The sequence below is a fragment of the Mya arenaria genome, chromosome 7, assembly GCF_026914265.1.
Source record: "Mya arenaria isolate MELC-2E11 chromosome 7, ASM2691426v1".
NCBI classification, from domain to species: Eukaryota; Metazoa; Mollusca; class Bivalvia; order Myida; family Myidae; genus Mya; species Mya arenaria.
In genome coordinates this window covers 46,053,428-46,168,036 of record NC_069128.1, presented here as the reverse complement: position 1 = coordinate 46,168,036, position 114,609 = coordinate 46,053,428, and the positions used below count along the sequence as shown (strand labels likewise).

General features: G+C 31.7%; 1 protein-coding gene across 2 annotated transcripts; it reads right to left on the bottom strand.

Moving 5' to 3' along the window:
- Positions 1–19,122: 19,122 nt before the first annotated feature.
- Positions 19,123–106,654, bottom strand: LOC128239916 (BDNF/NT-3 growth factors receptor-like). Of its 2 annotated transcripts, none has more exons than XM_052956368.1 (9): positions 106,237–106,654; positions 27,961–28,110; positions 26,593–26,744; positions 25,848–26,211; positions 25,359–25,523; positions 23,871–23,989; positions 22,414–22,587; positions 21,807–21,965; positions 19,123–21,499 (listed from the first exon to the last, which is right to left on the bottom strand). In XM_052956368.1, exons 1-9 carry the CDS (start codon positions 106,346–106,348, stop codon positions 21,281–21,283), a joined length of 1,614 nt encoding a protein of 537 aa, XP_052812328.1. In that variant the 5' UTR covers positions 106,349–106,654; the 3' UTR covers positions 19,123–21,280. The 2 variants fall into 2 exon arrangements, with proteins under 2 accessions (XP_052812328.1, XP_052812329.1); XM_052956369.1 differs by lacking the exon at positions 106,237–106,654 and adding an exon at positions 35,691–35,773.
- Positions 106,655–114,609: the final 7,955 nt, after the last annotated feature.

Sequence of the window (114,609 nt, the reverse complement as noted above, 5' to 3'; positions counted from 1 at the left end):
CATCAGTGACTCAATGATCTCCACAATGGTTACTAAAAACGTATTATCATTCGGAACTCTTTGGTCATTTTCCATCGACAACAACCTCGGATGCATACGGTTTACATTGTCAGAAATACTTACATTTAACTAGGCTGCAAGAAGATCGCGAGGTAATTTCAATTTTGCACTTTAATTCACTAGAATCTTAATTCTTTATGCAATAATACCCTCCACTAACAACCAATTACATTTAGATAAACAAAATACACATTAAACACTACACTTCGATAAAACTATCATCTATTTTTTTGCAAACTACTTCTACATATGTACCGGCATACATTTGAGATTGTTTTCGATGAAAAATAGCCGTTGAGTTTCGACTAACGTAGTATTAAAGCAAAACAATGTATAGTTTATAATTGAGTATGTGTGTTATAAGTGTACGGACGCCATACTATATGCAGAGATAGGATTGGCGATAAAACAAACCTAACGCCGCGGTGGTATATTATGTTATGGTTGCAATCGCCGCTTATTGATATTCTGTGATAATTATAATCACCGGCTTGCACTTGTACAATATGTGTAATAATCAGGCAATCCCAAGAACTCCTGCTGGTTTATCTCTAGCTACATTGGCCTTTTATCAATGTGACATCCAACTTGCAACACCTGTTACTATTATTGGAAATAATTTGCACTGTAAGAAATGGTGATCTGACATATGCCAAATAATTAAGATCACGCACTATGAATGACTGTTTTGTACATCCTTAGCTTACATAAAAACATATTTATACATTTTTTACTCCAACTTGGAATGTTAAAAAAGGATAGTATCATTATATTGATTTATTGCTTAATGCAACCTTATATAGTAATTGGCATAATATAATTCGTCGATCTTAGGCACGTTAAAATCATGCTTGTGCACGTTTAAACTGGTTTAAACCCCTAGTAAATTTGCATTTTACTGACCGTTCCAAAGCGGTACCTAACAAACCTTGATAAACATACCTAATTTATATATATAGTATGTATGCACAGTGCTGTTTGTGGAGTGCTGTTCATCCATGGTTTTTGTTAATGGTTTCTTGTTTTTGTGTTCTATGTATTTGGTGTTTACGCAGTGCCATTAAACCGGATTTATGTTTAAGCTTTTTACTAATGGGCTTGTTTCTGTAGTTTTTCACATAAGTATTGTGTATTTGCGTTAGGTTTTACTTGCAATGTGAGTTCATTTAGGTTTCCTGTATATATATGCTAAATAACGTATATATCCAATGTACTACAGTATATGCTTTGAAACACTTTTATAGTATCAGGTTAATGTTTAGGCTTAAAAATATTCTCTATACCTTGCTTTTTATCAGTGCATTTTTTTCTGTCTAGCCAAAATATCAAATGTATGCATTTCATTGATTGTATTTTATTTTTTTTACTTTAGTTGTTTAATTATTTTATCATCTTTACATCTTTGGAAATACTTCAGAATAAAAAAAAAAACATTCTGAAACACACAACGTGCGCATTAGTGAACCAAACAAATTTATAAACTTGGCACCATTCATACTTCTCTTATTTCGAAACTAATTAGGTATATCTTAATTGAAAAGATAAAAACATAAATAATAGTTGCTGTTGTTTTCTTTCTGTTTAAAGCAATGATCCGCACATTGTTTTTTTCCTCGTACACAATTCTGACTTGTTTTTTTTTTTTCTTATGAGAGCAAATTAATCGCATATTGTGGTTTATACATACTTCTGACATAGAAATTCAGTATCTAGAGTGTTTGTTTTAAAGAAGTTAACACAATATAAGACTTGTAAAAGAACACAATTCGCTTCTCTTATTTTAAGATAAACGTTAGAAATATTTTCTCAGTTTTGCTAATTCGCTTTACCAGAGTACAGAGCTTTTAACATCATACACACGCATCGTTGTTGATGCTATAACAAATATTCATTGACGTTGAATGAATGAGATTTTTGTTTTTCCCTCTTTCATTGCACTCCTGCAATTTATTTATTAAGTTAACCGATACGGGTTCCACAGCCAACTCTTAAAAAACTAAAAAAAGATCACTCCATTTTACTAAAGAAGTGAATGTGGAATAAATGTGACCGAATTATTTCGTATATTTACATCAAGCAAGTTATGGAGCATACCATTTGAAATTTTAGGACATGAATAATTTTCTTCGTTCTTGTTTCATTTATTTTTGTATCCGTTTGGTTTTATTGAGGGACTTATAATTAAAGGGTCATTCTCGCTTTGGCGGGTTCATTTTTTATAATACAAATTTTATTTAAAGATAGAAAGATGAGTAACAGTTTAAACTTGTCTTCTTTATTTCTTCTTTTCAACCAAAAAGCTGACAACGAAACATGATTTATTTTGCCTGCTACGAGGTTATCGTTTTTAAAAAATATATTTCATTTCTAATATTCTTTTTTATAAATGTTTTTTTTCTTCAAAATGTTGCGTTAGTTTTTATTATGAAGTTCTTACATATAAATGTTCTTTAAAATGTTGTGACTATTTAATATTTGGATATTAAAAAGGCAGTTTAAAGGGCTTTTACCGTACATACATTTCTGTTTAATTTTAACTCGCTCCCTGTTAAGGACGAAAACATACAAGAAATTAAGATATATTTTAAACTTATTTTTACGATGTCCTTAATTTGTGTTTATATTTAGGACAAAGAAGATAGATGAACAAGAAATATTGGTCTCCATAAAATATCTATTATTCTAAAGAATGTATTCATGTTCATTGACCTTCCAATGTTGACAACTTATCGTCAATATTTACAGCTAACGTTTTTATGTTCTTATACGTAACACATACATGAACTTTAAACCGTTATGAAAGGTTCCAAGAGTATTCATATAACATAGAATTGTAATGATTATGTTACAAGTTTTAATCAATTTCAGGCACTTACGATTTGTTTTTAAAAACTGTATCTGTTTTATTTTGTCTTAAATGTTTATCTTTCTTTAAATTTGCAAAGTCCTCCTTGTTCACGAATGTACCTTACAATCTAAACTTAAATACATGCGAATACTAAATTAAAAAAATATTTAAGTTTTGAGTGAATGAAGTTAAAAGAACAGTTTTTTTATCGAACTATTCCTCAGAAAAAGATTGTGTACATCCGAAATATAACCTTTGACATGTTTCTTCATTGTTGTTTGCTATATTGTTATAATTATCAAAGGCATTATCACCTCATTAAAACTCATATATTTAACAGTTATGCCTCGATAAAAACGCAATTAAAGCTTAAAATATCCATTAAAACAATTACAAATTCATCAACCTATTAATCATATTCAACAACGTACAGTAATGAGGTTCGATACACCAAGGTCACGCGACCAAGATGTATTCTCGCGCCATATGAAAATAACATATTTAGCTAAACTGAATAATTCTTTATAATTTTCTGTATAATACTGCCTTAAACAGTGGCGTTATGGAACTAGAAGTTATCAAGAATGAAATCAGGAAGGATGCATCTTTTGAATGACAGATAGTATTAAACCACAATGTACCGCAATGATAAAAATCAAGTAAACAATAAACAATAACCCTTATGTTTATAACACAGTTCAAAGTTTTTGTGAAATAATATGTTAAGATTTAAGAAGTTTAGCAGGAATTTTGCATTTAACATAACATTAAGACCATTTGTTCAATATTCCCAACAACTCTTTTATGAGAACAACAATTAAACATTATTAAGAATATAAATTGCTATACGCTACCGACCGCATTTTTTCTTCTTTTTGTGTATTGGTTAAGACAAATATAATAACTCTAATTGTTGATCTTTAATGCATTTGGTTTAGCCTTTACGCATATTTCATTCGCCTTATATTTGGATGTCCCCTTTTAAATTTCTTCGTGTTGACAATTGCATCATAAACATAATTATACAAGCTAATGCAATAATGTCTGAAAGCCTCAATTTATTTCCTGGATGTCGTGTTGACTTGAGATAAATTGAATATTTCCGCATTCAATTCTCAAAGCAAAGCGACAACATGCGTGCCACATCAGGTAGGAAATTACCCAGTCGATTGGTAATCTTCCGATTGTGGCATGAAATAATAGATGTCACGATATCGGCCACACGACAGAGCCATACTTATGTTATTACGTCAGTGCAATAGAAATATGCTTGGAATTGTTTCATACTGCCTAATAATAGGATGTGTATTGTTCATGAGCTTATGCATTATACTATAATTGTTTACAAAGATTAACAAGTTATTTCTCGGAGTTATATTTTCTATAATCTTTGTTTTCTTCAAATTTATCTTGATATCCAATAGAATTTCAACAACAAACGTATACATCTATCTATATATTTGCGAAATTCAATCATTTCGCTAATTCAATAATTAGGCGTATCTAAATTTAAAAGAGAATTAAATCCATAGGTAGTTTGCTATATTAAATTGTTGTCAGTTAATCAGGACTTAAATAAGATATGTTTTGTTTTAGGCATCGATAATGATGGAAAACTGCATATTGACTTTGTTACTGATATTATTATGAATTAATAATAATAAAAATGATCAATTCAATATTTGGGAAACTGAAGAGTGTTCATATCCGCTTTTTAATTGTCTGCCTTATAATGTATTTTTTTGTATTGCTCTGTCTTGAACTCCCAAACGCGAATTCGAAGGTGTACTTTTACACCGAGTATTTGGAAAGCACTTTCTGTATACATGATACAAACATGCTTTTGTTTTTGTGTTAACATTTTGAGTTGAACTTAATAAAAGAGAGTATATTTGAAATAAAATCAATCCAGTTCTGATTCATTTTATTTCACTAGCTTACTGGATTATATCAATTACCCGTGTTCCACTCTAATCAGAATATTTGATATTTTATGATGATGTTTAGCGGATGTTCGCTGTTGCTTATAATAATAATGAATCTATCAATGTTTACTCATTCATTAAACTAACATTTTACAGTTCATGGCTAATTTTCTTAAGCAGCTCAGGCAAGGAAAGCTATTTTTCAGATGTCATTTGGTACCTTTTACCATAATGCATTTCTTTAACTTTTTGATACAATGGTCTCCCCGATATTGACATTTGGCTCTGAAATTCGGGGTTTCAATGAATGTTATGAGATTAAAAAAGTACACCTTTTTTATAAATATTTTCTCGGAGTAAATAATTGTGTGGCTTTAGGTGAATGTAGTAGATTACCAATGTTCACAATTTATGTCTCGAACGTGTAAAATATTGGTTCAAAGTATTACAAATACCTAAAAAAGATTCCCTAGAAATTCATATATTACGATAAAAAAAAATCTGGATAGTTTAGGTAGGCGTACTTGGGCAACTTATATCAAAGATATACTGTTTACATATGGCTTTGGGTTTGCTTGGATTGCCCAGGATGTTGGGGATATAAATATATTTTTGTATCATTTGAAAACAAGAATTGCTGATTGTTGTTGACAAACATGGTTTAATAATGTAAATATTTCCTCACTTTGTGATACTTATTAATGCTTTAAGTCTTTATTGAATGTTGAAAGGTACCTTCATATCAGTTTACCGTTTCCTGTACGAAAATCATTTGCTAAATTTAGAACCTCTAGTCATAAGCTCCATATTGAGATTGGTCGATTTTTCAGTATTGACATAAATGATCGCTTCTGTATTTATAGTTTATTGAACAAACAGATACTTGTTTTTGAAGATGAAAATCATTCATTTTTTAAGTGTTTAAGTTGACATTGTTCATTTCTATAATTTGATGGCATCGGAAAATGTTACACATAGTAAATTCATTGCTCTATAGATAACACTCAAATTTGTTTACCAAGAGACACAACTCTTATTGAGTTACATATATGTATTTTGTTATATTTGATTTGCACTGTGACATATATTATGGGCTAGAGGCCTTTTATTGAATAAACTTTCGTTCATTCGTTCGGTCAATGAGCGTACCAAATTATAGACTCTCTATCAATTTCTGTAAAGGGTTTGATAACGAAACTGTAACACCGATAATGACGCCTTTATCATTACAAAAGCTTAAATAATATGATTAAATCATAATTATCTCCATTCAAACATTTTACAAATTCATAATATTGAGCAGACTCAACGCAACAATCATCCTGAGTGTTCCTGTTCACAATAAAATTGCACAAGCACATTAACTAAAGCCATGAAAGGGCCTTCATTAAAATAGATAATTCATAAATCAAGAGAAAAATAAATTTCAATCAATAAAATGGGTTTGTGCAATTACCGGTAAAATATAAACAATGGCATTAAGCTACTCTTATTTTACCTGCAAATAACAACGAGTGTTAGTTTCAATTATCCCCGATGGTGATACGATTGTTTATGGATCTTAACAGAATGAAGGTTTCAGGAAGTGTTTTTCTTCGGTGTTTTAACAAATTTAACATTTTGAAGATATGAAAACAACACTTGATGTCTTTTTTTATTTTGGAATTAAACACTTAAGGTAATCAATGCTATTTAATTTACGTAGTCAGACTATTGCATTAATGTTCAGAATGCCATAAATTATTGATACGAGCGCAGCGAGGCTTTCAATCTGTCAAGTAATGGTAAATTATACATGTATCATTTTTTATAACTTAATAACTGGTACTTAATACGACGTCATCCATATTTCTGGATTATTTTATTCTCTGAAAAGATGCTCTTTCTATTTACTCTCTTACAATTCCATTTCAATGTTGTTTATCGAAGTCACCAATGAGTTGACTGATGAGATAGATGAATTCATCAAAGCATGGCCAGTGACTGTCTGTTCATCATTTATTTAATTATTATTTTTTTCCGTTTAAAAGTTAATTGTCTTCTTCGATATTTCAAAGAAATATATTAACGTGATATTTGTTTCCATAATTCATATGTTCATGTTTTCTGATATGTTTTTCTCAACAGCAATTAGAAATACTACTCACTGTACATTTTTTACAACAATTGATTAAGTTCACATAGTATATACAGGTGATATAGTCTTACTTTTGAATGGGACCGTTCACAGGTACAACTCCAGTTCCTTTATTAATGAGCCATAAGCCATATGAAATCACTCTGAACGTTTAACGTTTAAGTGTCATCATTGTTTTTTATCAATATGAGTAATAAAACAGATCACCAAATGTGGTGTGGACTTACGCTTAGAGCAGCGAAGCCACTAGAAATAGAGAATATACATTAATTTTACCATTTACCACGGAAAATGTTAATACAAAAAGGTTAGATACTGTCTCTTTATATCCGATGCACAAAAGAGATTGTTGACAAATCTTCATTTCTTTCGAATGATACGGCATGAATTGGCCGCTGATGCCTTAGTAAAGCTATAATAATTGGAATAGTTTATAATGTCCATAAATGTTACGAAAATCGTATAAGTCTTCATGATTTTTTTGAAAAACAATATGAAGCCTGTCATCGTCGAAAACATTTACGTTTGAAGGAGGTAAACAAGGCCGAAACAATTAAACTGTTTATGGATATATGCCTCTGGAATTGAAGCCAAGCTCGAGTGTTTCTGTTGTAAGTCCTCCGTTTGGTAAGTGTTCTGTCTTTAAAACTGGAAAACTCAAAAAAGAATATGTTCTGCTTGAAATGTCCATTTTACGTTTGGACCTGATCTGACGATAAATGCAACTTGTTATCGATCAGTTCATCTAATGAAATGACAGAGTAAATGAAAGAACAAATATGCATTTCCTACATTGGGGCAACATTGAGAAAATTAAGCCTATATAGCTAAAATGTGGGCATGTTTGGAGTGATTGTGTAAAATTCAAGCTTTATCTATAGGGATGGTTCAGCAATGCCAACACTTTAGAAGTGTTGTTTTTAGAAGCGACACGTTGTTATCCACGAGGGTTAACTGTAAGCGTGCTTTTAGACTAAAATTAGTTTAACTAAATGTTAAGCAAATGACATAAGTGTTCGCAGATATACGTTAATATGCAGGGATATGTAGGCAACAAAATTATCGATGCGTTGTTATAACCCGTCATGATTGCAAGTGACGCTTTAATATATAAATTATGTTTGAAAACTAATGTGTTATAACTAAAAGCGTTACTAACTCCTTTAAGAGAAATGACATTTTCGGCAGTTTCCAACAATTGAGGTCTGTGTTATTGGGAATTATCTCAAATTTCTACATTGAAGGCATTGAAACCATGATCCCAGAGCTTGTTTTCAATATTTGCAACGTACGTTGTTATGTTCTGTTTTATAAGGTAAATGGTGTTTGCCTTTCTTTGAAAGAGTCTAGGGCTACTACTTTTCTGAACGTTATTATTTGTATAAACTGTAATTCAATATAGTTTCCGTTTTGAATGTATGAACTTAGTAAAACTGTTTTTGCCATCTAACCATTTATCGGAAAGGAATTATATATATCTGTGACACAACATTCACGCATATTCTTTATATATTTTATAATTAACAGAGGCATAATTATCTCATTTAAAATTCCTTAATATTATAAATTTAGCATTAATTTCGACATCAACAACTCAACTTAAGCCGGAACAACCCTACTTTTTAATCAATTAATATGTACTCAGCACTCGATAAATCATAATAAACAACATTGCCTTAGGAGGTTCTGAAATCAAATGTCACACGACAGATTTTTCTCAAGTCAATTGAAAATAACTTTTGCTTAAGTTTGAATTTTACACCTTACAATGTATCGATGCAATCAGAAAGGGTGTTTCTTCAGGAATACAGACATTGAAAACCCACATGTTAGGTTATGATGATAATCAATTGCCGTTATTACTAAAAACAACAACAAAACACAATTTAAGCTAAATGTTCGAAAAAAAAAGTTAAGCACAAAGTTGCCCGTTAAACATAATGCATATCTATTTTTGGTTAATAACGTCGATTACACTATTTCCGCCTCTTCTCCTCAAATCAAAGCGACAGCTGGCGTGCCTTATCAGACCGGAAATTACTAAGTGGATTGGTAATCTTTCGATTATGGCATGTCAGGACACGTGTCAAGATTTGTGGTACCCTTAAGGGAAAACTTCAATTCAAGATGACAGTGCGATAGAACGATGCTTTGAATTGTTTAATAATAGAATACTAATTGGTAGTGTGCTCATGCCTTTGAGCGTGCATTACATGTGTAGTCTTTGTGAAATGTTCCTAGGGAATTATAAACTTTTCATCTATATTGATAAAGCTTTTGTGATCCCGATATTCTGTCTGTTTGTGGTGTCTGTACGTTTGAATCTCTCATTCAATAACAAAATGAATTTATTAGAACATTTCACTACTGAGCTCCATGTACTTCTCACTATATAATTGTGACGCTGTGCATATTCCAAGGAAGGTATTTCAGATGTAGTATCTTATACCTGTTTACAATATTAGTTATAGTGATGTGCCGATTCATAAAAAACTCAAATACTTTTTTTCAATTTAAATATCAGACTTTTATTTTAATATGATAACTGAATACTATCTAAACTGAATAATATCTAAACTGAATAATATTTAAACTGAATAATATATAAACTGCTTTGTTTTAAGAAATTGACTTAAGCAATAAAATAAATTAAAATGTTGGCTGATCTTTTAGGTATGAATGAATACGAATAAATCGATTATTCTTAATTGCAAGGAAATTATATGGCTGCATACCTGGAAACGGCTCAAATAAAGTCCATGCAGACACAAGACAAGTCGGAATAATTATTATCATTGGCATCGGGAAATATATTCAAAATAACGTATACTGTTTCCATCAAGGGCCATCAAGTTTTACGAGAAATCTTCGAAAGATCCTGTTGGAGATTATCATGAACTTGCCAAAACTTTTCGAGAAGTATCTCAATAATTTCAGTATTTATTCTATCATTTTTACATAAACCGAGCATTGTTTGACGTCCAGACGCCTTCGGCTTTTTCACAAAGAGTTATATCATGAGCTTACCAAAAATGGTCAAATATAATCTCAACCTTTTCTGTATTGATTTTGATTGACAGACAAAACAAATGAAAATAAGCCGACTGTGTGTGTGTGTCTTTTGGAGGATTTTTGCTATTGTTTTGTCTGTAAACGTGTTTTGCTTGTTTTATGCGGTTTTAAATATTCTTTGCACTTTAAGCGGCATATTTCGCATTTATATCGATAGTATTTATGCTTGAGCTGGACGTGGAAATAATTCGTAAAATGTAAAGATTCCTATCTTTCATTATTTATATTTCCAGAGGAAATCTGGCTTTGCTAATATTTGAACATGTAGTCGTGGAATCATGAATAATTGTTGTATTAGGTCACATGATGTGATAAACAGACAAAACATGTAACTCTGCATAAAACATGTTGACGTCTTTGCTGTAGGGCGTACGCCATCTAGACTGTTTCCTTTTATTTGGAAGAACATAAACACCTGCCAGTAGTACTTTGTAAGTAATGAACTGGCAGTTGGATTCTGAGGAAAGTTGTTGTCATTTTGTTTCCAATTATTGCAGTGGTAATTTATTGTCAGAATAGCACTTAGGCACGTAAAAAATTTAATTCGCAATGTGAAGATAAAATAATTATACATTAGATATGCCGTCTTCATTCCTACACAAATCATATACTCCAAAATGTACAATTTCGTATAAAGCTCGAAAATGCAAAATTATAAGGACGTTTTCTGCGCTGACAAGGCAAATCGATCACTTTACAAGCTTGCCGGCGTTTTAATTTGCAAGCCTCAATGGAACATTATATTTAGGATTCAATTTCCCTTGAGTCAAATGGACGGAATGGATAGTTTATCGCAGATGAATGGCTTTTAGCCAATATCGGAGAATCTACAAATATATACATTTTTATATCTAACATACAAGGCACATTTTGTTTTCCCAATGATTAGTCTCATTCGAACTGATACGATGCTTAGCACATTTTTGTTAACGTGTTCCATCTAATAGCTTTGTATCGTTGTATTTTATGCATTAAAACGGCCTTTGTTTTAACATTTTAAATTTACTATTTTTATAATGATACAAACTCCATTTTGTTTGTAATTAAAATAAGCCGAACAATAAATGAATATAATCTTAAACAACTGTTATGTCAAAAGCGACCAAGTTTTGGCGGTCATCTGCAATATGAGTATTTAAAGGTTTATTGTTTTAGTAAACATTCGGAAAAAGAACTATGTTTACCACTCGAAAGGCTTAATATGTTTTGACGGTCTACTTGGTCATGGTTATTTGAACTATAATAGTAGCAATGATTCTTAGCGTGATAACAATCTAAAAAAAACAATGATGAAGTAATTATAAGGATAACTTAAGGAATATAATGTTTCTGTGATAAATGTAGAACATGTTCCTAGAAACAATGCAAACATAACGTCTGATGAAGGTAAAGCCTTCTGGGTAGCCGATGCATATAAATCATTCAAGCTAAGGCCGTTAAAGCTTTTAAACTGCAGATAAAAAAGGCATTCAATGCTGCTGATGCAGGCACATACTTACAGCTGATGTCGTGAAAGCCTGCAATGTTGCTGTGTAACGCCATTGTTTATGTTTGACGATGTTAATAAAACCTTCCAGTTTTCTGACAAATGAAAACCTTCAAGTTTGTAAAAATAATCATAGCTTTGCGAGTTATAATGTAAATAAAATATTTTCCTTAAAGGATGGAGGCAGCCATGCTTCTCGTTTTATCACTAAGCAATGTATTTCGTTAACTTAGAACCATACAATATTCAATCAAATCTATTACCTATACTTACACGCTAATTGCATTAACGTATCGTATCAAATAAATACGAATGTTTGATTGTCGAGAAAATACATATTAAATAGGAAGCGCGTCATAATTATTTGTGGCAGTATCTGTCAGTGGTTTTCAACATATCACATGAATTTTGTTATCAATGATTACCAGCCACGTGATATAAACATGAGCGTTTTACCTATACATATTGCGGGGATTAAGTGGCCATTGACTAAGATGGTGGAAATTATCAACCTTGTACTATCCATGGGCCAAATCGTCAGTAATTTAAAGTCAAAAAAGGGTACTTTAACATTAAACGTAAAACTATATCTGCAGTGTTTATTATAGCTTATTAGCAATGCAGCAAGTTCCATTGTTTAAATCTGAATGATTAAATAATGATGTGTTTCATGAATTTTGTGGATAGTAAAATATTCGAATTTATTTAGGTGTTGCAGTTGATAGCATATGAACCCCTTCATAACTTATCGACTTTATCAATCGAATAGCAGTACGACTATCTATGCAATTTCTGTTTGTCTATACATTGGAATTGTCTTCGTTTATGAAACCGGTATTTTCTTTATTGGAGCAAACTTATATTGGTCGACAATTTAAAATTCCTTCCAGACTAAAACATTCATAATCTAATATCGCACGCATCAAGAGAGCGAATTTGAAATTCAGAAAGCTCTTACGACTTTTATTTGCGACATAACTCAAACGTCGACGACAATATTATTGTTAATACATCGTCCTTTACTGCTGAGTTTTATATGTTTTTGGCGTCAATAGAATCCACTTAACAGTCAGAGAATATGAACGCTATTATTAAAGGAAATGTTTTAAATGTATCATATGTTGGTCGGTTAGCACAGATGTCTCACTGCGGAAAATGGCTGAGTATACGGGAATGTACTGAAACCCGTACATCCAACTTGTACGGTAAGTGTACGGGATGTTGAGTATACGGGTGTGTTCGGACCCGTATATTCATAAAACTCGCACATCTTGAGTATACGGGATTCGATGTACGGGCGTGTACTAACCCGTACATCCGTGTTATAAAAAATTAATTCTGTAATCAATAAGGGTCTTTGGGTGTTTAATTTGATAGCATACATGATATGAGCGACATTTATACCATTGACTTAAAAAATCACTGTTATGTAGAAAAAAGGATGGTGTCATTAAAAATCACCTTTGTAGAAACTTGAATGCTTTAATTGAGTTTCGACAGCTTTTGATGAAATTAAAAAAAGGTCTGAATGCTAACAAAAAATTAATTGGACAACACTGAGTTGATTGACCAACGACTAGTACTTAAACTAATTTGATGGATGTACGGCACCGTACATCTCCGTGTATCTTGAGTGTATGGGCATGTACGGTCTCCGTACATGTTGAAAATACAGGAAATTATGTTCTTCCGTATATTCATCGTATACGGGATTATACCATTCCCGTGCGCGATGAATATACGGGCGTGTACAATTCCCGTATATTATGGATGTACGGAAATATATAAGTTCCCGTTCACGCTGAGTATACGGAAAAGTAACAATCAAACAAAGTAACCCGTACACTATGGATATACGGAAATGTATTTTTTTCACGGACAGCCATGTTATAAAATAGTTTTGAATTTTGTAATCAAGTAAGGTAATCTGGTGTTTTTTGAGAGCATGTATGATATGAACAACATTTAAACCATTGACTTGCATACATGTTTCCGTGTTAAGTAGAGAAACAGCAATGTGATAATAAGGGTCACCTTGTGTTGGAAATGTAAAGCCTTTCGGGTTTTAACAGTCTTTGATGAAATTGAAGCGACAGGTTTATGATAAAAAAAAATTAGATTCCGCAATGCTGGTAAAGTTGATTTACGGCTAGTACTAAACATATTTTGATGGATGTACGGCACCGTACATAACCGTATATCTTGTGCGGACGGACATGTATGGTCTCCGTACATGTTGAGTGTATAAGGAATTTATGCTCTTCCGTACACTTAGAGAGTACGGGATTATACCATTCCCGTACACTATGAATATAAAGGCTTATACATTTCCCGTATATTATGGATGTACGGAAATATACAAGTTCCCGTACACGCTGAGTGTTCGGAAAATTAACAAATCCCGTACACTATGGATATACGGAAGTGTACTCTTTCCCTGTCACCCATGCTTTAAAATAGTTTTGAATTTTGTAATCAAGTAAGGTTAATTGTTCTTTCATTTGACAGCATGTATGATATGAACAAAATTTATACCATTGACTTGCAGAGAAACAGGAATATGTAAGTAATAATCATGTTTTGTAGAAATTGTAAATGCTTTTTGTGGTTTTAACAGCCTTTGATGAAATTAAAGCGACACTTTTATGATACAGAATAATAAGATTTGACAATGCTGAGTGGTGTTACATTTGACAGCATATATGATACGATCAACATTTATTACATATACCATTATATGACATCTATATGATACAAAATACATCACGTAATTGAATTCGACAATGCTGGGTGGATAAATTCACGGCTAGGGCCCGGGAATGTTGTTTTTATATTGAAAGGTGGCATCTAATACATTTAAGAAGTGTCTACACTGTCATTTTCTCGGGTATTTTATGGCCTTTCCAATTAGTGCATGCCGCGTGGAGATCATTTGTTTGCATAACCACATGGCCAGTGGGTCACATGGCCAGTGGGTCATAAATCTACGAAACACAAATTATCAAAATTATTAATTAATTTCATCGACAAACTGCGGAAAATGTTATAATCATAGTATGCATGAATTGAATAATGATAAATAAACAAAGAAAGAAAGAAAGAAAGAAATAAAGAAAGAAATAAAGAAATAAAGAAATAAAGAAAGAAATAAAGAAAGAAAGAAAGAAAGAAAGAAAGAAAGAAAGAAAGAAAGAAAGAAAGAAAGAAAGAAAGAAAGAAAGAAAGAAAGAAAGAAAGAAATATCCAGCATGTTTATTTCACTTATAATTGTATTCAAACAATTTTATATTATCTGTGACATATTCGTTGATAGATGCTGATAAAATAAGATCATGTCTAAGATAAGGCGTCAAATGAGACCGATTACTAATTAGAAACAACAAAACTATTCATTAATTTCAAGTGTTCTAATTGCATTTTATTAAAATACCATTAAGTTCTAATTTTGATGAAACCAGATTTGTTTTTATCTTTATTTTATTGAAAATGGCTCTAATTGTTTGCTAACTTTCTTCATAGTTCGATTCCTATTATGAACTTCCTTTTCATTGAAAGCAGTTTACCCTAATCCTCCCATTTGTATTAGGGAGTTGAAATAAAGATGCTCTTTAAACATGCATTTCAAAGATGTACCATTTTAACATTTTTTAAGTTTTTTCTCATCTGCTGAATTTGGCATCAATGCCTTCATGTCAGTCATATTAGACAACTCACAGTATAACAGATCTCAACTGTGTTGAAAACTGCCGAAATATTTAGTTTTTTTTTAAAGCGTTAGTATTATTGTAACGCTTTTAGCCATAAAACACCAATTTTTAAACCTAAATATGAAAAACTGTGATCTGACCATTTATCAGCAGTCTTATATTACTGAATTCCAGACATTTACGCAAAATTGGTTCATTCCAAGACAAAAAAAGTTGTCAAAACGGTCAATCTGTGAGAGTGCAGTTTTAATACTCAGTTATTATTATGTATGTAAAAGAAATGCAGAGGAAGTCAAAATCAATGTAATTTGGTTTACTTGTATGTCAGTGTTTTGGCTCTCCTTATTTGTTTAATCTTTCTCTCAATCATAAAGAACACATTTGTAATGAATATATAGAAGAAAAAAAACGTATTATACTACTGATGTGCAGATTGTCGGAGGTCATGGCGGATAGCAAATTGCAACTGAAAAGCCGCGCCTTATATGGACGCTGATTGGTCAGTCTTGTATTGGCCGGCTAGTTTGACTGACAGCTCGCGTTATGTCAATTAGTGACATGATCATTTCCTTTGAAAAACCACATGGCCAGAGGGTCATAAAACTTTACGAAATACAACTAAAACACACTAGTTCTAAAACCTATTAATTAATTCGACAGACTGCGGAAATTTTATGACCGATTAAATATAAATTGAAATAATGAAAAATTAATTCAAATATAAATAGCCAGCTTCCTTATCCGACTAATTATTGTATTTAAACAATTGTGACAACTGTTTTGAAGAATGCTGATAAAATCCGCCCTGAGGTCATATCTAAAATAAGAGGCATCTGTTTTTAAAGAAGTTAGACTGAATACTTATTTAAATCAAGAACAATTATTATTCATTTCAAGTTTGCATGATTTTGAAAGTTCTGAATTGAAACTTTTTGTTCATATTCTTGATTAAAAAACAGTTAAACAATTAAATCAAAATTTAAGAAGCAGCAAACCAGATTTTTTCTATTCCTAAATTTATTTTAAACGGCTCTAATTGTTAGTTTACTTTTTCATAGTTTGTTACCCATTATTAACTTTATTTTCATTAATAGCGGTTGACCCTAGCCCATCCATTGGTATGAGGGGGTTGCATTAAAGATGCCATATCTTTAAAGTTGCACTCTCTTAAGTTTGACAATTTTTACGTATTTAAGTTTCGTCTCAGATCAGCTAAATTTGGCATCAATGTCTTCACTTCAGTCATTAAGATAACTCACAATAATGATCTCAACTATTTTGAAATCTGCCGAAAATTCTATTTTATCTTAAAGCGTTAGTAGTAACAGTTTAAGTCATACAACATCAAGTTTGCTTTTTTGCTATGCATATTTATGCGACTATAATAATTTCAATTTACGATAATATAATAATATTAATAATAATAATAATAATAATAATAATAATAATAATAATAATAATAATAATAATAATAATAAAAATCATAATAATAGTAAATAAAACAATTTTAATATTTCAAGAAATGCGTAAGTTTCAGCCATTATTTAACTGCTGGTCATTTAACCAATCAAGAGCGTATAATTAATAGCCAATCTTAACAGCGGGATGCAGAAAGTGCGAGAATCGATATCATCTGTGTCATTACATGAGCCAAATAGCAATAAGGAAGAATACCCAACAATAATGAAGTAAGACTACGAGCCAGCATATTATAAGATATAATTGTTATTTATTTTTTGATAGCACTTCGATTATTAAGTAGTTAGTTTTTCGGTGAACCGTGCATTGGTTTTTATAATTCGAACGTGAACCATTAAACAACCGGATACAATTTAATTCTGATGAAATTTGGGTTTTTCATTTTAATTAAGGTACAGCATTGTGAGCTTAAAATATTTTTAAAGCAGAATAAATGCACATCAGAATAAAGATGGCAATCTGAAAGGTTTGACATTTTGACATTAGACAAGTTTTGGCTCGCTGGTACAGTTTTGAGGGGAAACAAAATAATAAATATGTATGCCTTTATGAATTAATACAAGCTATGAATTGAATTTACTTTGATTAAATATTAGTTGGTATACATTGACAATATTTCATAGAAATGTCATGTACAACACAGATTTATGTTTATGTAATATCATCACATCTGGGAATGGACTGGTTAAATTGTTTAGAGCTGCACTCTCTCAGATTGACCGTTTTCACACAAACTATTTTTGTCTCAGATTTAGCCAACTTTTGTATAAATTCCTTCAATTCAAGCACAAAAATCACAGTCAATTGCTAAAAAACTGCCAAAGATTACAGTTTTTAATGCTTTGAGAGTGCATCTTTAACAAGTCTATACTTAGACATACATAGGTTGTGTCATATTTTCTAATGGATTTTCTATCACGGGGTTTTCTAACTTCATGGTGATGAATTTACCATATTGCTGTATTAATCTGCATTTCAAATGTCTGTAAGACAAAGGCTTGTTGTGTCTGTATAATTTCTTTTTTCAGTGACCTGATGTCCGTGCGCAATTTGACCTAACGCCTGAAGCCAAGAAATCGCGGAATGGAACTTATATTAGTTGTGTAATGTTTTCTTGATGTTTGTTTTAACAGCCTGTATAATTTTTGTTTGACGAGACAGTGGAATTTTAATCATACAACCTTTTGTTTGAGCAAATGCCATAATGAAATGATTATGTTAAGGCGGATCTAGAATGACATTTAACATTGATTACTCAAACATGTTTTTTTTTTAAATCTTATGGATTTATATAAATAGTAGTTTTTCCTATGTCTATAAATAATGTCTTATAAAAAACAGCATGTATTTGTTATTTCTTATCATCTGTGTCTAACACGGTCAAACCCTACCTAGGTCTATCCCGTATAATGTCCGTACATTCATCCGTGTAAGGGGTCCGTATTCCAATACCGTACATGTTGCGTGTACGGGTCCGTATATCTATCCCGTACACGTTGCGTGTATGGAGTCCTATATCCATCCAGTACATGTTGCGTGTACGGGGTCCGTATGTTCATCCCGTACACGTTGCGTGTACGGAGTCCGTATATCCATCCCGTACACGTTGCGTGTACGAGCTCCGTATATTCACATCGTACACGTTGCGTGTACGGGCTCCGTATATCCATCCCGTACACGTTGCGTGTACGAAGTTCTATATCCACCCCGTACACGTTGCGTGTACGGGCTCCGTATATTCATCCCGAATACTTTGCGTGTTCGGGGTCCGTTTATTCATCCCGTACACGTTGCATGTACGGGCTCCGTATATTCATCCCGAACACGTTGCGTGTACGGGGTCCGTATATTCATCCCGTATACGTTGCATGTACGGGGTCCGTATATCCATCCCGAACATGCGAGTGTACGGGCTCCGTACATCCATAAATATATTTTTGCCGAAAATTGCTATGCTAAAAATATGTATTTCTTCAAAAATACGTGAAAGAAAATATTTTGATAAGTCCGTATATCCACGGGTACGGGGGTGGATATACGGAAGTCCGTACACGTGGTGTTCCATATACGTATTCGTGCACGGGTCCCGTACACATTGGGTGTACGGGCCCGAACACGCCCGTATATTCAAGATGTACGGGACCGTTCTTTCCCGTTTATTCAACCATTTTCCACAGTGTCTGTAGGTTTAGACTTCATAACGGTTAACAGTCAATAGAATCCAGAAAATGTTTCGGAATTATTGTCTTATACAATGATAACATAATAAACAACAGTCAGGTCAAACTACAGCTTAACTTTTAATTTCGCCCTAATTACGAAGTTAATGATGAAATCAATGATCGTTTGCATAGTCCTTGTCCTCTGAGGTTGGAGAATATAAAATAAAAATAAAAACAAAACATATGCTGACATAACAATTTATTGTTTTAGTAGTCCAAACAAACAAACAATAACTTAACAACGATAACCTTTCTTAATATAGACACACCTAAGACTCATCAATACTAGTCCAAACTTAACCAATATATTTATAGTTATCAATAATACTCATTCATCATAACAAAGATGGCTAAAGATGATTTTGAAATAACAGAAAAAAGTGTACATTGTCCTCATAGAGCAAAACATATATCACAGATATTCGAGAAAAAAAGAGATGCTAAATACAAGTGAATAATGTTTATGATTGTGGTGTACCTGTTTATGGCTCTACCTGGTATGTTGTACTAGACATGTGTACAATACCTGTTTAGGGCTATGCTTGATGTATGGTACAAGATATATGCATTATAACTGTTGAGAGCAATGTCTGGTGTATGGTATAAGATATGTGCTCTTGAACGTTTAATAGCGATACCTGGTGAGTGGTATAAGAAATGCAAACTATGACTGTTAAAGGGCTTTGACTGGTGTGTGGTTTAAGATATATGCAGTATTACTGTTAAGTGCTTTGACTGTAATTTGTCTATTGATATGGAATTTTTAAAATGTCTCCATGGTAGTACACAAAATCTTACATGATATTGTTCAATTTAATATAAAACCTCCAAACAAATTCAGATTTGCAAACAAAGTCGTGTAAGCATATTTTTGATAAACAAAAGTAATTAAATGTGATAGTTTTAATATTCTCTGGTATTAGTAATGTTCTACATGTTTACGATCGATTTATTAAACTATATTTAATGTGATATAATTTTATTTTTTACTATTTTGCTAATAATATTAACTTTAATCTTATCTAAAGGCCCTTTTTATTTTTAAGGTTATGTGTTGCATTATTTATATGTTTTTTTTGCATTTTATAAAAAATAGCTCTGCGAGCTGGTGTTGTAATTTATGTATTTATGAAATAATTTGTCTTGTATAAAAAATATTGTACTCTGTGAAGAACACACGCAAGTTCTAAACTTGCATGACTTGTCCAATTATCTGCGCGTGCTTAAGTTTTGTGCCCTTGATCATATTTGCTAAATGTATAAAATTACAACTATTGTAAATATTTTATTTTTATTTTGTTTTTCCTTTGTATTATATTAATACATGTTAAACATGAAAACAATACGTGTCATTGTGTCTGTGATAGCTCTAGTGAACACTGTACACATACTATTTACAATACAAGAAAAAAAACTGTGGATGGCTAAAATTAACTGCGTTTAACTTGAATGTACACATGATCTATTTAACTATAATTGCAAAATAGAGAAAAAACATATCAAATGCTTTTCGAGTGCATGTTGTAGCTATTTATATACTTAGTGTCATGTTGAATTTGTAAAATTGCGTATATGAATTACTAAACCCAGAATGATGTTCAGCAAATGGTATATTAAAACGTACCTGCAATATATTTTGTTTCGTATTTTCTCTAAATAATATGCACCTCTGAAATTATATTTCAATATATATTGAGTCGGAGTCTCAAAATCAAAACTCAATATTTGCAAAATATCTTGTGAAAACCAAAATTTAGCAAAGTTTGATGTAATCAAATTAATACGGAACCAACTATACGCGATACTGGACATACTCTTACATTGAATTATATGTTATTACTTTATTTACAAAGTAAATATAAATAATGTTAATATAAATAATGCTTCACCGTGTGCTATTTTGCCTTATTAATCTACAATACTACTTATTAATAATCAAAATATTCAAAACGTAGAGATCATAAACGCGATATGACATATTTAAAATTTTCAGAGAAAAACGATGCATTGTGATTTGTAGATGTGTACAAGGAAACAGACATTAACTTGAGGTGACAATACGTTTTATGTCAGATTTATCAATTTTCATCTACAACATTTAAAACACTTTTGACTTTTAACAGTCAAATTGGAAAAAAGTGTGTACATGCTCAATATGATACCGCTTAAAATACAAACATCCTGTATTACAGAACAAATATGATTTTTAATTGTAACTGGCACAAATTCTGAAAAAGTATTTTAAATCGTGCATAAATCACGGTAACCAGCCGTGTAATGCTCTATCAATCGTTTATTTCAAATAATAACACAAACTCAACCATTTAAAACTTGAACAAATCCCTTACAACGGAATCTCATACTCGTTAACAAGGTCAAAAGAAGAGTTGCACGTGTTGCGTTGCAATTGCTTGTGATACTCTGTCAGGTACTTGTTTATCCGTGAAAAGGCAAGTCGTTCCTTCGGGTCCGCCTTCCAGCACTGTAGCATCACGTGATATACAATGGAGGGGCATTCCTCCGGCCTTTGTAGCAATATGTTCTCTTCCAGAAACCGAATAACCTTAAACGCAGAGAAAAACAACATATAACGTGGTACAATGTTAAGTTCAAGGCACTAGATTCATCGACTAATATCAACAATCACTATATTTCTGTTCATACAATTCACTTACCATTGCTACAAATGAGAAAAATTCCTTCCCTAACAAAATTAAATGTGCAAATTGCCTTGACAAACGTTGATAAATTCAAACCGTACGCCAAATTTGAAGCTGTTTATATGTGCATACATTAAATATAATAAGTAAAAAGTTAAAATTACTGCTTCGTCACTTCACTTTGTTTTCTGAACCACAGCATTACTATACCTCCTCATTCGTATGTCCATAATAGGGTTGTCTCCCAAAGCTGAAAATCTCCCATAATACCACTCCAAATGCCCAAATATCAGACTCGGTGGTAAATTTGCCCCACTTTACCGCTTCTGGCGACATCCACCTGACCGGCAACATGCGAGAGCCTCCAATCTGTAAAAAGACAATAAGATTGCATTAGAATTTGATTGTGGGGCATTCCATTGTAGTATTACTAAAACATTGCATTGTGATATCAGAATACTTAACGATTGAAAGGTTTGTTGAGATATACACCATTTCAGGGACAACTCGGTACGACTTCCTCGAATATTAAAAATAAATGTTTAAAACTGGTAATTTACCTTTTCTGTATGAAAAACTTGTACTTAAACCCAATACTTAAATTGAGTAGCAACTACATAAAAATAATGATCCTGGAATAAATTGTGAAAGACCGTGCAGCCTTTCCCTCGAGAGACTCGATTTAACAACTTTTTTGAAAAGCTGATGTCTATTGCAGTATACCATTCTCTAAATTATAAACGTTTTTGTTCAATATTTTTAATTAGAAACACGTGTTTACGTATTGCTCACATGACATTAGCGCAAATAAACTTACCCTGTAGTAATCACATGTGTAGATATCACGTGACATGCCGAAGTCGGATATCTTTAAAGTTAAGCCCTCTCCAACGAGACAGTTCCTGGTTGCTAAGTCACGATGAACGAAATGCTGTGACGTCAAATATTGCATTCCATTAGATATCTGCACGGTGATGTCGATCAAGTCAATCTGTAAATGCATTTTAATTTTAACACATTCATTGAGTGCATACTGGGCAAACGATTAAAAACAACTGAAAAATAAAGAGTTGATATTGTACAAACATAAAATAACATAAATGGTAAGAACGATTTATCGTATATTTAACCATCAAACCAAAGCCAGTACATCGGTTACAAGACATGGCGAGTTCTCCTTTATAGGTAAGGATTGTTAAACTTTACTAATGGATGATAATAAACTATATATATAGCATCACGATTTGAATATTAAATTTGTCTCAATAGAAACACACAGTTTAATTTCAATTGCTTGCAGGAGTTCAAAAGATATAAAACAGTAAAATATCCATTAAGTAAGTGCTTTTTCCTAATTAATTGAAACAAATGCAACTAAAGCTATTGTGGTTAATATTTGATTGAAAAGCTTCTAAAACCTTATTAAATTGTCGGTCAAACCTTTGTAGGCCCAATATCTAGGAACCGAAGGAAGCCATAATAAAAAAAGTACGGAAATTGTGTCCTCGGAGGGATTTCATTTTGATCTTTTGTTTTTATATACTAAAACGTGATTCCAACAGTTCAAGGTAATCTCGTTCAAATTGAAGGATGGTCATTTTGGAAAGAATGTGACGTTGGAAAATGTTTTAACAGCATAGGTAGTATTTTGATGTAAGATGGATACCATGAATTATGCAACTGAAGACACAATGCAAGCGTACAGTGTTTTGACATTATTTAGCTGTAATTAACTGTATAACGTAAGACTCTGATTAAGAACAGTAGTTACATGTATATTCAAAAAGCTACAGAAACATGCTCAGTAGCAAAAGTTTAAACATAAACCCGGTTTAGTGGCAATGGCCAAACGCCAAAGACATAGAACAAAATTCACAAACAAGAAACATAGAACAGCACACAACTCAAATGAAGCCTCTTTATTGTCATCTATGGAATACATTTGCCATTAAACATTAATTGGCTTCGCTTCCTTTTCAGTTTTCAGCAGGACTATACATGATAAACAGAACTATATTCGTGAATATTAAAGTGTTTGCATATTATGTTTTTACCAATAAATTACCTTTGGATCAGTATACTCTCAATCATGTTTGAATAAATTAGAGTATGAGAAAGTGTATGTTTTATCATTAAATTACATTAGCTAGTTGATGCAAAGCCTTAACCTAAAAGCCTAAATTAATTAATTCACCATTTTTAATTAATAAATTGATTGTCATTTTTCATCAATTCATTGATTTGATGTATCCAAGTATTGATTTATAGACAAACCTTTTGAAGCTGAAGAGTCTCCTCAGTTTGTGGTACACTGTGATCATTTTTTCGTAGAAGCTCCGCCAGGTCTCCATGTTTCATGTATTCAAATACCATGTAAGGGGTGTCACTGTTGCCTGAATCATAACGTGTTCAAACTATATGCAAAATGGGTAGTAAATAAGAAGTGTGAAGTTAATAAAACCCATTAATTCCTAGTTAATTTATGTTCCCTCCAAAGACTGTAACCTTACTTGCGACGTGCTTTAACTCTTTAGAAATGTGCAGGGCATTAAGCTATGAGGTACAAGATCCATTACATATGCATTCCTCTAACCATTCTAGGCCTGTAAACTAATAATTTTCATCTCGATTTGACACAATGTCGGGACCGTTTATTTTGTAGAAACCGACCTTTTCATTTTAGGGTAAAGATGCGGACAAGCGAACCACTGGAGCACCCTTAACCTCCGTTTAAATAGTATTAATCTGAACAAATCACAGCTGTTCATACGTCTTCCAAGTTTTGTTTTCTGCATCCATGTGTGTAATGTCCGCATATAATACTGATTTGAAAAGTATTAATTACGTTGATAATGTCATTACAGCGACACTGACATGTCAAATCGTCGTGTTGTCCCGGCCAAGGTGGTAGTCCTTTTTTAAGACACTAATTCATAAAAAAATGCAAGACAAAAACAAAACCGCACAAGAGTCTAAATAAAAGGCAAGTCATAAAGTTCAAGGTATTTTTATGTGAAAATTGCATGCAAATCATAAATTTTACTACAATATTTATGCAAAGAGTTACAGAAACATGCTCAGTAGCAAAAAGTTTAAACATAAACCCGGTTTAGTGGCAATGGGCAAACGCCAAAGACATAGAACACAAAATCACAAACAAAAAACATAGAACAGCACAAAACTCTACAAACAGCACAGTGCATAAATACTATATATATATAAAAAAAAAATAATTGGTATGTTTATCAAGAATTGTTAGGTACCGCCTTGGAACGGTCAGTAAAATGTAATTTTACGGGGGGGGGGGGGGGGGGGGGGGGGGGGGTTGAATCAGTTTATGTGCACAAACCTCACTCATATCCCAACAATCCTTAATAAAGATAAAACGCAAAAGGTAAATATTATCAAAGTATGCATTAACTTGAGGAAACTTATCATTAAAACAAAAACAAAAAAAACAATAAAAAACGAAAAGGTAGACCTTCTACCTAAGGTAAGTACTTCTATGATTAGAGATCCCAACCCTATCTGCAGACGGAGGGAAACAATTCAGAGCACCTAATGCAAATATTTTTCAAAGATACGATGCAGTCATCGTTAGAAACCAAAAACATCACACACAGTCTGCCTTATAAAATAAAAGGTTTAAAACTGTGTGATCATAGAGTTTCATAATAAAAAGCATCATTGTACTAAAACTGGGAACATTGTACTAAAACACGTTTTGGGTGACAATGATAATTTAAAACCTAATAAACGTACCAGTTTGAACAGTTCCCAAGAGTTTCAGAATGTTATCGTGATCAAAGGCACTCATGATATCTACTTCACGTTCGAAGTCCTCCCTAGCCTCGTTTGATACGCCCTCTTTCAACACTTTTACTGCCACATCTCGCTTTTCCTGACTATCTGGTGACTCCAGTTCACCTGAGTAAAAATAGTATAATCGTCTGAAACTGCACAGACAGTGGATAATAAGTAAAACAATCTAATTTGCTATTAAACATAACATTTCACTAAAATATAATGCCTTAAAAATGGGTCGTTTCAATATTTAGCCAAACTTCAAGATAAAGGTAAATTATATAATGAAAACTACAGGGACAATGATAAACATTATACACTTAAATCAACTTGAAAGTAATATCTACATAAAAGATAAAATCGTGAACTCATTGTTTTGTTTAATACAAATTCAGTTGTGTCACAATGGTGTCTTGATGTCTGTTTGCTTACAAATAATTCCATCACCTTTGTATACTTGTCCAAACGCTCCTTCCCCAACCACCTCCATCAATTTGATATGTTCAACAGGAATATTAACAACACCGGCTGTTTTCTTGTAGGTGTTCGTAATGCTCATTAAATAATTTGGATTTTTGTTCACAACGTTTATTTTGTCCAAAAGATGGACTCCTTCACTTGCTTTAATAACTGCAGTATTTTTGCCTCTAGGACTCTTTCGACACCAACCGAATCGTCGTATGATAACAACAATTAGTAGGGCACTGAGAAGGACTGTTCCAGCGAAAGGAATGAGTATTTTGATACTGATGTCGGATGTGCTTAATGTATTTTGGTTAATTGTGTCGTCTGCTAAAGCATTCTGTGTTGCCTGAAAAAAAAAATATATAGCATATTGAACTTAAAATAGTGTCAATGGATATACTCATTTTCCCACGAAATACACTCGGCGGATTGAAAAGTAAACAAATAAATTTTGCGAAATGACTATCTGTAATCGCTAACACCTCCCTCCTTGATAATCTTTATTCCTTTTAGTTTTTATCATTAAATAAGAATAAAAGAACAAAGTGAACCAACAAACTAAAATATCATAATATAAATGCTATTCTACAGCAGTTCTAAACATGTGTGTGCAGTACATGCTGAGTGTTAATGGACGAGTACCTCTAATTAAAAAATGACTGTATTACATTTAATTGATATAACCTTTAATAAAGTTTGTGCAAGTACATACAATCAAACAACATACCTGTTGGTTAGATATGTAGTCACCCTCCTCATGAACATCACTGTCGTTTAACAGAGCCGTGTATGCCGGGTTCTGGTGAAAGCCGGACCCAAATTGCGTCGGTAACCGGATCACTCCGGACGACGCCTTCTCCTCCGGTCTGTGAACGTTATCTGTAACGAAACTGAACGTTTCAACCATTGTAAGCTTATCAGAATCTGGACAAGAGGATCCAGCATTCAAATCACACTCAGATATTCATCCGTCGTAAGTTCTGGTAATCACCAAGGAATTGAGAATGGTTGTTAATCGTATGTATATAGCAGCTCTATCAGATAATAGGTTACAGGCTCATAATTGCGACGTAGGATATGATTTACCTTTGATAGTGGAATTTCAAATATTGAAAAAAACTCAACTTTCAAAAATGTAACGAGATATATCTTATTGCACAATGGTAACAATATAAAGCCAAAGAAGAGAAATGCGATCGAGCCAAAAAAAACATTTTTGTAACCGCGATAACAACCATTTCTCAAGTAATATGGACTCAACTTGAACATATAACACTAATAAATGAATGAATTGCATGATCGATGTCATTATCGGGATATGAACGAAGCTTGTCCGGTTAAGTGTGTAGAGTCCGAAGAACTCCATGCCTATTATAACAAGTCCAACTGCATTCATATCCACGATAATTAAATAATTGACACATTTCATCACTTATTCTTACACAATTAGTCCACTATTTTTCCAGATTCGTTTAGAGAATACTTCATAGGTTATATGTAAATTACATTTAAACGTGAAATTAAACCACTAATAACAACAATGCATTTAAAATATCCTTTTAAACACTTTCCAACATATTAATTTTAGTTGCTTGTGGCCTTCTGACACAATGCAAACAATCACAAGATAAACATTTTTAATTTATATTAAAACACGATGATTTTCGATCCGAATATATCCAAAGATATTCCCTTAATTGAAAAATATTTGATATTGCCGAAACGAAGTTCATTGAAGGGGTTGAAAGCTTGGATGAAATTAAACGTTAATGGTATAAATTCAACTGCGTTTGATTTTTCCTGGCATTAAATAATATTCTACTTTAAATGCCGATACTTGTAGTACGCATAAAGTGTCTCCAAATTGAATGAATACTCTAGATTGATTGTCCCGAATGAGAGTAATCATGTAATAACTTTTCCTTTTTGAAAACAAAAACTTTTTTACTAAATTTCAAGCTGAAGACAAGCATTTCACATCTTCAATCACATGCAAAACAAAAAAAAAGTTATTTAAAGACAAAGTCTTATTAAATGTTCGAATAAGTCCATTTTACATTGTTTTGTTTTGCAAAAGTTAATCTTAATTCCTTACCTGATGACTCCAGACACGTTTCATTCTGCATGACAGGCACGAGGTTGTCCACGCACACGCATATGTTCTTCATCAGGATATCCCCCGTTGGGCACTTGCCATTGATAGGGCAATCCCCGTCATCCTGGCACTTGATCGCATTCGTCAGATCTATAAATAGAAATGGGATATAATTGACAGCATGTTTTTTTTATTTAATAATAAATAACTGCTGATTTGGGTTCTAATATTCTTCATTATTTAGATACTGATAATAAATCAATATCGATACACACTTCCGGCTTCAACGACTCTTTGCTGAAAAATGTCGAATTCGACGTTATGTTGCATGAACGATGAGATCTCGCATGGGCAACATGACAGCAAAATATTCACAATAGTTACGCATCAAGCGTACCATACCTAAGGTAACGTCCCTCAAAATATTCTTTTTTTGAAGGCTTCCATATAATATAAGAAATGGACGTTTGAGATAAATAGGTTCTTTAATTTGTCACAAAACTTAACATGCGGTTTTTATGTATGTGAACTAGTCATATGTGTTTTTGAACTGGATGTCTCTAGAGATTATGGAAGTATTATTTGTGTCCGTCTTTATTGATATCGACATAGCCCTTAATCGTGTGTCACCAATCGACGACATACTATTGGGAAACTCATACGTTTATCCAAATAACTGATTTTGTTCAAATAAAATTCAGCAACATTCAACATGTATTAGTAATATAGGTGTAAATGTAGTATACATAAATGTATGATTGGGTTGCACGTGTTTCATATACAATGCGTCACCAATGTATATGGCTTTCAACGAGTTTTCCAGACTAGTTGCATTACGTACTGTAAATGCAATATATTATAAACTGCTTTTATTTATTTTAGTTCATTACTAGACCATTGAATTGAGTTCTAGAAAATGACAATCAGCAATTTCATAATAAATGTCTCATTCGCCATCGAGCGTTGGTACATTTATATATAGTCACCTACCAGTAGCAAATGTCAAATTGTCTTCTGTGACGAATGTCTCCAATTGTACCATTTGTAAAGCAACTGTCAACTGTGGTCTATGCACTTCAAAATGAGTCAGAATCAATCACAAGGAGAACTATCCCTTTACAGATTATATATTCCATTAACAGACACTTAAGACACTATTTGTCTCATTGAGAACCTTCTGTTCCCAACAGTGTATTTCGTAATTCATACATTGTCTTAGTACATTAGACGTCAGAATTTTATTTTATCTGAAACGTGCCTGCAGGTTATTAGGGCTGCTTTGATTTCCTTATTTGTGTTGACCTTTACAAATACGGTTTTATAAAATTGACAGATAATTGCACACACCACAGTGCTGGGCTTCTTAATTGCCATCATTTAAGATACAACTACAGATTCAATACAAGTACTAGGAACACGTGTTCTGTGTCTATTTTATTAGGAACACTCTGAAACTGCATGCCAACTTGACTGGTTATCGCATGGGTTGTCCAATGTTTACCATTGATAAACATGTGAAATAGATACATAAACTCATATTCTAGATATACAACACTCTTAAATTGAAGTTGTAATTTAATTCAAATCAAAATTCAAGTGTTATCATTTCAGAAGCATATGAGATAATCATTTTCTTCATCAATAATTTAAAACCTATAACAAGCCGTGATGCTGCCAACATAGAGCCTGGGAAAACTTAATTGATAGTAATGATTGATTTATGACTGAAACATTATTTTCATGAGCCTTTATTATGTGTCAGCCTTTAAAACAATGAATTGGTTACTTGCTGTGATTTGATTTTGCAATCTTGCGCAACAAAGATCTACTTATATAAAATTATTTATTCAACCATTTGTAAAAACAGAAATTATTGGAAAATCAACTGTAGGTCATTAGCACGTATAGCTTTTTTGCGTTAATTAATTCGAAATTAACTACATGTTAGACTTTGCGTTTGAAAAAATGGTATGTTTAGTTAATTTAATTCCATAAAGAGCTTTCCCTTTAAACTTAATGTTATGGTCATTTAACATGAAGAACAAAATTATGTTGTTATAGCATGTTCATCCTTTCCTCAAGCAATCCTATTTGGACTTGCAATTTATCGCTTCACATCACTGTCTCACAACCAAATCGTCCATGACTTCATTTCTAATTGGATTGCCAATTCATTTCATTTGAATCCTGAATCCTCGCATGTAATATGAACAACATTATGAATCAAATGATTTGTGGCTGTCTCACTTCAAGGGGGATTTCTTTAATGCCAAAGAAAGATGAGAATAGTCTACGCTGTATGGACAAGACCAATAGGCATTTGAGTTGAACGAAATGTTTAGCGGCTGGTTTTACATGGTATTTATTTCCTCCCGTCATTGATATTCATATCGCTTTAATATCCGTGATGTCAACAACGTGATGTTGGCGACGATTTTATTGCAAAACCGGCTCATTTTTCAATGCGCTCGATATCATAATTTAATGCATGTGTTGTGAATTATAAAACCTGTTTCGGTTGAGTTTGTTTGAGGCATTGAATTTTGTGACTCTGAAAAAGGTCATCCTTGGATTTCCAAAGTGGTGATCATTGGACTAGTATGGGTAATATTGATTCATATTATAACATGCGTAATTTCATAATTATTCAATGATTAAATATCATCGATAGTTTTTCCAAATTTTTGCAACCTTTGAGTCAATTCGACTTTCTAATTATCATATTATGAAGAGTGGCTCAAAATGAGCCATTCATAAAGCAACTGTCAGTGTTGGTCTTTGCACTGAAAATCAAACAATTTATATAATAGTATTGCTCTACTCGTTAAACATAATTAGTCTCATGGATACAAGTCCTCTTCATACAAAGCTGTTAACGTTTTTGAATTTATCTCAGGGATAAAGTGTCTGCGTTAAAAAACACACCTAAAAAATTCAAGTGTTTGCCTTTTATGATTTTAGAAAAGAAATACTTGACCTCTTGTTTCGAGCTTCTTTTAAATCACAATTGATGTGCATGTACCTTATTAAACATTTCATTTGACCTTGGTGCTTTTACTTGTCATTGGTGCGTGCATTTGTAATGAACTTTTAAAATCCCATTTACACATTTACAATTAAAAAGTCTAATTGAATATTTTAATCAAAGTCATTTTTATGCTATTAAACTTATTTTGCAATCATAAAATGCATCGTTAATTTACTTTCATGTAAAATCAACCCATTTAATAATGATTGACAACCTGTTATTGCAAAATTATTCTTTATGTCGTTGTTGGGACACACGAAGGCAAACAAATAAACTCAATTAAAACAAAAATGTTTTATTTAGTGAATAATTAAACTATTAACATACACGTTTTTGCTCTCACGAATCAATTTCACGGATATAGCTTAATTATTTATCAACTTCGAAATGATCTTCAACTCATTATTACGTCGTCAAAAAAACCCCAACATTTTAACATTGTCACATAAATTATCATTAATTCATGAGTATATATCATCTTTTAATACCAACTTGTTTTTCTAGAGTCTTAATTAACAGGCGTGACGTTTGTTTATTGTATAGATATGAATATCGTGTTTGATCATTAGCTCAACATTAGCTTTTTGGCTACTAAATACGTGTTGATGGTGTGGTAGTTTATACCCTATCCTAGTTCATAACTATTAATCATAAAACGCAAACACGTTAATGTCCTTTTTTATGAGTAAAAAAGAGCATTTTATGACCTTTCCGCCGTAATCTGTTGCATGACAAATACGTATTAATACTTACTTCTCCTAGTTAAACAATCAATTAACTATGTTATACTTTTAGTATTAAATATCATTGTAATTTTCTGACAAACAATATTTGAGTGATTGAAAACTGGATCAGTAAACTTGTTTATATCGGGAGCCAGAATAACGTTATGCACATTATTGTTAATGGACTTCATTCCAAGTGGGTCGCTGATTCTTAAACACATGAAATCTGCGTGTAAGAGAAACGATTATCGTTAGAAACGTATTTATAAAGTTGGCATCTTTCAAATTGCTTCCATTCTGAGACTAATTAGGCGTATCTAAATTGAAAAGATAAGAACGTAAAGATTAATGTTTTGTTGCCCTCTATTCTTAATAATATATCAATTCTTGCCTTAGCTGCGTTTTTTATGCCACTCTGATAATTGAACATAAAGTGCATATTAACTTGTTACTGACATACTTATAAAATGGACCCAGACTCGAGTCTGTTTTTCTTTTTAAATAATTAAACGAATCCGACCGGCAAATTGAATCGTTCTCTAATAGTTCCATGAACTTATCGACAAATGATGATGCTTTGTGACCCTAACTTATATTGGTATCTTATGATAGGTGCGTACTCGCTGACTACTGATCTGTCGACTTAATGAACTTGCATTATTAAAAAAAACTATGATGTTTGACCACAGCTTTTGTGCATTCTAGAATTCATATCCAAACCAATTCAAGTAGTTGAAAGTCTAATCACAAATCCATTCAATGGGTTAATGCCAATGAATATAAAAAAGTCTCAAACCAGGATCACGGTACAACAACATACAACTCTAAAGACAAGACACCACATACATTAAATATGAAACTAAGGGTGTTTCTCAAGAAATGGTAGGTACCGCCTTAAAACGCTCAGTTAAATGAAAATTTATTGGGTGTTGAAGTTTGATGGATCCACGCTGAGTCCAAAAGTTAATATTTTTGAATGAAAGCACATGCATGAATTCAAGTTATCGGCACGATGACTTTGTTCAATTAACCCCATATTTGTTTGGGGTATTAACGAACCATTGCTTATGTGCCTACCAAGTTAATGATTCTGCACCGAATCGTTGGTAACGAATTGAAAGTGATACGCCGACGACGATTCAGGACAAAGTACTCCATTAATGTATTACATGCTACAAGGCGTCATAACAACTTCAGTAACAAACAGTTACCGTTGTAGATGTAGACTGACTTATCAATTACGTCTAAGCGTTATTATTAATGTTTTAACTGTTTTATAGGGTTTTAGTCAGGAACAGGTATTTATAAAAAACAGCCAGTATTTTGTAATGCATCGGTAAAAAATTGAAATTGTTTCACAGGCATAACTCATTTGTACTTTATTATTTTGGCAGCTTTCGAACTGGTTCTTGATACGCATTTTTATATCGATACTCGAGTGTTAGGTTATCTACTTTTATCAGCTAGTTATTCTTATTTTTAGAAAGTGTTCTTGAGATCTTTTGCAGTTTGTTCTGGAAAAGTCTTATTTGAAATATAAGAGCAAGTGATTTTTATCATTTGACTTTGGTATTTGTATTTATGTTCCTTTAATCAATACAAATAAATACATAAAAGTTACATAGTGACAGAACACCTAAATCTTGGATGAATATGATTTTTTCTTTTATAATATTATATAAACCTTTCAGTTGGATTACTTTTGTAGGATCTAATTAGTGCTTATATAGAATGTTCAATTTTAAATATATATTATTGATATTTTAAGGCAGGCAATCGCTAGTTTCTACTCATCTGTTGGGTTTAGTGGTCGTTAAAACGTTTGAAATTGTTATACAGGCATTTTTTAACTTTACTCTTTTTATATTTATCTTCATTTTACTCTTCTTATAGAAGTCAGTTTGTTTTCTAAAAGGTTTTTATACAAATGTATGAAACGTATAAGACATTAAAATTGGTTCAGATTTGAAAGTCGGAAACAATAAATATATAAACGGTAACGCATTACATTTTTTACAGAAGCCAGTAAGGGTTCGTTATTCAGTGATCATCGTTTTTTAAACTGTTCAAGTGTAACTGTTATCAAAAACATTATGCTCTTCAAACGTTTTTGTCCTAAATATTGTTCTCTAGAAGACAATCAACAAATGCATGAACAATCCTCATACAAATCTGTAACCCACTCATGATATTAAGCAGACGCAATTGCATCTCATTGACAATTGTTTTTATTTTGTTTCTGTTATCCATAAAAAATACAAACACATAAAATTAAGCCATAAACAGCTTCCATTAAAATGCATTATCAATGCATAAAGCTGTTAATCATTTCAATCGATGCAATGGGTTTGTCTAATAACTAATAAAATAAACAGGACATGACAATACGTGACTCTTATGTCATCTCAAAATAACTATTAATGTGAGTATAATATATTCTGGATGCTAATAAGAAGGCTTTATGGACTTCAAAAAAGCATGGTATTTAGAAAATCCTTTAAAGGACAAAGTATTTAATCATTATTTAACACAAGGTGAACTTATTACAATATAAATTATCACTTCAAGTATTCTAAATATAAAAGAAACACATCTTAAAATTGTTTAAACAGAGCGTATTTGTAAACGTCGCAATATCATTGGACTTATATTCACAATGCTTGAAGCCAATTGAACCTTAATTTGGTTTGGACAGTGGTAAATAGTCAAAGATTGGTGTAAAAACGTGATGTTTGCATGCTGCAATCGAACTGAATGTGAACTTTTTATTCACAAAAACGAAGAGAAAGCGGTCGTGTTGGATACTAGGTTATTAAAAACAACAAATCATAAAATAAACGTTTCGATTATTTTAATTGCCAAGTTATGTTTTTATACTATTGTTGTACATTATTATTGATAGAATATAAAACCAAGTTTGTATTCACATGAAACTAAGTGAGGACTCAAACGGCAGGAGAGAGAGGCACAAACGTACAAACATTTAAAACAGGCCAAACACAAACATAAAAAAGCTGATTTAAAACTTTATGGCGTTATGATCACTTAAGGGGGGGGGGGGTAATCAATCTATTTTATTTGCGCTTAACATTATAACTGTCCCCAAAATTATCATTATTAGTTACATTATATTTTATTGTAAATAATAAACATACGTGATATACATATTTTCGACAACCAATTTTATTGTACAATTGGGTTGGGCCACAATTTATTACATCATAAGAAAACGGCCCTCCCCAGAAATTATCATTATCATTATTAAAAACATAAGTAAAGTTCCGAATGGGAGCAGGCATCACTAAAAATAGCAAAGAACAAAGCAAAAATAATAAAATATCTAGTGAAGTTATTCTAAATTCTCAACGATCGGATACAGACAACAACTGCAAAACAAATGGATCAAGAGGGAGAAAAGGTGCCAACTCTTAAAAGGCACGATACAGTTATCCTACAGCAATCTGACAACGATCGCCCGAGCAAATTCAAGGTTTAAAACAGTTACCAAAGCCATGGGAAGTTTATAAAGTCATTAATTGTCACAGCCACACAAACCTTTTAGCACACCAGAGAGCAAACACAAAAGGAACATTACCTGAAGTATCGGTTCTGGGATAATGAATTAAGAACTAAAACATTAAATTCTGTCAATTAGATGTAATCCAACATGTTTATAAAACTTTTTTTAAGCGATCTGCCCTATAGACAAATGAACGATTTAATTTATTCATAAGGAATGTTGTATATAGTTTCATCAATGAAAACCATCTCTATCACGATGAATATGCACAAAAGAGCCACCCACTGAGTGAGCCAAGTCTGTAGAGTATCGAGTTAATGTTTCAGCGTCTAATATTCAAACTTTCAATCAACAGGAATAACTAGATTATTTTTTTAAATTCAACTTCCGAGAATTAAAAAGTAATACTAGAAAGTTTCAAGATATCACGGAAATGATTTATGTTTAAACAGCTCACCGGCGTATATTCCGTTGAAACTCATAGTTGTTCTGTAGATAGTTCAATTATTGTACCATATAACGAACATATTTTGCTTTTAGAACGGTACTCGTGTTATCCATTGTATCATTCTAAGCTTCAATATATAAATCATACATATAGACATATACCACAAAGAACTACGTATCAGAACTCTGTCTTCATAACAATTTTTGTTTTGTCCATTTCACCATTCTAAGCTTCAATATATGATTCAGATTCTGAACAAAAAACACATGTACAGTGAATGAAACGTTTAGGTTATATCCCATTATTAGCGTCCATGTTCTATCATTATTCGAAGCTATAATATATACATCAGATTTAACACATGAAGACAAATGTAGAGTGTAATTAATATCGGTTTTAAACCCTGTCTATCAAAGTCACCAATGATTTGACATAATACGACCTTGGCAAATATCAAAGCGAAGATAGACAATGACTGTCTGTTTATCATTAAATTAATTATTATTTTGCTTTTAAGTTTTGTTAATGATTGTCATTAAAAACAAGTACTGTGATGTGTTCTTCATAGTTAAATGTGCATATTGTATGCTGTTCTTTTAGTTTTCTAAAGAGAATTATTCCATTGTGTATATATAAAATATCATGGGATCCAGAGTACAATTAACCGAATAAGTATAATACATGTAAATCGTACAGAGTTCAGGCCCCAATTTCTCGAAACTTCTTAAGCTTAACAGACTTAAGTCGCTTATTTCAATTAGCCAAAATACATACTGAAAATGGATTTTCATAAATGAAAAATGATTTATTTTGATAATTATACAGGTTATTCCTACATAATTTCTAAAATTTCTTTAAAAAGTAAATATAATACATGTTATTTAAAAAGTAAATATAATACATGTTATAGACCAAAAAAAATAGATTAGCTTATTCCTGTTATAAGAGACTAAAGAAGTTTTGAGAAATCAGGGTCGGGAGATTAAAAAAAGAAAAAATAGGAAAACCGATTCAGTTCAATTCATTTCAATCATAATAACAATAATTAGAATCAAAAGACGCTCATACATGTGAGTGACATAAACACCATATTAGCGGTGTCTCATAACATCAATATATTTGTAAATAATGTTATCAAAATTATATGATCATTTAACACAAGTGTCAACATGCCGAACATAAGTTTCAAGTTCTAGAAGCAATCAGACTTAAGTTGTCCAATTCGCTTCATACTGCAACAATCCTTATTGTTAGAGCTGACACTTTCACTGCGGTGATCCAAATACTGAACGGACAACGAGTTTCGTATATCAAAGTATTGTTGATTAAAATTCATGAATGCATTGATTTTAACACCATTTATCAACTATATGACGCATTTAACCAACGCTTAAGTTAAGCATTCTGATTCCAAGAGTCTACATTTATTAATAAGCCACATGAAATGACTCTTATCGTGACACTAGTATTAAAAATCAATAAATACGCAAGTACAACAAACATAAACATTAAGTAATAAACTTTTAACTATTTACTTAATAACGCATTAATGGAAAATATCAAGTACTGATAACAATATAATTGTAAACGTGTTTTAAATAGCTGAAAATGCAAACATATTTGTTGACGGGTTGGTCCAAAAAGGTTTACAGTGATCAATTATCGTCATATCAAAACATCTTAAAAACCGTAGCTGTCTGCCCTTTTTTCAGGTTAATCACAGAATCCTTCATAAGTACCATTGTTTTCGATATGCGGAGCAAGAGTGATCTTTAACGTATTATATATAAGTCTTATTTAAAAGTAATGTATATGAAAACAAAACAAAAACATGTCAATATTATCTACGTAGTATTCGATTAACTCTTTATGTACCAAATTCTCAGAACAGAAATGAGAACACATGTTTATGGTCATGAATTACGGAATGTATGTATATTTTTTTAAGACTGTCTCTTTATACTGAATGTACATGACAGGCTGTTCACGTATTCCAACATTTCTTAAAAATTACACGTAATGAACTGGACGCTGAAGTCAAAGGAAAGCTGTAATCATTGTTTATCCGAGCATCTGGAAATTCTATTATTTCCAGAAATGTAACGGAAATCGTATTAGTTGTCGCGATGAATGTGGTTGAAATCCAATAACAACTTTGTTAGCGTCGGAACATTTTACGTTTCAGGAGGTAAACAAAGCCCAACAAAATGCTCTGCTTATTGGCATTGGATCTTTAACACGTAAATTAAAGCCAGATTCAATTGATTCTCTGTTGTATGTCATCTCCTTGCTAAACGTTTGGTCTTTAAAACACATCAATAAATTATATTCTTTCAGGTAAAATATAGAGGTATTTAGATATTTTACTGCTTCAAGCAGTGAAAATAACAATTTATATGAATCGCTGTTTTTAAATTTTAGCCCACTCTAACGACATGATAAAAAGTCAGCGCACACAGGGCTGAGAAAATTGTCAGCGAAGGAATTTCAACACTGACGTTTATTTCGCATTGAATTTGTCTGAAAATCTACAATAAAATGTCATTTTGTATTTATTTTTTTTTGTAAGATCGCAAAATATCGTAACTACGCCATGGTATTCATTTTTTACCACGTACGCGAAGGAAACTACATTTATGTTCCTAATATAAACACAAAAAACATCTTTTAAAGTATTCTATACGCAATGATTTATTCATCTTGAGAAATGTTCAAACCTCTAAGCGTTTTCTTTCTATATTTACAAGGCCAGATGACTTTTCGAAGCACCTGCTCTTTATATTTATGCACATGTAAACTAATATGACATGAAGGTATCTATTATGCGTAAAAGGTACGTTTTAACATTTGGACCTGACGAAATATGAAATATTTCGTATACGTAAAGAAAAAGTTAAAAAGACAGCTTATCAGGTCAGGTGATATGGTAAACTGAAAAATGAGAATATTTATAACAGAATTCTGATCGTATGTGGAATTATTGTATGGACAATATACGTTATTGAGATGGAACAGTGTTCAGTAATGTCAAAACAATTCATAGTCGACATTCCAGCAGTGACTTATTGATCTCCGCGGTGCTAACTGAAAACGTCTATCATTCGGAGCTCCTCGGACATTTTACATCGAAAACAACCTCAGATATTATATGGACGGTTTACAATGTCAGAAATACTTATATTCAACTACGCGTAGTTATTTCTAAATTGCAGTTAAATTTAATGACTTTACTCATGGGAATCTTTATTATTATGCAAGTATACCCTTCACTGACAATCATTTCAACCTAATACACGCAATACACGATAAAACACTACATTTAATAATACTACTATTTTTAATTGTATTAACTACTTTAACAGATGTACTGGGTTATATTCGAGGTTGTTTTCGATAGAAAATGACCGAGGAATTCCGACGTACTTGTTTTTAAACCAAAAACATGTATAGTTCCTAATTTAATATGTGTGATATATATAAGTGTATGAATACATACTTTATTATTCAGAGACAGGATTGGCGATAAAACAAAACTAACGCCACGATGGTATTTTCTGATATGAATGCAATCGACGCTTTATGATATTGTGTGATAATTATAATTGTAATCACGGTCTTGCACTCTGGTTTTATTTTTAATATCAGGTTGGTTAAATTGAGGGACTGATTTTATGTCTATGTTGCAAGTTTTAATCGATGTCAGGCACTAACATTTTGTTATTTGTAATTTCCATATTCTGTAAATGAAATTTTTCATATTCTCAGTAAAATATGAAAAAGCAGTACCAACATTTCAAGCGTATAAACAATACTTAATACTGAGAGAACAAATTGAATCGCAAATTGCACTATCAAACAACAAATATGAAACCCATTGGCATATAAGGAAATGGCAGTGTTTAAAAATCAAATAATAAAACAAATATCGCACCAATAATAGCACAAACCATAAGAAGCTCTTTTTCTACTATTTAGGATATAATAATACACATACAATCCATAGGGGAGAGCAAGAATGTATGCGTGTGTGTCGATGTGTGTGTGTGTGTGTGTGTGTGTGTGTGTGCGTGCGTGTGTGCGTGTGAGATTGTGTGTGCGTGTGTGTGTGTGTGTGTGTGTGTGTGTGTGTGTGTGTGAGTGTGTGTGTATGTGTGAGCGCGCGTATTTGCACGTGTGTGCACGTGTGCGTATGCGCATGTAGAAAATGCATAGAATTTTGTTTTGTATGAATCTGTTCTTGAACTGTTTGTTGAAATGAATGCTATGCAAAAAATAAATGAGAAAAAAAACAAAACAAAAAACATTTTGTTTTAAAAACTGTATCTGTTTCGTTATGTTTAAAATGTTTATCCTTCTTTCAATTTGCCTAGTCCTCATTTGTACGAATGTTACTCACAATCTAAACTTTTCTATATGTATATAGTTTAGTTCAAAATTATTTCAGTTTTAAGTTTTTGAAGTTAATAAAACAGGTTTCTTTTATCAAACTATTCCTCAGTGCATCCGAAACATAATCTTTGACATGTTTCTTAATTGTTGTTTGTTATATTGTTATAATTATCAAAGGCATTATCATCTCATTTAAATTCATATCTTTAACATTTATGGCTCGATAAAAACGCAATTAAAGCTAAATATATCCATTAAAACAATTATAAATTCATCAATCTATAAACCATACTTAACAACGTATAGTAATGAGGTTCACGCGACCAAGATACCTTTTTACGTTATATGAAAATAACATAGGCTAAACTGAATAATTCTCGTCGATGCTGTATATGTGGCGTTATGGAACTGAACATTTTCAAGAATAATTCAGGAAGGATGCATCTTCACAATAACAGATATAAATAAACAACAATGTACTACAAGAATAAAAATCAAGTGATTAATAAAACAAATACCCTTATCTTCTTAATACAGTGTAAAGATTTTGTGAAATGATATTTTAAGATTTAAGAAGTTTAGCAGAAATTTTGCATTTAGCTTAACATTAAGACCTTTGAATGAATATTCCCAACAACTCTTTTATGAGAACAAAAAAAACAACATTATTTAGAATATAAAATGCTATTCTCAAATGCCATACGTCAGTATGTTTATTCTTCTTTTTGAGAATTGGTTAAAACAAGTACAATTTCTCTAATTGTTTATCTTAAATGTATTTGGTTAAGCCTTTACGCATATTTCACTTGATATTTGGGTGACCCCTTTTTAATTTCTTTATGTAGACAAATGCATCATAAACATAACAACAACATATAATGCAGTAATGTCTGGAAGCCTTCATTTATTTCCTGGATGTCGTGTTGACTTGAGATAAATTAATTGGTGAAAAGCGAGCATTGTCTATCGGCTTCTGTAATGAACGTCGCATAGGCTATTTCCGCATTCACTTTTCAAAGCAAAGCGACAACTTGCGTGCCACCTCAGGTATGAAATTACCCAGTCGATTGGTAATCTTCTTATTGGGACATGGAATGATGGATGTCACGATATCGGCCACACGGCGTAGCCATACTTATGTTGTCACGTCAGTGCAATAGAGCGATGCTTGGAATTGTTTCATACTGCCTAATGATAGGATGTGTATAGTTTATGAGCTTTTGCATTGTATAATAATTTATTACAAAGATTAAAGTTATTTCTCTGAGTTAAATTTCCTATAATCTTTGTTTTCTTCAAATTTATCTAGAATTAAATTTCAACAACAAATGTAAACATCTACTTATACATTTGCGAAATTCAGTCAATCGCTATATAGTTGCGTTTCAATTGAATTACTAGTATCGCTAAGTTCATCGTCAAATGAAGTGGCTACGGGGCTTGTCAATGGAGGTGTTTTTTTTAAATAAATCGATTAATAAGGATCGAAGCATAAAAACAACAAACCGCCCCAAAACAGACAGAAATAACACTTGCTCCTAAAGCAGTGATTGCCTACTCAAATAACAATAATAATTGACTTTACGAAACATATCAAGTGTTTTATTTTCGCAAACTAACAGTAGTTTCATTGACAGGAAACGAAGATATAGCGTGTGTTAATGTCCAAAGACACATTATTTGTACAAGCTGATAAAAAACGAATTAAGAATTGACTGAACATGTCAATATCTTATATTATTTCCAAGATATAGTCAAAATATGAATGAGTATTATCCAGTACTTCTCTAGTCCTAGATTATTATTTTGAACGTCAATGCCAACGGAGACACAGAGAACATGCCCCTGTAAACAATGATCATTTTTGAATATTTACATATTAATATATTTACAATTTGTATAGTTTGATATCTTTAACTCAAATATTGCTTAATATCGTTTTTGACACATTTTTGTAACGTCATTACTCTTTAAACAATGATGTGTATAACGAATCTGCATGCCCCTTATGATTAGAATATCTAATATATGTCGAGAAATCAATCCTATATTAACATAAGTATCGATTTGGTTTTAAACTTTTAATGTAATAATCGGTAATCGCGAAGAATGTGCATGCATAAACAAGTCAGATGACTTAAAAAATTGATTTAGCCTCCCAAGATTGCTCTTATACGACTGTGGTCTAATCGGATACATATTGACACATCAAAGACAATATACTTGTACATTGACGTAATATGGTATGTAACGTGTTAATAAAAGTCGTATACATAGCTTAACGTTGAAAGATGGTGTTTGTGTCTTCCCTTCATTGTCTTTTTTTAGCCCTTATATTATGCCTATCAGAAGGCTTAATATAAGAGATGATTTTTTGTTTAAGTGTGAAATCGTAATATTTTATTCACCGAGAGAGCACTAAAGGCTATATTTCACGAGTGGCGTAGCTACAAGTAAACTATTTAATTTTGATGCTCATGGGATGAAATATTTTGCGATCTTACTCTTAAATCTACACTACTTTTTTTTATTATATTCATGAAAGGGATATTAATTGACATTTGACTGTAGTTTTTCAGAAACGCGCCCCAAATTATACGCGAACGTTACGTCATTTCAATTGTGGTCGAGCCCTGTGCGCGCTGATATCTGATTTGAATGTGAAGGCAGACGAAAAGTTCAGTGAACAGTGACAATTAACAAAATGTTATTTCTCTGTATGAACACCTGTCTGAATAATTAATTATACGCTTCTATTTGATATCATCTTATCTCTGTTGGCTCCAAGCCAAAGTTATTCAATCTAGTTATTCAATCTAGACATAGTTTAATTGGCTATGATTTTGCTTGAATCAAGGAGCCAGATAATAATGCTTAGCTTACAAGATAGAAAGGAAAGGGTTCCATTCGCTATTTTAATTTTGTATAAAACTGTATTAATGATTAAGATGTGTGGATAAATATCTAATTAGTACTTGAATAAAGCTTTCGAAACACATGACCGAATCAACTGGAAACATAATAAAACTAAATATAGAAACATTGGGTTCAGCAAAAGATCGGGAAATTTTTCACTAAAATATGTAGTACAAAGCATTTGTTTCAGCGAAAAGTATTCCACCGAGTGAGCACAGAAATTTGTATTCCATGAGTAAATATCTATTCTCACAGTGAAACAAATATATGTTGTTGTTTTTTTCTTTTTATAATATGCCTTTTTAAGGTTATCAAATGACCTGATAGTGTAGTTGTTCGGCTGTAGGCCTCAGGACTACATACCTCAGTAACGAAAATCGAAGTCAGGTATTGTCAGATCTAAATTTTGACATGACATGTTAAATGAATTATGCGCCGGGGTTACAAAATTGAACGTGGCGTTATGCGGTTTAAAATATATCGACTTAAATGACCTCTTTATTTTAATACAATCATAAGACTGCGACGTTAAAGTGAATTTGAAAGCAAGCAAAATAATATTAAATCAAGTTGGTGAGGATCAGAGGGGAATAGGGTTTGATTTAATTAACTTTACAATAGCAATGAACTTGCGAGATAAAAGCAACGTTATATATCCAAGCATATATAGGTTTATCAGTTACTGCTATGAAACTAGCTAATTGTATTATCGTATCATTAATTGACACTACCTTTTGTTAAGTAATGCCAGGCACCTTTTGAAACCGCAAACACATAAAGACAAATTGAATCATATTATATCATTATTTAAAACAGTGTTAATCATTTGAATCACTGTTAATTTATATTAACCATCGTACAGCATATTCTTATTCGTATATTGGCCGAACGAGTATCATAATTGTATAGAGTGTACCAGATTTAAAAGCCTTTAACGGGTCAGAAATATATTTCGCAATTACAGTACAATTGAAAAACGAATTATATCAAAATGTCGAATGGTTGCATTTCCATCGAGATTCGCGCAATCAAGCTATAACATTTAATAACACTAGTTTATGATAGTTAATTGTCCATGACTTGCAAATAAATACACTTGAAATCAAGTAATCGCTTTTTTAAAGATGTCCTTGTTAGAGCATGCGCCATCGATTAAGTTTTCTAATTCAATGGAAAAAACAACAACATCTGTCCAGTGGTTTTGCTAGTTACTGTAATGAACTGGCGGCCAGATTTAAAGGAAAGCTATAATTATCGTGTTTCCAATCAATGAAATTTCCCATAATTGTCAGAACAGCAACGGAATTCGTATTTTTTCTTTGAATATGAAAAAGGTTAAGATCCAATCTAAACTTGAATTGTGCTACCATCTAAGATTGGCAAATATTGCCGTCAACACATTTGGTCTGTTACAGATGAGACAACGTCAACCCGTTAAGGTGATGACAAATTCTAGTATCGATATTATATGACGTTTGGACAGCTTTTGGATATGGTACAATCGACGGATCTCATTTTCTCCAATACAACTTTAATTTGATGTAAATTTAAATAACTATAACAATAATAATAATAATAATAATAATAATAATAATAATAATAATAATAATAATAAGTAATTAGTAGTGTAATAATAATAATAATAATAATAATAATAATAATAATAATAATAATGATAATAATAATGATAATGATAATTATAGTAACAATTATAGTAACACTTCTAGTAATAATAATAATATAAATGCTTATGTAAATACAATAAGACTGTGTACCAGCAGAGCAGTATTATCCTAGACTGTGTTTACTATGGGTCGTTGATACATAGCCTTGTTGAATATATAGTATATATAGTATTTACTCGACAACTCGCATTAGTCATTTAAACACAGCCTAACAACCCCGTCCCATTTATTATTTTTTGTTACAATTTGACAAAATACAATTAAGAATCATATGTACTTAAGTAATAATCAATATATGTTCAACAACTTTTACTTAATTGTTTCCTGAGTAAAAATGGCGTTCTTCGATATGACTCACGCAATTGCTTCTTCTTTAATAACAATAGAGGGGTAATGTGTCTGTACAGAAGTTGTTTCCTGTCCTTAAAGTTATATACAATATCTAAGTGGTGCACTCAATTGATTGAGTACTTAATTGTTTGCATTACCTTTTAACGTAAGTAGATTTCAGAACACTTTTACCATAAATCATTACCCTCAAAATAATCATATGATAAATAAACTGTTATGTATAAAAACCACAATTATTGTCAAAACATAGCAATATGAAATAAAAAGAAAGATTAGCGCACAGAAACTCTAAGTCATCGCTCAAGACATAAAACAATCTAGGAAACCTTATCACACATCTGTTTCTAAATAAATTTTGAGTTATAAAAACGTCGTATTTGTAGATTGTCAGAGGCCATTCATCAATTTGTATTTATTGCTTTCTAACCTAAGCGTAAAGTACTGGCACTTCATTGCTGATAATCATTCTGGAACAGGTGGAGTCTGCATGTTACATTTTTGATCGTCACTATCAGCATATTCATAATGTTGGCATATTCAAATTGATTTAATTGCTTAAATCCGACGATAAGAACAGACAGCATTTTGTTTTTCTGTTATCTTCGAGAATGTTGGTAATTAATCAGGTCTCGTATTTACGCTGCTTTCTGTAAAGAATGTGCATATTGCGCAAGCTTTCTACTGACATTATGTGGCGTGTAATTTAAAGAAAGGTAAACAACTGTTAGAATTGCAATGTGCACCTTCTATCTCCAATCTTTTAAGTAAACTTATAACCATTATACAGAGCTTTAAAACATAGACAAATGCGTGCTTAAAGTAATGTATTATGGACGCTACAATCAGTATTCCTTTTATGTTCACTGAGCGGCCTTCTAAATTTCCAATTAAGCGATTTGGTTTAAACAGACATTTTATCCAGACAATTATAAATAATCCCAATTATATGTAACTAGGAAATGTGTCACCGATTTGATTTTTACTCTTGGTCGAGCAAAATAATGAACTATATTTTAAATCAACTATTAATATTGAAAAACAGATTGTTTTTAAAAACAAGTCTGCGTTTCTCATTTTGTTTGGTAACAATCATTGTTCCAATAACATAAATAATTTTATGTCTGGATTAATAAGTTCAAACCGACCATTTCTTCTTTTATGAACGGATCTGATTGCAAAATAGTGTCACAATAAAAAGTAATTGTTCTTAAGAAGGGTTTAATGTTTCAAGGTATTCTAATGGTGACAAATCAACTTTGAATTATTACAATATACGTTGTTACAACGAATATGATTCATAAAAGTTTATCATTACCCATCATTTTCGACTGAGAGTTCAAATTATGTTGACTAGTTTAAAAAGCATACGTTGCATGTTTCATTTAATTGTAAGTTAGGTGTTTGCAATTAATTTCAAAACTCCCTATTCCCATTATTTCTATAATGCTTATATTGGAATATCAATCAATTTCAGATGACTTAAATTTCTTGTGTAATAAGTTTTAATTATAGATCTCGAGTTTCATATGTTTTTCTATAAAAGAGAGTTTATGTACATCTGGAACGTAACCTATAAAATTATGTGTCTCGTTAATGTTCGCCATATTTCATTAATTATGAGGCATTATCATCTCATTAACATTCATTATAACACCTATTATGGTAAAATAATTTTATCAAAGCAAGACATAACTCAATTGAAATAAACTATAAATTTAACAACCAATACATCATATTCAAAAATCTATCTGCAAACAATTGTCACGTGACCAACATATCTATTCATTACATATGTACATAACTTAAAATTCATTTATTGTCATTGTTGTTGCGTTGTGGTAAAGTTGCGGTATGGAAAACATTATGCCATGCTGAACACATTTTAAAACTAATGATCTCAAAAGGCATGTTTCTTTCAGTTGAATCATACCACGATATACTGCAATAATCAAACGTGCTGCGAATATAACCATTCTAGTATAGCTTTTTTGTTCTAAATATAGTTTAAATTAATATTACTTTCAGAATTAAAGAGTTCAGCAGGAGTTTTGTGTTTCACGTTTTGCAAGAAACATCAAGACTGTTGTATTAATATGAACAACAGCCATTTCTTAGAAACCAAGAATATATAGTTGTGATAGAATAAAGATAATGCTCAAATTCATAAAGCTAGCACAATTTTCTACTTCTTCGAGAAATGATTAAATCAAGTCAAAGCGCCAAATTACGTGCCATATCTGGAAGGAAATTACGGAGTATAATTGGTAATCATCCGATTGTAGCATTGAATATCACGAGTCACGATATAAACGACCCTGCAGGGCCAACCCTCTATTTAGACGATAATGCAATTGCATAATGTTTGTTGTTGTTCTGCCTTATAATAGGATAGCATCCTTCATGTGCTGATGTCTTTTAATATACTTAAAAGATAAATCAACTAGGCATTGTATTTCGTGTGTGCAAAATGTTTGCTGTTGTTCTACCTATTAATAGAGCTGTATCCTTCAGGTGCTGATTTATTTTAATATTATTGAAAAGATAAATCAACTATATATTGTCTATCTTGAGCTCTATGCTACTATATTTCTTTTTTGTTGCACTTCATTTTTATATTATGTTCCAATGCAAGTATAAGTCATCTTAACATTAAACATATACTTATATTCGCGTGAATGCTACTCTAATTGCCATATAGGACAATTAAAGAAGGACATAGAAATATAGAGCAGTAGTGAGTGAAAACTCCTTCTTATAAAGTGCCTTTCTTCAAAATGTGTGCCTTTCTTCACAATGTGTAAGAAGTTTTGTCATTTGTATACGCAAACTAACAATAGTTTATAAATAATCAACACAAAGACGAATAATGAATTAATTCAAGATGTGAATATTCCATTTTCACAATATAGCCCAGCTTTGAACAATATCCATCCAGTTGTAGCTTAGCAAGACTATAATAGTCACACATACCTATAGAATGGCTTGAACTAACTTGTTAAACCTCAATAAGTATGTCAACATATAAGCATTCATCATTATCGAAAGACAAAAATATTATACTAATTGTGTTTTGAAGCATTTATTAAGGCGAATGTCGCATAACACTATTAAAGTAAAGTGTGCAACATTATTGTTGCAAGAAATACAATGACAATATGCCTAATGAATTGGTTTCCCATAATCACTAGACATATAAAGGGAATTATCAATACATGTCGTCGATGAACCACAGTAAAACGATATAATTATTAGTCTAAAACTTGTCATGAGTTAAAAATAAAAACGATATCACGAATAATATAACGAATAACTGCATTTAAGAACTGGCTAAGAACCGTGACACATATTGACAAGTGGTAAACAAAGTGGCATTAGATTAACAAGCTTCGATTAATGACGTGTTAATAAAAGTCATATAAACAACTTACCTATGTCTTTGAAATTCATCTTGTGTAAATCTATGTGTTAATAAAAGTCATATAAACAACTTACCTATGTCTTTGAAATTCATCTTTTGTAAATCTATATGTTATTTCCCCATGCAAATCCTTAGTGCAATATATAGCCAAATACCTGTTATGACACTCCGCCTTTGCTACATAAATTCATTCTTAGTAATTGTATATGCAACAAACTTTACGAATAATAACTACTATAGGCATATGTACTGAGAACTAGGCGTTTAAGCACTATTGGTTTTTAATGGTGTCTTTATCAAAGCCACCAGTGGTTTGACATGTGAGACATAGGAATTTCTAAGCAATGCTCGAGAGCTGTAGTTTAGTTTTTATGTTTAATTTGAATTGAATGCATTTGTCAGCAACACTGAAACGTGTGTTATCCAATGAAGTATAGCTATAGTCTGCCTGAATTAGGATTCTGTGGATATTATATATCAATTCTTAGCCACTCTTAAAACATTAATCGTTTCAGAATTGTTTAAATTATAAATCTGTTAAGCGGGTATATATTAAATACATCTAAATTATAATTCCAATGGTTGATTTGAATCTGTTTGCCATGATAATGAAAATAAAGGTCATAAAAAAGAGCGACGGGATAGAAAAAACTTCAATATGTTGATACAAATAATTAGGGGATCGCCGATATAAATTTACCGAAACAACACTGCTTATAAACAAAAATGTTAAAGTTGCTTCATTTACAAACGTTAATTAAAAGAATACTAATATAGATTAAATTTGACAGTAAACATTTAAAACAATTTGTTTGAAAGGAGTATTCAATAAGGTTATACATTTACAAAAAGAAAAAAAAATGACTGAATTAATCATACATTTACGATTATCATTTTCAAGTTTATATACTGATTGGCTTAAAAGGAAGATAATCTGTAAATATGTGACTAGTAATCAGCAAGCGGCTGGATTCAAAGGAAATTTGTAATGAGTGTGTTTCCGAACACTCGATGTTTTATGTATTTTCAGAATAGCAACGGAAATCGTATAAGTTGTCTCGATAAATGCTTGAAATCCAATAACATGTTGTTATTATGCTTCTTGCACCGTCTTCAGCTATTTAATTTCAGAGAGGCGAACAAAGCGGACAGCACTTGCTGAAGCAACATTTAAACAGGTGGTTCTTAATTGTACAGAATATAAAGCACGGTCGACACCTTGTTCGTGCACAATATCTAACGACCTACCAAGACCGAAACTCTCAAGACGATGTCTAAAGATAGCTGGTCGACGTCGCTTCAAAAAGTACATTCCATTCGAAAAAAGTTACAAGTACTAACATTAAAGTAGAGAGTTGGCACTGTTTCTCCGGCTGATGCATTGGCGTGAATGAAATGTCTTTGAACTTATTTTCTTTTTCAAAATATAAAACGTAAGAACTACGTGTGTATGCATACTGACGGCGATCCTACACTTAAACCAAAATTATTCTTTAGAGTATTTGCCTAAAAGGGATAATAATTGACAATTAATTGTGTTTTTTTTTAAAAAGTGCGATAAATTATATGCGAACACTTAGTGCCCTCAGCTTATCGTGTAATTATATAAGATTATGAATAAGTTGATTTTTCTTGAGTTAAAGAAGCGATATGATATGGATACAGACACAACAAAGCTTCAACCCTTAAAAATAACTTTTTGGATTTTTTTGCATGCAAACTGAATAAGTAAGTATACGCCTCTTCTTGATCTTCACTAATCTCTGTTGGCTCAAAGCCAAAGTTAATCAATCTAGACATAGTTTAATTGGCTATGGTATTGGTTGAATCAAAGAACCGGATAAGAATGCTTAGCTTAAAAGTACGGATAAGGTTTCATTCATTTATTTCATTTTGCATAAAAGTGTATTAATGATTAGTACGTGTTGGAAAAACTTATAAGTGCTTGAATAACGCTTTCAAAAGGCAGTATATAGAATATATAATTAACTGGAATCATAATAGAATCATTATAGAAACAATTGGTTCAGCAAAAAATCGGGAAAATTTACAACGAAATATGTAGTCCAAGAGTAAATATCTCTTCTCAGAGTATAACAAAAATATTTTTTTCCTATTTATTAAATGCCTTATATGCAAATGAACCTTTAAGGGTAGTTCTTAACTAGGCCATTGGCCTACAAGCCTCAGTAACGCAATATGAATTCAGGTATTGTCAGATCTAAATTCTGATATGACATGATAACATAATTTGACGTATGGTGTTTAGCGATTTAAAATGTATCGAATTAAATTACACCTTTATTTAAATACGATCAGAAGACTGCAATGTTAAAGTTAATTTGAAAGCAAGCAATGTGAGAAACCGAGGGGAAAAGGTAATTATCGATGATTGAGCAGAAAGTGGAAATGTGTTGACTGTAAATCCCTTCCTTACCACTACAATTAATTGAAATCATTAGTCAATATCTAGTTTCATTTAATTTACATTACAATAGCAATTAACTTGCGGAATGAAATAAATGTCCATATATCCAAGTAGATATAGGTTTATCAGTTATTGTTATGAAACTAGCAAAGTGTATCAACATATCCTCAATTAACACTACATAATTTTAGGTGATGAGAGGTACATAAAATTGGAACCTTTAAAACTGCCAACACATAAAGACAAAATAAATTATATTTTACTGTTTTAACAGTCTTATCTCATTTTAATTCACTGATAAATTAATATTTACCAATATCAATCATATTCTTATTCGTATATTGGCCAAAGTAGTAACGTAATTTCACTAGAGTCTAAAGCCTTCAACTGAAACAGGCAATGAAAGGCGAATCATATCAAAATGTCAAAAGGTTACGTTTTTATGCTTCAATCGCGTCGTATAGTGAAAGTATATTAAAAAGATAACGTCCATGGTGAGGAGAAATCGCGATGATTTACGAAATATGCAAAAACCGCGTGGTTGTTAGTGTTACCTTGAAATGGTGAATGAGAGCAGGCCACATATTTCGAAGGTATATATTTATATGTAGTATATCAAGTATTTACTTGAACTCAATAAGTCATTTTACTACATCCCATAACAACCTGACAGTGTCTAAACAGTAATTATTACGTGTCCTTAAAAGTATACACACTATATAAGTGTTTTACTTAGTTAGTTAAGTATTTGTTAATGTATGTATGACCTTTGTCTTAGGCGTTATTTTATGATAATATTACACACAGAAGTTTACCTATATCGTAACCCTCGAAATAATCATATGTTATAATAAACTATAATTTATAGGAACCACATATGTCAAAACATAGCAATATGAAATAAAAAGAAAGATTAACACACAGAAACAGACAGTCAGCCACTAGACATAAAACCATCTGCAAGGCAAAGTTATCGCACATCTGCTTTGAAATTCTTTCGAGTGGTTATAACGTCGTATTTTTAGTGTGTAAGTGTCACTTCATTTATAACAAAAGTAAATGTAAGAGAGGAAATGTGTTGTTGAATTCAAACAGAAATACAGTCTCACCGATTGTCATTGTGCAACAGCTGGCGTTTGCATGTTACAGGGTTAATCGACACTATAAACATACTCACAAAGTTGGCATATTTCAAATTAATTTAATTCCTAGACTTACCGGCGTATGCTAAAACAAACGATAAGAATATACATACTTATATGGTTGGCATATTTCAAATTTATGTAGTTCCTATACTCACTGGCGTATACAAACACAAACGATAAGAACAGACAGCATTGTATGTTATCTTTGATAATGTTGGTAATTCCTCAGGTCTTGTATTTACGCTGCTTTCTTTAAAGTAGTCGCATATTGCGCAAGATTTATACTGACAATATGTGGCGTGTATTTTTAAAAAGGTAAACATAATGTTAAAGTTGCAATGTGAATGTATGACCATAATACAGAGATTCAAGCAAAACAAATGCGTGCTTGAAGAAATACATTGTGGACGCTACAATCATTATTCCCTTAACGTTCATTAAGAGCCTTATAATTATTCTGTTCTAGAAATTGTGCGTTTCAAATTCTCCAATTAAGCGATATGGTTTTAACGGACATTTTATCCAAACAGTTATAAATCATCCCATTTATATGAAACTAGAAAATGTGTCACCGAATAAATTCTAATTCTTTGGTCCAGCAAATAATGAGATATATTCTAATTCCACTATCAATATGGACAATCGAAGGTTTTAATAACACGTATGCGCCCCTAAAAATGTTTAGTAACAATTATTGTTCAAATAAAATAAAAAATTATATGGGTTAAAGTTCAAACCGCTCAATACCCCTTATAACATCGTACATGATTGCAAAATAGTGTCACCATAAAAATAACGTTCCAAGACATTCTAATGTCGCCAAAGTTACTTTGAATTGTTACAATGTCCGTCATTATAAATCATATGTTTAAAGAAGTTCTATCAATAAACAACTTGTTCGACTGATGTGTTCAAATTATGTAGACGAGTTTAAAATGCATAGGTTGCATAGTATATATTATTGTTTACAAGGTGCTTTCAATTAAATCAAACTCTCTATTTTCCATTATTTCTTTAATGCTTATATTTGAATATTAATGAATTCCAGTTGAATTTTCATTCTAATATGTTTAAATTATATATCTGGAGTTTCGTATGATTTTTCTTTAGAAAGAGCAAACGTAGATCTGGAACATAACCTATAAATGATGTATCTCGTAAATGTTTTGCCATATTTAAATAATTATAAGTAGCTCAATTATTATCTCATTAATAATCATTTTATCACCTCTTTTTGTAACATAATGTTCTTAAAGCAAGACATAACTCATTTGAAATCTAGTATAAATTTAGACCGATACATCATATTAAACAACGTATCTGAAATAAATTGTCACGTGACCAAAAAATATTCTCATACCATATGTAAAAACTCTAGCTTCACTTATTTATCGTTGTCGTTGTTGTGTGATAAAGTTGTGGTATGGATAAACATTATGCCATTCTGTACACCTTAAAAACTAATGATCTCAGAAGGCATGTTTCTTTCAGTTCATCATTCCACGATGTACTGAAAATATCAAACGTGCTGAGAACATAAGCATTTACGTAGCTTATTTGTTATAAATATGGTTTAAAGTAATATCAAAAAACTACTTTTATAATTTAAACGTTAAGCAGGAGTTTTGCGTTTAACGTTTTGCAAGATACATCAATAATGTCGTATTAACATGAACTACAGCCATTTCGTAGGAACCTAGAATATAAATGTATGATAGAATAAAGATTATGCTAAAATTCATTACGCCAGCACAATTTTCCTCTTCTTCGAGAAATGATTAAATCATGTCAAAGCGCCAAATTGCGTGCCATATCTGGAAGGAAATTACAGAGTATAATTGGTAATTATCCGATTGTAGCATTGAATATCACGAGTCACGATGTATACAACCCTGATGGGCCAACCCTTTATTTAGACGCTAATGCAATTGTATAATGTTTGTTGTTGTTCTGCCTTATAATAGGATAGTATCTTTCAGTGCTGATGGCTTTTAATAAAATTGAAAAGATAAATCAACTAGCCATTGTATTTCGTGTGTTCAATGCTACTATATTTCTCTTTTTTGCACTTATTTTCATATTATGTTTCAGTCATCTAAACATGAAACATGTACTTATTTTCGTGCAAATGCCACTCGAATTGCCATTCAGGGCAATTAAATGAGGGCATGAAATTAAAGAGCGTTAGTGACAGAAAACTCTTTCTGATAAAGTGCCTTTATTCACAATGTGTAAGAAATTTTGTCAATAGTACACGCAAACTAACAATAGTTTATCAATACTCAGCATAAAGGGAGCAGACATACAAACAATGAATTAATTCAAGATGTGAACATTTCATTCTCAAAATATAGACAAGCTATGAACAATATTCATCCAGTTGTAGCTTAGTAAGGTATAATAGTCACACATACCTATAGAATGGCTTAAACTTGCTTGTGAAACATCAATAAGTATGTTAACATAAGCATTCATCATTATTGAATGACAAAAATATACCACTAATTGTGCTGTGAAGCATTTATTAAGGCGAATGTCGCATACAACTAAAGTAAAGTGTGCAACGTTATTGTTGTAAGAAATACAATGACAATATGCCGAATGACTTGGTTTCCCATAATGAGCGGTTTGACATGTGAAACATAGGAAATTGTCTAAGCAATGCTCGAGAGCTGTAGTTTAGTTATAATATTTAATTTGAATTGTTTGTATTTGTCAGCAACACTTAAACGTGTGTTATCAAATAAAGTATAGCTCTTGTCTGCCTGAATCAGTATTCTGTGGATTTATATATCAGTTGTTAGCAACTCTTAAAACATTAATCGTTAAACATTTAATTTAATTATAAGTTTTGTAAAGCAGGTATGTGTTTAACATTTCAGGTATTAGGCCGTCATCTTAAATATAGCTCCAATGGTTGATTTGAATCTGTTCGCCATAATCCATCAAATTAAAGGACATAAAAAGAGCGACGGGGAAAATTTAACTTCAATCTGATTATATAAATAAATAGGGTATTGCCTATACGGTGTATCGGATAGTTATTCACCGAAACAACACTTCTATAAACAAAACTGTTAAGATGGTTCATATAAAAATGTGAATTGATATAATAGTAATATAGGTCAAATTTGGCAGGAAAACGGTGGAAACTATTTAAATGAAAGGATTATACATTCAGATAATAAATTACCAAACAACAACACCACTGAACTAATCACACTTTAATGAATGTCATTGTCTTTTAATGAATCTTAATAAAGATTTCAAACTTCAGCCACACAATTCCAACAGCTTGTTATATAACATGTACTGAACATTTTCTGATTGGCTTGAAATAAAAAAAACACAACAATGTTTAAGTATGTGACTTGTAATCAGCAAGCCGCTGGATTCAATGGAAATCAGTAATGAGTGTGTTTCCGGGCACTTGATGTTTATGTATTTTCTGAATAGCAACGGAAATCTTATTAGTTGTCTCATTGAATGGGCTTGAAATCCAATAACATGTTTTAAATATGCTTCTTATACCTTCCAAGGCTTTTCAATTTCAGGGAGGCGAATAAAGCTGACAACACTTGATGAAACAACCTTGAAACAAATGGCTCGTGATTGTATTGAGTATAAGGCACGGTCGACATCTTGTCCGTGCACTTTTATTAACGACCACACAATACCGATCTCTCAATCAAGACGATGTCTAAAGATAGCTGGTCAACGTCGCTTCAAAAAGTATATCCCCTTCGGAAAAAAGTTATAAGTACTAACAATATAAATGGATGAATTTCCCTTTTATCCAATTCAATAATAAATACTTCATATGTTTTCTATAAGGAATTGTCAACTAGAATCTGTTATATCTGCCTCAACAACGATCTATATTAATTGTTATTACAAATGAAAATAATCATTTCAAAACCAGATCAAAGTATGTGTTGAATGTAGTTTGCATGCAGGTTGTGCAACAATATCACTTGTAATTAGATATTTTGTCATGAGTGTCATACTGTTTAGAGAAGTCAGGGTTGTATTATGCAATCCCAAAACCACACAGATTTGTCATTTCGTTACAATGTTGGTACGTGCATATATATTAACTTCAAACAATTTTCCGTGTCATGTTTTATGTAATAACATATATCGTGTCAAAAAAATAGGACACTACATGACCGAGCCCAGAAGTCAACAATGTATTAATAGCCTGTTTAAAGATCAAAGCTTAACATACTCTAAACCAGCCAAACACCGCGAATACGGTGAGCATCAAAAACAAACACACATGAATGTCTTCAAAACGTACTTCTTTAATTAGGTGTGTTTGTATTCTAACCCATAATATGCATAAACATTTTTAAAAACAAAACTTTGTCTGGATGAGCACAAATCATGTCAAACATGTGCTGTTTGTAGGGTTTATTGCTGTTCTATGTTTCTTGTTTATGATTTTGTGTTCTATGTCTTTAGTATTTGTCCATTACCACTAAACCGGATATATGTTTAAACTGTTTGCTACTGAGCATGTTTCTGTAGCTTTTTGCATAAATATAGATTGAAATATATTTAAATTGTTTAATTCTTACAAATAAAACATCCTTGTTTTAGTTGCCATATATCCTTTGTTTTATTATCCTTGTATTGAGTAACAATGCATTAACACATATAAGTAAGGTTTATGATACAAACATAAGTTGGTAGAGAGTTGGCACTGTTTCTCCGGCTGATGCGTTGGCGTGAATGAAATGTCTTTGAACTTATTTATTTGTTTTAAAATAGAAAACGTAGGACCTACGTGTCAAGCATACTGACGGTTACTAGAACAGGCTGTACAAGAACCAAGGAAATGGTTGTCAACAGCCACACCATAAAAACGGCCGCAATTTGGCGAATCAATGCATTCATAATAACAGCATTGACCGTTAGACCAAGCAAACACGTGTTGAAAATGGTAAATTCTACAATGCGAATACGTTTCAATGTTCTTTAAACATCGGCATTGCATGGTACTATTTGACTTTGATGCTCACGAGGTGAAATATATTGCTTTCCTACACTTAAACCAAAATAAATATTTAGATTATTTGCCTGAAAGGGATACTTATTGACAATTAATTGTAGTTTTTCAGAAAAGTGCCTAACATAATATGCGAACACTTAGAGCCTTCAGCGTATCGTATAATTTATGATTATGAATAAATTGATTAATGTTTTTTTCAAGAAGCGAGGTAACTGGATATGGATACAGACACAAAACAAAGCTTTAACCATCTTAATTAATTGTTTTAGCATGCAAGAATTAAATATACGCCTCTACCTGATATCTCCTAATCTATGTTGGCTCAAAGCCAAAGTTATTTAATCTAGACATAGTTGAATTGGCTATGATTTTATGTGAAGAGCCAGATAAAAATGCTTAGCTTAAAAGAACTGGAACGGTTTCATATACTATTTTCATTTTGCATTTAAGTGTAGAAATGATTAGGACGTATGGAAAAATACCTAATTCTTAAATAACGCTTTCAGAAAGCATTACCTAATCAACTGGAATCATAATAAATTTACATATAGAAACATTTGGTTCAGCTAAAGATCGGAAATGTTTTCACTGAAATATGTAGTCCAAGAGTAAATATGTGTTCTAAGAGTATAACATGCATATGATTGTTTCCGTTTTAATTAAATGCCTTATTAGGTTATCAAATGAAATTTTGGTGTAGTTTTTAATTAGGTCACAGGCCTACAAACCACAGTAACGCTAATCGAAATCGGGTATTGTCAAATCTTAATGTTGACATGACATGATAAAATAATTATGCGTCGGGGTTACAAAACTGGACGTAAGGTGTTGAGCGATTTAAAATGGATTGTCTTATGTTACACATGTTTTAAATACGATCGGAAGACTGCAACTGAACGTGATTTTGAAAAGAAACTTTTTTTTAAACTTTGTGAGGAAGCAAGGGGAATAGGTACTTATCGATGATAACGCAGAAAATGGAAATGTGTTGACTAAAAAGCCCTTCCTTGCTACTACAATTAATCGAAAGCATCAACCAATATCTTGTTTCATTTAATTAACTTCACACTAGCAGTTAACTTGCGAGATGAAAGCAATGTTTATATAACCAAGTACAAATAGGCTTATCAGTTACTGTTATGAGACTGGCAAATTGTATCAACATATCATCAATTTGAAATTGATTAATCACCGTAAAGTATATTTTAATTCGTATATTGGCCAACAATGTATAATGGTGGTATTAAAATTATTTGATTTTAAAGCCTTTAACGGTTCAGCAAAATATATTCCGCAATTACAGTACTTATTATGTATAAATAATTTGAAACGGTTGCGTTTTCATCAAGTTGTACGCATTCAAGCGGTAATATTGAATTACACTGGTTAATCAAATTTAAAGGCCAATGTTTTGCAAAAAATCCATATAAACTTGAAATCGTTATGATAAATACTGTCCTTTTTAAGGCATACGCCATCCAGAAAGTTTTATCATTCAATCGGAGAAAAAACAACTTCTGACAAGTAATTTTGCTTGTAATGAATTAGCGGCTGGATTAAAAGGAAAGTTGTAATCATTGAGTCTCCGATCATTGGAATTTGCCATTATTGTCAAAATAGCAACGGAGTCCGTATTGTTTTCTATTTGAATAAAAAATATCAGGTATCAGAATTAAGTTACCGTCTAAGATTGGCGAATATCGTCAACACATTTGTTCTGTTTACAATGATTATCTTAGAATGAGCTTCCCCTAGATCTTTTCACATAGCCTTTGAACTGTGACTAAAAGCCGGCCATATAGTTCGAATATAATACATATTTACATGTATTTGTATTTATAATATTATATAGTATTATATAATATAAATATAGTATTGTGGAACAGGTGGCGTTTGCATGTTACAGCATTGATCGATACTATAAACATACAAAGCTGGCATATTTCAAATTAGTTAAATTCCTAAACTTATCGGCGTATGCTAAAAACAATCGATAAGAATATTCATATTTATAAAGTTGGCATATTCCAAATTGATTGAATTTCCATACTCACTGGCGTATACAAACACAAACGATAAGAACAGACAGCATTGTGTATTTATGTTATCTTTTTGATAATTGGTAATAAATCAGGTTTTGTATAGGCGCTGCTTTCTTTCAAGTAGTCGCATTTTGCACAAGCTTTCTATTGACGAGTAGTTTAAGGTAAGGTAAACACCATGGTAAAGTTGCATCGATCTTTCTTTTTTAATATGAGCTTATGACCATAATACAGAGCATTCGAACATAAACAAATGCGTGCTTGAAGTAATTCATTGTTCAGGCTACAATTATTATCTCCGTTATGTTCGATAAGAGGCTTATAATTATTATTTTCTAGAAATTGTGCGTATCAAATTCTCCATTTAAGCAAAATGATTTAACATACATTTTATTCAGACAATAATAATCATCCCATTTATATAAAACTAGCCAGGAAATGTGTCACCGAATTAAATTTTACTCTTGGTCGAGCAAAATATTGAACTATATTTTAAATCAACTATTAATATGGACAATCAGATTGCTTTTAACAACAAGTGTGAGACTCTCAAAATGTTGGGTAACAATCATTGTTCCAATAGCAGAAATAATGATATCGGTTAATAAGTTCAAACAACTCAATGCTTCTTATATCATCGGCCCTGATTGCAAAAAAGTGTCATCATTAAAAGTAATTGTTCTAAAGAATGATTAAAAGTCCAAGGTATTCTTATGTTGACAAATTTACTTTAGATAATTACAATTCACGTTTTTATAAGTAATACGATTAATGAACTGTTATGAATAAACAACTTTTTCGACTGAGTGTTCCAATTATGTAAACTAGTCTTATTTTAATTGTTTTTCCAGGTACTTGCAATTCAATTAAAACTCACTTCTTTCATTACGTCTAATACGCTTATATTCAAATAATTTTAATATCAATTGATCGCAGATGATGTTTTAAATTTTTAGTGAAATATGTTTTAATTATATATCTGTAGCTTCGTGTGATTTTTCTTTAAAAAGAGTTAAGAACTTCTGGAACATAACCAATAAATGATGTATCTCGTTGTTTTTTGCCATATTTTAATTATTATAAGTAGCATTATAATCTCATTAATATTGAATAATAATATCTCATGAACACCTCTTTTTGTAATATAATGTTATTAAAGCAAGACATAACTCTTTTAAAATATACTATAAATTGAACAACCAATACATCATATTCAACAACTTGTCAAAAAAACAATTGTCACATGACCAACAGATCTTCTCATAACATATGTACATTACTTTAGCTGCACTTTTTAATCATTATCGATGTTGTGTGATAACATTGCGGCATGGATACAAACATGTTTAACACCTTTAAAACTAATGATATCAGAAGGCATATTTCTTTCAGTTTCATTATACCACGATGTTCTGAAAGAACCATTCCTGCTGCGAATATAACCATTTATATTTAGCTTATTTGTTAAATTGTTTAAAGTTATATAAAATTACCACTTTCAGAATGAAACAGTTAAGCAGCAGTTTTGCGTTTCAAGCTTTGCAAGATACGTCAAGACTGTTGTATCAATATGAACAACAGCCAGCGTGTAGGAACCAAGAATATACATTTGTGATATAATAAAGATTATGCTCAAATTCATTACGCTAGCACAATTTCTTCTTCTTGATTAAATCAAGTCAAAGCGCCAAATTGCGTGCCATATCTGGTAGGAAATTACGGAGTATAATTGGTAACTATCCGATTGTAGCATTGAATATCACGAGTCACGATGTATACAACCCTGATGGGCCAACCCTTTATTTAGACGCTAATGCAATTGCATAATGTTTTGCTGTTGTTTTGCCTTATAATAGGATAGTATCTTTCAGTGCTGATGTCTTTCAATATAATTGAAAAGATAGATCATCTATCCATTGTCTTTCTTGAGCTCATGGCTTCTATATTTCTCTTTTTGCACTTTTTTATATTATGTTCCAATGCAATTATAAGTCATCTAAACATAAAACATGTACTTATATTCGAGCGAATGTCACTCGAATTGCCGTATAGGGCAATGCAATGAGGACATAAAAATAAAGAGCAGTAGTGACTGAAAACTCCACCTTAAAGTGCCTTTCTTCACAATGTGTAAGAAATTTCGTCATTTGTACACTACCAATAGTTTATACATAAAGAGAAAAAAACAGACGAATAATGAATGTATTTAGAATATGAATATTTTATTCCCAAAATATAGCCCAGCTATGAACAATATTAATCCAGTTGTAGCTTAGCAAGACGATAATAGTCACACATACCTATATAATGGCTTAAAGTTGCTTGTGAAACCTCAATAAGAATTTCAACATATAAGCATTACCCATTACCGAAAGACAAAAATATTCCACTAATTGTGTTGTGACGCATTTATTTAGGCAAATGTCTCAAACAACTATTAACGTAAATTGTGCAACGTTATTGTTGTAAGTAACACAATAACAATATGCCTAATGAATTTGTTTCCCTTTATGACTAGACGTATAAAGGGAATTATCAATACATGTCTTCGATGAACCAGACGTCCTCTAGCGATCGACCTTAGCACATACGTTCATATCATAACGATATAATTATTAGTCTAAACCTTGTCATTAGTCGACATGAAAACATATATCACGAATAATTGCATTTGAGAACTAGCCGTCAAGTTAGATCATTCGTTAAAACAACATAAACTATGTTCCGGTAGTCGAAGTATCGGACAAGCATTAGGCGCTGAATTCATTCCAGGTTTACTTAAGCACTACTTGTCCACAAGCTTCTGATTCACCGTGACACATATTGAGAAGTGGTAAACAAAGTATCAAAGTATTAACAATATTCGATTAATGACGTGTTAATAAAAGTCATATAAACAACTTACCTATGTCTTTGAAATTCATCGAATTTTCTGTAAATTTACGATATTGCCCCATGTAAATCCTTAGTGCAATATATAGACAATGTCCTACTATAACAATCCGCCTTTGATGCATATATTTATTCTAAGCAATTGTATATGAAACAAACTTTACGGATAATAATAACTATAGGCATATGAACTGAGCACTAGGCGTTAAAGCACTATTGGTTTTCAATGGTGTCTTTATCAAAGCCACCAGTGGCTTTACATGTGAGACATAGGAATTTGTCTAAGCAATGCTCGAGAGCTATGGTTTAGTTGTCATGTTTTATTTTTAATTGTATGTATTTGTCAGCAACACTGAAATGTGTGTTATTCAACTATAGCTATAATAGAATCAGGATCAGGTTTTTGTGGATTTTATATAAATTGTTAGCCACTCTTAAAACATTAATCGTTTAAGAATTGTTTAAATTATTAATCTGTAAAGCGGGTATATATAAATTATTTATGGGATTAGCCCCTTATCTTAATTATAATTCCAATGGTTGATTTGAATCTGTTTGCCATGATAATGAAAATAAAGGTCATAAAAAAGAGCGACGGGATACATTTGACTTCAATATGTTGATCCAAATAACTAGGGGATCGCCGCTATAAATTTACCGAAACAACACTACTGTTAAAGGTGCTTCATATACAAATGTAAATTAAAAGAATACTAATATAGCTTAAATTTGACAATAAAAATATAAAATAATTTGTTTGAAAAAGTTTAAAATTAGGTAATAAATTTACAAAAAAACAACAACAACAAAACGACTAAATTAATCATACATTTACGATTGTCATTTTCTTTTAAGGAATCTTAATGAAGATACTTTATACTTCAAACAACTTGTTATATAACATGTACTGAACAGTTTATTTACTGATTGGCTTAAAAGGAAGACGATCTGTGACTAGTAATCAGCAAGCGGCTTGATTCAAAGGAAATCTGTAATAAGTGTTTTCCGAACACTCGATGTTTTATGTATTTTCAGAATAGCAACGGAAATCGTATAAGTTGTCTCGATGAATAGGCTTGAAATCCGATAACATGCTGTTAATATGCTTCTCGTACCGTCTATAGCTATTTAATTTCAGAGAGGCGAACAAAGCTGACAGCACTTGATAAAACAACCTTGAAACAGGTGGTTCCTAATTGTATTGAGTATAGAGCACGGTCGACACCTTGTCCGTGTACAATGTCTAACGACCTCACAAGAACGAAACTCTCAATCAAGACGATGTCTAAAGAGAGCTGGTCGACGTCGCTTCAGAAAGTACATTCCATTCGAAAAAAGTGTATTGATAAGGACGTGTGTAAAAAAAAACTTATAAGTGCTTGAATAACGCTTTAAAAAGCAGTATATGATATATATAATCAACTGGAATCATAATAAAACCATTATAGAAACATTTGGTTCAGCAAAAGATCGGGAAAGTTTGCACCCAAATATGTAGTCCAAGAGAAAATACCTGTTCTCAGAGTATAACACACACATGTTTTTCCTTTTTATTAAATGCTTTATAAGGTTAGCAAATGAACCCTTAAGTGTAGTTTTTAACTAGGTCATATGCCTACAAGCCTCAGTAACGCAATTTGAAATCAGGTATTGTCAGATCTAAATTCTGATATGACATGATAACATAATTTGACGTATGGTGTTTAGCGATTTGAAATGTATCGAATTAAATCACACCTTTATTTAAATACGATCAGAAGACTGCAATGTTAAAGTTAATTTGAAAGCAAGCATTTTTTTTTAAATGTGAGCAAACGAGGGAACAAGGTAGTTATCGATGATTACGTAGAAAATGGAAATGTGTTGACTGTAAAGTCCTTCCTTACCACTACAATTAATCGAAAGCATCAACAGCCAATATCTGGTTTCATTTAATTAACTTTACACTAGCAGTTAACTTGCGAGATGAAAGTAATGTCCATATATCCAAGTAGATATTGGTTTATCAGTTATTGTTATGAAACTAGCAAATTGTATCAAAATATACTCTATTAACACTACATATTTTTAGGTGATGACATGTACATGAAATTGGGTATTGGAACCTTTAAAACTGCCAACACACATAAAGACAAAATAAATTATATTTTGCCGTTTTTACAGTCTTATCTGATTTTAATTCACTGATAAATTAATATTTACCCATATCAATCATATTCTTATTCGTATATTGGCCAAAGTAGTAACGTAATTTCACTAGAGTCTAAAGCCTTCAACTGAAACAGGCAATGAAAGGCGAATCATATCAAAATGTCAAACGGTTACGTTTCCATCAAGTTGAACGCAATCAAGCGATAACATTTAAATACACTGGTTTATCATATTTAATGGCCAATGTTTTGCAACAAAATCGAAATAAACTTGAACTCACGTAATCGCTATGATAAAGACTGTCCTTTTTAGGGCATGCGCCATCCAAAATGTTTTCTTATCCAATGGAAGAAAAACCAATTTGTCAAGTGATTTTGCTAGAAATAAACTAGCGGCTGGATTGAAATGAAAGGTGTAATCATTGTGTCTCCGATAAATACAATTTCCCATAATTGTCAGAATAGCAACGGAATTCGTTTTTTTTTTCTTTTTGAAAAAAAATATTCAAAAACAGTCAAAATCTGAATAATGTCACCGTCTAAGATAGGCGAATATCGTCAACACATTTATTCTGTCAACAATAAAGCAACTTGAAAATAATATAAGACTATGTCCCAGTGCGGAAATCGCGGCAATATATTCCACGTTAGCAAACGCGTAGGTGCGCGTCATCGACGCGTTCATCTGCTGCTATCGCTTGCGACCTCTGAAAACATGCGCGCGAATCGCAGGTATTCAACAGGAAAATGTGTACAAAAAAAAAAAAAAACATGTAAATTAAACCGTGCTCGCAGAATTGATTTCACTCGATTGCGAGGGTAAATAATCTTATCCCCAAACTTGATAATTATGTCGCTTGTAAATTGAGTGTTTGTTTAAGTATTTCTATTCGTAAATTGACTTAATATAGTTTGGAACAAGGTGACAATTGCATCAGAATACTTTCACAGTTGCAAAGCATAATTTTCAGGGATCAAACAACGTTTTGAGATCGAACTAGGATTTGAACATTACGAGTCGAGTTTCTTTAAGTTTAATAAAACTGACTCGAATTATTTGTTTAGGACGGAAACAAAGATATTGACAGCTACCTTAATTATCATACCGTTATTTAACACTTCGCAACGCCGCGTATCGTGGGGACACGACGTGGGAAATATGAGGTATGAGCGCGGTGGGCATAATGCTTTAATCGCGGCGTATAGTGAAAGTAAATTAATTGATAACGTCCGTGGTGAGGAGAAATCGCGATGATTTACGAAATATGAAAACAACTGCGTGGTTGGTAGTATAACCTTGGAATGGTGATTGAGAGCAGGCCACAGATTTCGAAGGTATATATTGATATGTAGTATATAAAGTATTTACTTAAACTCAATAAGTCATTTAACTACATCCCATAACAGCCTGACAGTTTTTAAATCTAAAATCATTTCGTTCTATAACAAGCACATCGTCTTTTATATCATTTTTGGTTAAAATTTGAAAAAAAAAAATAATTAAAGAGAATATATGTACTTGAGTAATAATCATTATTGTTTGAAAACTTGTATTCAATTGTTCCATAAGCAAATTATGACCTTTTTCCGATATGACCCACGGAAATAGTTTTTAAATAAACATAGAAGGGGAAGTGAGTCAAAATAGTAATTATTTCGTGTCCTTAAAACATACACACTATATAAGTGTTCTACTTAGTTAGTTAAGTATTTTTTAATGTATGTATGACCTTTGACGTAGGCGTTATTTTATGATAATAGAACACAAATAAGTTTGCCTATATCGTAACCCTCGAAATAATCATATATTATAATAAACTGTAATTTATAGAAACCACTGATGTCAAATAGCAATATGAAATAAAAAGAAAGATTTACACACAGAAACAGAAAGTCAGCCTCTAGACATAAAACCATCTGCAATGCAAAGTTATCGCACATCTGTTTTAAAATACTTTCGAGTTGTTATAGCGTCGTATTTTTAGTGTGTCACTTCATTTATAACAAAAGTTGATGTAAGAGAGGAAATGTGTTGTTGAACTCAAACAGGAATACAGTCTCACAGATTATCATTCTGGAACAGGTGGCGTTTGCATGTTACAGGATTGATCGACACAATAACATACTCACAAAGCTGGCATATTTCAAATTAATTGAATTCCTAAACTTGCCGGCGTATGCTAAAAACAAACGATAAGAATATTCATATTTATAAAGTTGGTATATTTCAAATTGATTTAATTCCTATACTTTCTGTCGTATACAAACACAAGCGATAAGAACAGACAGCATTATGTGTTTATGTTATCTTTGATAATTGGTTATAGATCAGATCTTGTATAGGCGCTGCTTTCTTTCAAGTAGTCGTATTTTGCGCAAGCTTTCTACTGACGAGTAGTTTAAGGTAAGGCTAACACAATGGTAAAGTTGCAATGTGCACCTTCTGTCTTCCTTCTTTTAAATGAGCTTATGACAATAATACAGAGCATTAAAACATAAACAAATACTGCTTGAAGTAATACATTATGAACACTACAATTGGTATCCCCTTTACGTTCACTAAAAGCCTTCTGATTATTCTTTTCTGTGAATTGTGCGTTTCAAATTCTCCAATTAAGCGAAATGGTTTAACAGACATTTTATCAGACAATTATAATCCCATTTATAAAAATCCAGCCAGAAAATATTTCACCGAATTGATTTTCACTCTTGGTCGAGCAAAATATTGAACTATATTTTAAATCAACTATTATTATGGACAATCCGATTGAACTATATTTTAAATCAACTATTATTATGGACAATCAGATTGTTTTTAACAAGAAGTGTGAGCCTCTCAAAATGTTGGGTAACAATCAGTGTTCCAATAGCAGAAAGAATAATATGGGTTAATTAGTTCAAACAACTCAATACTTCTTATATCATCGGACCTGATTGCAAAAAAGTGTCACCATTAAAATTAATTGTTCTAAAGAATGAGTTAAAGTCCAAGATATTCTTATGTTGACAAATTTGCTTTGAATAATTACAACTAACGTTGTTATAAGTAATATGATTCATGAACTGTTATGAATAAACAACCTTTTCGACTGAGCGTTCCAATTATATGAACTAGTTTAAAATGCATAAGTTGCATATTTTATTTTATTTTTTTTGCCAGGTACTTTTAATTCAATCAAATTATCTTTTTCAATTATGTCTATACTTTTAATATGCAAATATCAATCAATCTCAGATTATTTTTTGAGTGTAATAAGTTTTAATTATATATCTGGAGATTCGTATGAATTTTCTTTTGAAATAATTAATGCACATCTGGAACATGACCTTTAAATGATGCATCTCGTTATTTCATGCCATATTTTAATAATTATAAGTAGCATTTTTTTATCATTAATATTCATTTTAACATCTCGTTTTGTAAAATAATGTTATTAAAGCAAGACATAACTCATTTAAAATCTACTGTAATTTTAACAACCAATACATCAGATTCATAATCCGTCTGAAAACAATTGTCTCGTAACCAACAGATCTTCTCATAACATATGTACATACTTTTAGCTGCACTTATTAGTCAGTGTTGTTGTTATGTGGTATATTTGCGGTATTGATACAAATTATGTGATGTTGTACACCTTTAAAACCTATGATGTCAAATGGCATGTTTCTTTGCTCTTCATCATTCCACGATGTACTGCAATAATCAATCCTGCTGCGAATTTAACCATTTTAATATAGCTTATTTTTTTCTAAATATAGTTTAAAGTAATATCAAAATACTACTTTCAGAATTAAAACGTTAAGCAGGAGTTATATTAATGTAAACAACAGGCATTTCGTTTGAACCACGAAAATAAATTTGTGATAGAATAAAGATAATGCTCAAATTCATTACGCTAGCACAATTTTCTTCTTTTTCGAGAAATGATTAAATCATGTTAAAGCGCCAAATTGCGTGCAATATCTGGAAGGAAATTACGGAGTATAATTGGTAATCATCTGATTGTAGCATTGAATATCACGAGTCACGATATATACAACCCTAAAGGGCCAACCCGCTATTTAGACGCTAATGCAATTGCATAATGTTTGTTGTTGTTCTGCCTTATAATAGGATAGTATCCTTCATGTGCTCATGTCTTTTAATATACTTAAAAGATAAATCAACTAGGCATTGTATTTCGTGTGTTCAATAATACTAGATTTCTCTTTTTTGCACTTATATTTATTGTTCCAATGTAATTACAAGTCATTTAAACATTAAAGTTGTATTTATATTCGCGTGAATGCCACTCTGATTGCCATATCGGGCAGTTAAATGAAGACATAGAAAAAAAGAGCTGTAGTGACTGAACATTTCTTCTTAAAAAGAGCATTTCTTCACAATGTATGCCTTTCGTCACAATGTGTAAGACATTTCGTTATTTGGACAAACAATCGAACAATAATTTATAAATAATAAACATAAAGAGATCGAATACAAACAGACGAAAATTGAATTAATTCAAGATAGGAATATTTCATCTTCAAAATATAGCCAAGCTATGAACAATATTCATCCAATTGTAGCTTAACAAAACTTTAATAGGCACATATACATATAAAATGGCTAAAACTGGATAGTTAAACCTCAATAAGAATGTCAACATATAAGCATTCACCGATATTGAAAGACACATATATTCCAGTTATTGTGTTGTGAAGCATTTATTAAGGCAAATGTCGCATACACCTATTAAAGTAAAGTATGCACGGTTATTGTGGTAAAAATACAATGACAATATGACTCCTGAAATGGTTTCCCTTAATGAATAGACGTATAAAGGGAATTATCAATACATGTCGTCGATGAATCACTCATCCTTTAGCGATCGACCTTAGCACATACGTTTATATCATAACGATATCATTATTAGTCTAAACCTTGTAATGAGTCGACATGAAAAAAACGATATAAAGAATAATTGCATTTGAGAACTAGCCGTCAAGATAGATCACTCAGTAAAACAAGATACACTATGTTCCGGTAGTCGAAGTATCAAACAAGCACTGGTTTACTAAAGCACTACTTGTCCAAAAGCTTGTGATTCACGGTGACACATATTGACAAGTGGTAAACAAAGTGTCATCAGATTAACAAGCTTTGATAAATGACGTGTTAATAAAAGTCATATAAACAACTTACCAATGTCTTTGAAATTCATTGAATATTCTGTAAATCGTTGTTATTGCCCCATGCAAATCCTTAGTGCAATATATAGACACTGTCCTGTTATAACACTCCGCCTTTGCTACATATATTCTTTCTAAGCAATTGTATATGAAACAGACTAAACGGATTATAACTACTATAGGCATATGTACTGAACACTAGGCGTTAAAGCACTATTGGTTTTCAATGGTGTCTTTATAAAAGCCATCAGTGGTTTGACATGTAAGACATAGGAATTTCTAAGCAATGCTCGAGAGCTGTAGTTTAGTTATAATGTTTAATTTGAATTGAATGCATTTGTCAGCAACACTGAAACGTGTGTTATTCAATGAAGTATAGCTATAGTTTGCCTGAATCAGAATTCTCAGGATTTTATACATCAATTGTAAGCCACTCTTAAAACATTATTCGTTAAACATTTGTTTCAATTATAAATTCTGTAAAGCGGGTATGTATTAAACATTTCAGGTATTAGGCCGTCATCTTAAATATAGATCCAATGGTTGATTTGAATCTGTTCGCCACAATCAAAATAAAGGTCATTAAAAGAGCGAGGGGTAAATTTAACTTCAATCTGTCAATATGAATAACTAGGGGATCGCCTATAAGGTTTACCAGAGATAAATTTACCGAAACAAGACTACTTATAAACAAAACTGTTAAAGTTGGTTCATATAAAAATGTAAATCAAACTTTTACTTATAAAGGTTATGTTTGACAGTAAAACAGTGGAAACAATTTGTATAAAAGGAGTGTACAATCAGGCAATAAATATACAAAAAAAAAACAAACAATACGACTGAATTAATCATACTTTAACTATTGTCATTTTCTTTTAAAGAATCTTGATAAAGATATAACATCTCGTTATAAAATATGTTCTGAACAGTTTTTTTACTGATTGGCTTGAAAGGAAAACAATCTGTAAATCTGTGACTTGTAATCAGCAAGCGGCTGGATTCAAAGGAAATATATAATGAGTGTGTTTCCGGGCACTTGTTGTTTAATGTATTTTCAGAATAGCAACGGAAATCTTATTAGCTGTCTCGGTGAATGCTTGAAATCCAATAACATATTGTCAATATGCCTCTTGTACCGTTAAAAGCTATTCAATTTCAGAGAGGCGACAACACTTGATGAAACAACCTTGAAACAGGTGCCTCATGATTGAATTGAGCGAAAGTTTCAGAAAACGTTTGGTGGATCCGTCGTCTATAGGTTACACACTTAATGTTTAACTGAGGACATATCTTCACTAAATATAGTAACAGTATGTCGGAAAGGACGTTAAACAGGACTCATTACATGACCAAAACTCAAAAGACAATGTATAAAGGCAAACGTTACACATACTTATAATACATAGATGAATTTCCTATTACCCAATAAAAGGTAAAAAAACATAGTTATATGTTTTCAATAATAAATAGTATTGAAGCAAATTCGAGTTGTACCTGGCTAAAGAAAGAGTTATATACATTTTGCATTTATTTGAGTTATTTAAAGACGCAATCATTTATTTCTGCAAAACCAGACTTAAGAATGTGCTGAACTAGTGTGCATATGTGTAAATGCTATAACTCATATCGTTAAAAATATATAGGATACTACAGGGCCAAACCCAGTAGTCAACAATGAACTAATAGCCCTTTTTAAAGACCAAAAGCCAACTGACTTTAAACCAACAAAACACAGAAAAACGGTTAGCAACACAAACAAATTAATACGAATGTCTTTGAACAGTATATCTTTTAGTAGGGATGTATGCATTCCTTCCCATAATATGCATCATTATGCACATTTAAAAAAAACTAACAACTTTGTTTTGAATAAACAAATATGATGCAAGCATAGATTTAACTTTTTTTAAATGTTTTATAATAGCAAATGAAATGCCCTCATTTAAGCTGAAATACTTCCTGTGTTTTATTATTTATGTGTATGGAGTCAGCGGTTTATAACACATATTCGTATTGTTTATGGTTCTAACAGATTGGGTGGAGAGTTGTTTCTCTGGCTGATTAGATGGCATGCATGAAATGTCTTCGACGAATCGTCCCACATCATTTGTAAAAAAGTAAATGTCAGACAAATGTTAGGAAGAAGTTTGACAATTTCAAAATAGGGCTGTACAATCACCATGGCAATTAAATTTTAACAACCATACCATAAATATGGCCGTAATTTGGAATCTTTGTTGAAGAAATTGACTGTTTGACCAAGCTATAGTTCCATAACTCATAACACTTTCGTCTGCAGATAGAGTTGTGATCCTTAATCATAGAAGTGGTATACCTGTTTGCTTTTTCATAATTATTCTTATGTTTCCTCAAGTTAATGCATTATTTGATAAGAGTTTACGTTTCGACATTTTTCGGGATTGTAAGGATATATGTAAGGTTGTGTACACACACTTGTTTAAATTCTTATAATAAAAAAAACTACAGTATAAAGCTCAGTAGCCAAACAAAAACTATTTAATGGCACAGGGTAAACGCCAAAGACATAGAACACAAAAAATTCATAAAAAAACTAGGTTTGTTTATCAAGGATTGTTAGCTACCGCCTTGAACTCACTGTAAACTGTGGCTCAGGCGAAATGGCAGGATCACTAAGTACAAGTTTAATCTTAGGGTTGAATTACAAGACAGGGAGCATTCGTTTGGTCTCTTAATTGACACTTACTACTTGTTAGACATCTTTTGCAATGTTTCCTAAAGCGATAAGTAGAAGCCAATAACAAAGACATCTTTAATGATATCCGGTATATTGGTTACCTCTTCTCTGGCAACAGATCATAACAACTCATCAATCCGACCCATTTTCTTCTATATATGTTCTTGGGATATGTGTTCTAGAAAACTGAATACCAAGCCAAATATTTGTATTTATTTTTTTCTGCCTTTCTTGCACTGACGCTTCATTAAAAAGTCCATACCTGCTGCGGAGGATCAACCCAAAAAATCATTGGTGGCTTTATTAATTTTAACTGTAATTTATTTTGTTTCAAAAATGATAAAAACTCGAGTCAATGGGATCAATAAACGAAAACATAAAAACAACAACATGCATTTTATTTACAACGAACGGTTATGTTGTAAAATAGTAATTTTAGTTGTTTCTTCAGCCTCACTGAAAATCAATCAAAAACACGTGACGTTTGCTTGTTACAGCACCGATCAATACTAGAAACCTATTTACAGAATGGGCATGTTATTTACGAATTAACTAAATACAAAATGAAGAAGCTAATAACATTGTGATCTTCTGATTTCTTATATATGTGTTGATAATTATTCAGGTCTTCTATTGACTTTGTTTTGTTTTATGTCTCACTCTTAATAGTACAGTATTCGAATATTGCGCGTGCTCTCAACTGACCTCAATTGTGACGTGAACGTTTTGTATTTATATTTGTATTTTTTCACTGAAAAAAACATATTTGATTCATACTAATTTATTTTAGCTTTAGATTATGACGAAAACTGATAGCTTATAAGATTTTGTTCATAATGTTTAATCTATTGATGTATTTATAAATCATTAAATATGATACTATTGTATGTATTTTGCCAAACCCATTTAACTTTTAATCTTTTTTGAATGCATTGATTATTTTCCAGGTTTTGTGTTGCATTACTGATATGTTATTTGATTTTTATTTAGTCGTAAATAGCTATGTGTGCTAGTGTTGTAATTCGTGTATGTCTGACGTACAATAAATTATTTTGTATCTTGTATGCCGAGAAATTAATACTCCTCTGGTGATAAGCCTTAGTGTAGATATACATGGCTTGAAATAACTAGCCTTCAATTATATTTTTCGGTAGAACTGCATGCGCCATGTACTGGAATCGAAGGATCTTACAACTAAAATACCATTTTCCTTGAACTAGGCGTTTAAACACTTTAAGTCTGCTATGATGTTTTAGTCAAAGTCACCAATGGTTTAACAGACGAGATATGGTCATTTGCAAATGTGTCATTGGAGAGCTGCGGTTGAATTGTCATTTTTGTTTGCATTCTTTAAGCTGATATTTTTTCTAAGAATGACATTTTATTGTCAGCAACTCTTTATCATGCTCCGTTTCATTAACAATAGTGACATGTATGCCGGACTCATGCAGTTGTTGTTTAAAATCGTACATTTTCAGGAAATTCTGTACCGCCATCTTAGACAAAGTTATAATGGTTGCTTCAAGCGAACTGATCGACACTATTTTCTTATGCAACAAAATAGAGCGACGGAGTTATCTTGCAGGTGTTACATTGAAAAATAATCTATACTAAGAGTGCAAAGATAACTTCGAATTGCGAAGTAACTATAATTATTATGCCAAAACAACAGTACCTTAAACAAAACTATTTAATATGCTTCATTGAAAAATGTCAATCAAAAGTGTACGGGTATAAATTAAATTTGACAGCAAAGTGGAGGAAAATATTTCAATTAGGTAGTATGCAATGAATCGTAACAATTAACAAATCACCGTATTGATTACATTTTGGGGATGGCCAATGTTTTCGTAGGAGTCTAAAGAAACGTTGAAACACGTCATTCCCATGATTAAAACTGTTATGCTTTTATGCAATGAACTGTCAGTTTACTGAAAAGCCAACATCTGTTAATATTTATTTGTGATGAAAAGGCGACTTCATTCAAAGAAGAGCTGTAATCATTGTGATTCCGTACATGTTTTCTTAGTTTTATAATAGCAACGGAAAACGTATTAGGTGTATTAATGAATGTGGTTGAAATCCAAAACAATGTTGGTAATGTGTTCGCATTACATTTTCAATTTCAAGGAGGCAAACAAAGCATACAGCTTATAGTGGTAAGACAATTGAATATCAAAGCAGAAGTCTGATGGTCGATGCTTTACCTCAACCCTTGACATTATAACCGTATTCTGAAAGAACGTTAAGTGGATGGGAAAAGGGGAATGTGAACGTGTGATATGCTTTAAAAATATTTCGGTGAACGTTTATTAAAATGTATTTTGAACAATTTATATTAGGAACAGAGAAGCATTGGTCTTAAAATTGTAGCCTACTTCCATGAATTATGTTATTGTTAACGTTTTGCCGTTATTTGATATTATTGAATTGACGAAAAAAAATGTTTTGTTTTTATAATAACTCAATGTACTTCGCAAATGATGGCCTTCCTAATATTGATTTCATGTTGTTTTGCCCGATAAAGTACTGAAGACAAAAGAAACATAATTTTAGGTAATCAACAAAACATTCTAGATATCCACTCCTGTAACATCATATACACGTTTCAAGCGGTTTACTAAGTTTAGGACGTACTTGAGAATGTTCGAAATCTGGAGTACTTGGAATTAAGTAGAAACACAAAAGTATTCGCGATTAGTGTTCACCTTTAGAAGAGGACATGACGTATTCTGTTTATAATATGTCTTATCCGATTAATATAATAATTAACCAAGCGCCAAAGTAATTACTTATATAATGACTTCTTTTAAATAGGGCCAAATATCTTCACACACATCTGAAACGTATTCATTAATATGTTTCTCGTTTATTTATTTTTTGCCATTTTGTAAGAACAATCCGAAGCATAATTTCACATCAAAATTCATTTCTTGCGTATTTAATCATCCATAAAAACGCCATTAAAGCCAAAAAATTCCCTCATTAAAATGGACAAACGATAAATTATAGTAAGTCACGTATCGCTAAGATATTATGAAAAACAATGGCACGTGACTAAAATATTTTCTCACGTCATATTAAAATAACTTTGGCTTAGCGTATGAGTACTCACCAATGCAGTAATACATTTAGCTTGAATAAAAATCAATGAAATAAGTACGGATGTTCCCTCCGTAGGGCAAACATTATCAAACCACATCGATTAGTATGACTTTTTTATGAATTTTTAACGTAATACTACGAAGAAGAATTAAGATTTTTGTATTGATACGCCAAACGGCATTTTCTCACAAATGAGAACAACAAGTAAAAAATATAACTCAAATGTATTACGTTTACATCAGTATTTCCTTTCTTTTTTGAGAAAAGACATATTGAATTACTAATTATCATTCATTATAAATATTTTTGGTTGAACTTTTATGCATTCCCTTTGTACAAACATTTTGATCCCTAAACATAATTCATACTGATACAGTATTTTCTGCATGAGCATGAACTTGTTCCCTGAATGCACACACGTGCCGACTTTTTACCACATTAATGGATTAAAAGCGCACATTGTCTAACTGCCTCAGTCTGTATTTAATGTCAATTACAATCTTTTCAGCATTCATTTCTCGAGGCACATTGCAGAATTAAATGCGTGCTATATCAGGTAGGAAATTACAGAGTGGATTGGTAATTTCCCGATTGTGGCACGGAAGGATGCCTGTCACGATATAAACAACAACGGAGTGCATACTTCTGTTGTAACGTCAGTGAAATGTTTGGAATTATTTCATAATTGTTAGTTCAAATAAAACAAAAACCTGTTCAAAGGCACATGGCAATGACTCATACGAAAATGTACAAGTGACACGAGCGTATTACTATGACTAACAGAAAAAAAACCCTAAACAAACAGACAGCATATGGATTAAACTATAGGGATTATCCTAATACCATGTGTTAAACAGACCTATGAATGCTTGATTCTACCGACAGTTTATTCCCTTATAATAAATCAGGTTTATGTAGGTAGAAATTTGTATTTCATTGCAAACCTTTGATATACTATAAGTTTGGTTAATCTGAATTTCCATTTAAGTCATGAAGCATCGGATACTGTGAGATTCATTTATCTATCGTGAATGAATGTACCTTTTTCTGAGACGGAATAGTTTTAAATGAAGACGGCAATGGACTATCCACGGGCGTCAGTCCTGATGACATTTTAAACCGTATCCAATATGGTTGAATACTCCAAATGAACATACATCATGTTGTGTACCAAACAAATTCTCCTGCTGACCGTATTATGTATCGATAACATTATCCTACAGACATCATAAGTGATCAATACTCATAGTTTTCTAACTGTTATTCAAACCATTAAATAAATATAATTTGAAAGGGTCATCCTAATGTAAATATTGCACCGGACAATACAGTTCATATTATTCTTATGGTTACCATTCACAACGATATATCACAGGTGAAATTCAAACGTAACTGCACTATTAATGTAACTCTATTTTGAAAAACGTTTGTGTCGGTATATTTTTTGTTAACTTTTTAGTACAAATAATCATGAAATTACGTTGTTTTATTGCATGATTGTTATTGCTTCCTTTCCACCAATGCCATGTAGTACTGGAAATAGGAAATTCTTCCATCTATTTCTGTAATTTACCATATTCTGATTTATTTCAACTATCTTTTATACACTATATTAACACGTCCATCAACCTCACGTGTTTATGTTGTCTCATTCAATTCAGTACAAAAGTGGTGGCGACTTTGTTCCTTTCCCTGATATTAGGATGTCTCAGACAGTGTAATAATCATAGTTAAGCTTATCATAGGACTTCAACCTCATTTGTCGAAAAAACTAATCCCATTTTCGATATTCTTGTGAAAATAATAGAACATTCCAATGTTCGAAAGCACAATGGTTACAAAGAATCTAGTTATTCAGCCGCCAGTTCAATACTGACCAATAACACTTGACAGGTTCTGATTATATTTTCAGTCAATCAATTTACAGTCTAGATGGATGTCGCATGTCCTAAAGTGCACAGTCTTAATTATAGCGTTGCCGTTATTTCAACGATTTTAGATCCCTTACACGTTCTCTTTATTAGTATATCGCGTGATTGCATATGACTTGATGAAATGCCGCCATCTTAAATGTGTCGGAATACACCTGCTTTTTGTTTCATAAGCAGTAAGCTCCGCGAGAAAACATTCTTCCTACACCCTTTAAGTCTACCAAATCATGTACACTCCATAGAGTTATGATTTACTTATTTATTATGTTCTTTCAATGTAAAATTTAGAATTATTAGTAAAATCAAAATTGATAATTTTCGCCGTTTTAACAGTCTGGGACACTATGGTGGATTTTGTTGAATTACGAAATATGCAGACAATCAATATATATTATTAACACTTAACAATTAATTATATTTTTAAAATGTTTTTTCAAAGGAATCTAAAATAATGTTGACATTATCTGATAGCAATTATTAAACTACTTTTTATTGCATATTGGACTGGCTGTTTACTGGTTGACAACATATTGGTTCGAGATGGTGTAACCAATGATTGACTGGGTGAAAAACCAACATCTGTAAATAACTGTTGTAAATTGAGTTGCGGCTTGATTCAACGGAAAACTGTTGGCATTGTGTTCCCTAGTATTGGTTTAAGGGAAGATATATTGAGGTATTGAAATATTGTTAACGTTTAGATTTGTTGTCTCGTTTAATCGATGTGCTTTTTATAATAATATTAAGGTTAAAATTTGGCTTTCAGGCTTGTACCATTACTTTCAATATATTCATATTTCAAAAAAGCCCCGTTATGGTTATGAAACATTTATGTCACAAACGCCCTAAGTTTAAACATAGCACTGTGACAAGCTGAAATATGAATGCACAGAATCACTAATAATGGTCAGATTTTTAGCTTTTTCTAACCCAATCTATGTTTATACTTCAATAGCTAACGGTAAAATTACTAAGGGTATAGCCTTACGAATTGTAACAACTTCGTTTAAAGAAGGCACAACACATGTAAGACTTCAGAATTGAGCACAATAGAGCAATATTTTGTGTTTTATGTAATATATTATATTTTATAAACGTGGTAGAAAAAACGTGTAAATTTCAAATTGGAAACATTGGCAAAAACTGCGGAAGTTTCTTAATACTATTAGCAATGTGATACACCAATAGATGAGATTCAATGCAATGTTTACAACGATATTTTTTTACTTTGTTTTTTAATTGCAATTTTATCATCTGTTGTCTTGTCTCTTAAGGTTTATATTCAGACGCAATTGTTTTATTTTGAGTGCCATTTTAATTAGCGTAGTTGCTTTATGTCCTTTCGAACAAGTAAATGCACATAATTGATAAAATTGTTGTAAAAGAGTAAATTATGTCTCTTAACGCAAAAAGGACCTCATCCTCACAGATAATCATTCTGAAACACATGGTTCTTGTGTGCTCCAGCACCGATCAACGCTGAAAACATATTAGTTAAGTTGGCATCTTTCAAATTGATTCAATTCTGAACCTAATTGGGCGTATCTAAACACAAAAGATAAGAACAGACAGCTTTAAGAGTTTCTGTTATCTTCCCGAACAGTTGGTAATTAATCATGACTTATATAATCGTTCTTTTACAAATTGCTTTCTGTAAAAAGAAATAATAATCGCATTTTGCGCGAGTTTTTCTTCACATAATTATGACCTATATTTTTCTTAAAGAAAACACAATAAAAAAATCAAAGTGAGCATTTTATCTAACCTCTTTTACAATAAAACTATGAACCAGAGTATATAGCTTATTTTTTTTACAATGAACGGGTGAGGCAATAAGTTACGTTCAGTTCAATGACTGTTGTTTAGTTTTTAACTCCAATGTTTACACTTTATTTTTACGTTCACAACTTCCGTAATTTTGGAAAAAGGTCATACTTTTATTTCAATTTTTAAAAACTTGTCCTTGCATAAGTGTTTAATTACTTTGTAAAACATGAGTTGCAATTTGGACTATATTTTGAAATCACTTAAAATATGTAACAAAGATTTACCATTATGTTTATAATGCAGCAATTAATTATTTCGCCTTTTCCTTTCAACTTAATTGTATGTATAAAGTATAACTAACATAATAATGTTTAGTCCACGGCATGTATTCTTGTGCAAGAGTATATCTACATATGAAACATATCATAACATTTGATGATGTGTTGTATTACAATCAAGTACATAAAAACATCCGTGTGTTTCTGTTTTTTATTATCATGTTTTAAATCAATATTATATAAATGATTAATATCTTATAACATATGTCTTCTCCGTAACATTATTAAAGACGGGAAAATCCCAATTTGATACAATTAATAATACATCAATTGATAAATCATAGTCAAAAATGTAAAATTCCTATTTTGTTAAATAACTAATATTCCGTTTTTTTCATACGATATGAATATAACTTAAGCTAAAATGTACAATGTAGTCAATGTTGTGTTGTATAGTAAGCATGCTCCCTTTAATTTCCTTTGTAAACATATGCTAATCTTAAACATAAAACATCATACTTAAGTATTTATGCTAAAGCATCAAGCAGATTTGGCCTTGGTAGAAACGCTTTGGGTTTTTGTTTTCCAATTTAAAAGAAACAGGTAAAGAACAAAATGGTTATAGAGGCCTCATCGGTTAATGTCTTCATAAAAAGTGTTTACTCATAGAGTCTAAGCGGCCGGATTGCGGATTAAATCATCCAGTGGGATGGTAATAGTCGGGTTTTGGCGATGAAAGACACGTGACACGATATTGGAATCACTGCAGAGATTTTTTTTTTCCGTAAAGACGGAAATTGAACCACATCATGTTCGGAAAAAGTGTATAATGCCTCTTGAGTTCGTGTTAACGAAGTAAATCTAATCGATATAAAAAATGAGCCATGTATTACTTTAATCATCATATTAGCAAACAGCAGACAAATAATATATCATGCATTAATCTATCATAACAAAATATTTATATTTACGTACTTTGTTAATGTCTAACGTATGTTTGGACATGCAAGTGTAGACATACATTACTTTAAACCCCTTGGGGACTCGTGTTCCATTCAACTCGTGTTTCATTGGCCGTTCCAAGGCGGTAATCAATCCCTTTACTGATTAAGCTTAGTTTGAGCGAGCGTTGTGTGTTTATGAATTTTATATGCTTGTTTCTGTAGTTCATTATCGTTTTGGCCTTTACATTTCACTCTAATCAGTGGTTATATTTTAACTTATGACAATTGGCGTTTCCCTGAAGTTTAAATTGCATTAGTTTGACGTTTGTCTTTCAATGAGGCAATGCTGGGTGATTAAACATATTCTTTGAAAAAATGATTAATTTATGAAATTTTATTTAATTGGATGTTGGATAAAGCTTAATGAACACATGACCTAATTGAATGGATTTGTGTAGGGAAACTTCATATAGAAAAACACTGTGTATCATTTATAATACTCTATGGTATGTACAGAGGATGCATATTCTTTTTCCTTTTATGTATGCCTTAAAAGAAATATAAAGGAATCAATTGTTATTTATCAGAACAACTGCACTATTTACTTGCGAGCGTAACGTCATTGAAGGCGTCCGAATTGTCTCCCAGACTGTTAAAACGGCGGAAATTTCAAATAGTATTTCCCTGATCTTTCTGTAAACACCACTGGTAAAATATCATGAATACGTTTATTAGGCTCAAGAATATCACAATTATATAGAGTGACCGGATCTGAAAGCCCTAACTGGTTTACCAAGAAAGATGTCTTTCACGGCGCTATTTATAATGAAACATAATATGAATTTCAAGTTATTATAATCCGACAAAAAATCAACTTGGCAGCAGAACGGCGGCGTTTCCAACAAGTAACGTCATTTAAGTCGTTCAAAGAGTACCCAAATTGTTAACACGGCAAAGAATATCACACTTTGTTTTATCGATTAATCTATATACAACACTGGAATCTTGTAATATATAAGTAAATTGGGCCCAAAATACCATAATTCTAAAAAGTGTACCTGATTTGGAAGCCCTTACTGGTTTATCAAGATAGGTTTCTTTCGCAACGCCCATCCAAATGAAACATACCATCAATAATCATGTATAGATTACAAGTAATTGTATTCCGACAGAGATAAAACTTGGCAGCAAAATAGCTGCGTTTTTATTAAGAAATATGCAATTACGCGATATTCTGTATAGCACTGAACTAGTCAAATATAATAATCATTGTAAGCGATCTAAAAAGGTTGAAACAACGGCAACGACTTTATTTAGATTGTGCACTTTAAGACAAGCCCCATCTTGATTGTAAACTGATTGACATCCAGATTAATCAATTCCTGTGAAATGTCATTGGTAAGTAATGAACTGGTGGCTGAAAAACAAGGACCGTCGTAAACACTGTGCTTTCAAACGTTTGAATTCGTTATTATTCTCAGAGTTACATCGAAAATGGGATTAAATTTTTCGACAAATGAGGTTGAAGTCCAATGATAAGCTTAACTATGATTCTTACACCGCTTGAGACATTTTAATATCAGGGAGACGAACTTAGCCTTAGCCTTTTCTTCTGTTTGGGATGATACTACTGAAACACGTTAAAGCTGATGGTAAATGCTACTTTCGTGTAGAAATGACAATTGAATTGATTCAGAATATCGTAATGGTAAAACTACAAACAATAGGTAACCGGATCTCCAATTCGTCAGGGCAGCATTGATTGAAAAGCAAATAACCATGCAATAAAACAACGGCTTTTAATGGTAAATAGTTTACACATCTATTCCTATTCAAAACTTTCTCAAAATAGTGGTGCAAAAGTAGTGCTGTAACGTTTGTTTGTCTTGAATTTAATCACTGTCATGTAAACTTATCGCATGGTTTTAAACAACAATCTTGTGTAGAATGAGTATGTATTACAACTATGTCATTTTAAAGGCATGCAGGAATATGAGCGCGCTATGTGCGGAAATATAAATTTGAACTGTGATATTCCCCCATAGTTAGCATAATTACTATGAAAAAGGTGTGACCATAAAACCACACGAACACTAGGATTGGTATTGGCCGTGGCATTATTAACGTAAGGATTGCCCGTAGAAATTATATATATTTAATGTCATTGAAATACAATTGGAATTGGGGATATTTGTAAGATAAATCATTTGATACATGGTAAGATCAGCAGGAGGGTTTGATTCATACACTATATGATGTATGTTCTTTTTGAGAAATCAACCATTAAGAATATAGTTAAAGCGCTCGGTATAACTTTTCACAATCGATAGATGAATCTCACCGATGGTACATGACCTTAAAAATGCACACTTACTCCCAATTAAGATTTAAGACAAGTAATACAATTGTTTCGATATACAAACAGAATGAAGAAATGTCGAACAATTTTGAAAGATACTGAGTTTAACTTGAAAGAAAGGTGCAAAAACATGGTAGTTTTACCTTATAAGACTATAGTAGTTCACAGAAAATATTAAAGCACCCATTAATCATTTCATATTTTTGTGTTTTCACTTATTAAATACAACCTTGTTTTTAGTATTAATATTTCTATAAATGCACTATTTAGTAAGTAGTAAAAGGTGTAGTATTCCAAATTTATGTTTGTTATACATGTGTATGAATTGAGTTTGAATGAGAGTGTAACTTTAATGTACTATGAGAGAACTAATTATAAATATTAACCACATTTATAGTAAATTAAAGGTTTGCAATAAAATATAAATAAAACTAACTCGACTCGAGCCTGAGCTATTTTAAGTGCCTAATTTTAGGAGGTAAAATCAACCATCCATATGTCCATTTGACACATGTTAAAATACTATTTGTTTCGAGTTGATTTTTGCAATGTGTGATAAGAGGGTATGTAATATTTACGTGAAGGCACAGCCCGCTGGGTAGGGCGAAATGTCAGTATGAGCTGTGAAATTTACAATTATCACTATACATATATATGCAAAGGGTGCGATGCAATTTAAAAACCACTATGACCTGTGGTTTTCGTGACACAATTTATGTTGGAATGACCCTTTTTGTTATATACATTTAATGTCATTGAACAAATGTTGGAACTGTTGTGTATTGATTACAGATAATTGGTATTTACAGAATACATTGTGTAATTTTCAGAATAATTTTGTGAAAAAAAACCCATAAGAATAACAGGGGCACAACGATCTGCACGGAATAATTATTTCAAATGCTAAAAAATAATGTCATTGTAAAACGGTTATGGCTTTGAGTATTGGTATATGAGGATGTATTTTATACAAATATTCGATTAAAGTTTAAAGGGACTGTGTCACAGATTGGAACCAAAAAAGTTTTTTTTTCTGTAACGAATCTCAGGACAATTATCTAATAGAATGTGTAACACAAATTCCAAATTGGAATTTTTCAAACCAGTCGTTGACAGTAGAAAATGAAGAGTATATATTTCATAAAATAGCTTTGATATCATAATTGTAAAAAAGTACCAAAATTTAAAAAAAAAAAAGGTGTCGGAAACCGGGTTCGAACCCGCGTCGCCAAAATTGACTCACTGAGCTTTTAAGGCTTACTCAAATAGGGTGACATAATTAAGCTATACACCTACCTCGGTAATATTACGTGATAACACCGACTAGCCAATCACGCAAAAGGAATTAATTCTACCTGGTAGACATACCCAGTAATCTGTTTTAATGGAAAAATACGAAATAACTGCTAAACTTAAATAAATTGTAAACTATGTGGTACTTCAGTTAGTAAGTTTCAATGCATTGTACACATCGATGCCAAGTTTATGTCATTTTTCGACAATTTTCTTTTTTTTTCGCTATTTTATCATCTGTGAAACAGCCCCTTTAAAGTAATATCACGTGCTGTAGAAATGCATAAAATAATACCGAGCCAAGCGGGAATGCTTACACAGGGAAAAAATAATTCACATACAGTTCGAGTTCGAGCCAAGGAGGAAATCGAGCCTGGCGATATCTAGCCAGCGGGTTTCGACAGTTCATTGTTACTCATATAATATATGTATCTTTTAAATCAATTCTTTGTTCAAAACAAAACAACAACAACAACAACAACAACAACAACAACAACAGAATGTTTAACGTTTGACTAAAGTAAAATAAAATAACATAAAAAAAACAAACGAAACACCCTTATTGTAGTTGAAATATACCCTATACCCTGAGATCAACTCTGCACTAGAATTGATAGTATATATGGAGTCACAATGGAACATTATTGATTTAAAACGATATATGGTTCACTTAGAAAGGTTTGATAACTACACGCAAGGTGATATTATACTAACATAAGTTTCATGTAAAAATGTTGTGTGTGTTTAAATGGTACAATTACATTTATCTACAACTATTGGTTTCACGTAAACATAGTAGCATTATAGTGATTTGGAGAATATAGATATATTAAAACGTGGATATAATTTTCATTTTTTGGTTCATATCGAAGCAAAAGCGTCATCGTCGACGATCGTAAGGACCAATTACATTTTTTTTACTGTCAACGACTGGTTTGAAAAATAATTTTAACATAATAGATTTATTAACAAAATGAATAAAAACAAGAGTCTCTCGATAGGTCATGTGTTTTGAGATCATATTTAAAATTAGTTTTATTTATTCAACATCACGCCACAACAGAGCTCTCTTACAAGTTGTAGCAAAATCATCTATACGTTGGAAAAGTATGATTTGTTATAAAGTATGGTACTTAGGTAACATAATAGCGGCAATTTTCACCTTTAAAAGATGTTATCTCGCAAAAGGAGAAAAGGCAAAAATCGTATATAACTAACTTATCATAATTTAAAGTACAAGGCGAACAATATGTTATTATCCTGGATGTGTAGGTGCGCACATTAGATATAATTCATCTTCCTGATCTGCCTGTGGCTGAAATGTTGTACTTTCAGAGAAAATGTTAATTTGCCGTGACAAGTTTTGCAAGTCGTAAAGTTTTAAGTTGTCTGACCTTATTGGAAAAGTACATTGCTGAGGGACACATGATCCATTGAAACCACAGAGAACTTCGTGATAAAACCGTATTAACTGATGTCTCAATCCGTAATTTAGAAAGTTCACAGGGAAAAAGGACTAAAAGTGTTGTTTTATCTGTTTTAAACCAAGCAAGAAACACCTAGCTTGAGCCATCTCAGAATGAGCTGGCTAATTTTTATTTGAGTGTTGGTATGCCTTATCTTGCACTGTTATGTAAGGCGTTATACAATTTAGTAATCACACAAACAACAACAGGCTGAATAAATGTTAACGTAATGAAATCGGTTTTCCTTTTGATACAGTTTTTTCTCACAATTTATCTAAGATTAGTCAACATTACAAGGCCGCGTTTCTTATGAAAGTTTTATTTTGATATAGTTTATTGCCTATGACTTGGATAATAAATAACATTATTTAGAACCTAATTCATTTACTTTAAAGAGACGGCGTTGTTGAATGTTATGTTAAACTCTTCCAGCAAAAAATGAAACTTTGCTCTAAAGTATATAAAAAAACATTGCTAAATTTGTTTTACTTATTTCCGAGGCTTTTTTTTTATATTGACAGTTTACGCCGCATTTTTAAATTGAGTTGACATATTAACAAAAAACTCTAATATTTTAACAGTTCCATGGTGTTATGGTGTAAGGAGAGAAACCCTGACTGTAACCCATCAGTATCCCGGGTCGGGTTTTTGTTGATGATTTATTGCATCCGACGGAGCAAAGTATCAGAATATAAAATATATAAGTAAAAATAACAAGTGCCGTTTCAATTAATGGTTTAAACCGTTATAACTGCTGATTAATAAGATGAAGAATGTGTTCCCCGTCCGGATATAAATAATCGGGCCAGAAGGTAAGTGCATAATTCAGTTACGAAGTGGCCGAGTTAACGGAAAAGCAGCGTGCTCTAGTGTTGACATATTTCAAAAACATGTTATGAATATACTTCTTTTTTAAATATATATGTGATTGCCTGACATGCCTCAGTTTACGTTCCATCAGCTAAACAGTAAATTAGAAAAAATGTGATCCATTTTTGCCCGTGACTAAATTGCTATTGTGTGTGCCAGACGGATTATTCCAGCAGAGCCAAATTCACCACAAATGACTGCCAGTTGTTCCAGAAAATATGAAAACATTGAACACAATATAAATACTCATACAAAACATATAAAAATGCAACAGCGCCACAACAACAATGCACTAACGTGTAATCTGAGCATAAACAAGTGTTGATCAGTTTAATTCAAGAACACGTCGAGGGTTGAATGCGAAAAGGTTCTAAGTGACATTAAATAAAGAAGCAGATAGAACCTTCCCGCTTTCACCCCTCGACGTGTATCATAGATCTTCTGGTAAACTATAAGCACCTATTTGGACACGAGACGTAAACATTGCGTGAGAATGGCTCGCTTTCAACCTTAAACACAAATCAAGAAGAAATTTTAATGAAAGAAACATCATTAACATAATGTCAAGATGCACTATTCTGCAATAAAATAAAATAAATTGAAACTTTAACATTCTAATGCAGCTGTGCAGCTGCAAGAGTACCTCATAAATCAGTTATAAATACGTTTGGAATTTACAAGTCTAGACATGTTTTTCCAAAAGTTTATAATTGGTACTGTCGTTTTTTACTTTCACTTTTTTACCTTTTTTAAAGGACTACCCAGCGGATTGTCAACAAAACTACAAAATAAACTACTGGTATATGTCAAACAGTCAATTGACTAATTTTGATATAATGTAACACAACACAACGATAAGCAGATACAAAACAGAGACATAAACCGCTACCAGACAACAGTGACATATTACACATACATCAAAACAATTTTGATAATGTATTTAATGCCTTCCAAAATAAACAAACTATAAAGTTGATGACCTATGTTATTTTATTTAGATGAAATTCATTGACGTAAATATTTATTCAATTTCAATCCATGTACTATTCCCTAACAACTTTGAATTCCACTTTCCGAGTAATACAATATGAAATTAAACTATTATCAATAAGTCCTATCATTGAAAGCCTGTCGCAACGGTCACAATAACATCATCAAATACGTCCTATTAGGTACTTGTTGAATGTGAATGGTTCCAAATTGTTACAAATGTAAAGTGGATATATAATGGTTCCAAATTGTTACAAATGTAAAGTGGATATATAGACAACAACATCCATATCTCAAACAGAAAGACTAGCCTCAGTGTGAGTCGAACCATAAACGAAAATAAATGTATTCATACACTACATGAGTGACCACTTCATCACTGGTTTTAGAATTTGTTGTTTGAAATCTATATTACAAATTATATCGAATGAGATTTAAAATCGTTTGGGGGAATACTATAGCATTTACACTGATATACGTACAAACATCGTAAAATAACAAAAGTCTAATACTTTACCAAGATAGATTTATTTCTAAAGCTACTACAGTGATTCTAGATTACAACATACAGAAGGCAGCAGACTATAAATTTAATCGCACGTGAGCAATTTCGGATTAATATTATATTTTAACATTGTAAAGCTGACTAGTCTGCGATATTTAACAGCTGGGTACTGGTCTGTATCTATACCTGGTTCAATCAATGAAACAGTTGTCGGTTCCCTGTTTACAAGGTCAGTATTAACTAGCAATGAAACAGACGCCAGTTCACCTGGGTTCCTGGTTTAACACGCCACCTTTGTTTTACTAGCGGTGAATTTTTGAAATAATTAAATATACGTCCGTTGACTTCGAAATCTTAGAACCCCCGGACATATAGCCTTAGATTCATTATGGGTCCTTAACGTTTGTTGTTGATTCGTGAGAAACATATTTTATGCGTGAACCAGTTCTAAAAGCGTCTAAACTTTTATGTACTTTATCTTAAAGCAAAGCGCAGGTCCACTATGACATTCCTTTTATGTTATTTAGATAAACATGGACGGATGTTGAAACCGACACAGAACCTCACCTCACCCACTGACTCAACAGAGGGAAAACTGTATACGTCAAGAAGAATTATACGTCTAATGATGATGCACGGTTAGAAAGACGCGTCATACTAGGTTGAATAATTATTGTGCGGGGAAAAATCAGCTGCTTCTTCAATCGTATTCAATCAAGCGACAATCGTTTTCATCCATTTGCAATTAATTTGACAAAACGGAACTTGTTTTTATTCACTGTTATCATGAATATCAAACTTCGTTTTGATTCATTTTGTATCAATTACTTAGTTGATTGATTTCATTAAATTACTTTGTCGCTTTCTGGTTTCTTAGTACAGAATGCTGTTAAAGTTGTTTTTACAAGTTCAAACCTGTAAGTTCATCCTTCTTTATAATTAATTGGACGTTTCGAATACAATAAAATACAGCTCTAAAATCACAGCAATGAGAGAGTATTTAACATTCATATACACAAGCGTAAAAACCTGACAAGATATGATGCCATCATGCTTAGATCTGCTATAAAATGCAGGGGCATTAAACTGTCAAACTTCTTCTTTATTCGTCTAAATGACCACTTAACTTACCCTTCCCAAATCCACTTACCTCAAACCCTTTTACCACATTTACCATTCATCATCAAATGAACACAGGCATAGAAACTTGACAACATAGGATGCTATCATGCTCAGATTACTATAAAATGCAGGGGTATTGAACTGCCGCATTTCTCTCCTTTAGTCTCAATCCTAACTTTACCAATCTTTCTCAAGTACACATACATCAAACCGTTTTTGTTTTTTTTTATTCATTATATATTAAATAAAGCAGTGGATAACGCATTCTTATTTTCTTTCGCACAAACTACATTATGTCAAAAACAGCTTGAATGAAAGACAGAAACGAGACGTGGTAGACGCTTAACGTTTTCTTATTAATTATGTCTGAAATGCCTATTTTTACGTCCAACATGTTTGCATATCCTCATGTGTACAACGTTTTTAAATAAATACTGATAGAACTAAATGCAGTGAGTACAGCCATATGGGTTTTTTTATTTTTTATAGTACCCATACGATCTTCAAACACACTTACAAAATGTATAATATTGGGCACATTTTATATTTTGTAAATAGCCTGTTAGTTTCAATATATAACGGATACTTTGAGGTACATTTTGAGCATTGACCGTGTGATATTATGTTGCTATTTGTAGTGTCTTCAGTCCAGGTTTTTTCTGCTCATATCTTGTTCCTTTAAACACAACTCAACACGTTAATATATAAGATTGAATGACGCGCCAAAAGGCAATTAAAAGACACAAACTCATTAAACAGAAATAAAAACAACATTTATTTCTTAACATAGCCTATTAAAATACAATGATATACTTTTTTCCGTAGCTCACATAGTAATTTTATATTACAGTATACAAAAAGCAACGTGCTGTTATTATAATCGCAAAGGCGTCGTAACATTTTCCAACATCCTGTGAAATTGAGAAGCCTGACTCTTCAAGACGCAAACACAGCTTGTTACATGTCTGTGGTAAATTCCAAGATGAATCACAGGAGCAGATATTGTTGTTTGGGGTAAATAGTGTATGATGTCATCTTCTTGAAGTCAGTGAAGGAAAACATAACAGCTGCAATCAATGCTCAAATGGACCATACTACTGTTCAATGCCAATAAAGCATGTCTCGTTCACTGATGGTGATAACAAAATTAAGTATGACATAACATGTAATGTAAGCACTCAGATTACCGTTTTAATGAATTCCCTCAACAATGTACTGCATATGCGATTGTTACTATCATTATAGAATTTACATTGAACTTTATCTCACTTTTGCCGCAGTCATTTATTTAGTTCTTTAAAGTATTTGTAAACAAGTCTTTTTAATAGACGTGTCATCCGAAAATCAAATAAAATGACCTATACATTTAATTAATTTTGTTCTAAATGGATTACCGTTTCAAAGCATGAATAGGTCGCACAGAGTTCAACTCCGCTATCCTAAAATATCGAATTTCTGTTTGAGCATTTTTATTAATTATCGACAGTTTAGTCACAGAGGAATACTTTCAAGAAATATTTAGTTTATTATGTAGACAGTGATAGTTTCCACAGTGAGCAACAAATTTTGTTTTGATATCATATTATAGAAAAATGAATCAAAATGTGTAAGTGGCTTTGTTGATGAAGAATAATAAAAAATGAGCATTAAAATACCAAAACTAACGATGAAATGACATTGCTTGTTTTGAATGTAATACAAACACTTCATATCGTCCTATTTTTCACTTGTGTTATAAACCTAAACGTTGACTTTATGTTGATCAATGCGTTAGTGTCACACTTTCTGATGAAAGGAAATGAAAGAAAGAATGGTGCCGAATGTTTCATAAGATATTTACGAAGCGAACCTTTGATTATTTTCAAGGCTGTTGTTCAATATTGTTATCTAAGAACGATGTAGCTTATTGGATTATTTATTATAACCAACTGTAAGTTACTTTGCAAGAAGACAATGTTGCACGATCAAACGATTTATTTAAGTTGAATCCTGAAGGTTTAAGAGATAGTAGTAAACGTGCTCGAGTGATTCAATGGCTGAAAAACCAAAAAGCAGATATTGCCTTTCTTCAAGAAACACATTTCACAAACACGATCGAACAAATAATTAAAGATGAATTTATTGAATGGAAATTAATAAATGGTTACGGTGAGTCGAATAGTAAAGGTTGTTCGATACTGATCAGAAACGAACTACAAGTTTACATTTTAGACGAAGTATGCGATATACAGGGCAGATACATTTTAGTAAATTTGGACGTTTTTGATAATTTATATACTTTTGTGAACTTATATGCTTCTAACAGTAAAAAATAAAAAAATGACTTTTATAGCAAACTATCAAATATTTTGCATGAAAATAGCTCACGAGTAAAGATAATAGGCGGTGACTATAATGACATATTAAACTTAAGCGACCGCATAAGCAGGACGCAAAAGTCCGAAATCAAAACTGTAAAAAACTTATTAAATCTAATTAAATCACATAGATTATGCGATATTTGGAAATTATTTAATAAAGATAAAAAACAATTAACGTGGAGGCGTAAAAACGATATCGAAAAAAGCAGAATAGATTATTGGCTTATTGAAACTAATTTTGTACCACAAATATATGCGACAGATATTAGACCTGCAATTATACAAACGACCGACCATATGGCTATTTCGCTAAAGATTAAAATACCAAATAAAAGTGGTCGCGGATACTGGAAATTTAATAATTCCCTAGCGAGTACAAAACTATCATAAGCAATCTTTTTAATGCAGTGTCTCAACAAAAGTTTTAACCTGATATAAAATGGGAACTCTGCAAAATAGAAGTCAAAAATAAAACTATTGAATATTCAAGACAAATTTCAAGAAATCAACATAACCACCTACGTAAACTAGACGTAGAATTAAAAAGCTTATACGAATCAAAAGATCAAAACCCCGACATTGATGTTTCCTCACGTATCACCTTACTTGAGAAAGCCACAGGCGCCCAAATCCGTTCAAAAGTAGATTTCATTAAAAAGGGAGAAACTAATTCGAAATATTTTCTAAACCTTGAAAAATCGCGCCAATGTAAGAAAGTAATCAATTCATTTAATATAGACGGAGCCAGACTACATCAAACTGAAGACATACTCAAAGCTGAAGTTATTTTTATAAAGATTTGTATACATCAGGGCTAAAAGACGAAGAACATTATGAACAGTATGTAAATGAAGTCGACTTAGAATTTACTTTAGATTCAAAATCAGCTGAATATTGTGAGGGAGAATTTTCTTATGAAGAAGCTACAAAAGCACTCAATTATATCAAACCAAACAAAAGTCCTGACTTGATGGCCTTACAATAGAGTTTTATCAGTCATTTTGGCAAATTATTGGGACGCTTGTTGTATCGGCGTTAAATCACTGCTATACAAAAGGTGAACTATCCTTTACGTAAAAACAAAGCGTTGTTTCCTTAATATATAAAAAGGAGATCCTGAAAATCTGGAAAATTGGCGACCTATATCTTTGTTAAATATTGATTATAAGATTGCAGTAAAAATCTTACCAAAACGTCTTCAATCAGTTTTACCTAGTATAATCAGTCAAGATCAACAAGGATACTTAAAAAATAGAAATATATGTTTCAACATCAGGCAAATAGACGATATAATAGATTACACGTATTTATACGATATAGACGGTGCAATTCTATTTTTAGATTTTAAAAAAGCATTTGACACATTTGAGTGGCATTTCCTGTTCGATATTTTGAATAAATTTGGATTTAAACCGTCATTTCTAAAATGGGTGAAAACACTTTATAGTAAAATTACGTCAAATATTTCAAATAATGGATGGATCTAAGATTATTTTCAACTACAACGTGGTATACGGCAAGGTTGTCCTCTCTCTGCATTACTCTTTATTTTAGTAGTTGAAGTATTGTCAACTAAACTGAGAAAAAATAAAAACTACGAAGATACAAAAAATACAAGGAAAACATCTAAAGGTTACTCAACTTGCGGACGACACGACTGTTATTTTAAAGAACCATAATGAACCAATAGTTCTTGATATCATTGATTAATTTGGAAAATATTCAGGACTAAAGTTAAATAAGGCCAAAACACAAGGTCTTTGGATTGGCAAATGCAAACGAAACGAAGCAAATACTAGTTATTATATGAAGTTCACATCGTGTAGTGTTAAAACCTTGGTGTATATTTTGGAAATGATAACATTGAATGTACGAACTTAAGCTGCAATGAAAAGAATAGAAAACTGTTAACAATTGATAAATAATTGGATTAAACGAAAACTCACCTTCTTTGGAAAAAATAACGGTCATAAAATCTTTACTTTTGCCAAAACTTGTGTATCTAGCTCAAAACATTGTAACACCTGATTCAATTTTAAAGACTATTAATTCCTTGATCTTTGAATTTCTTTGGAGTGGTAATAGGGACAAAATTAAACGCACAAAAATTATTGAAAACAAACTTGAAGGAGGTTTTGACATGCCCGATTTTGGATACTATTCTAAAACAATGAGATTAAAATGGATAAACTATCTAACTAATAAAGTAAATGCAAACTGGAAAATCATACCATCATTAATATTCAATCAATTTGGGAAAAAGTTTCTTATATTCCATATGAATGTAGACACTATTAAATCATTGCCGAATATAAACAAAATAACTTTGTTTTATAAACAGTTGCTTATATTATGGATACAGTTTAAACAACTGCCAATTAATCAAACTAAAAAGCCCGACAATTACTACAATATTAGAAAAGAAATAATATAGAGTAATAACTTCATAAAATTTAAAAATAAAAGTATTTTGTTTAAAACTGGATCGATTCAAACATACTTTTCATCAACGACATTATATCAAATTCGGGCAACATCGACACAAATACTATTCTTGATAAGCTAAAGTATAAACACAATTGGATAGCAGAAGTGAATATGCTAAAAGAAGCAATACCTTACACTTGGAAAGAAACCTTAAGAACAAATGTATCTACAAGGACTGTGGTTAGAACAAAACTTTTAATTAGTGGTCAAGACAAATCTCTAGAAAACATGACGAATAAACAAATATATCATATATATATAATACAATCCTATGAAAAGCCATACATTCATGGTTATTGGGTAAGACGATTACAAGAACATATTTGCTGGAACTCTTGGTATTAAATAGTTCATAAATCCATTGTGGACAATAAAGTCAAACAGTTTTAAATAAAGTTATTGAAAGATTGTCCTTTATGCATATTCTGCAATGAAGTAGAAGATTATGAGCACTTTTTTGTTACATGTAAGGCATTGTCAACCTTTTGGAGCGATATTCAGACAGTCTTTAAAAGATGTGGAATTAAGAAACAAAAAGAATATCAAGCACATTGTACTGGGGTATACAATTACCCAAAACGAATATAATATTGTTATCAATGTATTAAGTCATGTTTCTTATTGTATTTACAAGACTTACTATATGTGTGAAAGAAGAACAAAACCGATTAATATTATGCACCATTTATATAATGATTTAATAACGCTTTAAACTCATTTTACAAATAAAGGCATTTCCCTGCGCTTTCTAAATGCATTTATCAAATATATTGCTATATATTGTCTATTCACCTCAAATACTATACCATTTACCACATGATGTTATTTGTACCCTTTGTATGTTTTATGATAAAATAAACGGATTGTTATAGATAGACAATTCCAAAAATAAAAAAAAAGTTGAATTTTTAATACCACTACTTTTAACATTTCATACACGTTTCAATAAACATTTTACAAGATCCTTTACAGACACAATTATTATACCAAAAACAATTTCAGAACCGCTTTTTACAAGAACCCCCCCCCCACCCCCTCCCCTCCAAAACAACAACAACAACAACAAAAAACAACAACAATAACAACAACAACAATAATTTAAACTCTAATTGCAAAGGCGTCATAACATATCCACCATGCCCTGTTTTATGAAGCTTCGGTACGCTCCACGATGGAAGTGTATTTAAACATTACACATGTGACCGCTAAATCACATCTTTAAGAGTAGTTTTCTGTCGTCGTTTGGAATTGACATTTCAATTGACATAATCGAATGAGATTAATTATTATTGTGGGAATGATTAAACATTCATAAAAATGTACGTACAAAAATCGTAAAAAAATGTCATCCACCTCACCATGTTATTATTATTTTACGTGAATTATACGTGTAGCCTTCTTTACAGTATGCAGAAAGTTGCAGGCTATACATTTAGTTGCACATGAGTCATTTCAAATCCATGTTATTAATTCACATTGTAAAGCGTAAAAGTCCGATATACTTCACAGCTGTGTACGGGTCTGGCACTTTACCAGGTTGAATTAACGAAACAGATGTCGGTTTACCTAGGTTCTGGGTTTTCTAGGTCAGTACTATCTAGCAATGAAACAGACGTCAGTTCATCTGGTTAAAAAATCCAAATTTATTTTAATAGCGGCGAATATTTGAAAACAAATAAGCAGATGTCTGTTAACTTGGAACCCTGGTTCAAAAGGACACCTTAGCTTTTAAATGTTGGTATATATTTGCATGCATAAAATAGATTTAAAATATTTGTATATGTATGTATGAACGTTAGTTATACAGATCTTGCGATATTTGATAGCCAGTAAAAGGACATTTCTTATATATTTTTACATTGGGGTTTAAGAGAAGAAGTGTACGTTTCTTTTATATCATTTAGAATGAGCGCGGACTAATTTCGATTTCGAAACTTCATCGACGCAGAACCTATCCACTTACTCAACATTGAGATGTGTGTATAAGCATAGAAGAATAAAACGTCTTATGTTAATGCAAGCATACAAAGACGCGCCATGCTCGGTTGTTTAATGCTGGTGTTGTAAAATTTAGATGCTACTTTAATCGAATTTAATCGATCGGCAATCAATTTCATCTGCTATTTATCCGATATGTCAAGTATTCTGACGAAACGGAACTTGTTTCAAATGAAGCCTTTAACGACCGTTTTAAACAGGAATGTATATGTTCACTGCAATTAGAATAGCAAATGTTGTTTTGATTTGATTTTATACAATTACTTAGAGAATTTAGCACGTGCTTTGCCGTTTTCAGGAACTATATACAGAATAAAGACCACATTGATCACAAAATGCAGTTGTATCACGAAATGTTGATAAAGGATTGTCGATGTTCATATTTTACGAGTTCGAACACGTAAATTCAACCTTTTTTACAAACAGTTGTTGTTGTTTTTTCTTTCTTATAATTGATTTCGAATATATAGCTAAAAACAACAAACAACCAATTAACAATTGAATTGCAAAAGCGTCATAACATATCCAAAATGCCCTGTTTACCTGGCTTAAATTATTTTGTCACTCCATCGTTGTTTGTTCCACTTCTTCAATAACACAAAACCACCTATTTCGCCTGTGCCGGATAGTCTAGTTTTACAGGTATTACATTGCAGATATAAATGAACGAAGTATTGATTTAATTTCAATATATCATTTGTAATATTGTTTTTTTTTAAATTTTGTTTGTCATGAACTGTTAGGGACGATGTCTAACAAATAATTAAAATAACCTATTTCTAGATTTTTATAATCGTATCATTGTTATCTAGAAGTATAAAGTAGACTTCAATTAAATATCAATTGTTCGGCATGTATAGATGTATTCGATAAAATATAGAGCTTTTATAATATATACCAATTCCTTTGATACTCCTTGAGCTAATGTTACTGAACTAAATCAATGTGACAAAATGAGTTACCATAGTAATGCTATTTGTTTTGTCTCTCACCTATGGCCAATTAGTACCCAGAACAGCCAGTAATGCAATGAAAGTCTATTTCAGCCGTATAAAACAAACATAAAAAGTTCATTTGAAATGTAATATGTTTATGTACCTATCCGTTGATTACTTAGAACGAATAATAAATTCTTATTTTTATTTCCATTTGATTTTAATTCAATTTCCTAGTTGAATGTCCTTTGCGAACGAACAATTTTCGTGCCTAAGTGTTTAAAAATGCCATCGAGATCCATTAAATCAGCATCAAATTGCATCAAAAACACGTTGAGAAATATTCATTTACTGTAAGTGTCTTTCAGTAGGTATTTGGAATTGTTCTTCTTCACATCGCGATTTATATTGTTTTACAATTAGTGTCTGGTTTGAAATACATTTCATCTTAGTAAGAAAAGTAGACCAACCAAATTATGTTACATTGACAAAAGAAAAAATATGCATCTACGTCTGTGGATGTACACACATTCAAGGACCAATAAAGCGACAATCACCTAGATTTAGACAACTCATTAACTTACCACATCTGCCAGTCTTTCGTTCCAATGCGCTAACATTTACATGAAATGATAATGTGAATTTTGAATTGTTGTACACTGTTAGGTTTTTTTTGACTGGTGATAATTGTCTGTGTTTTTGGAGAAGTTTTAGAAAAATGTTAAATAATATTACTTTAAATATACTGCAAATTACCGTAGCGAAAATGAAAATAAGACATTTGTATATGAATTATAAATCGTGTTATATTTGTATGTATCTGACTGTACTATCTTACCAAATGTGTTATTTTATGTAATTATATTGTGTTATTTCTGATATCATGAGATTCTGTCATACGACCAGTTATTGGACATAAAACATGTGTTCTTTACGTCTTTCAAAAATATCGAGGCAATAAACAAATTTAATGACACCCTTGGTCAACTGATAAACCAGTGTTCTGTCTCTCTTGAACACTTTACGGCATCGTTTCACAGAGAAGGTATTTACTTGATGATGTATTGAAGTATGTGAATACTCGCAAAGGATTCAAACATAACATAGTATCGATGGTGCCATATGTCGAGAAAAACGCTTCCAACTTGATTTAAACGAAGATATAATGCTCCAGATCTTAATTAGTCCATGCAAAAAATATACTTCGATTAGAAGCCAGAAAAAAGTAATAAAACTACTACGACAAATTAATATTGTGCTCGACTTTGTTATATCGTATGGCGACTGTCGAGTATATTTGGCTCTTTTCTCTAACAACATACGACAATAATATGAAAAAAGATATATCCTTGTATAGTACTATAATGTCTAACTAAATAAATGAATTATTTTGTCAAACTCCGATTTTGCTAAAGCCTAAGGAAAATATTGTATTTTGAATTTGATTCATGCTTACACCTAAGACTCATTTTAAGGTATCAAGAAGGTTTGATTTAGTCTGAAAAATATATGGTTAGGGAAACTGCTGATAACATATTACATGTCACTGACGGATTCATGAAAATAAATTAAAATGAATGATGAGAAAAATTGTATTGTCTTATAAAACAAAGAATATTCAGGAATATTTTTCTGCAAATGTTAACGTGCGAATTAAAAATGAAAATGGCTATGTATATATTTTTTTAAATCTAGTGTGTTAAACCTTGTTAAAGAGACCGTAAAAAATGGCAGAACAATATCAAAATACAAAAAAAAACCATTGCAATAAAAGAGAAAAATCTAGCATTCTAAGATGACGGAAATGACTGTAATAACGAATTACAAGAAGCGTCTAGATGTGCCAAAGAATGATTGATCATTAAGCTCAATATATCCCAAGCAAGAGGATTCTTTAGAGTGACGTAATATAGGGATTGTATTATTATAACGTTTAGTGATAACAGAAGCTATTTGTATTATTTTGATATAATTGGCTCGCATGATTATGATTTTGCAAATTCATTGCATTTTATATAGGATTTTATGGCTAAAGAAAACGTTTGGAAGCAATGCGAACCTGTGCTTTCACCGAAACAATTTCTGCTGGTGAAATTAATTCCGCTTTGCGTTATTTGGTTTTTATGATATCGCCTTAATCGATATTTCTTAGTTTGCAATTATTGATACACGATACCTCCTTCATATGCTTATACATCTATGTTGATGATCGTGCGTTGTTTGTTATAAGGTCTGTCTGAGTGTGTTGCTTTGTACTTTATATGTGTCTCCTGTAGTGCGTGTTGACCATGCCCTTCCTTATAATAGAATCATTGTTATTTTTTTGGCAATTTCGTCGTGATTTGGTAGCCCTGTAGTGGTATTTGTTGTAATATTAAGACCCTTCTTTGTGCACGGTACTTAATGACTTTTTCAGGAGATCTCGTGTTTCGAAAGCTGGAATACAATACACAGACCATCAAATTATGCCTTAATCGGTACGCATACCTACAAAATAGATTATCATGTTTTTTTACATACTTTTGGTATACAATGAAGGCTGAGGAAAGGATTAAACAGTCCATGATAAAATTCTGTATTAATCAATATCAATATATGGCTATGTTTGTAGTGTATAAGTACACATAGTAGAGTACATTTTGCTTTTTATGAAAAAGAGAGTAAAAACTCTGTTAAATTGATACAAAGCTTATCATTGTCCAAAGAGATTCAAATACAATGAACATATCATGAGAAATACGCCAACTACATTATATTAAATTTTAAGGCTAACAACAACATGTGCCTGAACTATATTACATGTAAATATAAATATTAACTATGCCTTGGAATTACCTTTAGACGAATTTAATAGCATGCATTCCTATTTTTTACGCATTGAAAGGACAGCTTATCATTTTTTATTTGACTTTCACTAAATCCTTGGCAGAGTATCATAATCATTTTTTCAGACAAATAGAGATAAACATATGCCATTTAACGAGATAACATATATAATAACTGCAGTTAAATCGCATATTATATGAAACAAATAATCATACCGCTCCTATAATATCTAACAGTTATTATTAATACTAGAATTGTAACTAATGAAACACACATACTATTATAGTTCTTGTATATGCATCTTAACAACAAATAAATTAAAAAAAGTTTATATTGTTTAGTACTATAACAAAAAAGAGAATGAGGGACGGACCTGTCACAAAGGGTGCCATCATGTTTTGATTTCCTATACAATGCACCTGCCACAATTCCCTTCTTTCATCTCAATTTTACCAATCCAAACTTTCTCAAATTCACATACATCAAGGCCTGTCATTTTTTTGCACAAACCGCAATGTTTTAAAATAGGGTTGAATGAATGACACAATCAAGACCTCGTATAAGTTGAACAATTTCTTTGAAAGTATGTCTTTAGGCATTGTATTTGCTTGCTCATGAATTATGTTTGTATTATCTCATATGTAAAACTTATTTTAAAACAAAATACTGATAAAACCAAATTGCATAGAGTACCTATTCTCTATAGCTCGAATGGTTATTTTAAATTACAGTATATGGAAAGCAGCACGCTCTTATTTTAATCGCAAAGGCGTCATTGCGTATTCATTCAAAGCTGTGAAAAAGAGAAGCCTAACTTTTCAAAACGCAAACCACAGCTTGTTACATGTCTTTGTAAAATACCTAGTTGAATCACAGAGCATTTTTTTGATGTTCTGGATACCTGTTTTATGAGATCAGCTTCATTAATCGTTGAACATTTTATAAAAGTGATACACTACAACCACAATCAAAGCTCGATTGGACAACACTACTGTTAAATCCCCATAAAGAATGACACGTTTACTGATCGTGATAATCAAATTGTAAACATTGCACATTATATAATGTTAGCAGTCGGATTACCGTATACCAACGCAAAATAGAAGAGCACTTATAGTAATCAACACCTTTTTACGTATATGCGCTTGCTTCTACCATACTAGAATTTACAGTGAACTTTATCTCACTCTTGCCCAAGTCAATTATTTCGTTGTATATCATTTTTGTAACCAAGTCTTTGTGATATACGTGAGGACTAAAAATCAAACGAAATGACTTATAAATATCATTTAGTTTGTTCTAATTGGATTACCTTTTAAAAGCCTGAATAGGTCGAGCACAGTTCAACTCCGCGATCCTAGAGGATTGTATTTCTGTTTGAGCATTTTTATCAATTATCTACAGTTTAGCCACAGAGGAATACTATCAAGAAATAATTAGTTAATTATGAAGACAGTGATTGCTTCCACAATAAGCGTCAAATTTTGTTTTGATATATTATAGAATAAATATATCAAGGAGCGCCTTTTGACAAATTGGATTGTCATTTCATATAGTTTCTCTAGTTTTACAGGTATAGGATTACAGACATTAACGAATATAAAATATTTTAGAGAGAACTTCCTTTATTGCATTTTTCCATGTCATACTCATCAGCGACGATGCTTTACAAATAATTGAAGTAATATATTTCTGCATATATTATATACTCATAACGGCGTTTTATTATACCTAGAAGTGTATTGTATTTCAATTAACTATCACTGTTATGGTATTCGTTTGAAAATCGTCGGCGAAACTATTCACAGTTACCGTAATAGTCGAGTTGTTTATGTATACAAGTGTTTATACGTATTCAATACTATATATACCTAATATATTATATACCAATACCTTTGATTCGGCTTAAACGAATGTAACTGAAAAATAATCAATGTGACAAAATTAGATTTAGTTATAATAGCGCAGTTATATATTTGGACCCCAACCTAATGGCCAATTAGTACCGAGCAAAGACAGTAATTCAATGTATGTAATACTAAAGCTGTATAAAAGAAACTGGAAGGAAAAACGTTAGCTAAAGTTCATTTGAAATATAATAAGGATGTTAATGTTCCTATGCGTTGTTAACTACAGAATGATTAATAAAATTTTCTGATTAGAGTAAAACTGTAAGTCTATCATAGCTTTATAAAATAAACTCGCAGATAAAAGGCTGGCTAAAGTTCATTTGAAATATAATTAAGATGTTCATGTTCCTATGCCATGTTTACAAAGGAACGTATAACACAATCTAAGTATTATTTCCAATTGGTGTTAAATCAGTTTTCTTTTTAAATTACCTTCACGAACGATCTGCGTGCCTAATTGTTGAAGCATTCCATCAAATCGATTAAATCCGTTTTAAATTGCATCAAAAACACATTGAGATTTATAAATTTACTGTATGTGTCATTCAGTATGTTATTGGAATTGTTATACTTCACATGACGATTTATATTGTTTTATAATTATATATTGTGTCTTATTGGAAATACATTTGGAATTTGCAGCAAAATGCCGAACAACCAAGTTGAGATAACTGGGGAAAAAATGCATCTACGCCTTTGGATATGCACACATCTAAAGACAAATAAAGCGACAAACAACTAGATTTAGACAACAAATAAAGTTATCACAACTGCCAATCTTTCGCTCCAAGATATCTAACGTGAATTGATAATGGGAATTCAAATTTACAATGTTAGATGTTTTGGTTTGTTTGTCTGGTGACGAGTTTTTTAGATTTGGATTAAATACTAGCACAATTTTAATATATGTGTCTTTTAAATGTACTTCAATTTTCGGTAACGAAAATTAAAGAATACATTTTTGTTTGAAATGGAAGTATTGTGATAGCTTTATTCATTTGACTATACTATCTAACCAATTATTTTTATGAAACTTGTTTCATTCACTTAGTTTTCAACAGTTCTTCTTTATCTGACCTTATTCTGTCCTATGCCGAGTTATTGGACACAAAACAAGTTTTCTGTACGTCATTTACAAAAACAAAACACACATCGAAAAGATAAATACATTCATGATGTCACGATATTCTGCTGGACGACCAGTTATTGGACAAACAACATGTGCTTTCAGCGTCATTCAAAAAAAAACATCGAGGAGATAAAAAACACCCTAGGTCAATTGATAAACCAGTTTGAAGTCTCTGTTGAACACATAAGTGCTTCTTTCCACAAAACAAGGTATTGACTTGATGATTTATTAAAGTGCGTGAATACTCGCGAAGGACTCTTATATAACAAAGTATCGATAGTGCCATATGTCGAGGATAACACGTTCAAACTGATTTATACGCAAATATGATGCTTTGCGGTGTACCAGATTTTAATAATTCTATGAAAAAATATACTTTGATTCGAAGCCGGAAAAATGCAATACACATACTACTATAAAGTTATCTTGTGCTTGACGTTGTGATGTATTATGACTCATCTTATAATCATGAGTTTCACTGTCTTGTAAATGGACATACGACAATAATATGAAAGAAAAATAATCATTACCTTACCTTGTATTATGTCTAATTAGATGAGCGAATTATTTTGTCGAATTTGGGTTTTGCTTAGGTCCAAGTTAACAATTTACTGAAGTACGAATATGTAATGTTGTTTTCTGATATATGATTCATGTATACACATAAGACTCGTTTAAGGGCATAAAGAGGGTTTGATATAATAAAATATAGAATAACAAACGGCTGGTGTTTTATGAAATAATGTCATCGACATATTAATGATTTTGAATTAAAATCAAAGAACAAACTGATAAATGTTGTGTCATGTCACAAGAAAGGAAGAATATACAGGAATAATTAGTCTAAAGATTATAACGTGTCTATTAAAATGAAACTGGAGGTGTATATATTTTGAACAAAAGTGTGCATATTTTGTATAGGTGACCGTAGAAAGATATCAAATTACAAGAAAATGAACCGCGAAAATAAAGAACAAAACAGTATTATAAAAAGGCGGAAATCACTACAATAACGTATTACTAGACGTGTCTAGATGATTGATCAGTAAGCTCATATGATCCCAAACAAGAGGATTCTTTAGAGTGATGTAATATAAGGATGGTATTATGATATCTTATAGCTTTTTGAAGTATTACTTTGATAAAAAAGGCTTGTCTGATTATGATGTTGCGAATTCGTTGCATTTTATCTAAGATTTTCGGCTAAAGATCTCGTTTTGAAGAAATGTGCACATTTTTATATGCTATCACCAAAACTATATCTACTGATGAAGGCATTTCCGTTTTGCGCTATTTTATTTTGTCGTTTACATCAGTATATTTAAGTTTCCAATGATTGGGAAAGCCAAATTATTAACACACAATGAGTTAAGTTTCATCGACCGTTACAAGTCGGTAATTCCGACATTTGCTGATGCATTTATGTCGATTAATAAACGTTGTTTTCATGAGGTCTGTCGGTGTTGTTTTGTTTGTTGTTGGAGTCTCCTGTAGTGCGTATTCATATTTGTCCTTATAGTAGGATCGTCGAAAATGTGGGCAAATTGGCTTATCACTTAATTTTTCATAATAATATCTAAACCCCGTTTTTGGTTGGTAGTATTCAATGTCTTTTTACGGAAGAATCGAGTCTCCAGAAGTTGTTGTACAATACGTTATGCATAAAATCAAGCCTTAGTCGGTACGCATTCTCGTAAAATAGATTATCATGTTTTGTTACATATATTTCGTAGGAAATGAAGGATATCTCGGTAGGCACGGGGAAGGATTAAATGATGAGACTTAATATCAATAGATAGCACTAGCGATTTTATTAAAATGAATTGAAATACAGCTCTGAAAGGAAAGTGTTTGTTTTCAAATCTTAATATTTCTTACTTTTAGGTTTTAAATTTAATACACACACCGGAGTTAGGTTTGTTTTAGTCCAAGAAAAATGATATACAAACGTTGATAAATTGATACAAAGCGAAGCATTGACCACAAAAAGTCTAATGAAACCAAAAATAAATCTAAAAAGATATGTAAACTACATTATATTAACGTCTAAGGCTAACAAACACATGTGCATGCACTTTAACACCTGTTAAATGAAAAAGAACGATGTCTTGTAAATACCTTTAGACAAATTGTATAGCATATATTCTTTCTTTTTGAGCATTGGAATGACAGGTAATTGTGTGTAATCAAACTTTTACTTAATCATTCGCAGTGTATCGTAATCATTGTTTCAGACAAATAGCGATAAACGTATGCCATTTATCAAGATAACAGATATATAAGTTACAGTTAAATCGTTTATTATCTGAAACAAATATTCATACCGTCCCTTTGCAATCGTACAGGAAATATTAAGACTAGTCTTGAATTGAGTGAAACCTCCATATCATTATAGTTATAATCATAGTCATCAAAACAAACATACTGATATAGTATTTGTAAAGTCTCACTATAACAATACATGTAAAATTTGTAGTATCTAATTTTTTTTCTCCCAAGAGCCATGTGGTTAAGAAGATATATTTGGCCTAAGTGTGTCTTGTGACTTTGTTTGTCAATCTTAAGTGTGCGTTTGGCTAGACCTGTAGGCCTATAAACAAAAATTGGTTACAATCTAGGCTAATATGGATTTCTGTATAATTTCAAACAAACGAAAACTCACCAAAAACAGACCAATACAGCTTAACCGATAAATGATAGACTAATAAAGGAAACAGTTGACCGCAACAAGAGCCCATTGCGATCTAACTGAGTTAATATGCTCATAACCTCATAAATCAGTAAACTTTAACTTCTTATATTTTAATGTTCAATTAAGGATTGATTCTTATTTTTTGTGCGATCATGCAGTATGAACGCTCGGCTGCGATTTTGCATATGAATAAACCGCGTCAGCGGTTTTTGCAAAATATGCAAAATCGCGGCCGACCGTTCATACTGCATGAACGCACAAAAAATATGGATCAATACTTATATTTACATTTTTCCCTTCTTATTTGTTATTTTTTTCGACTACATAGTGATTGATAATAAGCCTTTAATTACAACAAAGGGGAACAAAATGTGAAGAGTGAATGTAAATGGTAAGAGCACTTGTCGCCCTTGGGGTTTTAGCTGGGCGTATTTTTTATCCTCCGCATAATAAATAGTACATTAGTTATTTGCAGAAAGAAATAAACAATCAAAGACTATTTTAATCATTTGGTAGTTTCTGTAAAATGTGTGGAGGTAATAATGATTTTTGTTGTAATATATTCATCTTAATCAAGAGAACTTTCGATACATTTTAACTCATGTTTTACATATGCATGACCCATGTGAGAGGGCATTAAAAATGTAGTCATGGTGATTTTATGGATAACTTCCAGTTCAAGGTAATTATAGCGTCATAATTTCATTTGTTTGTTGTCTTTTAACATTCGCAAAAGTATTGAAGTGTTGTGATGTGCTAGTCTCCTCGAATTGTCAATATAAGGACGTTTGTTCGAACAAATACATTTGTCCTAGAAAGAAATCGCCGAACTTAGAATCATCAGTCATGTTTGTTTTGACAGTTGTTACAGAAGAACCGTAGTAAAATAAAAAAAACGTGTCAATTTTAATTTGTCTTTATTATGTGTTCAATGCGTGTTCTTTGGTTATCAAATGCAAAATAAAGCATTTTCCAAATGATATTTCTAGAAAATAATGTCTTTCATTTAAATTCTTCGTAAAACCTCAAAAGAAACATGTAAACAAGCCGGCATTCAACAGAACATGTGCCATGCTATATTTAGCAATAAAGACGATCTTAGTAAGATCACTACGCCCAATCAGAGCGTTGCTTTTTTGCCAAACTCAGCCTACAAAGGTCACGAAAGGTCGACCGGTTCATGCAAAATGAACTCAATTTTTATCGTCCAGAAAATCAAATACGGATGTAAATATTTTATATTCAAGTAGTGATCGAAACAACTTACCAAACTCATCAACACGAGGATAAAACACATCATCGTGTGAAGTGTCGTATGATCCATTTATTTCAGGTAAATCGTCAGTGTCAGGTCCGAACTGAAACCCTCCGAAACTCATTTTCAACCGTGCTGTCTTCCCATATCACGTAGATATATTTGAGTCACATCCACAGTAAAAATCACTGCAAATTACCAAATGACAGGTGAACCACTTGTGCGTCCCTGCCAAAGGTTTAAACTAACTAATATTTGTTTTTAATTAACGCCGTGAAGGCTCAATTTAACAAACGCAAAAGCAAATAATGATTCAGTAATCGTATAATCGTATCAAAGTGTATTTATTATTTAAGTTGTATATTTATATCAACACCTACATACATTGGACACAACACAAAATAAATTCCAATCTTTCGCTAATATTCAGATGAGAGAAAATCCATTCAGAGAGAACGTTCTACTGTTATAAGTAAAGCATATATCGCTACGATCTCTCCTGTCCCTCCATAGAATTCTCAATATTTTGAACGCGCCTGTGAAGCTATATTACCTCGGTGTGGAAGTTTTTATTTCTCTTGAACCGTCTTCAGTGGGGAAAAAGCGATAAGATATTGTTTGAAATGAACATCATTTTGACAACACACTCGTAAAATAAATCAATGCGACATGTTATAAGGCATACCTTAGGCATTTCGTTCAAACAATTTAGTCAAAGAAGTCATATCACAGTAATAACATTTTTGACATGTCATGGCAAATAAATAATTAGGAATTGTTGATAAATGTAATGTTATATTATGAAATTTTCTTTTTTAATAAAATTGATTTCATATGTGATTGCGTGTGATTTAAACTGAGCCGTGTTATTAATTGCAAGTGATTTCACATCCACAGCGCTTTTTATGTGTTTACTATTCAACTTATTCATGAAATGATAACAGGAATATTTCAGGAAAACACAAAATCTTTAAAACAAAATAACTTTAAAAAATATCCGCCTCTAAATTTTGCTTGTTTACAAGAAAATGATCATAAATACGATGTATTTATGACTCCTTCTCAATATGAAAAATAGTGTTATTTATGTGTCGACGCTTAGTGTAGGTCCTTCGATCAATACTACAAAAATGCATTATAAAAGAATTATAGAAAAATTCAATGTTATGCAATGATTTTCACATAATAATGATATTTGACGACCTGTACCAGGTCCCGTGTGGTGGACCAAAATGATTCCGTCCTGATCGAAGTCTGGACGAATTATTATACAAAATAATTGCCGTTATTATGTAATATTGTTTTTCCCTTGACACATACACTAGGTAATCCGTTCATTAATTAGAATTCTAGTGGTCCCTAATTGGCCTGGGCCTTTAGGCCAACACTTCTTTGAAGATATACAGAATATGTCTCCCGTTTAAGAAATATATAGAACAAGTATCTGATATACACATAAAACTTAAACCACGTTTGAAGACTTTAAAACATTGTTGTTGTTAACATTGTTGTTGTTTCTTCCAACAATTTCAACAGCGTAATCAAAGGAATACTTGCATTTTGATGGCAATGAAAGCTCATTTTTCTGGAACGCATTTCAAACGCTTTATGGACTATGTATACTGCATAGACAAATTTTCGCCAGAATTGGCATTGCCCAAATAATGTCAAAATATTACAGACGTATGGTCCAATATCATTATAAATCTAAAGGAAAAATAATTTCAAGGAACATATTGATTAATATGCCTGACGCAGTTATGCCAATACAAACGTTTCATGAATGAGGTTTGCCTTTAACAGCGTATTTTTGAAATGAATTATGAGGCTGCAACAATTCAAAAATGTTTCTTAAATTGGCACGGTATTTGTCTAATAACTTGTCATTCTGTGACTGTATAAGAAGACTTGAGGTATCCGATGTACACTCACGTGAAATGTTGATGCTTTAAGGCCACATTATTTTGGAATCATATTGAACGGATTAATTTGAAGAGAAATAATATGCACATTGTACATTATTGACTATTTTTAAGATATTAATATTCAAGAACGCAGTACCTTTTCAAACGATTCCAAAATTCATTTTTATTTACCAGGCAACAAAGTTCTGATTACATCAATGCGCATTTAACAAATGCATTTGAACAGTTCCATACTGGTGCAAATATATATAGTGCATACATAGGCAACTACATACGTATTTAAAACAGAAAGATTAACCTCATTGTTAGTCGAACCAATTACAAAAACAAGTGTATTTATACACTACATGAGTGACCCTCCACTACAACTTTTGAAAGGACTTGTGATTTGTTGTTTGAAATTGATATTTTAACTATCGAATGAGATTAATAATCTTGCGGAAAACTATAAAATTATAATTGATGTACATACACAACTCTTTAAATAACCACAGTCATATACCTCACCATGATAAAACTATATCTTTAGCTCACATAGTAATAATGAATTACAGTATGCAGAAGGCAGCAGGCTATAAACTTAATCGCTCATGAGTCATTTCAAATCCATATCATTATTTCGCACTGTAAAGCGTACAAATCCGAGATACTGTATAGTTGGGTACAGGTCTGGCTCTATAACTGGTTAACTTAAAGAAACAGATGTCGGTTCACCCAGGTTCCCTGTTTAATAGGTCAATAATAACTAGCAATGAAACAGACATCAGTTCACCTTGGTCCCTGGTTTAAAAAAAAAATATTGTTTTAAGAGCGGTGAATATTTGAAACAGAAATAAACAGACTTCTTTTTACTTGGAGCCCTGGTTAATTAGGCCAATTATTTATTAATATTGGTATATGTTTACTTGCTTTAAATTGTGTTATAAGATTTAAGATGTATGTATGAAAGTTATACAGATCTTGCGACATTTGACAGCCCATGAAAGGACATTTTTTACTTACATTGGTGTTTTAAGAGAGGCAGTGCCCAACATAAATGGACCGGACGTATAGCCTTTCATACAGCTTGACCCCTTAACGTTCATGGTATTACACGAGTTACATATTTTATGGGTTTTATCAGCACTCAAAGCATCAAAAAAGTGTACTCTATTTTAAGGCAAAGCGCAAGTCCATCTGTACTTTCCTTTTATATCATTTAGAATAAGCCCGGGCTGATTTTTAAATCGAATCCTCTTCGACACAGAACCTTAGCCATGGATTCAACATTGGAAAGAGTGTATAAGTAAAAAAGAATAACACATACTATGTTAATGTAAGTTTTCAAAGACGCGCCATAAAATGTAAGATAGATAGATTGATAGATAGATTAATTTCAGTAAGGAATGCACATACATTGACATTTAAAATAAACAACATGTATAGTTAATAACATTTTCCATACAAGATATTATCAATAGCCATGACAGGCACACCGAACCAAGGATGGGAAAACTCTTATTTCCATTGAGGTCATTTACATGTTGTATAATGATCATGATTTTAAACTTTAGATGCCACTTCAATCGAATTCAATCCACCGGCAATCGATTTCATTCGCCCTTTATCAGATAGTTCCAGTATTCTTACAGAACGGAGCTTGTTTTACACGAAGCTCATAACGGCCATATATATAACTACATTATGTGCACTACAATTATGAATATCAAAGTTTGGTTTGATTAGATTTAATACTATTACTTAGACAATCGTGCACGTGTTTTGCCTTTTTCTGAAATTTTATACTGAACAAAAACCACATTTATCCGTAATGCAGTGTGTCACGAAATGCTGATAAAGTTTTGCTCGATGTACATATTTTTCGGTTTCGAACACGTGAGTTCATACCTCTTTCATAAAGAATTGGATAATTTTGTTCAAATATTATATATACATTACACAGTTTCGAAAACATGAACATGCAGCACTAAAATCATAGCAATGACAGAGGGTTTTTTAACATTCATATTCAATTGAAACCTGACAATATAGGATGCCATCATATTTTAGAAATCCTATAAAATGCAGCGGCATTGACCTTTTACACTTCTCGCCTTTATTCGTCTTAATATTTCCCTAACCAACCTTATGCAAATCCACATACATCAAAACCATATGGATTGATTTAAGATTTTTACAAACTATACGCATACCTATCAAATATGCAATATTGGGCACAATTGATATTTTGTTATTGCCCAGTGAGTATCAATATACTACGGATATTTTGAGTTACGTATTGAAGTCAAAAATGAGCATAAATTGTTAACACTCACATTTAACGCCTGTATTAGCTGACCGTTCCAGGTGTATAAATATACCCATAAGTGATTACTGATTGTACTGATAAAGTAATTGAAATGTAATATGTTTGTGTTATTTGAAGTGTATTTCGTCAACGTAATTTTGGCCCATGTATCGTGCCTTTGAACACCAAACAATATTTTTAAATGTAGGATTGGCTGGTGTACTTGTAAATGTTGGTTCCATTGTATCATTGTAATAGCTGTGGAAATTGCAATAGAATTAAAATATACAAACATCAAAACAGAAAAAAAAATACATTTATTTCTGAACAATAACCTATAATCTCATGATATTATCCGATTCTCTATAGCTCGTACGGTATTTTCAAATTACAGTATTTGAAAAGCTGCACGCTGTAATTATAATCACAAACGCGTCATTACGTATTTAAACCATCCTGTGATGCGAAGAAGCCTAGCTTTTCAAGACGCAAACACAGCTTTTTACATGTCTAGTAAACATTAACGTTGGTTTTTGTTCGATTTACTTGTACCACTTTCTAATGGAAATAATTAAAATAAATGATTGTGACAAATGGTCTAACAAATATATAATTAAAAAAGTATTTAGGCGAGAACTTTAACCTTTTTCGGGGCTGGTATTCATTATTGGTCATAAGAGTACATAAGAATGATGCAGCTATTCGGGTTACTTGTTATTAAAAACAAACAAATACAGTGAATGCAGTCAATGGTGTATGGTCAACAGATGAACTTAAGTTGAATATTGAATACCGGCTCACTTTAATTAGATGATTGATTAGCTACTTTAAAAAAAAACTTTATATGAACAATTAAAATGATTATACCACAAAAAGTTCCACAACTGCTTCATTACAAGAAAACCAAAAACAAGCAAAAACATAAATTAAACTTCAATTGCAGAGGTGTCATAACATATCCATAATGCACTGTTTTATGAAACCTCGGTACGTTCGACGATACCTGGCTGAATTGTTTTGACAATCCATTGTTGCATGTTCCTGACATTTTAGAAAACAAAACCGCCTTTCGGCAAATCGGATTGTCAATATTATATAATTTAGTGTTTTTTCTCCTTTCTTCTTCTTTCTAGTTGAGCAGGTATAGAATTACAGACATTAACGAACGAATTGTTAAATTAATTTTAATAGAGAATTTCCTCAATTGTATTTCCTCAATTGTATTGTATTGTTCTAATTGGAAATACATTTGAAAATTGCAGCAAAAATGCCGAGCAACTAAGTAATGATTATTTGGGGGAAATGCATCTACGCCTTTGGATATGCACACATCCATAGACCAATGAAGGGACACTCACCTCGATTTGGACAACATATTAAGTTATCACAACTGCCAATCATTCGCTCCAAGACTAACGTGAATTGATAATGGGAATTTAAGTTCACACTGTTATAAGTTTTGGTTTGTTTGTTTGTCTGGTGACGAATGTCTTTAGATTTGGAGTAATGTTAGCAATGTTCCGTAATAAAAATGAAAGTTACATTTTTGTTTGAAATGAAAATATTGTGATGGCTTAATGCATTTGATTGAATTATCTAACCAAATAATTTTTTTATGAAACTTGTTTCATTCACTTAATTTTCAAGTTCTTCAGATATTCTGTTATACGACCAGTTTTTGGACAAACAACATGTGCTCTTAATGCAATTTACAAAAACAAATATCGAGGAGATAAATAACACCCTAGGTCAACTGATAAACCAGTGTAAAGTCTCTGTTGAACACATACGTGCTTCTTTCCACAAAACAAGGTATTGAAATGACAATTTATAAAATTGCGTGAATACTCGCAAACAAATCTAAAATAACATAGTATCTATAGTGCCATATGTCGAGGATAACACGTCGAAACTGATTTACACGCAAATATGAGGCTTCGCAGTAAAGCAGGGTTTAATAATTCTATAAAAGATATACTTCGAATCGAAGCCAGAAAAATTGCAACACAACAACTACTACAATGTAATATTGTGCTTGACGTTGTGATATATAATGAAAAGTATACTCAACTGATAATTATGCGTTTCGCTGTTTTGTCAATGGAAATACGACAATAATATAAAAGAAAAAAAATCTTGACCTTACATAGTATTATGTCTAACTAGATGAGCGAATTATGTTGTCAAATTTGGTTTTGTTTAAGTCCAAGTTACCTATTGACTGAATTACGAATATTCAATGCTGTTTTCTGATAAATGATTCATGTTTGCACCTAAGACTCGTTTTAGGGCATCAAGAGAGTTTAATATAATCAAATGTAAATAGAATGACACGCGGCTGTTTTTTTTTTAAAATAATGTCATTGACATATTCATGTTTTTGAATTAATATCAAAGGGCAAGCTGATAAATGTTGTGTCCCATCACATGAAACGAAGAATACATAGGAATAATTTGACTCTGAAGATAAAAACGTGCCAATTAAAAATAAAAGTAGAGTATATATTTTGAACAAAAGTGTGCATACTTTGTAAAGGAGACCGTAGAAAGATATCAAATTACAAAAAAATGCATCGCAAAAAAGAGAACAAAACAGCATTATAAGAAGGCGGAAATCACTACAATAACGTATTACTAGACGTGTCTAGATGTGCCAAAGTATGATTGATCAGTAAGCTCAAATTATCCCAAACAAGAGGATTCTTTAGAGTGATTTAATAAAAGGATGGTATTATGATATATTATAGCTTTTTGAAGTATTACTTTGATAAAATAGGCTAGCCTGATTATGATGTTGCGAATTCGTTGCATTTTATCTAGGATTTTATGGCTAAAGATAACGTTTTGAAGAAATTGAACATTTTTTATCCTATCACCAAAACTATATCCACTAGTGAAGGCATTTTCTTAGCGCTATTTTATTTTGTCGTTAAAATCAGTATATTTAAGTTTTCAATTATTTATTAAACATGATTGGGAAAGTGTAATAAGCCAAATTATTAACACACAATGAGTTAAGTTTCATCGACCGTTACAGGTCGGTAATTCCGACATTTGCTGATGCATTTATGTCGATCAATATACGTTGTTTTTATGAGGTTTGTCAGTGTTGTTTTGTTTGTTGTTGAAGTATCCTGTAGTGCGTTTTCATCTTTGTCCTACCTTATAGTAGGATCGTCGTGAATGTGGGCAAATACGCTTATCACTTTTGTTTTTCATAGTAATATTTAAACCCCGTTTTTGGTTGGTAGTATTCAATGTATTTTTACGGAAGAATCGAGTCTCCAGAAGTTGTTGTACAATACGTTGTGCATAAAATCAAGCCTTAGTCGGTACTCATTCTCGTAAAATAGATTATCATGTTGTGTTACATATATTTCGTAAGAAATGAAAGATATCTCGGTAGGCGCATGGAGGGAGTAAATGATGAAACTTAATATTAATAGATAGCACTAGCGATTTAATTAAAATAAATTGAATTAAAGCTCTGAAAGGAAAGTGTTTCTTACTTTTTAGGTTTTTACATTTAATACACACACCGGAGTTGAGTTTGTTTTAGTCCAAGAAAAATGATATAAAAACTTTATTAAAATGATACAAAGCGAAGCATTGACCACAGAAAGTTTAATGAAACCAAAAATAAATCTAAAAAGATATGTAAACTACATTTTATTAACGTCTAAGGCTAACAAACACATGTGCATGCACTTTAACACCTGTTCAATGAAAAAGAACGATGTCTTGTAAATACCTTTAGACATATTTTATAGCATATATTCCTTCTTTTAGAGCATTGGAATGACAGGTAATTGTAGGTAATAAAACTTTTACTTAATCATTCGCAGTGTATCGTAATCGTTGTTTCAGACAAATAGCGATAAACGTATGCCATTTATCAAGATAACATATATATAAGCTACAGTTAAATCGTTTATTATCTGAAACAAATATTAATACCGTCCCTTTGCAATCGTACAGGGAATATTAAGACTAGTCTTGAATTTAGTGAAACCTCCATATCATTATAGTTATAATCATATTCATCAAAACAAACATACTGATGTAGTATTTGTAAAGTCTCACTATAACAATACATGTAAAATTTGTAGTATCTAAATGTTTTCCCCCCAAGAGCCATGTGGTTAAGAAGATGTATTTGGCCTAAGTGTGTCC

Coding starts and splice junctions, on each gene's coding strand:
- LOC128239916 (XM_052956368.1), bottom strand. CDS start 106,348: ATGAGTTTCGGAGGGTTTCAGTTCGGACCTGACACTGACGATTTACCT. Junction 23,990..25,358: donor CTTGGGAACTGTTCAAACTG/GTACGTTTATTA, acceptor GTTATGATTCAG/GCAACAGTGACACCCCTTAC. Junction 21,500..21,806: donor ATGGACATACGAATGAGGAG/GTATAGTAATGC, acceptor TCTGCGTTTAAG/GTTATTCGGTTTCTGGAAGA.